The 144179-nt window shown below is 38.1% G+C and overlaps 1 protein-coding gene across 2 annotated transcripts; it reads right to left on the bottom strand.

Moving 5' to 3' along the window:
• Positions 1–64064: 64064 nt before the first annotated feature.
• Positions 64065–133876, bottom strand: MARCO (macrophage receptor with collagenous structure). Of its 2 annotated transcripts, none has more exons than XM_072613302.1 (16): positions 133664–133876; positions 109895–109996; positions 107930–108187; positions 105390–105425; positions 101559–101648; positions 101418–101462; positions 100290–100334; positions 99646–99753; positions 87516–87614; positions 87395–87430; positions 86461–86559; positions 86189–86251; positions 71173–71217; positions 69551–69631; positions 65664–65837; positions 64065–64414 (listed from the first exon to the last, which is right to left on the bottom strand). In XM_072613302.1, the coding sequence occupies exons 1-16, from the start codon at positions 133800–133802 to the stop codon at positions 64284–64286; spliced, it is 1551 nt and encodes a 516-aa protein (XP_072469403.1). In that variant the 5' UTR covers positions 133803–133876; the 3' UTR covers positions 64065–64283. The 2 variants fall into 2 exon arrangements, with proteins under 2 accessions (XP_072469403.1, XP_072469405.1); XM_072613304.1 differs by lacking the exon at positions 133664–133876 and adding an exon at positions 120803–120976.
• Between the last annotated feature and the right edge of the window lie 10303 nt (positions 133877–144179).

Below are 144179 nucleotides of genomic sequence, written 5' to 3'. Positions count from 1 at the left end.
CTGAAAAGGAAGATACCATTGTCTCCAGAGAAAGAACTGATGAATAGAAGTACGTATGGCATGGTTTTACACACATACACACACACACACACACACACACACACACACACACACACCTGTGTCAAATGTGGTCTTTTCTAATGTGGGACAAGGAGAAAAGGAGGAAAACAGTTTACAGTGGAGAACAAAAGAAAGCTCAGAAAGGAAGCACAGAAAAGCAGGATAGCTTTGAAAACAATGTATCGTATTTATTACATACTTTTGCAAAAAAAGTAAAAGGTGAAATAGAGATTCATGGTTTCATATTGAATCCTTTTGTGTGTGTGAGTTGTTCTGTGTACCTGGAAATTTTTTTCTTTTTGTATTTAAGTTCAAAATAATAGAAAAAAGAAAAAAAAAACAGATGAGTTTTCCTGACTCCAGGTCTAACACTCTATCTACTGCGCTACCTAGATTCCCCACTTGAACTTAGCCTTGAAGGATGTGTGTTCACTGTGGAACTGGCATCCAGAGGAAAGAGGCCAGGTCTTGGATATAGCTTGGGGCCCTCCATTCACATTCAACAATGGCAATCAGGCCTTTAGCCTGAACCTGAAAATTGCTTCCTCTAGACTAACACACAAATAGATCTAGTCCTAGATCAATATAATTCTAGCCCTGTACCCTCTCTCTCTCTCTGTCTCTCTCTCTCTTTCTGTCTCTCTGTCTCGTCTCTGTCTCTCTCTCTCTCTGTCTCTCAGGGCAGCAGTTTTCAGCTTCTGGTCCCAACCTCCTGCTTCCCTTCCTGGAATGAATCAAAGTCTCCTTGGAGAAGAGTTGGGGGAGGAGATACTCTTCTTGCCTTTTTGAAAGCCACATTTAGACTAACCCATGTTGACATATACAATCTAGGTGGGCAAAAACAGCATAGTACACCACCACCTTATGTAAGGAACTGGTGATCTGGATCCCAAAGAAGAGAAGACTTGGAGGGAATGTGAGGTTGTGATTGTTGAGTCATTTTTCAGTCATGTCCTACTCCTCATGATTCTTTTTTGAGATTTCTTGGCAAAGATACTGGAGTGATTTGCCATTTCCTTCTCCATCTCATTTTACAGATGAGGAAACTGAGGTGAACACGGTTAAGTGACTTGTCCAGGATCACACAACTAGTAAGTGTCTCAGGCTAGTATGACTCAGGTCTTCCTGATTCCAAACCAGGCTCTTTATCTACACTGCTACCAAGCTGCCCTGATAATCATTTAATATAAGTTTTGGACTTTAATGAGGGTCAGAGCCTGAATTAATCAGAAGAAGAGTCTGGACCTAACAGCCTCTTTGTTCCCTGAAGTAAAGTCAGAGAATACTTCTTTGTATGTCCATAAGGCCAGATGGGGCTGTCTTAGCATTCTTTATGAGACCCTTAACCCAAGACACTATCTTAATATTTTGTGGACATATACTATGTCATGGCATATTAATGGTATAGAAAACACAATATCCTGGATCATAATTTCAATTGAAACTTTGTCAACTCTCTTATTATATTTACAACTTAATCAATTAAGGAAATTCCTTTCTCATGATATGGTTAAACACATATAGAGACCACAAATCTGAAGGACACAGACATTTTGGGATTGTCCTAAAACAGATTTAAGCCTGGTCACTCTTGTATCAGTCAGTCAGAAGTATCCTTCTGGCTCCATTCTCACGGATCTGTTAGCTTTAAGGGAACAAACAATATGAATTTAGTCTGTTTGCTCTTTTAACCAAACTTCCAAGTCAACAGCCCCATCTAGGGAATATGATGGCTATTTTCAAATATTATTCAGTAAGGGAATAGGTGCATATAAGCTACAGACAGATTTCACTCAATTTAAGTAAAAACTTTGTAACATTAGGAAGAGTTGTCCACATTGAGAGCAATTATGGAGAGGATATCTATCAGGGTTTTACATATAGAAAGAATTCCAGCACCAGGAAGGAAGGTGGACAAGTTGACTTTTAAGACTCTTTCTAAGCAATATTGTTTTAAGAACAACTTAAAGCTACTAAATCATTTTGACTATTATAAATAACCAAATTAACTACAAATGAAGAAAGATGCTATCTGCATCCAAATAAAAGAACTGATAAATAGAAGTATGTATAGAATGATTTTAGATACACACACACACTCACATGTATGTATATATTTGTATCTAATGGTAGCCATCTCTAGTGCAGCAGGGGGAGGAAAGAAAAAAGGGAAAAAATAAAATTACATGATAACTTTATTATATATTTGAAGACAATAGCAAGGAATAGCACAGTATCTTTGCAGTTTCATGTGCAGTTATCCCTTTTTCCCCCATTCTACTATGTTTCATTTCTCAAGTTCAGAATAAAATAAATAAAATTTTAAAAAGATTCCTTTTAGAAGTAAGATTCTCTCATTCTAGGAATCCAAATTGGAAGTTGCTCTGAGTATAGTCATTCCATTTGATCCGGGGGCTCTGGACAAGAAGGTTTCATCTGGATTTGGAGAAGAGAGTTGTTGGTATTTCAGGGAATGTTCTTTAGTTAAATGAGTATAAAAGCATGGGAACAACTGAAGCCCTGTGTGGAAGAAATTTAGAGTTGGAGAAAATTTCAGAGCAGATAATAAATCCTGAGCATATCTGTTAAATGAGAATGGATAGCAGCGTACTAGTCAGAGAGAGATTTAAGAGTTGGTGTAGCTATTACAGACCTCACAGAGTTATGGGGAAGTCCTGAAAGTCTTTAACCAAATGCACAGTAGCCTCAGAGAGTAATTCGCCAAGTTAAGCAGTATTTTTTAAGAGATTCCATGCTGAAAGACCATGAGGATTTTTTCTTGTAAATTAAAAACCAATTTAAATCCTTAAATCACAAACAGCTGAGTTCTCCTTCCAAAGAACTATGCAAATCCTATGTTGTAAGAAGATAGATTGAGGCAGCTTTAAAAATCACTGCTCCATACATTTAAAAGGATAATTTGAAAGCCATTTTATTTTCAACCTTCAGCAATGAAGAGTAGAATCCCTCTCTGTGCAGCTTCCAGAGGTCAAACCAGATGTTGGACAGATATCTCATTGTTTCCCGTCTGAGCTGTTAGCACTATTGATTAGCATATATAATTATCAAGGTCCAAGATTAAGGATATGAGATTCATTTACAGAGGCAGTATGGCATAATGTGCTGGACGTGATCTCAGGAATATTACCTAGGTTCTAATCCCAAATGATCTACTTACTATATGACCATGGACAAGTCATTACATTTCTTTCAACCTCAGTTTTTTCACCTGTAGCATGGGGATGACAGCACTTTCTTTACAGAGCTGTGATCTAATGGGATAATATATGTAAAGTGCCTTGTCAACATTAAAACATTACAAAAATATAAGTTATTATTACACAGTCCAGTGAGTTTCATGAGAGGAAAACTGTTCTACAGCCACAAAATTTAACTCTGGCCAGCTTTCACATAAATAAATCTTATCACTTATCACTTACAAGGAGGATTCAGTGCAAGGGTTTCTATGGCTCAATATTGGGAATGTTTCATTGCCCTTTATAGGGAGAGAAGAGATTGAGTTTCCAACAACATAACTCAACAATAATATTGTTAATACAATATAACCCCTCCCTGTGCATGGGGAATTCTTCCATCTATCTGGTTGCTGACCAGTCAAAAACTGGTCAACCCTATCTTCTCTCCCTCCCTCCACTCCAACTCCAAGAAAGATCATTAAATTTTCCTCCCAGGATAATTACATCTCATTTGTATCCTCCTTCCTCTTGTATTAAATCTTATTCTCTGATCTCTGATCTTTCTCCTCATATCTTCCTAAACATCTGAAAAGCCCAGAAAGAGCAGGTGAATGAAGCTTGGGGAAAAGGCCTAAAAGTGTGGAATCAGGAGACAAGTTATATCTGGGATCAATTGTGGATGCTGATTGATCACCACCTAGAAAACCTCCTCAGTCCCTTGAAGATTCCTTATAACTGGAGAAATAACTCCAACTGTGTGCTATTCTAAAAGTGGGTCAGGGACTTCATATCCACGTTACCTCAAGGAAAGGCGTGTGTGTGTGTGTGTGTGTGTGTGTGTGTGTGTATGTGTTTATACAAGGTATCCCTTGAATAACTTTTAGCTAGTTTTTAAAAATTTAAATCAGGTCAGCTAGGTGGTGCAGTGGATAGAGCATCATTTCAGGAGTCAGGAGGACCTGAATTCAAATCTCACACATAGAGACCATAAATCTGAAGGACACAGACATTTTGGGATTGTCCTAAAACAGATTTAAGCCTGGTCACTCTTGTATCAGTCAATCAGAAGTATCCTTCTGGCTCCATTCTCACGGATCTGCTAGCTTTAAGGGAACAAACAATATGAATTTAGTCTGTTTGCTCTTTTAACCAAACTTCCAAGTCAACAGCCCTATCTAGGGAATATGATGACTAGACACTCACTAGCTGTGTGACCCTGGGCAAGTCACTTAATCCCAATTGCCTCATCCTGGGTCATCTCTAGTCATCCTGATGAGTATCAGGTCACTGGATTCAGATGGCTCTGGAGGAGAAGTAAGGCTGGTGACCTGCACAGCCCTCCCTCCCTCAAAACAAAGTCAAGTGCAAGTCATGTCATCATTTCTCTGATGGCATGTCTTTTTCAGCAACAAAGGATGAACATACACAAAAATTTAAATGATATTTTATTTTTTCCCCAATTACATATTAAGAATTTTTTCTAGCATTCATTTTTATAAGATTTTAAATTCCAAATTTTTCTTCCTCCCCCTCCTCTGAAAATGCCACGTAGTTTGATATAGTTTATACATGCATTGTTGCTAGTTTTAACAGCTATTATTTTACGCATTAAAACAGCACTAAGATTTTTGGGACACCTTTCACACATTACACACACACATACATGTATAGTGTTTATGACCATTGTGCATATATTTCAACACCTGCTGAATGAATGAACCAACATAAAAGAAAATCTTGTTTTTATTACACAGATAAAATACAAGGAAACAAGAAGACTAATAGGAACAACTGCGAAAGGCTACAACAGCTAAATAGAAACATTTGTGGCATACTTTATTAATTGATTTAGATGTTTATCTCTACTAAATAGTTATTTAATGTTCACTGAAGGCTAGCCATATATATATATATGTATATATGCCATCAGGTAACAGGCTGATGAATAATAGGTCCTAATGGTTGGGTCAATAATGCACTGGAAGTATTCTTACTTATCGACAGCAAATCTTGCTTCTAGGCTCTTATTTATATTATCATCAAGAAGCATTTATTAATTGCCCAATTATCTGCTAGTCACAAGATAATTATTTCTGTTTGTGCTTCTTAGTCTCTGGTAGCCTGAAGCCTGGCAGAAGATAACAAGGAATGCCTTGTAAACCAAAGCATTCCAATATTTCCATTGCTTTATACATATTCTAGAAAGTTATGAGTCAGGAAAGAAGGAGGCAGCTCTGGTGAAGAATTGCTGGCTATCTTTAGCACCTACAACTGACTGGGCAACTGGTAGAGAGTCACTATAGTTACCCTGAAATCTTTTGCCCCTCCATATTCTCACCCTAGCATCAATCATCTTCTACTGGTGATGCCATAACCTCTAAAGATTACACACATTTGATTCAATCTTCAAATTACCTTAGGAATGATCAAATGGATTTTTGAGCATTAGCTTGCTTACTATACTTGCCATTTTCCCTGATCAATAACTAAACAGGCACTTATCGAGTTTTCTGTCTTTTCCATATTGTGTTGCTATATAAGCCATGTGAGATACATAAGAAAACAAGTTAGGGGAGACAAGGTACATGCAGCACACACACATATGTACATAGAAAAATACGTGATGACATCGAAATTGTTTACATAGTTCTGAATCTAGCCTCTGTAGATCAGAGGGATCAGAGCGGGCCAGAGTATGATGAAGAAGGCTTCATGAAGGAGGTAGTGTTTCACAGGGTTACACAATTTTAGAGACAGAAGGGACTTTTGGCAGCCATCTATTCCTGGAAAGGGATACTCACTGTGACCTTTTAAACATGTGACCCTATGAGAAATTTAGGATGCATGTCATCCAGTCATTCTTCAATGAGGGGGAACCCATTATTTCCCAAGGCAGGTCCATTCTACTTTGGAAAAGCTGTCATTAAGAGGAAACATTTTCTTATATCAAAGACCAAGTTTGCTTCTCTGCAACTTTCACCCATAACTCCTGGTTCTTCTCTGTGGGGCCAATAGAATAAGTCTAATTCTTCCTTTGTATGATAACCCTTGAAAGATTCAAACACAGCTTCACGGATTCCCCTTAATACTCTATCTTCCCTAGGCCAAACCTTCCCAGTTTCTGCAACTAATCCTTGTGTGGTAGGACCTCAATATCATTTTTGTTGTCATTCTCATTAACTTATATTAGATACTTTCCTATTTATTACGTCCTTCTCAAATTGTGGTGCCCAAAATTGGCTATAATATTCTCTGGAGTATTTTTGGAGTGGTCTGACTTGGGTTGTAGTATAGTTGGACTACCATTTCCTAATCTTGGAAGTAACTATTTCTCAATATATCTGCAAACCACATCACCTATTTTTGGCTGACACATAATACTGCTGACTCATCTTAAAGTCAGGTTCCCTAAAACTCCCGGGTATTTTTGTAAGAAACTACTGTCTGAATCATGTTTCCTCTATCCTGTAGCTATGAAACTGAGTTTTGGAACCCAAATGTAAGACTTTGTGCATTTATCACTATTGAATTTCATCTTATTAGATTACCAGGTTAACAAGCTCTTTTTGGGTCCTGACTGTTTTCTAGTGTATTAAAAATTCCTCACAGCATTTTATCATCTAAAAATTTTGTAGGCATAATATCCATGCCTTTGTCTGAGCCAGTGACAGAAATCTTCAATAGTATAGGATCAAGAAAAGATTTTTGGACTCTGCTGGAAGACCATGGGCAGAAAGGTAGTACAGTTGATAGACTGCCAGGTCTGAAGTCAGTAAGACTCATTTTTCTGAGTTCAGATCTGGCCTCAGACACTTACTAGCTGTGTGGCCCTGGATAAGTCACTTACAAGTCACCCTGTTTGCCTTAGATCCTCATCTGTAGAATGAACTGGAGAAGGAAATGGCAAACCATTCCAGTATCTTTGTCAAAAAAGCTCCAAATGGGATCACAGAGAGTCAGACATGACTGAAATAACTAAACACAACAAAGGAAGACTATAACAGCTCTTACAATTTTTAGATTTGGAACTTTGGAAGCCATTTAGTTCAACCCTTTTCACTTTGTACATGAGTAAATTGAGGCCCAGGGAACATTATGCAACATTACCTGAAAGATGATGCAAACCCAATTTCTTTGATTCTAATTCAGGGCTCTTTCTACTATTCCACACTATTAAAGTTGACATTAAGTCATTAACAATCTTTGAGTCCATCTATTCAACAAATTCTGAATCCATCTTTATGTTATTATCCTGTTCAGGGGTGGGGAACCTGTGACCTTGAGGTCACATATGGCCTTCTAGGTCCTTCGGTGCAGCTTTTTGGCCAAGTCCAAGTTTTACAGAACAAATCCTTTTATTAAGGGAATTTATTCTAGGAAGTTTGGATTCAGTCAAAGGACCACCCTCAAGGACCAAGAGGGCCACATGTGGCCTCGAGGGTTTCCCAGCCCTACTAGTACATATCCTTTTATCTTTTCCATAAGAGTAACATGAAACTATTTATAGCAAGGATATTCGCTTAGCTAAGATTCAGGTTAACAGTTTCCACAGCTTTACCTCTACCTGGTCAGTAACTCTATGAAGAAAAAGGAAATATGGTTAATCTGGCATGAGTCATGATGACAATCACAGGCTCTTTGTAGTCATTCATCCTTGTCTAGATGTTCATTGATCATTACTTTAGTTTAGTCTATAGTTTGCAGACCCTGCTTCCGGCCTTCCTCTCTTGTTCTCCATGTGTAGATATACCACTGGGCATGGCTCAGAAATCACGACTACTTTGTTAAGTACCTGAGGATGTCTTGTCTGGAGCAAATGATTTGAATTCATCAAGGATAAGGGTGGACAAGTGCTCTCTGATAGGCTTACAAATTTTATCTTGGGTACTATCCCTGTTAGCTTTTTTATTATTTTCGGTGTAATTTTATCTTTGGCAAAGAAAACAGAAGACAAATAAGGACTGAGCTGCTGTGCTTTCTCTGTTTGTTAGGCAGATGTGCTAAACCAAGTTGAGGGTAACTTAGGGGTCTTAAACCCATTGGTGACTTAAGGGGATGTCTACCCCAAGCATGTGAAGACTTCCCTTGGTGGAACGGGAAGATTCGAACAATCTGCTCAATGGCCATGAAGGCGGCTGAAGCAGATTCTGTGGAGCGCTTAGAGCTTTGTTAAACATCAAAGATGCCAAGGTCCTCCACTGCATCCTGAACCTTCACCAGTGAGTGGTCTTCATTCTGTCCTGCCATTGGACTGTGATGACTCTGGAGGAGAGAGTAAGGCTGATGACTTTGTGCAACTCTGTCTCACTTAAATCCAATTTATGTGTAAATCAAAAGACAAAAATAAAAGGTATCATGTGCCATCTATTATGCGGGCTCCATTTTATGGAAAGGATAAAGCTAGAGTTTTATCCCGCTTTCCCTCCAGCCCTGTTTCCTGACTTCAAAACCATTGCCTTTCCCTGTATCTTCAGAACCTACCCACCCTCTTGCTTTTTAGCTACCTTTCATGTGCTATCTTTCCTTATTAGAATGTAAGCTCCTTGAAATCAGAGAATGTCTTTCTTTTTGTTTTTATTGGGGACCAGAGCAGTCAACATTGCAATAACACCATTTTTATTTCTATGATAGGCTATGACTATATAGGCCTGTAGTGGTATTTGCACACATTTCAAAGAAAGAAGCAAGTGAGATGTCAGGAAAGAATTTCTTAAGCTGTGATGGGGATAGGATTTCAAAGAAGGAGGTCCTTGGCCTATAGAACAAGACACTGAAGTTGGGAGTGTTGATGGGCAGTAGGCTCTCTGCTTCCTTGGTAATAGAGCATAAATATTTTGTTTCATGAATTATTGTGTAAAGATGTGGTCTGTAGAGCATCCACATGACCCTATAAATCCACCTCCTCCCAGTCCAGGAAATTTTCCATCTTGTGGCTATAGACTGTGGCTCCATTTGCTACCATCCCAAATGTTGTTTCTATGAAGAAAAAGGGAGACAAAGAATGTTATTGGCACTCAAATGACCTAGATCCAAACAAGATTCAGAATGGTAAATGTATTCTTGCTTTCTGTATTCAATAACTTTATTCTGATAACCTAAGGACAATACTATTGTTTTAAAATTCCTTTCCCCCCTTGTCCAACGTTCAAGTCATTTAACTATTCAGATTCCTGGGGCTTAGTTAGGATGCCTTTGAAGCCTCTTTGCTCTTTATCAAAATGCCTTCTCTACCATGTTGTTCCACCTCTTGCTTTCTGGGTTTCCTCAACTACATTGCCACATATATGATTCTGCTCCCTCACCCCTCTTCACCTCTTCATCTCTGTTTTCTTTTGAATCAGGGCTATCAATCCATAGCCACTCATGCCTTTTGTTTATCTCACCAAATGACAGTAATGTATCTCTGCAGTTAAAACTTCCATCGAGGTGTATTATCCTAACCATGAACTCCTCTATTTTTCTAAGACTTTGGAAATTTGTGGAAAATTGAGGCCAGGGAAGTTTTACTTGCTTTTTCTTAGATTTTGTTCCTCTTAATTTCCAAGTGATCAATGAATATGCTGTACCCTCTTCCTTCATTTTAGCAATTACTTGTCCACAGGGTATCTGACTTGGTGGTTGCATTTAATAGGCAGTTTTATTATTTCTCCCCCTTTTATTAAAAACAAACAAACCTTTGGATTATATTTGTAAGAAACCAGAACAACACACGTATTCCATTATCTGTGTTCCATTCCTTGGCCTCTGATTACCTTTCATTTAATCTATTTTAAGTCAAGGTCCAGAAGGGCAATATCTTAGAGTGGGATATTTGGATTCCTTGACTATGACTTAAAATGTAAGATGACAGACATTAGCCAAGTCTGAGATTGAAGATAGAAGGGGATGAAAGTGACCATGACGTTTGTATGACTAGGGTGTGTATATATGTATTCTTTTGGTCTCACAATATTCCCCATACTCAGATCTGACTCTGGCTCCTGTTGTATCCAACAGCACCTCTCCCTAATGAGTCAGACACTAGCGTTTCTCTGGAATGAGACAGATTCACATGTTATTCCACCTAAGAACACTTGCCAAAACTTCTGTCTGGTAGGCTTTATGGCATTTAGAATCCCCAACATTGTCCTGCTCCTACTTTGGTGACTCTCTTTTTCTGGTCCCTGAATGTGGTGCGCTGAGAAAAAGTATTGAACACGGAGTCCAACAGGGCCTGGTTCAAATCAAATTTTCCCTCTTCAGCAATGATAACCTTGTGTGGCCTTGAGTGACTTATTTAACCCTCTGGGATGCAAGTTTCCTATCTTTAAAAAGGAAGTATATGAGCTAAATTATTTATAAATATCTCTTCTATTCTAGTGTTTAGCTCCACTATTCCCCCTTCCTGTCCTCTCCCTGTGACATACAAGATCCTGTGTCAATGTCCAGATCAGACATGCTTCTGTCCCAGACTATTGTAGCAGTTATGGGGTTTAGAAGGTGACTTCACAAAAATACAGACCAATAATGATATAGGTCTTTATCATGCTACTTCGCTGTACAAGGAGAAACCTACAACAAAACCCCTGGGGGACAGGAAGCAGGGTGTGACAAAACAGGAGCAATGAAGGAGGAGGGAATACAACTGGATTCTCAAGTATTAAAAAATTCAGGTACTGTGGCTCTACACTCCACTTCCAGGCAAAGCTGGTCCTCAGGACTGACAGGAAAAGAACATAAGTCATTGATGGTCTGCCTGGAGAGGTCAGGCCATTCTTCAATGTTGCATAGCCAGATTTGGCCTCATTGATATGTGGGAAACCCCACTCCTTTGTCTCCTACAGCAGGGCCCCTCATGGTTGACAAGTGTTAGTTCCAGGCATATCCTGGTTTTTATGGTGGGAGGTGAGATTGAGTTCAAGAGTTCAGGTGCAACATATCTGATGTGAGTCAAGGAAACACCAGGTATTGTTTGGAGCAAGGCCACCCTCTTCCTCCCTTCTCTCCCCTCAACCTCCTCCCTGCCCCAGTCAATGGATATTATATGGAGATTGTGTGGAGATTTCCAGAAAAGAATGTTGATGTTTGATGTCCAGAGCAGAAATAGCCTGGTGTAAACTTGGAGAGGCCCACAAGTCCTAGGATTTTTGGACTATCACAACTACCTTTAAAAATCACTTAGACTGTTTGTTACAAGGGGAGATATTTATACTTAACTGCAATCTGGCCACCTCACCATGATTTAGTAAACCCAAATCCTACTTCAAATACTAACTAGCTCTGTCACTCTGGGTAATCACTTAACCTTTATTTGCCTCAGTTTCCTCATCTGTAGCATGAGGATAAAAGTAACACCTCTCTCCCAGGGCTATTTGAAAATCAACTGAGATAATATTTGTAAAGCGCTTTGCACACCTTATAGCACTAAAATGTCAAGTGTTATTATTCTAAGTCTCCTTGAGATTTATCTTCCCCAAGAAAGTGAACCATCTATTCAACGTCTACCATATGCAAGGTGATACGCTATGCACTATGGATGCTATAAAGAAAAACAAGCTCAGTTCTGGCCTCAAGGAGCTTATAGTCAAGTAAGGAAGAAGGAATCTACATGTATAAAAAGGTAAGTAGGAGAACAAGTTTGAGTAACAAATAGAGAAAATAAGAAGACATGTCAGAAAATACCGTCTTATGTACCAATGTATTCTTTTTTTTTTTTTTTTTTTTTTTTGCATTTCTAACTCTAGGGTCAGAAACTCTCTCCTGAAATGAAGAGCTAAGTGAAATGTGGAGGTCCTGTCCCAATTCTTCTCAGGCTAGTTTTTTTTTCTCCCACCCAAGAAAGCCTGGGTACTTTTTGACTTATTTCACTCTTCTCTAAATAGGTGACAAGGGCTTTAAACACAGAATGTATGTAACAAACTTCTCACAGTCATCACTTTCCTTGCCATTACCCTTTGGGTCACTCAGTTTTGCTTCTTTAGAGACTATGTCATTACATGACTCAGGGCTTTACAGAATCATCAGAAGAACATTAATGTTAAAAAGGATGAGGTTTTGTTTTGAGAAGTTGAGTCACTTAAAGTATTATGAAATATCCCAAAGGCAATTCATTCCAGTCTCTTACTTCTAAATTCTAGGCTTGGCTCATAAATTCTCTCTTTGGTACACTTTATTTTCTATGAACACCATCTCTCTTGGTGACTTCGTTAGATCATTTTCATAAAGATGACTTTTATATCTATATATTTGACCCAAGTATTTCTCCTTTGTATCATTAGCACATGGATTGCCTACTAGATGTTTCCAACTGGATGTCTTGAAGGCATCTCAAGCTTAACATATCTGAAAGTGAACTCATTATCTTTCCCTCCCTTACAAAGGTAACAAGAGACCTGGCCCTTGGGTCGAAAGATCTGAGTTCAAATCCTGTCTTGACTATTGACTAATTATATGATGCTGTACAAGTCACTCAATATTTCTCAGTCTCAGTTTCATCACCTATGAAATGAGGATGATAATAGCACCTCTACGTCCCAGGGTTATCAGGGGGATCAAATGTGATATTTGCAAAGCATTTGACAAACTTTACAATGCTATACTATAGTAGCTATCTTCCTCCTCCTCCTCCTCCTCCTCCTCCTCCTCCTCCTCCTCCTCCTCATCCTCCTCATTATCTCAGTATGGCTCCCCTATTTAAGGATGGAATTTGCCATAGATTCAGTACCATAGATTCACCCAGTGTGCTTCAGGGCATCCTTCTCTACTATAAAGTCATTTCTTTTGCTCCTAGTAGAGATTGCCTTTAGAAGTCTTATCCTTGCTCTTCATTTATTTTTCCTCTTTTATTTGATTTGTCTAAAACATATTCCCTAGCTGATTATTAAGGATGATTTTACTCCTCTCATCAACCTCACCTTCTTCATTTATTATCCTAGGCTATCATGTGGACCTAAATCCTTCCAGTTATCTCTCAAGGTGACATGGATTACTTCAAATTTTCCAACAACTGGCATAAGATTCCACTGTTTCTTACTGTTTTAAAAGCTCATGCACTTTGTTGATTTTCCCCTTAATGTCCTATTTCCTGTCTCAGGGATTCCTCTAACTTTTAGCTCATGTGAAGAGAAATGATTAATGTGCTCTGAATCTAATGACTGATTATGCCTTTGCCTGACACAAGCTACTAGTTTTCTCTATTTCCTGAAGTTCTCTGATGAGTCAGTCAAGTGCCCTCCCCTAGGCCTTTCATTCTCTCATTCTCTTCATCTTCATGGGGAGGAGGTAGTGTAAGAGGAAAGAAAGAAGTAACTTTTTCAGAACTGCAATGGGTTTATCATTTTTAAAAAGATGATCAATTTTTAGATCTGTAGGGACCTTAGAATTCTTTGAGCTCAACCCTCTTGTTTTACAATAAGGTGACCTAGACAGTAAGAGTCAGAGGCAAAGTTTAAACTTAGGTCCCTAGACTCGAAATCTAAATACTTTTACATGCAGGAATAACAGAACTTACTTCAACAGAAGTATCATTTCCACATAAGGGCATGAGATTAAATTATCTCTTTAGTTCCTTCTAGATTCAATATTTTCTAATATTTAAATTCCTTACTGGGTCCTGTGTTTGAGAAGCAGTTGAGATTAGTTAGGGCTTTAGAATGGCAAGTGCTCTGTGTGTGTATCTAAATATATGTGTGTGTGTATATACATATATATGCACACATTTTACATATATGTATGTATGTAAAACCATAGAGAACATCATGCATTATTTTATATTATATATCACATACACACTAATATGTAATAACTATATCATATATATGACCATACATCACCTTATATGTCACATATATACAGTCATATGATATGATATGAGATGATATCATACGATATATATCACAGCACAGTGGACAGAGTACTAGGCCTGGAGTTGAAAGCCTGAGTTCAAATCCAGCTTCAGACACTAGCTGTGTGACCCAGGGCACGTCACAACCCTGCTGGTCTCATTTTTTTCTTTTGTAAAATGAACTGGAGAAGGAAATGGCAAACCACTCTAGTATCTTTACCAAGAAATCCCCCAGAAGGAGTCCCAAAGAGCCAGACATGACTGAAAAACAACTGAACAGAAGCAACATTGTTTGTACAAGAACGATAAATAATATTGTTGATATGATTTATATATAAACAACATTATGTGTTACAGGACATTTATTATACATTATATTATACACGTGACATGTATTATACACCCAACATATTATGTAAATGATATATAAAAATATAATATGACATATACAATATGGCTTATATATGCTTATATTATTTAAATAAAATGTATAGATTATACTATATATTATATATGATAGTGTGTATGTACATGTATACACATACACATAGAATTTAAGATCTCCATTAGAATATTATGTCATTGAGAAGACATTCATTATATTTGTATTCTTAGGGTATAATAGCACAGTGCCCAACACAGTGTGTACTTGGTGAATAATTGTTGATTGGCTGATTAACTATCTCCCATAGTGGAAGTGAGCACACTGAAGGCTACATAGAGGACAAGAAGAACAGAGCAGATGTCTTTTAACTGTGCCATCTGACCCCTCTGTTCTCCTTATCTTCTCTGGGCTCTCAGCACCTGGATGGGAAAGCACGGAGGTCAGGTTACACCTTCTGATCCTAAGATTTCTTGGATCTTTCTAGTCTGGAGGCAGAGTTAGCTCAAGTCCACATTCCTTCTCTCAGCATTGCAAAGTCCTCTTTGAGCTTTCACCAACCAGTCTTTCTAGTTTTGGCTCCCATTACTCCCCTTCATGATTCACCTTCTCTGAGTGGTGGGAAGACCTGAAATTTCCATCAAAATGCCATATTTTGAAATTTATGACTTCTATATTCCTAAAATGAAGATATTCCTGGGAGGGAGAACACTCTACATTTTTTTAGACAACTTCAATAACACCTATTCATCATGTCTCCTAAATAGAAGTTTTCCCTAAGATTCTGTCCTCAGTTTTCTTCTCTTTTCTCTACAGTTATCTCTTCCACATTGAGACTTTTCTCATTGTGGTTTTGCTATATGTTGGGTTGGCATAAGACATTAAATGGGAATTTTTTGGGAGTTTTGCAGAAGCCACAGATGACATACAAAGGCCAGCAGATAATATAGACCCTATGACCAAATATTTAACTGAATTTTTACAATAAGCTACTGTAAATACCCCATAAAAGAAAAAGGAAAAAAAAAACAAAACCTCAGACTTCTCTGGCACAAAAGGAGAGGCAAAAAATTTTACTTGGATTTTCCAGATCACAGGGGTGTCTCACTCATAACCCATGTGATGAGGAGGGGATAACAGTATTTCCTTAGTTATCTTATCTATTCCATTGACTTTGACTTTTAGCTACCTGATATATAGCTTTGGCAGTTCCCAGCTGGATGTCTCTTGGGCAATTGATGGAGTAGTAGATAGAGCACTAGGCATGGAGTCAGGAAGACTCCCTGAATTCAAATCTGGCCTCACACTTACTGGCTGTGTCACCCTGGTCAACCCATTTAATCACTGTTTGCCTCAGTTTCTTTAACTTTAGAATAAAGAGCACAATAGCACCTCCCATCCTTAATTCTCTAGGGTTGTTGTGAGGATCAAATGAGATAACATTTATAAAAAAGTGCTTAGCATGGTGCCTAAAACATAGTAGATACTACATAAATGCTTACTCACTTTCCCTTCCCCTCTCTGGATATCTCCATCTTCTTCCTAATTTTCACAGCACTTTCCACCTTAAATTAAACATTTCAGAAGAGACCCTGTCATCTGTTACACCAAACTGGATCCTCTTGATTCTTCTACATTTAATAATAACAGTACTGTTCTCCCTCAGTCTTTTTAAAAATTAAGTAATTTACTTTTAGTTTTTAACAGATATTTCTACAAGATTTTGAGTTCCAAATTTTCTCCCCATCTTTCTCCTCTGCCTACCCCAAGACAGCATGTATTCTGATTACCTTGAGGTTTCTCAGTATTAGAGTAATTGGAAGGATTATATACATATAGACAGAGGGAACAGGGTGAGTTGAATAGGTAGGGATGATATCTAACAAAATAAAATTAAGAGGTGAGAGAAGAATAAATTGGGAGGAGAAAGGGAGAAATAGAATGGGGCAAATTATCTCACATAAAAGAGGCAAGAAAAAGCTTTTTCAATGGAGGGGAAAAGGGAGGAGGTGAGAGGAAAAGAGTGAATCTTACTCTCATTGCATTTGGCTTAAGGAGGGAATAACATACACACTCAATTTGGTATGAAAATCTATCTTACACTACAGAGGATAAACAGGATGGAGGGGGATGATGGAAGGGAGGGCAAGTGGGAGGAGGAGTAATTACAAGTAAACACTTTTGAGGAGGGACAGAATCAAAAGAGAGAATAGAATAAATGGAAGACAGGATAGGATGGAGGGAAATATAGTTAGTCTTTCACAATATGACTATTATGGAAGTGTTTTGCATAACTACATATGAATGACCTATATTGATTGCTTGCTTTCTCAGTGGGGATGGGTGGGGAGGGAGGAAGGGAGAGAAGTTGGAATTCAAAGTTTTAAAAATGAGTGTTAAAAATTGTTTTTACATGCAATTGGGAAATAAGATATACAGGCAATGCGGTATAGAAATCCTTGCCCTACAAGGAAATAGAGGGGATGGGGATAAGAGACGGGAGGGGCGTGATAGAAGAGAGGGAGGGTTGTGCAGGTCACCAGCCTCACTTCTCCTCCAGTGACCAGATATTCATCAGGATGACTGGAGATGACTTGCCCAAGGTCACACAGCTAGTGAGTGTCAAGTGTCTGAGGTGAGATTTGAAATATGGATGAACAGGACAGATGAAAAGGGTGCACAGGAAGGAGTAAGCCTGTCTCAGTTTGATAGTTTTAAAGATGCCGCCTATGCCCGATATGCAGCTAGTTGAAGGATGCTACTCCCACCTATGTGGTAGAGGAACCTAGGATATTTGCTCCCAGAAGCAGAGTGCCTCCATGTTAAGTGATTTGATCATTGTCCTAAACCCTCATTACACAAGGAAAGTCTCATCTTCTTATGTCCTCTCAGGACTTCACACAACGTTTTGCATATCATACATTTGCTAGGAATATTTTTAGAATAAGTGTTATTAGTTACTGACATCTGAATGTAGCTTCATTTTTTCATGTCTTCCTTAAAGCAAACTTTTATGGGGCAGGAACAGAGGTTGGAGGAGAGGAGACAACATAAGAGCCTGGAAGATGCTTATTATTTGCCATAGGAATGCCACTGTGAGAGGGGAAGGTGTGTTTGAAAAGGGATCTCTTCAGATAGCAAATATAAATGTGTGTTTGTACTCTGTTTTGCCTAGGGTTGAGCCTGGATATAGATTAAGAGAGTAAATCAGAAGGAATGTTGATATGAAGGCATTGGTGACCATGGGAAAAAGTTTCTCTATAGGCTTATAAAAAGCTAGGAATAAAAGAGGCCTTAGAGATCATCTAATTCAACTTATTCTTTTTACAGATAGGAAAACTGAGGCCCAGAGATAGGCAGTGACATGCTTAAAATTTCAAATTAGTGGCAGAGCCAGTATTAGACCTCTGCTTTACTCATAAGGCCATATTGTTTTCATCATGACAACCAGTTGTCTTTCTACCTGGTACACCATTTCCCCCAAATCATACAATATGCTTAATATGCTTGCCTAACACAGATGCAGACAGAATTCCAATTTCCTCCTGAGGGATTGTCCAGTTCAATGCAAAAACCCTTCCAGAATCAGAATGGGGAAGGGGTTTCTGCTAGAGACAGGCACAGCCATTGACCTTGGAGTGTATCCTGATGTGTGGCAATGAATCTACCCACCTTCCTCACCCTTCTGGGATCTGGCCAGAAACTTTGGGGTTGCTAGACTGTCAGTCAGGGAGCATCTCACAAAATAACAATCATTTCATCTTAGATGATAAAGAACCATCAAAATGCCAAGATAGATACCAGCTGGAAATACTTACACGCCTCGGGGAGGACATTCATTTTTAATTAATTGCAACCTAGCTAATTGATGACAATGCAAATGCACTAAGTTTTACTAAATCTTTAATTGCCAATGAAAGAGAACTCCAAGTAGGTCTGAGCCTGGGAAGTGCTTGTTAGCAACATGGAGTCTAAAGCACCTGCTAGAAACAAAGTCTGGGAAATGGGGACTAACAAGTATTTATTAAGGGAGAGAGCTGGCTCAGCTATACAACTGACCACTTGAATATCTCTGGGTGCCAGAATGTTTGGGGGCATGGTCAAGTTCATATTGTCTTTTCACCATTTGCTAACGAGCTACAGATCGTAGGGACTTTCTCATTTTCACTTTTTTCTATTATACAACCCAGCTGTGTCTCTTTTTAAGCAAATTTGATTGATTCAGGCATAGACAAACTTATAAATGCTTTGTGATTATTATTTACTTGAACCTCACAACCATGGGAGGTAGGTGTTTTACTATTCCCATTTTGCCCATGAGGACCCTGAGGCAAACAGAGGTAAAGTGGTTTGTTCAAGGTCAAACAGCTAGTAAGTATCTGAGGCTGGATTAGAATTCAGGTCTTCCTGACTCTAGACCTGGCATTCTATGCATTGCAACACCTACCTGCCTTAAAACATTCTTCACATACACATGCAAGTTAAATGACTTGCCCAGAGTCACACAGCTAATAAAGTGTCCAGGGCAGAATTTGAATGCAGGCATTTATGACTATTACAGTATGTTCCTCAAGCAGTGGAGAATTTTTCCCACTTTTACAGCCTTTGGGAGAACTTGCTCATGCCCACATTGCATGTGTATGTGAAAAATGTTTTTAAGACAGGTTTTGGTACCTCAGTTGCCTCATCTGTCAAGGAACTGGATTTGATGGTCTCTAAGATCTTTTAGCTCTGAACCTATGATCTGATTTGATAATAGTTCTGCTGCCTACAAAATATCCTGTCTCCTTTATTTCCTCTTCCTTATGCCAATGTGATCTAGGTTTCTCAAAGATTATGTGTGTTACCTGAGCAAAAGTTTGAATTGCTTTATCTATTATAAATTGTGTTAAAAATAAAAAAAGAGATTATGTGTGTTTAGTACAAGCTCTGACAGATTTTACCAAAGTTGCAAAAGTTATAAATATAAGCCCTTGACTATTGTCTGAGCATCAGCCTAACTAAGCTTGGAATAGTTTATCTCTAGAAGGCTGGCTACAGGTACTGCCTTTTTTTTTAAAGCTACAGTAATTACTAGTTCTTTGCATTTACTTTTTGTATACTTTCGTATACACATGTCATCTCCCTTGATAGATTATTGGGGCAGGTAGATGGCACAGTGGATAGAGCACTGGGTTTGGAACCAGAAAGACTCAACTTTCTGAGGTCAAATCTGGTCTCAGACACTTCCCATCTGTGTGACCCTGGGCAAGTCACTTAACCCTGTTTATTTCAGATCCTCATCTGTAAAACGAGCTAGAAAAGGAAATGGCGAACCACTACAATATCTCTGGAAAAATCCCAAATGGGGTCATGGAGAGTCAGACATGACTGAAAATTGACTTAACTGTTGGGGGTGTAAGCTCAGTTCCATGTGGACAGTCTCGGGCGGGTAAAAGTGAGGACTTCTAAACCTTAGAGTTCTCATGAGGCCCCCCAGGAAACAGCAGGGAATTGAGGAGTGAGATCTCGTGTATTTCTGCCTCTTCCCGTGAGAACGTGATGGGAGAGAGCATCCCCGCCCTGGAGACTGGCCCGGATCTGGGCACACCTATTGTTATCTAACAGGCACAGTATTGAGGTGCAAACGATGAGGCAGGAGAGCTTAAGTAGGGTCAGGAAAGCCCAAAGGCGCTCTTAGCGCTGAGGGGCCCTGACAGGACAGAAGGCCCCTCTTCCTTCTCTCCTCTCTTCGCTCTTCCCTCTCTCCTCTCTCCCCACTTCCACTTCTGCTTTCATTCTCTTACTGTAAGATCTTTGCCTCCTTGGGAGATTTCTCTCTCTCTCCTAAGGAAGAGTTCCCCCTGCACATGTAACCAAGACCCTGAATAAAGCCTAACCCTTGTTCGACTCTGGAAAGTCTCTTCTCTCATACGTTTATCTGGTTTGGCCAACCGAAGACCTGCGATAGGTAAGGTAAGACTCAGGTAGCCCTCAGGCCTCTAGGCCTGGCACTTAACAAACAAAAATGACTTAACAAATAAACATTTCCCCTGGTAGAACAGAAGCATCTTGAGAGTAGGGATTGCATCATTTAAAAAAAATCTGTATCCCCAGCATGTAGCACAGTGCTAGGTATATAGTAGGAATTTATTAAATACTTGTTGATTGAGTAAATAGGCAAGTCATACATGAGGGGCAAGCCCGCCTAGGGTCAGCAGCAAGATGACAAGTTGCAGAAGAAATGCTGATCCTCCCTGGCATTGGAAGAACATTATCATTGTTAGCATTATTATCATTATATTGTTTTAACTATTATTGTTTTTTCTATTATTAATGTTATTACCATCACTATTATTGTAATTGATATTACTGTTACTTACTAATATTGTTAATACTATCTTTGTTACTATTATTAATAGTTGTTACTGTTACTATTATTATTATTTCATAATGGGTTTCCAGACCGCCTTGAAAGGTAGTAGGGGTTTGCACCACTTCCATCAGATGGAATCTCCATGTAGCAAACAAAAGAAAGCTGCCTTCTGGAGAACTATGCTGATAGGTAACGGAAATGCCTCCGAGAGATGGGATGTTCTCCTGTAACTGTCTCTGATTTCATAATTGGATGTGGTCAACTAGCCCACATGGTGAAAGGGAAACTCCTTGGTTGGCTTAGAGGCATGTAAAAAGGACTTTCAGCTTTAGCAGCTTTGTCTTTGCCTCTCTCTTTGTTGCTTTTCATTTTATTGTCAGCAGTCAGTGGAGTGACAGTGCTATAAAGGAGAGGAAGGGCCATGAGGCTTTCATTTCCTTGTGAGGTCATATAGTCCCTGAGAAACAGGGTCTACTTGACCTTTTTGGTGGCTATTTTTAGTGCCCAGAGCATGGAGTAGAGTCTCTGATCTTGGGAGTTTCAAAGACTAGGAAAGTGATCTAACAGGAACGCAGGAATATGGATTTAGGTGGAGTTTTGGAGACAGTATCACGTCTATGCTCTGAAGAACAAGGAGTCAGAATGTATTTTCAGGAGAGACCTTTGGGACCCTGCCCAGTGGAAAAACTCTTGGCAGAGAAGCTACCTTTGGACATGAACTGGGTGGGACCAATACTATCTAGGAACTGCAGAGCTAAGTTATGAGGTCAATCCCTCCTGCTCCAATAGACAAGATGTTGCATAGGGGTTATGGCCCAAGGTACTGGTGAAAATGTTTATCTGTTTATAGTATATCTTTAAAATAATTATACCTTTATAAAACCCAATTAATATTGTGTTTATATGAAACAGAAGGTGCCAATTTTTTGCCCCCTAAAGTAGAGGGAACACAGCTTATTTTTAAATCAATAAGCTTTCATTTCTTTCCCTACCACTCACCTCTAATTTAAAAGGAAAAACCCTTGTAACAAATATGCATAGTTAAGCAAAACAATTTCCTACATTATCCATGTACAAAAATGTGAGTCCCTTTTTGGAGCTTGAATCCATCACCTTTCTGCCAGGAGGAAGGTTGTATAATTCACCAATCCCCGTTGGTCTTCCCATTGATCCAAGTTCTTACGGTAGAGGATTTTTCTCATGGAAAATTTGTCATGCTAATGAAGTTACAGATCTGTTCCAAAAAAAGATAAAACTCACAAGGATCATCTACAGGGATGTAAAGTGTTACAGTCTGCACCAATGGAAGGTAGCCACACTAATAAAATCAATTTCCTTAAGTATTGAAGTATGCATAAAAGACACATGGGTCCAATGAATATTCTCATTAAAACAATGTAAATGGTAATTTTGGTTCCAAAATCAATATGCAAAAAGCTATACAACTCCTAAGAGCTGTAAATAACCACCCTATCCCCTTCTCCAAAAGCTGGAAACCAGTGAACTCATCATAAGAATTATTTTTAAATTAATTAATTAATGTATTTTTAGTTTTCAACAAAAACTTTCACAAGATTTTGAGTTCCAAATTTTCTCCCCATCTCTCCCCTCTGACCATCCCTTTCTGATTATATTCTGATTACCCCTTTCGCCAACCTGCCCTCCCTTCTTTCATACCCCTCCTTTTTCTTATCTTCTTCCCCTCTATTTTCTTGTAGGGCAAGATAGATTTCTATACCCCATTGTCTGTATGTCTTATTTCCCAGTTGCATGTAAAACACTTTTTAAAATTTGTTTTTAAATCTTTGAGTTACAACTTCTCTCCCTTCATTTCGAGATTTCCTTTGAGAAGGCAAGCAATTTGATATAGGTTATACATGTGTAGTAATGCAAAACACTTTCATAGTAGTCATGTTGGGAAAGATTGACTACATTTTCTCTCCATCCTATCCTGTTTCCCATTTATTCTATTCTCTCTTTTGACCCTGTCCCTCCTCAAAAGTGTTTACTTGTATTTATCTCCTCCTTCCATTTGCTCTCCCTTCTATCATCCCCCTCACTCCCACTCATACCCTTCCCCCCACTTTCCTGTAGTGTGAGATAGATTTTTATACCAAATTGAGTGTGCATGTCTTCCCTCCTTAAGCCAAATGTGATGAGAGTAAGGTTCACTCTTTACCTCTCACCTCCCCACTTTTCCCCTGTATTGAAAAAGGTTTTTCTTGCCTCTTTTATGGGAGAGATAATTTACCCCATTTTATTTTTCCCAATATATTCCTCTTACCCCTTAATTTTATTTTTTTAGATATCATCCTTTCATATTCAACTCACCCTGTGCCCTCTGTCTCTGTCTCTCTCTCTCTGTGTCTTTCTCTCCGTGTCTCTCTCTCTCTGTGTCTCTCTGTGTCTCTCTGTCTCTGTCTCTCTCTCTCTTTATCTCTATCTCTATATAATCTCTCCAACTACCCTAATACTGAGAAAAGTCTCAAGAGTTACAAATGTGATCTTTCCAGTTCAACTTTAGTAAGTCCCTTATGATTTCTCTTTCCTGTTTACTTTTTCATGCTTCTTCTGATTTTTGTATTTGAAAGTCATATTTTCTATTCAGTTCTGGTCTTTTCATCAAGAGTGCTTGAAAGTCCTCTATTTCATTGAATGACTCAATTTTTCTCCCTGAGTAGGTGATTCTTGGTTTTAATCCTAGCTCCTTTGACCTCTGGAATATCATACTCCAAACCCTTCAGTCCTTTAGTGTAGAAGCTGATAAATCTTGTTATCTTGATTGTATTTCCACAATAGTCAAATTATTTCTTTCTGACTGCTTGTAATATTTTCTCCTTGACTTGGGAGCTCTGGAATTTGGCTACAATATTCCTAGGAGTTTTCCTTTTAGAATCTCTTTCAGGAGACAATCAATGAATTCTTTCAATATCTATTTTGCCCTTTGGTTCTAGAATATCAAGGCAATTTTCCTTGATAATTTCTTGAAGGATGATGTCTAGGTTCTTTTTTTGATCTTGGCTTTCCAATGATTTTTTTTCCAATTATTTTGGGAAAAAAAATGTCTTTGCAATAATTTTTAAATTGTCTCTCCTAGATCTATTTTCCAGGCCAGTTGTTTTTTCAATGAGATATTTCACATTGTCTGCTATTTTTTAATTCTTTTGGTTTTGTTTTATAATTTCTCAGTTTCTCATAAAGTCATTCACTTCTGTCTGCTCCATTCCAGTTTTGAAGGAATTATTTTCTTCAGTGAGCTTTTGGACCTCCTTTTCCATCTGGAAAATTCTGCTTTTTAAGGCATTTTTCTCCTCATTGACTCTTTGGATCTCTTTTGCCATTTGGGTTAATCTATTTTTTAAGGTGTTATTTTCTTCAGCAATTTTTGTGTCTCCTTTAGCAAGCAGTTGACTCATTTTTCCTGATTTTCTTGCATCGCTTTCATTTCTCTTCCCAATTTCTCTTCCTCTTCTTCTCTTCCTCGATTTTCAACATCCTTCTTGAATTCTTCCATGGTCTGAGACCAATTCATACTTTTCTTGGAGTTCTGACTTTGTTGTTTCCTTCTGGTTGTATGTTTTGATTTTTCTTGTCGCCGAAGTAAGATTTTACAGTCTGATTTTTTTCCCTGTTTTTGAGTATATCCCTAGTCAAATACTTGACTCTTTGTCAAGGTAGTTCTCTGCTTCCAGTGGGGGTGGGGAGAAGATGTACTGTCAGCACTTGTTTTCCCCACAATCTGTGGCCCTAGAGCTCCAGAAACAGCTGGTGCTACTGCCCCTGCTACTACTGCAGCTGCTGTATGCTGCTCTGCCACCCTGTAACTGTGTCTAGACCACTTTGTCCTCAGCATTTTGGGTGGTGAAGCCTGGAAACCACCACAGGTGTCAATGACTCAGCTACCCTCCTCCCCTACCCCAGGCCTGCTCAGGTCCCTTCTGTGCCTGCAGCCCATTCTGGACTGCGCTTGGCTCCCACCTCTACACAATAGATAATAAATGCTTCCTGTTGACCTTCCATGCTGTTTTGGGTTGGAGATTTGCTTCACTCCATCATTCTGTGGGTTCTACAGCTTCAGAATTTGTTTAGAGTAATTTTAAATAGATATTTGGCTGGGTTTGGGGAGAAAACTCTAGGAAGTCCCTGCTTTTACTCTGACACCCCTCATCATAAGAATTATAATGATTTCCTGAGGATGATGAAGCAAATGGATGTAGCAAGAACTTCAGTGCAGGAGAGTGAATAGGGCCCCCAAAACTTGATGGGTTATAGAGGATGAAACAATACTAGTGAGACAGAAGTATATCATGGAAGCCTGGGTTCAATAGCAGGACATTGATAGAGCACAAAAGGGTCAACATGACAAGAATCTCCAGCTCCAAATGCTAGAGCAGTGGGTAAACTGAGACATAAAAAGGCACAGAGCAACAATGTAGAGAAGCAAGCCATGTCCTTAAGTCAAACTGGGAGTTATGTGGATCCTGAAGATCCATGGTCCAGGAGGGGAGGTAAGAGGAGAATTAACTCTCTAACAATCCCTCTTTGGGGAAGACTCCAATCCAAGATGTTATAAGTCTTGGGAAACTGTATAAGATCCCAGGAAAGGAAAAAGTGATCCCAGGGGTGAGTTGTAACTCTCTGGAATGATTGAATTTTTTCCCTCATGCTAGAAGGAGTGGGGAGGTCAAGCAGGTTTACTATGTCTAGAACAAATATGCAGGGCCCTGGGAGAGAAGAGGTTCAGCAGAGAGGGAAAATTTCCTTCCTTCCTTCTTTCCTTCCTTCCTTCCTTCCTTCCTTCCTTCCTTCCTTCCTTCCTTCCTTCCTTCCTTCCTTCCTTCCTTCCTCTCCCTCCCTCCCTCCCTCCCTCTTTCCTTCCTTGTTTACTTCCTTCTCCTTTCTTTCTTTTTCTTCCTTCCTTCCTTCCTTCCTTCCTTCCTTCCTTCCTTCCTTCCTTCCTTCCTTCCTTCCTTCCTTCCTTCCTTCCTTCCTTCCTTCCTTCTTTCTTTCTTTCTTTCTTTCTTTCTTTCTTTCTTTCTTTCTTTCTTTCTTTCTTTCTTTCTTTCTTTCTTTCTTTCTTTCTTTCTGCTTTTATTGAAAAGGTAGGAGACAATGGGTGTGAAATACTGCATGTACTGATATTTGTAAAGTTTGGTTTACAAGTGTTACACATGATTAATGATTGGTTTTACTGAACTGCTTTTGAAAAATCTTTTGTTACATGGGATTACTTGTTTATAGGAGGGAGAGAGAAGGTATATATTTGAAAATGAAGGTGATATAAAGGCAAATTGTCAAAGTAAAATTTAAAAATGCACAATTGATTTAGGTAGAGTTCAGTTATAACTTCGTTTCCTCCATGATAGTTTTTGACCCCCGCACTACAAAATAAAAATTAAGATTCTTCACCCTTGTCTCAGACGGCAGGAACAAATAATTCTCCCTTTTTAGAGTGCCATAATATTCTAAAGATTTACGCCAATGATCAAAAAATTTTAGACCTAGAAAGGATTTTAGATATGACTTAATCTCCATTCTCTCTCTGTCTCTATTTGTCTCTCTCTCATATAAAATCCATCCATCATTTCACAGGCTTCCCAGCCCTGAAGGAGATGACTTTTTACAATACGTTTGTTTCACCAAATTAGAAACTTTTAAGGAAGAACACCTACATCTAATTCATGACTGGATTTAAATTTCAGATGATGGACCATGAGAATGTTTTGCCTAGAGAAATAAAGACTTGGGGGACTCATGATGGCTGTCTTCAATTATTTGAAGGGTTGACTTGTGAAAGAGGAATTAGCAGAGCTAAATTTAGGAACTTTTGCCCTAGAGCAAGTGTCACAAAAACTATACAGGGTTGAGGTGGGGAATCCAGAAAGAGAACAGTAATGACACTGTCAGGTTAAAGGGCATGGGCACTGAGGAGTAGGCATAACCAGGCCATTGAAGAGCTCGCATAGGTTGCAATCTCATGGGGGAGTAAGTTACTAGGGATTGCTACTTTAATCATTTTTGCTAATTAGGTGCTGAATGCCATGTTTTCTAGCTGCCTAAGGACTACAAGACTTTCAGTGGCCCCACCCTACTTGAGACTCTAAGGATTGAGCATTTTTCTGATGGTCCCAGAAAGTTAGGGTCCTTATATTAATCTTTGTGTGTGTGTGTGTGTGTGTGTGTGCGTGTGTGTGTGTGTGTGTGTGTGTGTGTGTGTGACGAACTCCTCTGGTCTGGTGAAGCCTTCTTAAAATAATGTTTTTAATGCATAAAATAAAAGATGTAGGATTACAAGGGAAATTAATTTGATTGAAATACAGTTATCAAAATATTTAAAAAAACAAATTTAGCGAAAGAAAACTGGTAGATGTATACAAAAATTTTACATGCACACACATACGTATGTGTGTATATATATATATACATATGTATATGTGTATATATATATATATATACACATATACATATGTATATATATATATACATATGTATATGTATATATATATTTATATTAATGGTAGCCATCTATGGGGGGAGGGAAGAAAAAAAGGAAAAAGAAAAAATAAATTTACATGATAACTTTATTATGTATTTAAAAGGAATAGCAAGTTGTATATTTTTCAGTTTTATGTGTAATTATCTTTTTATATTATATGTGTATATTTGTGTGTGTGTATGTGCATATATATGTACATATATACACATATAGAAACATATATATGTATATATAAAATTCATGTGCTCCCTAAATCTAGTTACCCACAAATTGAAGGTCTGTAGACCTTTAGCAGAATCACTGCTAAAAAAGTAAAAGCAGGAACAATGGGTAGAAGGTACAGCAAAATAGATTTTGACCTTGATGTAAGGAAATATTTCCAAAGAATTAGAGTTCCAAACTGGAATGCTCTGCTTCAGGAAGCTGTTGGTTCTTCAGTGCTGAAAATTTAAAGCAGAAAGCCAATGACCATTTGTTGGGAGTACCTTTAGAGAGAATTTGAGTTCAAATATGGGATTTAGAGCTAGAAGTGACCTTAGAGGTCATCTAGTCAATCAACACTCTCATTTTACAAAAGAAGAAAACTTGAGGCCCACAGTCAGGTAATGACTCACCCAAGGTCATGGGATAATAGATTTTAAAGCTAGAAAGGACCTTAAACCCCAGCTAATCCAAACTCATTTAACAGATGAGAAAACAAGCCTGGGGAAAATGTGACTCATCTAAGGTCACACAGGTAAGAAAATAGTTTGTAAGATTTGAACTCAGGTCCCATGATTCCAAATCTAATAGTCCTTCCGCTACACCCTAAGGTTGAAAGTGACAGATTCAGGACTGGGTGTTCTGCAGTCAAATCCTGGGTTCTTTCCTCTAGAGCATATTCTAATACAGCAGAGAAAAAGAAGAGTCTATGGACTGGGGGAGAAAATATCTGAGCAGCATTTATATCTGAAGCAAAGCGACTGACTAAAGCAGTAAATTGAGGCAAACGTTGAATAATGCAGCGGGTTTGTTACACTGTTACAATCACGATGGCACGTAGGATCGAGTTAATTGTGTCTGTCATTTAAGTACCAAGAGGCTGGTACTCCACACTTAGAGACTGCCACTTCGCAGGCAGAATAGGCTGAGCTGCAACCCTGGAGTGCCCCCTAGTGGCTCAAGAAGGAATGTGATGCTGGAGAGTTACAGCTGGAGGAGATGGGGCTGATGGTTTCTAAGGCAGAGAGAACCCGGAACCTGAGCCCTCCCAACTATTCCAGGCTCCCAACAAATATCATTCATTCTCTGCGATTTCAGTTCCTAACTGTATGGAATGCACAGGTAGGATCCACAATCTTCAATGGGACCTGCTTTAAGGGATCCTGGGAAGTTTTCACACTCTGCCCAAAAGACCATTAAATTTGTTCATCTATTTGTCTGATTGTGTTAAACATTGGCCCGTATGAATTGGCCAAATCGCAGTGCCTATCAGGGCCTCAGTTATCTCATTTGTAAAATGAGGAGGTTGAAATGGATGATGTCTCATTTCTGAGGTCTCTTCCAGGTCTAAACCTATAATCCTATGTTGTGCTATGTGGAAGGCGCCATTGTAGTACCTGAGGCAGGAAGTCTGGTGTAGAAAGGAGTGCTGGCATTAAATCCAGAAGATCGGTATTTTAGATTCTGCCAAGTTATGAACTATATGATCTCAAGCAGGTCATGTAACCCAATTATTTTCAGATTAGGAATCTGAGTCCCTGAGAAGTTGGTTTAGGTGACCTCAAGTCCTTTCCATTTCTGACATTGTGGGATATGGGTGTTAATAATGATAATAATAATAGCTCACATTTATGTCACAGAATCAAAAAAGAGAGTCTGGAAGAGATCTCAGAGATCATGCAGTTCAGCAAACAGAAAAAGAGGGACAGCCTTCCAGGGTAGTCAAGTCCTCTTCTGGATAGCTCTGTTAGGAGGGTTTTTGAAATGTTAAGCCTAAGTCAGCCTCTCTATAACTCTAAGTACTGGTTCTTTCTGGAGCCAAGTAGAGTAAGTCTAATTCTTTTCCATTTGACTGCCCTACAAATGCATGAAATCCTAAAATCATTGGCTGTGATTTGGAAGAGAACTTGGAGGTTTTCTCAGTCAGTTCTATCATGGATGAGGAACCTGTAGCATATGGAGCTGAATTTATTTGTCCAAGGTCATGTCCCTATCAAGTAGCAGGGTCACAACTGAGATTTACATTTCAAAGATAGCTTATAAAATTTACAGCAGGCAAATGGGGAGGGAGAATAGAAAAGGAAATAAAAAAAATAATGCTGGGCCCAGAAAATAACATAATACGCCAGCGACACTCTGTCTAGGAAATAATAGAACAATACTATCACCTCCTTGGTTCTGGAAACTTTCCTTTAAAAAAATGCAGTTTAAGATAATTTTCGTTTTTTAAATCAGTTATATCACACTGTTGAGAAACAATACGGTTAGAGTGTTAGAGCTATCATATAGAACAGTGGCTCATGAAGTGTCATCTAAAGACTCCTAGGAGTCATCCTGACTCTTTCAAGGAGGTTGTGAGATTAAAAACTTTTCATAATGATGCAAATGAAAAGTCAGAGAGACAGAGTTTCAGGGTAATTAATAATCAATTTATTAATTAGGTTAGCAAATAATAAATTAATGTCAATGGTTTTCTCAATAACCAAAGACCCCACATGGAGGTCCTTAAATATTTAAATACCTTTGAAAAAGGGTGTGTCCTTGAGAGTGAAAATCAACTCTGATTGATTAACAATTAATGAGGGGGTGGACATATTAATGAGGAGGTGGGCGAAGAGTCTTTAGCTCCTGCTGGTGAGGATGTGCCTGGATGTGAATCAGCTGCTTCCAGTCATCTAGACAAAGGAATCCATCTCCACTCAGACCAATCAAATTGTTGAACAATGGGATGGAATTCACCTTGAATAGATTTTCTTTATCCTTTAATCAGAAATAATCTCTCCCAGTTGGGTAGGGTCCTGGCAAGATGGAGGAGAAGGTCTCATTGTCAGCCCTGTCCTTCATAAGGGACTGACTTTGAATTCCACTAATAACTAACCTCCCAATAATCGGTTATTATTAATATAAAAAGAGGATATTTAGGTCCTGTATAGATTATTAATTCAATAAGAAAAAATCATTTTTCTCAACAATGATGCTATGTTGTTTTAGTTTCTAATATAGTCAATTTCAATAGCTATATCCCAAATTAAAAAGAAACTTTTTGGGGGTGGAATCTTAAATAATTTTTAAAAGTCTAAAAGGGACCCTGAGACCCAAACAACTTGTCTAGAAGACCTACATTAATATTCCACCTTTGACACAATAGCTTTGGGACCATTCATAAATAACTTCACTATTCTCAATCTTAGATATTAAGACTTTTCTACTAAATAATACATGACATGAGATCTGTACTAGAGAGTTCCCATAATCGATTGTAATCAAACTACTCATGTTGAGTTTGTAGTCCACTAACCTTTCTCCAACTCTGAATTCCAACAAGATGGTTTCTAATCATACCTACCCACTTTTATACTAAGGAGCCTCCCCGCCCAAGGTGGAGACTTTCTTATTTTTCCCTATTGCATTTCATCTTACCATACTCTCTTCTAACAGTGCTATTATCTTGGTGCAGGCCTTCATGACTTCACATCTGGATTATTGAAATAGCTTACCCAGAATTATAAGCTTGTCCTTTTTCAGCACCTTGATGATGAGGATCTCCAAAAGCTTTTCTCTTCCCTCATCAAGGTTTGTCATAGTGGAAGCATGCACAATGATGATGGTGGCAAGAGTAAAGTGGAGGCAGAACTTTTCATTTGTAGATGATTGTACACTTAATGCAGCCTCCAAGGCTGAGATACAGCAGATTTTGGATTGATTTGCTGCTGTTTGTGCTCGTTTTACTCTGACATTCAACACCAAGAAGCCAGAAATTCTCCACCAGCCAGTGCCACAACATCCATACATGGAACCATTTCTTGCAGCAAATGGAAAAAGGTTGAGTGCTATACATATAAGTTCACTTATCTTGCAGTATACTTTCCAGTGATATCCACATAGATGATGAGGTTAATGCATGAACTGCCAGAGCTAACTCAGCATTTGGGAGGCTCAGAAAGAAGATATGGGAGAGAAGAGGTATTAGACTGCCTACCAAATTGAAGGTCTATAGAGTTGTTGTGCTGATTTCATTGTTGTATGCCTGTGAAACCTAGACAGTATACTAGCACAATGCCAGAAAATAGAACCATTTCCATTTGAGTTGTCTCAGAAAGATTTTGAAGATTACCTTGCAAGGTAATACTGGACACTGAGGTCTTCTTTCAAGCTGAGTTGCCTAGCATTGAAACTCTACTGCAGAGAACCAACCCCAATGGACTAGCTGCATAGCCTGGTAGCTTGAATGCCAAAAGTACATTTATCTAAAAGACTGTTTTATGGAGAACTTGAGGCAAGGGCTCACATGGCGATTAGAAGCAGTTGTTCAAGGACATTCTCAAGATGTCTCAGAAGAGTTTTAGTATTGATTGTGAGACATGAGATATGCTGACTCAGGATTGTCCAGCATGGCATGCCTGAATCAAAGAAGATGCTGCGCTCTGTGAGCAAAGCAGAATCACAGTACAGGAAAAAAAAAGAGTGAGGTGTGCATATCTAGAGATATCTCCATTTCAAACATTCAAATGGTCTATTTGTGCCTGACTTGTGACAGAGCCTTCCAATCTTGAGTTGAACTGATCAGCCGCAGCTGAACACATTGTACCTTGACTCCAACATTGTGATGTCATTGGCCTCTCAAATCTTTCTGCACTTCCAACCATACACTATTCAAGTATCAAACCAATCTTCCCAAAGTCTAGGTATGACTATGTTATTCGCCAATAAAGTCCAGGAGCTCCCTATTACCTCCAACATCCGATATAAAATCCTCTGTTTTGACTTTTAAAACCTTTTATAACTTGGCCTTTGTTACTCTCCTCCATGTACTCTATGATCCAGTGGCACTGGCCTATACTTACTGTTCCTTGCACAACACACCCCATTTCCCATACTCTACGCATTTTTGCTACATGTTCTCAATACTTGAAATGCTCTGCTTCCTCAGATTTACTTCCTGGATACCTTCAAGTCTCAGCTAAAATCCTGTCTTCTAAGAGAAGCTTTTCTGATCCTCCTTAATATTAGTACCTTCCTTCTAAAATTATCTCCAATTTAACCTGTATAGATCTTGTTTGTACATGATCGTTTGCATCCTGTCCATCTCATTAGACTATGAACTCCTTGAGAGCAGGGCCAGGAACTTTTTGTTGTTATTGTTATTGTGGTTTGTTTGTTTTGTTTGTTTTGGTGTGTGTGTGTGTGTGTGTGTGTGTGTGTGTGTGTACCTGGTGCTTAGCACAATATTTGGCACATAGTTGGCACTGAATCAATGCACATCAATTTGATCTAATTATTTGATTTGACCTGAAGTTTGTTTATTAATTTCTTTTAAGACTTTGCCTTCCAACATGTTAATATGTCTTCCTAGCTTTCTACCATTCATATTTCCTGCAAATTTGATAAGTGTCTATGTCTTTATACAAATTATTGCTAAAGATGTAAAACAGCATGGGACTAAGAAGAGATCCCTGGGATATTACACTAGAGACCTCCTTCTAAGATAACATTGAATGATCAATTACCATTCAGCTAGGTCCTAATCCACCTAACTTTTTCATCTGGCCAAAATCTCTCCATATTATTCACCAAAAAAAGTGTGAGAGATGTTGTCAAAAGCTTTGCTAAAATCTTGACCAACTATATTTGTAGCAAATGCCACTTTTTTTCTAGGTATTCCCTAACCACATCTTGAGTAACATGTTGTAGAATTTTGACAGGGATCAAAGTCAAACTCAATGATCTATAGTTTGTAGATTCCATTCTTTTCAATCTCATTGTAAAACTGTGACAATTGCCCTTCTCTAGTCTTAACAAATTTCTTCATTCTCCTTAGGATTTCAGAGGTCACTGACAGTAAATAGTTCACCAATCACATCAACTGATTCCTTCAGGACCCTGGGATGTTGTTAAGGTAGCTATCATAATTTAAACCCTTCAAAGGCAACTCTAATCTCTTTACTTATTTTGAGTTTCAACTCCCCATAATGGCCATTTTTTGTCCTATCCTCCTTGATGGAAAACATCTTCCTTGATGGAAAAAGTGAAAACAAAATAAGAGTGAAGCACCTTTGCCTTCCCTCTGTCATTTGTTATTTCATCTACTCCCAAGCACTGTCCCTACTTTCTTCTGCCTCATCTTTTCCTAAATAGCTTTTAAAACTCCCCACCTCATCTGAATATGTTGGAATATATTGGGTTATAAAGAATTATGAAAAGGTCAGTTTCAGAAAATCCTGAGAAGACTCGCATGTCAATTAAGTGGTCAACAAACATTTATGAAGCACATTGTATGAAAGGCACTGTGCTCAGCTCTAGAGACAAAAAAAAAAAAGGGGGAAAAAGAAGTTCCTGCTCTCTAGGTGCTCACACTCTAATGGTGGATATAAGACGCAAACCACTAGATACAAATCAGATGAATACAGGAGAAATTGGAGATCATCTTAGAAGGAATGTATTATTAACTTTAAGGGGGATTGGGAAAAGCTTCTTATATAAGATGGAATTTTGTCTGAGACTTGAGGGGAGCCTGGAGAAGTTGCAAGATAAAAAAATAAACCCACAGAAATCATTGGCATTTCTATATGTTACCATTTCTATAGCAGGAATCTGTGAAAAAAAAATTTTTTAACAGCAAGCTTCTCTGATAAATGAACTCATCTCTGAAATATATAGGGCACTGAGACAAATTTCTAATAATAAGAACTATTCCCCAATTGATATATGGGTCAAAGGATATGAACAGGCAGTTTTTAGAAGAAGCCAAAGTTATCAATTGTCATATGAAAAAATTGCTCTAAATAATTAATAAAGAAATGTAAATTAAAACAATTCTGAGGTACTGTTTCACACCTATCAGACTAGCTAACATGGAAGAAATGGAGAATGACAAATTCTGGAGGGCATGTGGAAAAATAGTTACCTGAATACACTATTAGTGGAGCTGTGTTAGAGAACAATCTAGAATTACGACTATAAAACTGCATACTCTTCAACCCACTGATACCACTTTTAGGTCTGTATTCCACAGAGATCAAAGAAATATGAAAATTATCCATCCAAACAAAAATATTTATAGTAGCTCTTTTTATGATAGCAAGGAATTAGAAATAGAGGGGCTGCCCATTGGGAATGACTGAACAAGTTAAGACATATGATTATGATGGAATGCTACTATGTTGTAAGAAATGACAAAATAGTTTCAGAAAAACCTAAGAAGACTTATATGAATTGTTACAAAGTGAAGCAAGCAGAACCAAGAGAACACTGTACACAGTAACAGCAATATTCTAGAGACAATCAGCATTGAGGAACTTAGCTTCTCTGAACAATACAGTTCCAAAGGACTCATCATGACGAAAAATACTAATCACCTACAGAGAAAGAATTCATGAATTCTGAGCATAGATTAAAGCATATTTTCTTTCTTAAAAAAAAAAAAAAAGACCAACTGGAAGGTTTTTGCTGTAGTCCAGGCATGATGAGATGAAGGCCTGCAGCAGAGTGATAGTAGTGTCAGAGTAGGGAAATGAACATGTATAAGAGATGTTCTGAAGGTAGAATTGACAGGAGCATAAACTAATGTAAAGTGAGTAGAACAACCAGGACAATTTATATCACAACACTTTAGAGATAACTTTGGAAGACTTAAAAACTCTGATTAATGCTGTGACAAACAGCAACTTTGGGGGACAGATGATTAAGTATGTTGTCTATCTCCTGACAGAGAAGTGATGGACACAGAATGCAGAATGACACATGCATTTTTGGACATTGCCAGTGTTGGTCTTTGTATTGCTTGACTATGTATATTTGTTTAAAAGGAAGGTTTTGTTTTTCCTTTCTTCCCCCCTCCCATCCCCCTCCCCAGGTGTGTGTGTGAGGGGAGTTGAGGGGGAGAGAAATAAATGCTTTTGATCCAATAGTGAAGGATGTGAATAGAGAGTTCTCAAATAGAGAATTAAAAACTATTAACAATCATGAAAAAACCACTAATAAGAAGAGAAACGTAAGTTTAAACAATTTTGGGGTTCCACTTCTCAGGCAGCAAAATCATAAAGATGATGAAAGATTAGGAATAGTCAGTGTTGGAGAAGTTGTGGAAACATAGATATACTAATACATTGTTGGTGGAGCTGTGCATCAGTACAATCAGTACAGTTTGAAAAGCAATTTGGAACTATGCAAATTAATGAATAAAATTTCTATACCCCTTGACTTCAATTCCATTTAATAAACATTTATTAAGTGCAACTATATCACAGTCACTGTCCTAAGCCATAAGGATACAAAAAAAAAAAAAAAAAAGAGGAAGGAAGAAAGAAAAAGAAAGACAATCTCTTTTCTCAGGGGCTCATAATCCAATAAAGGAAGATGATACAAAAGGAAGTTCAAAAGGAGTGGGAATTCAGGGGAATGGAGAGGCCATGATTCTGTGGAATCAAAACCAAGCAGAGAGACTGATGAATATGGAGAGTTATCTGGAAAATTCTGAGCTTTTTAATAAAGGAAGACTTTGGGAGTAGTTTCCTATTCCACCCTCCAGCCCTTCAGTCAGAGGCAAGAGGCAACTGAGAGAGCTGAGAAAGTGCTGAGTATCAGCAACTGGATCAATCTGCATGATGATGTGATTTCAGGTGATCAGCTTATTCTGGGAGAATAATGCTGTGAAAACTAAGCGCAGCTGCTCTTGGAAAATGGAGAAGGTAGGAGATTCTATTACTAAGCTTTTATGTCAGGGAGGTCATTGATAAAAATAAAGTCCTCCTATAGACCAAAATATTTTTAGCAGCACTTTTGTGTAGCAAAGAATTGGAAACAAAGTAGATATCCATTGACTGGGGAATGGCTAATTGTGGTAGAGGAATGTAATGGAATATTACTGTGCTGTAAGAAACGATGAATATGATGAATACAGAGAAGCATGGAAAGACTCACATGAACTGATGCAAAATGATGTATGGTAAGCACAGTCAAGAAAGCAACATACACAGTGATTGTAACAATATAAACAAAAAGAGTAACTACCCCAAGACAACTGAAAATGAGTGTCATGAAATTGCATGAAAGAGTATGGCCATAAAGAAGAAATGTGAGAAGACATTTCCTTCAACTCCTTCATAGAGATGAGAGGTCCACAGGTATGGAACATTGCATATATTTCCCAATTTTTTTTAAAGAAAGTATCAATTATGCTGATTTTAAAACTTTATTCTCCCTTTTATAGGCAGAAATCTAAGTGATATAAAAGCAATAAATACCAATAAAATTTGTGTTAAAAATGAAAAAAAGGGAAAATAAATGCTAGTTAATTTAAAAACAAAAAATAAAAACCTCATCCCTTTTTGCTGTTTTTAGAGTTTCTAACAAGTCTCAGCTTTATTTCTGATACTATTCTGCAGGTCTATGCCACACTTTTTTATATGTATTCAGAATCAAATGCCATTTTTTCCCATAGTACAAGGCATTGAACCAAGCTCTGGTGATGCAAAGTCAAATTCAAAATAGTCCCTGTAATCAAGAAGATTTCCTTTTATTGGTGTGTGTGTGGGGGGGGGGGGGCGTGTTACAGTCTATAAAGAGGTAAACATATACCCAATAATTTGAAGAGTGAGAAAATACTAATCATAAGGGGGATGAGGAAAACTTCAGGAAGGGGGTAGCACATGACTTGATAGTTTCTTCGATCTTTTTTTTATACTAAGTTTAATCAATCTTATTATCTATCACCATTCAACCAATCTACCTTATCTTTAACTTTCAACTGTATTCATATGCCATGACCTTGAGATAACGTTGGAATCCTAAGAGGAAAGGGAAAAGTATGTACCAGACATGGAGGATAACCCTTGCAAAGGCATAGAGCTGCAAGACAGAATACTGAGTTTGGAGAACAGCTAATAGGTCTATTTGTCTAGGACATAGTGCATATGAGGTGGAGAAATGTGAACTAATCCTAGAGAGATGCTCAGATGAGATTATGAATGACTTTGAATGTCAAGATGAATAACTTGTATATTTTCACAGGAGTGGTAGATAGCCACCAAAAGTTCTTGAGCAGGAGAGGGGCATGGTCAGCCTTTCTTTAGGAAGATTCTTTTAACAGCTGTAAGGAATATTAGGGGTAGGAGAGACTGGAAGATGGAAGTTCAATTAGGAAGCTTTTGCATTAGTCCCAGTGAAAGGTAATGGGAAACTGAAATAGGATGGAGAAAAATTGATATTAGGGAGATTAGGGAAAAAGAATTTAAAAGGACCTAGCAACTAATTGGGTATGATGTGTAAAGGGGAAGAAACAGGTGAGGGTGACACTGAGGTTGAAAAATGGGTGACTGGGAATATGGTGGCACTCTCAACAGCAAGAGGAAAGTTAGGAAGGGATAGATTTAGTGATAAGATTAATGAGGTCCATTTTGGCCATTATGAATTTGAATTTGAAATGGCTATGAAATATTTATTTAGAAATGTCCACCAGGCAGTTTGCTGTTGATGTAGGATTGGAACTCAGAAGAGAGATTATGAACAATTTTATGGATTTGGGAGTCGATGATAACTGAACACCCAGAAAATGGTGTAGAAGCAGTGATTAGCAAAACATGTTCACCGGAGGAGCCTAGAATGTTGCAGACTTATTGCTCCTTCATAGCCCTACTACATAAATCCTAACTCTCAAAATTTAACCATGGCTGGAGCAAATTCCCATTTGCCCTATCCTGGCAATGACTCTGCTAATTGAAGGGACAGTGTCAGATAACATGAAACTGTTGGTAATTCCAAATAGTAGATAATCTAAATACAATTTCTATTCAGCTTTGGAATCTTTCATGTGATTGATCTAGCAGTAGATTTTCCTTTCTGTTTTCAAGCAAACTGAAGGCAGTACTGGAAAAAAAGACTTTAAAATCAGATAAGTTGACTTTGAATCCCAGCTCATTTTCATCAGCCCTGTGACACTTGGAAAGTTCCTTGACTTCTCTGTGCATTGGATTCTTCATTTGGAAAATGAAGTGGTTGGACCAGATGATATCTGAAGTCTCTTCTAGCTCTATTACTGGGGAGGAAATTTAGTCTGAATTAGTGAAAACTTTTTAGAAGTATATTTTTTAAAGTATATTTTTATATTTTATTTATGTTTTAAATTTAAAATATATTCTAAAATAATTTTATAAGGATACATTAAAATTATACAAGAATGTTAAAAAAACAAGCTTTATTATTTTAAAATATATCTAATAACTGAAATTTATTGTAAAAATGTTTCCAAGCAGAGATTCCCTAATGATACTGCTTTCACAAATGGAAAAGACATGTTTATGGTAAAAATAATAGAATATTAGAGCTGTAAGAGACCAACTCCTTAATTTTACAGATGAGGAACTTGAAGAAGTCAGTTCACTTGCTCACTGGAATATACCTATTAAGTGGCAAAGCCTTGATGAGAACCTGGGACTTTGAATTCCTAAACAAGCTCTTTTTACACTTTTCCCCACTTTCTACTTCCCCACTTTTTACTCTTTTACACCAATTCCACAAATTAATAACATAGCCCTAACTATAGTGTGTTAAGCTGCTGAACAATTCTGCTGAATTCCCTCTTCCACCTTAATACATTCTCTCACAGAAAGGTCCAGGATAACTTTTTAGATAGAAATTAGAATGGGTTTTAGACCATAGGAATCTTTGTACTTAAATATTTAGTAAGTACTTACTCTGGGACCAGCCCTATGCTCAGGGCTATGGTGGGTAGAGAACAAATATAAGATACAGTCCCTACCTTCACAGAATTAACAGTCTTCTGGAAGGTGCAGTCCATACACAGAAGACATAAGTCAGACTGTGCTGATGGGATTCAGTGTGTAGGAAAGGTCATTTTGGGGAGGGGCCATTCAGGGAACACTTCATGAAGGAAATGGGACTTGAATTGGGTCCTGAAGTGTAGGTGAGATGAGAGAAGCAGAAGGGAGGAGGGAGGGCATTCCAGACTGATTAAGTAGTGGAAATAAAGGCAGGAATAAACATATATCTTGGGGAAAGCATGACAAGACCAGTCTCATTAGAGTAGATAGTACATGGTCAGGAGCACTGGCAGATAAAGATGGATTTGTAAGGGATGTGGGGCCAAATTTTAAAGGACCTCAAATGCCAGAAAGAATAGCTTGAACTTGATTGATAGCAAGCCATTTTAAATCCCAGAGAGCAAGAGGCAGGGACACAAAGGACATAAGCAAAGAAGGTAGTAGAAGGCAGTTGATTTGGACTCAGAAGACCTGAATTCAAAGGCTGACTCTGACCCTTAATATCTGTGTGACCTTGGCGAAATGACTTCATCTCTGTGAGATGTACCTGGAGGCTGGAATAGATGACTTCTAAGAAGATCTCTACCAGTTTTGAATCCTTTGACCCTGAGCGGGTATTAGCATGGGGTATGCCAGAGAGACAAATACAACTGGAACAGAAGCATTTGTATTGGGGAAGAGAGGGGAGGAAGTTGGAAGGATGACTTGGATGCCAGGATGAGGCATTTTGATATGAACTTATAGGCCATAGGGAGCCAAGGAAAGTTCTAGAAGGATGGGTCAGGAAGTGCAGAACCACTAGAAAGCTCTGTTTGGAAATTTCTGTGCTGTCTTGGTAGCCCACCTTGCCTGAACTGGTGGAGGCTTAACTCTGCATTCTGCTCTTGCCCCTTAGGGCAGCCAGACTATAGACTTTCCCTGCCAGGAAGAACCAGTCAGTTTTAGGAAGGAAGCTGGATGTTTCAAGGTCAGAGGAGAAGGCTCTGTGAAGTCTGCAGCCCTCATGGACAGTCAGAAACATTCCTTTCTTGAACTTCCAGAAGTAGTGCATATCCCTCCTCCCCATTAGCGTAAGTGGTCTTGTGATTCAAAGTACTGATTTTGTGCAATTTTTCTTGCCCCTCCTTTTGGCAGACTTGTCACAGACATTGAATGACCAAGTGCTATTCTCTCCTCAAATGTTCCCAAGTCTGAAAGTTGTTATTTTTTCTAGATTTTAAAAATTAAAAACAAAATTAATTTAATCTCAATAAAATTTAATTTTAATTTAATTTTCTTAAAATTTATAGCCCATTAGAGCTAGGAAATAGCAGAAAGGTGAATTACCTCATTTTGTAGATGAAGGAATTGAAGCCCAGAGAGATGAAGTAGATCTCTAAAGTCTTTTCTATCTGTATATCCTATGATGTCCCAAAGATCATGAACCTGTTACTGATATATCAGGAATTCTCCACTAATCTAGGGGACCTACTGTACTGTAGGAAAATTCATTCATACTAAAGTGTTGGTGATTTAATGTGTTGTTTCTTTCAGGTGGATTTATATTTTAGAAGACAAAATCAGAAAGGTGAATGCTTAAACCAAAGGAATGATTCTCTAAGGATATTGTGCCTGGGTGGAGATGTTTAGAGTGGGAGGAGGCTTCCAATTATATTATGTAATGTATCATCTATGGATGGCCTTAAACCAGACAGAAGGAACTGACTTATATAGGGATTGTCATGTAAACTTCTCCTTTTTTAATCACATCAAATTTCCAATAAAATGCCAAGTTCTGTTTAGTCTACCTCCAAACACCTCTGGAATCTAGCCCTTCCCCTCCAGCACACTGTCAAAAAAATAATCCAGGCCTGTATTTTTTGTTATTCAGTCATGTTTAATTCTTCATGACCCCATTTGGGGTTTTCTTGTCAAAGACACTGCAGTGGTTTGCCATTTCCTTCACTAGTTCATTTGACAGATGAGAAAACTGAGGCAAACAAGGTTAAGCAACAGCTAGTAAGTGTCTGAAGTCAGATTTGAACTCATGACTCTTCCTGACTCCAGGCCTGGCCTTCTCTCCCACCTAACCCTTCATTACATTTTACGAAGAAGATATTTTTCTCCCAGCTGTAGCTTGTTAATTTTTTTTTATTATTAGGTTGTAAATGTTGTTTCTTTTAAAAAACTTATTGCTGCCTCTTGCTTTTTACCCTTTTTTCTTTTCCCTATATGCTCTCATTCCTATAGTCACCTATACTGTTAAAACAGTCTCTTAATCAGCTTCTCTGTCTCAAATCAATTTTTACATAATGGGGGACTTAACCCAGCCCTTAGGAGAATTTGAAAAGAGTCATTAATATGGAATAGTCATGATGAATGATGTGTAATGGAAGTGTCTTGGAGAGCCTTTGGCACATGTACAGACATTCTTTCAAGTGGTTCCAGTTTCCTTGCCACATGATAGAGAGGAACCTCTTTTATTGGCTATGGCTGTGTGGCCAGAACTGAAGGTATATCCACAAGGCACTATTCAACTTAATCTCTGTCCCTTGCTTTGTCCCTCATCTTCTTTTGACTTCTAGTTTGAGGATATTTTCATAAGAGAATATGCCATGAGAAGAATTGGCTTAGCCCACCTCCCCCCAAATGAGAGCAACAAGAGACTTGGTAAATATGGGCTTTGAGTCCTTAATTTGGGGGAGGTCTGTGAGTGGATTCCAGAATAGATTTTTCACCCAACCAGCTTAGCATCAAAGCATGTCAGAACCCATTTGTAGCTGAAATGGGGCTTTACCCAATAGTGATGTCACATTTGAACATAGATTTTATGAGACCAATACCAAGCAGAAACTGCATAACCACTCCCTAGGGACCATTGGAGTAGAAGGAAGAGTATACCCTCAAAGTGCTGAATGAAAATGTTTGTACTTTTGATATTGCTATCCCTTTGAGATAGATATCCTTTTAAAAAGCTAATTGATGCTAACTGGTTAAATGGAACTGGAGTTTTAGTCACTAGTAATTAACAGTATGGAGAATATACCCAAGATGCAGGTTTGAGTTAATGGCATTAGAAAAAAGAATACACCAAGTCTTCAGGAGTACCCTACCCATAGAATATCAAGGAGAAATGGTAACCTTTCTTGCTTTGGGAAAGTGAAACCAGAGAGTTCTCACTACCTACATCATGGTTAGAAAATTCTAGAGTGTCACTAGCATCATACTTTAGCACACAACCAACTCCCAAAAGGCTTCCTTTAGGAAACTTGCCCTGACTAGCAACTCCTCTTAGTTTAGGGGTATTTCACTATTTCCTATCCCCTTAGGACTGAACACAAGTGGATGCTGTATTCATATGTAATTGCATATACCATTATTATAGAAAAAGGCTGAATACTATCTAATGCTGTCAAAGAAGAAAAACAATTAGAAAATGTATTCATTAAGATTTTGCTTGCAATCTTTTTGTCATAGCTAATCATTATGTTGTATTAATGAAAATAGTGTGCCTTGAAACCCTGGGTTAGTGAAAATGAGTTTGAGGTTTTTTACATCTCGATATTCTCTGCAATAGGGATTCTTAGACTGGGGTCCATGAACTTATTGTTTTCATTTAATACATTGATAACTATATTTCAATATAATTTATTTCTTTTGTAATTCTATTTGTTTTATTTTATACATGTTAAAGACATTCTGAAAAGTTTTCAATATATTGTCAAAGGGATTGGTGATAAATAAACAGTTAAGAACTTCTGTCCTATAGGGTCCCAGTTCAGTTCAAATTAAAAAAAATTAGTAAAAATCTGTTATGTACATAAAACTATGCTAGGCCTTGGGACTGCTATTCATCTACATTGAGAGATTATAGGTGGACATCTGGAACATGGCACTGGTATCCCTAAAATTATTTTGTGGGTTAATACTGTAGCTAATCTTCCACCATCATCCTCCATAGCTTTGTAGAAATGATTTTCTGTTATTCTGTTATTATTGGATGCTGTGTGTGTCTGGTGTGGAATGTTGAGAAACTTGAAGAAAGCCTGCAGTACATTGGATAGCTCCTCTATGGAAGACATGAGAGCATATGGACAAATATGGAGATACAAAAAGAGACAAAAGACAATTCTTTAGCTGAAGGAACTTATAGTCTAATGGAGGAGCCAATATGTGAACAAATATATACAAAGCTAGCTATATGCAGGAAAAATAGGAAATAATTAACAAGTAGATGACCCTGGAATTAAAGAGGGATTGAGAAAAGCTTCCTGTAGAAGGTGGGATCTTATTTGGGATTTAAAGAATGCCAAGAAAGTCAGTAGTCAGAGTTGAGCAGGGAAAGTGTTCCAGGCAAGGGAGATAGAAAGAATGTCCTAAGTCAAGAGATAGAATATTTTATTTGTGCAACAGACAGGAGAATGTGTCACTGAATTGAAGAGTACAAGAGTTGGGGAATAAAGTGTAAGAAGACAGCAAAGGTAGGATAGGGCTACATTATGAAGGGCTTTGAAGGTCAAACAGAAAATTTTGTATTAACTCCTGGAAACAACAGGAAGTCCCTGCATTTTATGAGTTTGGGGGGAGGGTGATATAATCAGAGCTGCCTTTTATAATGAGAACATATGAATAAATTGCAATCTGTGTCATTGAAAATGATGAAATCACTTATTCATTCAAATTTTGAAATATAGAAAGATGGATACAATTCCTGCTTTCAAGGAGCTCACAGACTAATGAAGGAGACAACATGCAACCAACTATATAAATAAGATATATGGTTTATCCTTTTACAAACATATATGTGTGTATATATATATATATATATATATATATATATATATATACACATATGATAAATTGGAGATAATTTCAGAAGAAAAGCTCACATTAACTAATGTTTGCAAAGAGGTGGTTTTCAAAATGTTTTCTATCTTTATTGTAGGTATTGCAAGTATCATTGTTCAGTCATATTTTAGTCACGTCTGACTCTCTGTCAGCCCATTTGAAGTTTTCTTGATCAAGATACTGGTTTTCCATTTCCTTCTCTATGTCATTATACAGATGAGGAAACTGTGGCAAACAGGATTAACTGACTTACCTATGGTCACACATGCCTGAGACCAGATTTGAACTCAGGAAGATGAGTCTGCCTGACTCCAGGCTTGACACTGTATGTGCTGTTCCACCTAGCTGCCCCCAATCATAATTACATGGGTCAAGTAAGTGGCTGAGCTTGTGCATGTCTATCTAACTAGAAATCAAGTTTAAGCTCACTGCATCCTCTTAATGTCCTCCTATGGGGGAGGGTGGGTCAAAATGAAGAAAGTAAGGTCCAGAGAAGTATGTTACCCCAAAGTGAGGGAATAATAAAAATGAGTTATCCTGCTTCTACACTGGGTGTTCTTTCTTATGGATTGAAGTATCTAACAATAGTCTGTGTGGGCTACTAACACTTTTGAGGGTTTGTGACACTGTCCTTAAAAAAACCAGTGTTAGGAGGTGGAGTCAAGATGGCAGAGCAGAAGGATGGACCTACTCTAGCTCTCCCCCCATAGCACATAAAATACCTGTAAAAAAATAACTCTAATCAAATTGTAGAGCAGCAGAAGCCACAAATTGACAGAGTGAAACAGATTTCCAGCCCAAGACAGCCTGGAAAACTGACAAGAAAGGTCTATTGCACTGGGTTTGGAGCAGAGCACAGCTCAGCTTTGTTCATGTAGCACAGACAGGACTGGAGCAGGCTTCAGTGAGTGGAATCACGGGTAATTTCTGTGATTCCCAGATTTCTCAACCCACAAATGCCAAAGATAACTTCAAAGGTAAAAATTCTTTCACCTGAGTGAGAGGGGTCAGATCCCAGCCCTGGCCCCAGGCATCAGCCATTGCTGCAGTAACTTCCACTTTTGGAGCCCTAGCCTAAAGACCCTGGGGGAATCTAGTGACTGATCTGAGTCTCAGCCCTGAGTGGCAGTCCTGGGGTGAGGAGGGGCACTGGCCTGGTTGAGCTGATGGAGACTGGAGAGGGAATTCTACTCACAGATCCTGGGCAGAAAAACTTGTGGTTACTCCTAGACCAGAGGACAGGCCAAGAGAGGAGTAAACTCCTCTCCCATGATTGTGCCACTTTGGAGGAACTTAGAACTTATAGGTCCCTAGAATATACCCTTCTCTTGACAAAGGACTCACAAGTCAAGTAACTGGCTGGGAAAATGCTCAAAAAAAGGAAGAAAAAATAAGACTATAGAAAGTTACTTTTATGATGAACAGGTATTTTCTTCCATTCTTTCAGATGAGGAACAACAATGCATACCATCAGAGGAAGACCTAAAAGTCAAGGTTTCTACATCTAAAACATCCAAAAAACATGCAATGGCCTCAGATCATGGAAGAGCTCTAAAAGGATTTTGAAAATCAAGTAAGAGAAGTGGAGGAAAAATTGGGAAGAGAAATGAGAGTGATGCAAGAAAATCATGAAAAGTGAGTCAACAGCTTGCTAAAAGAGACTCCAAAAAAATGCTGAAGAAAATAACACCTTTAAAAATAGGCTAACTCAATTGGCAAAAGAAGTCCAAAAAACCAGTGAGGAGAAGCATGCTTTTAAAAGCAGAATTAGCCAAACGATAAAGAGGGTTCAAAAACTCACTGAAGAAAATAGTTCTTTAAAAATTAGAATAGAACAGATGGAAGCTAATGACTTTATGAGAAATCAAGAAATTACAAAAGAAAACCAAAGAATGAAAAAAATGGAAGATAATGTGAAATATCTCATTGGGAAAAACTACTGACCTGGAAAATAGATCCAGGGAGATAATTTAAAAATTATTGGTCTACCTGAAAACCATGATAAAAAAGAGCCTAGACATCATCTTCTAAGAAATTATCAAGCAAAACTGCCTGATATTCTAGACCCAGAGGGTAAAATAGAAATGGAAAGAATTCACTGATCACCTCCTTAAAGAGATCCCAAAAGGAAAACTCCGAGAAATATTGTAGCCAAATTTCAGAGTTCCCAGATTAAGGAGAAAATAATACAAGCAGCCAGAAAGAAAGTATTGTGGAAATACAATCAAGATAACAGGATTTAGCAACTTCTATACTAAGGGATCGAAGGGCTTGGAATACAATATTCCAGAGGTCAAAGGAGAGAGGATTAAAGCCAAGAATCACCTACCCAGCAAAACTGAGTATAATACTTCAGCGGAAAAAATGGAATTTCAATGAAACAGAGGACTTCCAAGCATTCTTGTTGAAAAGACCAGAGCTTAATAGAAAATTAGACTTGCAGATACAAGAATCAAGAGAAATATGAAAAGGTAAACAGGAAAGAAAAGCCTTAAAGGAACTCATTAAAGTTGAACTGCTTACATTCCTACATGGATTTGTAACACATGAGACCTTTTTCAGTATTAGGATAGTTAGAGGGAATATATATAGCAGGTGTGTATGGATATGTACATATGTGTATATTATGTATGTGTAGGTATGCACATGTTCATGAGTGTATGTGTGTATGGGTATGTAGCTATATATGTACATGTATCTATATATATCTATATATACATACACACATTTCATATATATATGCATACATACATATAAAGAGAGGGCACAGGGTGAGCTGAATATGAAGGGAGAATACGTAAAAAAATAAAATTTACTGTTCAATGGAATGTACTAGAAGTAAGAGAAAGGGAGAGGTAAAATGTAGCAAATAATGTCACATACAACAGGGAAAAAAAGAACTTTTACAATGGAGGGGAAGAGAGGGGAGATGAAAGGAAATAACTGAGTCTTACTCTCATGGGATTTGGCTTAGGGAGGGAATAACATACACTTCATTGGATATGGAAATTTATTTCACCCTGCAGGAAGGCAAGGGGGAAAGGAGTAGGAGAGGGAAGATAATAGAAGAGACAGAAAATTGGGGAAAGGGATAATCAGAAGCAAACACTATCATGGGAGGACAGGTCAAAGGAGAGAACGGAATAAATGGAAGGCAGGACAGGTCAGAGGGAAATGTGATTAGTCTTTTACAACATAACTATTATGGAAGTGCTTTGCATTGTTACACATGTATGACCTATATGTTATTGCTTCTTTTCTCAATGAGGGTGGGTGGGGAGGGAGGGAGAGAATATGGAACTTAAAGCTTTAAGAATGAATGTTAAAAATTATTTTAGCATGCAACTGGAAATTAAGATATACAGATAATGGAGTACAGAAGTCTATGTTACCCTCCAGGAAAATAAAGGGGAAGGAGGATGAAAGAAGGGAGTGTAACAGAAAGGAGGACAGACTGGAGGAAGAGGTCGATGCAATGCATGCTGTCCTGGGGTGGGGGGTGGGGAGAGATGGGGAGAAAATTTTGAATTAAAATTCTTGTGTAAGTAAATGTTGAGAACTGAAAAATAAATTATATATATATGTATATATATACATATATGTTAAAAAGAACAGATATCAGGATATCTCAAATTTGAAAATTCTATCATATGACTTGGATCAGAATTGTAGAGGATGGGATACAGTCTATATCATAGAAAGGAATATTCTTCCATATCAATGACTTATTGTAGCACTGGAAAATCACATTAAAGTGATATTTCATTAAGATACATTCTTTGATCAAAATTGTTTAAATATTTTACTCTAGTATTTTTAAATTTTTTAGCATTTCAGGAATAAAAGATTCTATCATTCCTCATAAAATTGAGAAATGTGTATTTTGTATAGATTTAAATCTGATATTTTGTATTTAGGATAGAAGATATTGGAGATACTTTTCAATTGGCCTGTCTTTAAATTTTTTTTTTTTTGCAATTACATGTAAAAAAAATTTTATACTATTTTTTAAGTTTTGAGTTCCAAATTCTATCCCTCCCTTCTATCACTGTACCTCAGATAGTAAGCAATCTGATATAAATTATATGTGTACAATGATGTAAAACATTTACATATTAATACTTTTGTGCCATAGGATAGACAGACAAAAGGAGAGAAAAAAGAAAGAAAGAAAGGAGGAAAGGAAGGAAGAAAAAAAGGAAGGAAGAAACAAAGAAATAAAGAAAGAAAAATAGCATGCTTAAGACAACATCAGTTCTTTCTATGGAGGTGGATAGCATTTTTCATCATAAGTTCTTTGGAATTTCTTGAATCATCATATTGCTCAGAATAGCTAAGTTTTTCACATTTCATCATACATTTTGTTACTGTGTACAATGTTCTTCTGGTTCTGCTCACTTCACTTTGTATCATTTCATGTAAGTCTTTGCAGGTTTTTCTGAAATCATCCTGCATGTTATTTCTTATAGCACAACCATATTCCATTAAAGTCATATACCACAACTTTTTCAGCCATTCCCTAATTGATGAGTATCCCCTTGATTTCTAATTCTTAGGCACCACAAAAAGAGCTGCTATATGGACTCCACCCCCCTTTAAAAAAATATTTTTAGGATACATATCTAGCAATGGAATTATGGAATCAAAAGGTATGCACAGTTTTGTAGCCCTTTGGTCATAATTCCAAATTGCTCTACAAAATGGTTCACAATTCTACCAACAGTGCATTAGTGTCCCAGTTTTCCCACATCCCCTCCAACAGTTACCATTTTCTTTTTTATTATTATTATATTAGCCAATCTGATAGGTGTGAGGTGGTATCACAAAGTTGTTTTTATTTCCATTTCTCTAATCAATAGTGATTTAGATAATTTTTTTCATATAACTATGGATATATTTGATTTCTGCATCTAAGAACTTTGTGTTAATATCCTTTGACTGTTTATCAGTTTGGGAAAGACTGAATTTTTAGAGATTGACTCATTACCCTATATATTTGACAAAATGAGGCCTTTATCAGAGATACTTGCTGTAAAAATTTCCCCAACTTTCTGCTTTCCTTCCAATCTTGGTTGCATTGATTTTGTTTGTGCAAAAGCTTTTTAATTTTACATAATCAAAATTATCCATTTTACATTTTGTAATACTCTCTATATCTTGCTTGATCCTAAATTCTTCTCTTATCCATAGATCCAACAGGTAAATTATTCTATGCTCTCTGGATTTGCTTATGGTATTGCTCTTTATGTGAAAATCATGTGCTCATTTTCACCTTTCCTTAGTAAATGATGTGAGATGTTGTCTATACCTCATTTCTGCCATACTGTTTTCCAGGTTTCCTAGCAGAATTTGTCAAATAATAAGTTTTTGGATTCTTGGTTTTTTCAAAACCTTGGATTTTGGGGTTTAATAAATACTCCATTATTTTGGTCATTTACTACAATGTACTGTATACCTAATCAATTCCACTGATCCACCCTCTATTTCTTAGCCAATACCATATTGTTTTGATAATTACTGCTTTATAAAATAGTTTGAGACCTGACAGGTCTAGATTATCTTCTTTCACATTTTTTTTCCCTTGATTTCCTTGATAGTCTTGACCTTTTGTTCTTCCAGGTGTATTTTGTTATTTTTATTTTAGCTCTATAAAATATTTTTGGTAGTTTGATTGTTGTGGCACTGAATAAATAGATTAATTTAGGTAGAATTGTCATTTTTATTATATTGACTCAGCCTACCATTGAGCAATTAATATTTTTCCAACTGTTTAGATCTGACTTTATTTGTGTAAAAAGTGTTTTGTAGTTGTGTTCATATAATTACTGGGTTTGTCTTGGCAGTTCAATTTGCAAATATTTTATATTGTCTACAGTTTTTTTTTTAAATGGAATGTCTCTTTCTATTACTTTTTGATAGATTTCATTGGTAATATATGGAAATGCTGGTGATTTATGTGAACTTATTTTGTATCCTGCAGTTTTGCTAAAGTTGTTAATTATTTCAAATAGTTTCTTTACTTGATTCTCTATTATCCTATCATCTGCAAAAAGTGATAGTTTTGTTTCCTCATTGCCTATTCTAATTCCTTCAATTTCTTCTTCTCTTATTGAGATAGCTAGCACCTCTACAATGCTGAATACAATGTTGAATAATATTGGTCATCTAATGGGTATCCTGTTTCACTCCTGATTGTATTAGGAAGGCTTCTAGCTTATCTCCATTATCTGTAATACTTGCTGATGGTTTTAGATAAATATCACTTATCATTTTAAAGTAAGCTCCATTTATTCCCATGGTGTCTGATATTTTTAATGGCAATTGGTGTTGTAGTTTGTCACAGTCTTTTTCTGCATCTATTGAGATAATCATATGATTTTGTTTTGTTATTGATATCATAAATTATGTTAATAATTTTCTTAATATTGAACCAGCTTTGCATTTCTGGTATAAACCCCACCTAGTTATAGTGCATGGTGCTTGGAATACATTGTTTCAATCTCCTTGATAGCATACATTTTTTGGAAAATTTTTTATTCATTTTGAACTTGAATACAAAAGAAGAAAAAAAACATTTTCATGTACACAGCATAAGAGAGAATTCAATATAAATGATAAATTTCAATTTCTAGAAAACCTATATAATAAATACTACACAATTGTTTTCAAAGATACCCAGCTTTGCTTTTTTATAGGTTATTTTTTTCTTCTCTGCTGTGCACTTTTTACTGTATTTTTTTCCCTCTCTCCCCTGCCCTAAAGAAGGCTACAATTAAACACAGACATTATCTATCTATCTATCTATCTATCTATCTATCTATCTATCTATCTATCTATCTATCTACCTATCATCTATCTGTCTGTCTGTCTATCTACATGTACATGCATACACACATGTATATACATGTATATAGATATCTGTAAATATGTACATATATGTACACACACTCATAAACATATATGTAAGACTGTAGTGTGCATATTTCCATTTGTCATCTCTTTCTCTGGAGGTGGATAACATCTCTCTTCAAAGATCCAGTTCCAGTTTTTCTAAATTAATCAGTTGATCATTGTCTACACCATAGCAATATTCCAACACAATCACATCTTATCTGAGAGATTGTCTACGAAAGTTTTCCCCCAATTTTCTACCTTTCTTCTAGTCTTGATTGCATTGGTTTTTACTTATACAAAAAATTACGTTTGAAATACTTCAACAAAATTCTTGCCTTAAAGTTTAAGGTCTGATCCTGTTGAATCTCCTTTCTTTATGTCTCCCCCATTCTCACCCCCCACCCCTGCCTAGTTTCTTTGAAAATTCTGAACTTTGTTCTTCCAAATTATTCCATATTATTTTTTCTAACTTAGTAAGATAATTTTTTAGTATTTTAATTGGGATGGCTTTGGATAAATAGATTAGTTAGGTAAAATTGTCACTTTTTAAATTATATTGGCTTTACCTACCTATGAACAACACATATTGCACCAATTATTTAAACCTGACTTTATTTGCATAAAAGTCTTTATGTTTATGCTCTCATGGTTTCTGTGTCTGTATTGGCAGGTATACTCTTAGATATTTTATGCTGTCTAGTTATTTTAAATAGTCTAAAACAACATTTAATACTATTGGTGACACCCTGTTTTTCTCTTTTGAATGTCTGTTTTAGCTGGAATTTTGTCTGAGATCATGGTTACTATTCCTGCTTCTTTTACATAATAAATTCTATTCCAGTCTTTTATTTTATTTTTGTGTATATCTTTCATTTTTACTGTGTTTCTTGAAAGCAACATATTGTTGAATTCAAACCCTAAAGCTATCCTTTTGTGTTTTATGGATAAATTCTTCCCATTTGCATATTAAGCTATTATTACTTGTTGAGTCTTTCCCTCCTTACTATTTTTTTTTATCACTATCCTCACTTTACTATATCCCTTCTCACTCCTCTACTTTACTTCTACCTGCTACCTTGCCCTGCTATTCCTTAACCTACCCACCCTAGTAAGAGCCCCTCCCTTATGCTCTCCCCACACCCTATCCCCTTGCCCTCTTATTTCTTTCTGAATTTAATTCCTTTTCTAAGGCATCCCCAATGAGAGTAAGGTTCTGGCACTGTCTGCCATTCCCCCACTACTTGCTTCTGTGTCAATTCTTTCTTTCATATCCCATTTGTATGAAATAATTACTCCTTTTTATCTCTACACAATTTTTTTTAGTATCACCCCATCATGCTCAGCCCAGCCCAAACCTTTCTTTCAAACTACCCAAATAATGATAGCAGTCCTAAGAGTACTGATAACATTTTCACAAATAAGAAGCAAACAATTTGACCTTATGAAGTCCCTTATAATTGGTCTTTAATGTTTACCTTATATTTCTCCTAGATCTTAGATATGAAATTTTTCATTAAGTTCTTTTGTTTTTGTCACAAATAACTGAAAGTCCTTCAGTTCATTAAATGTTCATTTTTCTTTTTATTCAGGAGTATACTGTACTAGGTAAATTTCCCTAGTTTGTAATCCCAGCTCTTTTGCTCTATGAAATATAGCATTCTAGGGCCTATGGTCTTGTGTAATCCTTATTGTAGCTCCATGATACTAAAAATTTTTTTTTTCTTGTTAGTTCCAATATTTTCTCCTTTACCTGGGAGCTTCGAAACTTGGCTATGATATTTTTGCAAGTTTGCCTCCTAGGAACTCTTTCAGGTAGTGATCAGTGGATTTTTTTCTATTTCTGCTTTGCCTTCTTATTCTAGAATTTCAGGGCAATTTTCCTTGATAATTTCTTGAAATATTGTATCAAGTCTTTTATTTTAATCATAATTTTCAGGTAGTCCAACTATTTTTTTTATTATTTTTTCTCTATTTGTTCTCCAGATAAGTTCTTTTTCTGAAGAGACGTTTCAAGTTTTCTTCTATTTTTTTATTCTTTTGATTTTGTTTTATTATTTCAGACCATCACACTATCCTTGAAGTGAAAGTTACTGAGCTGCCCCCAGGGCTTGCTGTTGGTTGATTCCACAGAGTTGAACTGGAGGTGTTTGCACTCCATTCAGGACAAACCTCTGCCCCTGGCAGTCAGGTCTTTCTTGCAGTCTGAAGAGGACAAGTGCTTTACTGCAACTTTTGTTTATACTTACTCCTCTTCATATCCTCTGAAGCAATGTTCTATCTTTTTCTGTGGAGGAAATTTGTAGAGCAGAAGTTTTCCATCATATTCATTCCAGAACTCTCCCTTGCTAATGTTTTATTTAAAATATTTGCACCCATATTTATTAGGGAAATTAGCCTATGGTTTTCTTTTTCTGTTTTCACTCTTTAGTGGAGTATCAGCCCATATTTCTAAAAGGAATGTGGAAGGATTCCTTTACCTATTTTCCCAAATAGTTTATATAGTATTAGAATTAACTGTCCTGGTGGTGGAGCCAAGATGACGGAGTAGAAAGATGTACATACACTAGCTCTTATCCCACAGCCCATAAAATACCTGTAAAGAAGAACTCTCAATAAATTCCAGAGCAGCAGAAGCCACAGAACAACAGAGTGGTGGAGATTTCTAACCCAGAGTGACCTGAAAAACCAACTGGAAAGGCCTGTCACACCTGACCCAGAGCAGAGCCCAGCCCAGCCTTGGCCACGGCACTGAAAGAAGCAGATCCAAGCAGGCTACAGGGACAGAATCTCCAGCAGCAGCACAGATCCCTCAATCCACAGGCACCAAAGGTGAGTGAGAGGGTTTTTTTGGCTGGCCAAGGAGGGAGCAGGGTGTCCCCATAACTCAGGCCTCCTCAGGTGGCAGCAGTGGAGGCAGCAGTGGACTGGGGCTCCCAAGGCAGGCAGTAGCCCACATCCATTGTTGAAGGTCTCATTGCAAAGCCCCTGAGGGAACTGAGCCTTGTGTAGTGGCCCTGCCCCCACCTGAGCAGTTGATCTTAAATCTCACACTGAATAGCAGCCCTGCCCCAGCCTAAAGCCCTTGAGGGTTTGGAGCAGCTCTTCTGAATCTCAGCCCCCAGTGTTGCTTGGCAGAACTGGAGGTGAGGTGGTTGTAAAGAGGAAACTCAGAAGTCAAGTAACTGGCTGGGAAAATGCCCAAAAAAGGGGAAAAAAATAAGACCATAGAAGGTCACTTTCTTGGGGAACAGGTGTCTCCCTCCCATCCTTTCAGATGAGGAAGAACAAGGCATACTGTCAGAGGAAGTCAAGGTCCTTGCCTGCAGGGCCTCCAAAGGGAACTTAAACTGGGCTCAGGCGATAGAAGAGCTTAAAAAACAAGTTAGCAGCTTTCTAAAGGAGAACCAAAAAAATGCTGAGGAAAATAACAGCTTTAAAAAGAGGCTAAATCAATTGGACAAAGAGATCCAAAAGGCCAGTGAGGAGAAGGAGGTTTTAAAAAGCAGAATTAGACAAATGGAGGAGAAGGTTCAAAAGCTCGCTGAACAAAATAATTCCTTGAAAAAGAGAATTGATTTCAGGGAAATGAATGACTATGAGATAAACCAAGCAGTTAAAAAACCAAACCAAAAGTTTGAAAAAATAGAAGATAATGTTAAACATCTCATTGGAAAAACAATTGACCTGGAAAATAGATCCAGGAGAAACAATTTAAAAATTATGGGACTACCTGAAAGCCATTATCAACAAAAGAGCCTAGACATTATCTTCCATGAAATTATCAAGGAAAACTGCCCTAGAATCAGAGGGCAAAATCAATAAATCACCTCCTGAAAGAGACCCAAAAAGAGAAACTCCTAGGAATATTGTGGCCAAATTTCAGAGATCCCAGATCAAGGAGAAAATACTGCAAGCATCTAGAAAGAAAGAATTTGAGCATTGTGGAAATACAATCAGGATAACACAGGATCTGGCAGCTTCAACATTAAGAGATTGAAGGGCTTGGAATGGGATATTCCAGAGGTCAAAGAAACTGGGATTGAAACCAAGAATCACCTATGTAGTAAATCTGAGTATAATATTTCAAGGGAATAAATGGTCATTCAATGATATAGAGAACTTTCAATCATTTATATTGAGGAAAAGACCAGATATGTATAGAAAATTTGACTTTACTATAAAAGAATTAAGCGAAGCATGAAAATGCAAACAGGAAAGAAAAATCATAAAGGACTTTCTAAAGCTGAACTGTTTACATTACTACATGGAAAGAAAATATTTATAACTCCTGAATCTTTTCTCAGTATTTGGGTAGATGGAGAGATTGTGTACACACACACACACACATACATACATACATACATACACACATAAACATGTATATAGACAGAGAGTACTGGGTGTATTGAATCAGAAGAAATGATATCCACACTCAAAAAAATAAAATAAAATAAAAATTAAGAGGTGAGGGAGGAAAATACCGGGAAGAGAAAGGGAGAAATGGAACAGGGCAGGCTATAACTCATAAAAGAGATAAGAAAAATCTTGTTCAGTGGAGGAGAAAAGGGAGAAGGGGAGGGTGAAAAATGAAGCTACTCTCTTCACATGTGGCTGAAGGAGGGATTAAAATGCTCACTAAATTTGATATGAAAATTTATATCACACCACAGGAAAGTGGGGGAGGAGGTGACAAGTGGGGTAAGGGGAATGATAGAAGGGAGGGCAAATGAGAGAAGGGAGTTACTAGAAATAAACACTTTTGAGAAGGGGCAAGGTTGATTGTAGGGGAAAAAATGAGGGATACAGTAGGACAGAGGGCAATGTAATTAGTATTACACAACATGATTGTTATGGAAGTCCTTTGCAAAATGACATATATTTAGTCTGTATTGAATTGCTTGCCTTTTCAGTGGGGTTGGGGAGGGAAGAGGGGAAGGGAGAGAAGTTGGAATTCAAAGTATTAGCAACAAATGTTGAGAATTTTTATCGCATATAATCAGAAAATAAGAAGTACAGGGAATGGGGTATAGAAATTTATCTTTCCCTACAAGAAAAGAGAGAAGATGGGGATAAGGGAAGGGTGGGATGTGATAGAAGGGAGGGTAAATTGAGGGGAGGAGTAATCAGAATGCAAGGTATTAGGAAGTGGGGGGGAGGGGAGTGATGGAGAGAAAAATTGGACATGTTACAAAGTGAGGTAAAAGCGATTAGTATTAAAACAATTGACTGAATTAATTACTGAGAATAAATCAATGACATCTTTAGTTTGGGAAAAAGAATTTTAGTCTAAATTTCCTAGAGGAAGGTAACCTCGGGTAAAATTTGGCATTGATGGAAAAGTTAAGGTTTTAATGGCAAATTTGATTTTATGATTTCTATTTAATCAGGAAATAGAACATGTATAGAAAGGCATGTAAGCCACTTAAGACTTGCCTCAAAAGAAGGCACTTAGTCAAAGTGAAATTATAATCATATTTGAAATCTGGTTATTGGAACTTGCCATTTTTAGATGCTATGAGACTATTAAGTGAATGTTCTTCTGAGTCTAACTCCAGGTATGGATAGCAAGAAAGGTGGTCTCAGCCTCCAATCCATGATACCAGTAAGCCTGTGAGATGCTGATATGAACTGCAAAAGGTGATCTCATGGGAAGGGTGGGAAAGTAGCTGTTCAGCATGGGCTGAGGTAGGATTCTCCTGACTCAGTTTCCCCACTGACACCTGGCAGACTTTAAGCCTGACTGAATGCAAGTGGACAATCTAATCCTGCCTGGAATTGACATGAAGATGGGGAGATATTATATCCCTGCAATGTCCCTACTCTTGGTGGCAATTTCCTATAGTCAAAAGGTTTGTAAGCTTAATACCAGATCTATTCAATTATAGATTATTGGTAGGGGAACATCCAAGGTTAAGTCTAAAATTAAGCTATTAGGCATAGGACTTTAGACCAACAATAATAAGTTAGGGTCCTTTAATTCTTAGTAATACTGTGGAGACAATTAGGTCAAGAGCTTGTGAAATTAGTAACATAAATATTATCTGTCTCAGTTGGTTAATGTTTAAAAAAAATTCTTTTGTGATCTATATTGTAAATGCTTTAAAAAGTAGTATCACCTGACCAAAATTATGAATTGTTTTATCTGTTATAAACTGTGTTAAAAATGAAAAATAAAATTTAAAAAAAAATGTAAAAAATAAAAGAACTCACTGTTTGAGAAAAATTGCTGGGAAAACTGAAAAATAGTGTGGAAGAAACTGGGCTTAGACTAATGCCTCACACCATATACCAGAATAAAGTCCAATGGTTACACAATCTAGGTATCATAAACAAATTAGGGGAGTAAGGAATAGCTCATTTGTCAGATTTGTGGAGAATGGAAGAATTTGTGACCAAACAAGAGATAGAGAACATTATGAAATGCAAAATGAATGATCTTGATTGCATTAAATTGAAAATTTTTTGCACAAACAAAGCCAGTGCAACCAACATTATGAGGGAAGCAGAAAACTGGGAAAGAATTTTTACAATTAGTGTGAACTGAGTCAAATTTGTAAGAATAAAAGTCATTCCTCAACTGATAAATGGTCAAAGGATATTAACAGGTACTTTTCAGAGGAGGAAATTAAAGTTATCTATAATCATATGCAAAAATACTCTGTCACTATTGATTAGAGAAATGCAAATCACAATAACTCTGAGGTACCACACCATATCTATCAGATTGGTTAACATGACAAAACAGGAAAATGATACATGTTGGAGAAGATGTGGGAAAGTTGAAATACTAATGCATTGTTGGTGGAACTGTGAACTGATCCAACCATTCTGGACAGCAACTTGGAACTATGCCCAAAGGGTTATGAAAATATGCATACCTGTTGACCCAGCAAGACCACTTCTGGGGCTGTATCCCAATGAGATCATAAGAATGGGAAGGGGACCCACTTGTACAAAAATGTTCATAGCAGCTTTTTTTGTGGTGGCCAAGATCTGGAAATTGAGGGGATGCCCAGCAATTGAGGAATGACTGAACAAGTTGTGGTATATGGATGTAATAGACTATTATTGTGCTATAAAAAGTGATGAACAGGTGGAATTCAGAAAAACTTATATGATGAACTGATGCTGAATGAAGCAAGCAGAACCAGGAGAACATTATACAGAGTAACAGCCACAGCGTATGAGGACTGATTTTGATGGACTTAGCCCTTCTTTGCAACGTAAGGACCTAAAACATTTCCAAAGGACTCATGATGCAAGATACCATTCACATCCAAAGAAAGAACTGTGGAGTCAGAACACAGATTGAAGCAGATTATTTTCTCTTTTGTTATGTGTTGTTTTTCTCATGGTTTCTCCCATTCTCTATTATTCTTCTATGCAACTTGACTAATGTGAAAATGTAAAAAAAAAAAAAAAAAAAAAGAATTAACTGTTCTGTAAATGTTTGATAGAATTCATTTGTGAATCCATTTGGTGCTAGGATTTTTTTCTTAGGGAGCTCATTGTGATTACCTGTCCAATTTTTTTTTCTAAAATGGGGTTAAGTATTCTATTTCCTCTTCTGCTGAATTGGGGAATTTATATTTTTGTATATGTTCATCCATTTAATTTAAATTGTCAGATGTATTGGCACATAATTGGGCAAAATAACTCCCAATCATTGTTTTAGTTTCTTCTTTGTTCGTGGTGAATTCACCTCTTTCATTTTTGATACTGGGGGAACTGGTTTCCTTCTTTCCTTTCTAAAATAAAATTAACCAGTGGTTTATATATTTTAATATTTTTTCTCATAAAATCAGCTTCTAGTTTTATTTATCAGTTTAATAGTTTTCTTACTTTTTATTTTGTTTTATTACTCTTTTCATTGATTTTCAGGATTTCCAATTCATAAATTTTTAATTGAGGATTTTTAATTCGCTCATCTTAATTTTTTTAAAGTTACATACCCAATTCACTGATCTGCTCTTTCTCTATTCTACTGATGTAAATGTTTAGAGATAAAAAATTTTCCCTAAGGACTGCTTTGGTTATATCCCATAAATGTTGGTATGTTGTCTCCTTGTTGTCATTCTTTTTAATGAAGTTATTGCTTATTCCTAGGATTTATCCTTTGACCCATTCATTCTTTAGGATTTAATTAGTTTCCAATTATTTTTTAATCTATCCACTGCCCTTTTTTGAATGTAACTTTTCCTACATTATGATCTGAAAAGGATTGAATTTTTCTGCATTTGGTTGTGAGATTTTTATGCCCTAATAATATATAGTCAATTTTTGTGTAGGTGCCATGTACAGCTGAGAAAAAGATACATTTCTTTCTTTTCCCATTCAATTTACTCCAGAGACCTATCATATCTAACTTTTTTAGAATTCCATTTGCCTCCTTAATTTCTTTCTTGTCTATTTTGTGCTTAGATTTATCTAGTTCTGAAAGGGGAAAATTGAGGTCCCCCACTAGTATTTATTGTCTGTTTCCTCCTGTAACTTGTTTAACTTCTCCTATAAAAATGTAGATGCTATACCCTTTGGTGCTTATATGTTTAGTATTGATATAGCCATCTCATATCTACACTCTCTGTCTATGTTTACTCCTCCTAAATGCTCTTATAGTGATAAAATTCTTAAGTAACAAATATTATCTTACCATGTAGGAATGTTGAATCTCATGTTTTCTCTTTCTTGTTTCTCTTTTTACCTTTTTCTCCTCCTCTTGAGTCTTGTATTTGAAGATCAAATTTTTAATTCAACTCTGGTTTTTTAGTCAGGAATGTTTAAAAGTCCTCTGTTTCATAAAACATCCACACACATACCCCAGAGGATTTTATACTCAGTTTTGCTGAGTAGATGATTCTTGGTTGTAATCCTAGTTCCTTTGCCTTCTAGAACATCATATTTCAAATCCTTTGGTTCTTTAATGTAGAAACTGTAAAATCCTGTGTAATCTTGACTATGCTTTCATGATGTTTGAATTGCTTATTTCTGGCTATTTTCTCCTTGACCTGAGAGCTCTGGAATTTGACTATGATATTTCTGAGAGTTTTCATTTTGGGATCTCTTTCAAGTGATGATCAGTGAATTATTTCAATTTCTATTTTGCCCCCTAGGTTCTAGGATATCAGGGAACTTTTCCTTGTTAATTTCTTGGAACTGATGTCCAGGATCTTTTTTGATTGTGGTTTTCAGGTAGTCCAATGATTCTTATTTTTTTTCCTAGTCTAATAAGTTTGTTTTTGAAAATATACACATCTCTCCTGGATCTATTTTCAAGGTCAGTTTTTTTTTAACAATGAAAAATTTCACATATTTTTCTATTTTTTCCATTCTTTTTTTTGTCTTATTGTGTCTTAATATCTCATGGCATCATTAGCTTCCACTTGCAAAAGTCTAATTTTTAAGGAATTATTTTCTTCAGTGAACTTTTATTCTTCCTTTTCCATTTGTCCAATTCTAGTTTTTAAAAGCTTCATTCTTTGGATGAATTTTTGTGTATGTTTTTACATTTTTTTTGTGTTTCTTTCACTAAGCTTTTGACTTCCCACACCCCACATGATTCTCTTGCATTATTTTAATTTCTTTTCCCAATTTTTCTCCTACTTCTGTAATTTACTTTTTAAAAATCCTTTTAAAGGTCTTCCAGGAGTTCTTTTTAGGCCTGAAACCAATTTACATTTTTCTTTGAGGGGAGAGAGGGCTTCACATGTAGCCATTTCGACAGTGTTATCCTCTTCTAAGTTTATGCCTTGATCCTCACTGTCACCATAGTAACTTTCTGTAGTCAAGTTCTTTCTTTGTTTTTTTGCTTATTTTTCTGCCAATTTTGTCACTTTGTAATTTTATGTGAGACTTGGACTCTCCTCCTGTACTGTTCCAAGCTTCTTGTTCCAGGACTCAGAGCCTTGCTGTTGGCTTCCACTGGGCCTTGGGGCCCAGCTGTTGGCTTGCACTAGAGGTGGAGTGGAGGGCCTCCCTGCTGGCTTGTACTATGGGCAAGGCCTTCCTGGTGGAACTTCACTGCAAGCCTGCTACAGAGTCAGGGTCTCCCTGGTGGCCTGCACTTAGGATAAGGCTGTGCTGTGCAACTGATTTGGGACTACTGGCCTGCCTTTGGGGCTGCTGGCTTATCCAGGGTGCCCCTCCCTCCTCCACTTGGATTGCCCCAGGGCTTAGAGACTGTTGCTGCTGCATGGTCCCACTCCAGTGAGACTGAGTTGGTAATTTGCTTCCTTATTCCTAAACTGGTTCTGAGGTGGTTTTATGGTTGTTTGGAGGAGAATTTGGATGGACTTCAGGGAATTTTTGTTTCATGCCACCATCTTGGCACTTGAAGTCAAGTGGCCTGTCTTATGAAAAAAAGGGAGTCACCCTTATCTTAGACAAGGCTAGCTCTCAGGACAGCTCCTATATCTCTTTTTAGCAAGGTTACACTAGTCTTTCAATCTTTCTAGCTGCTTGCAATATTTTCTCCTTGACCTGGGAACTCTGGAATTTGACTACAATATTCCTAGGAGTTTTTCTTTTGGGATATCTTTCAGGAGGTGTTTGGTGAATTCTTTCAATATTTATTTTACCCTCTGGTTCTAGAATATCAGGGCAGTTTTCCTTGATAATTTCATGAAAGATGATGTCTAGGCTCTTTTTTTTTGATCATGGATTTCAGGTAGTCCCATAATTTTTAAATTGTCTTTCCTGGATCTATTTTCCAGGTTGGTTGTTTTACCAATGAGATATTTCACGTTGTCTTCTATTTTTTCATTCTTTTGGTTTTGTTTTGTAATTTCTTGGTTTCTCATAAAGTCATTAGCTTCTACCTGCTCCATTCTAATTTTTAAAGAACTATTTTCTTCAGTGGGCTTTTCAGCCTCCTTTTCCATTTGACCCATTCTGCTTTTTAAAGCATTCTTCTCCTCATTGGCTTTTTGGATCTCTTTTGCCATTTGGGTTAGTATATTTTTAAAGGTGTTATCTTTTTCAGCATTTTTTTTTTGGGTCTCCTTTAGCAAGCTGTTGACTTACTTTTCATGATTTTCTTGTATCACTCTCATCTCTCTTCCCAATTTTTCCTCCACTTCTCTTACTTGATTTTCAAAATCCTTTTTGAGCTCTTCCATGACCTGAGACCATTGCTTATTTTTTTTTGGAGGTTTTGGATGTAGAAACCTTGACTTTTAGGCCTTCCTCTGATGGTATGCATTGTTCTTCCTCATCTGAAAGAATGGAAGAAAATATCTGTTCATCATGAAAGTAACCTTCTATAGTTTCATTTTTTTCCTTATTTTGAGCATTTTCCCAGCCAATTACTTGACTTTTGAGTCCTTTGTCAAGAGAAGGGTACACTCTAGGGACCTGTAAGTTCTCAGTTCCTCCAAAGTGGCACAATCATGGGAGAAGGGTTTACTCCTCTCTTTGTCTGCACTCTGGTCTGGGAGCAACCACAAGCTTTTCTGCTCAGGAACTGTGAGTAGAATTCTCTCTCCAGAGCCTTCATCACCTTCATCAGTCCGGTGCCCCTCTTCCCCCCAGGACTGCCTCTCATGTCTGAGATCCAGATCAGTTGCTCAATTCCCCCAGGGTCTTTAGGCCAAGGGCTCCAAAAAGTGGATGCTGCTGCTGCTGCTTGGGACCAAAACTAGGGCAGGACCTTGCACCCTTCTCACCCAGGTGAAAGAGTTTTGTCACTGACCTTTGAAGCTGTCTTTGGTGCTTACAGGATGAGAGACCTGGGAATTGCAACTGCTGCCTGGAATTCTGCACCCTGAAGCCTGCTCTGGTCCTGTCTATGCTGCCATGGGGCCAATGTTGGGCTCCACTCTATGGGCTGTGCTCTGCTCTGATCCCAGTGTGATAGACCTTTCCTGTCAGTGTTTAAGGCTGCACTGGGCTGGAAATCTCTTTCACTCTGTTGTTTTATAGTTTCTGCTTCTCTAGAATTTGTTTCGAGTCATTTTTTACAGGTATTTTATGGGCTGCAGGAGGAGAGCTTCTGCAGGTCCGTCCTTCTACTCCATCATCTTTTAAACTTTATTTTTTTTCAATAAAATATGAACTTTAGGGCAGGGACTCTATTGTTTTCTCCTTCAATCCTTATGGACTGATAGCATCTTGTGGCTGGCACTTGACATTAGGCACTTCACAAATGCTTGTTGAGTTGAGTGGAATGAATTATCTAAGTCAAGTTATTCACTGTTTGTATGACCCAAAGCCCCTTCTATTTTCCCCTTTGCTAAATATTTTTTATCATGACCACTATTTACAATATTATGATCATTCCAAGGATTCATTATAATGTTCCTTCTTGAATCAACCCTTGGAGTCTTTCCAGAGTGTCAGTGCAACAGTACTCTGGGAATGTGTCAGGTAAACATTCTAAGGACAGAGCAACTCTGGAGAATGTGTGTGCTCTCATTTCTTTTTGGGGGTAGGGGATGAAGAGTCCTGACATGCTTTATAAACTGCTTTTTTTCTGCATGGTTATCCTCTACAAACCCATTTGTCTGTGGATAAATTTCACAGGGTCCAAGAACTTGAATGAGGAAAAAAATTACATCTTTATTTTCACTAACTTTTGATTTCATTTGAAAATATTATTCTGATAGAGGTCCATTGGCTCCATGATACAAATATATAAAGAATTCCTGTCCTAAAGGAAAGTAAGATCTCAAGGTTGATGCCCAAGTCTCCTGCTTCTTCAAGAAAGCACAGATAAACCTTTCATATTTTTCCCATATCAGTCTCCAATTTACCTCTAACATTCCCTTCAATTTCACCTTGACTACCAGCCTACTTTGATGGAATTTCTGGGCATACAGAAAGTTGGTGAGATGATTTTGAGACAGAGAGCTTCATAGTACCCTTCATATCATGACACATAGCCTGCTGTCTAGTCTGCGTATAACCCTGCAAAAGGAAAGCAAGCAACTGGCAGTTGGGACACTTCAAGGGGCTTTGAGGGGCTTGCATCAAGTCATATTCTGGGATCCACTTCTGATACAGGAGTGAAGAATTAGCTTAATTTTCAGTGGTGGCTCCAGTCAAAGAAAACACAACCAGTGAGTGTGTTAAGCAGAGCTTATTTTTTTTTTTTAATCTTTCCATAGGGAACATTGGAATGACACAGAGTGAAATCACCCACACAAGGACAAGTGTGTATATTTATTTAACAGAGGACATCTTGTGAGTGAAGCTATTCAGTTAACTAAGATTTGGTGATCAAGTTAGAGTTTGGGCTTCAAGGAATTTGAGGACAATATGGGATATTCTCTGTGGGAATCAGCTGCATGTTACCCCAGCATCTTCACTGTGTTGACAGTTATGAGTGCCCCAGTTACTTTTCGTGCAGTCCCAAAGGCTATATTCATTTCCTCTGCATGCAACATCATCCAACCAAATTTGTCCAGAACCTTTCAAATGACAACAAGAGAAAGGATAATGAAATCTGAGGCTTCCAATTCAGGACAAAACAACCTGTAACAGTCTTATCCACAATGGCAGGACAATCCAAGAAAGCTAAAATTTGGGGTCTTCTTCAAAGGTTTGGTGGAGGTCTTGGAGTTTGCATCATATTCATTCAACTGCTAAGTCCTATGGACTTTAATTTCAGATTGTCTCCCATTTCCCTTTCTCTCCTTTATCATTGCCGCAACCTTTGACCAGGACCTTGACATTACATGTTGACTACTATGGTAGGCTTTCATCTAGTCTTTGTGCCTCTAGTTTTTCCCATTGCCTTCACCTCTGACCTATTCCATATCCCCTTAAATTTCAAATCCTTTTCTGGGGCTGTGTTGCTATACTTTGCTCCTTCCCCACCATACCTCCTTGCCAGTTCTGGAAATGGAACCTATACTTTGAAGCTCAGTTTAAATTCTTTGTTGTTCAGTCATTTTTCAGTCATATCCAACTCTTTTTTACCCCATTTAGTGCTTTCTTGGGAAAGATACTAGAGTGGTTTGCCATTTCTTTCTCCAGCTTATTGTAGAGGTATGGAAACTGAGGCAAACAGCATTAAATGACTTGCTCCAGGGTCACATAGCTAGTGTCTGAGGCCAGATTTGAACTCAGGAAGATGAGTCTTCCTGACTTTGGACATAGCATTCTAGCAGAACCTAGATATTATTTAGGTTCTACCTCCTCCATAAAACTTTTCTGGAGCACCCTAGGTCACAGAAATCTCTCCCTTCAGGAGTCCTTCCCTGCTGTTCTCCAGGTGTCTAGTACCCTTATGATATGTTCTGATTGTCCAAAGATGCCTCCTACATCAGCTCAACCTTTCCTTTCAAGACCCCCACCACACACACACACACGCACGCACACACACACACACACACACACACACACACAAACACACACAAACTCTACAATTCCAGTTCTCTAGGGGTTCAGAAGAAAGTCATCAGGTTAGCTGCTTAGAGTAATTCAAACTGGGGTGTGAATAGCTATCTGGCTTCTCTCTGGGGATATTGCATCTGAGAAAAGCTTATAATCCAAATGAAAATTTTAAGTAATGGGATATTGGGGGAGATCTTTTTGAATCAAAGATTTCTAAGTCTTTGACTTCTAATTTATGAGTTGTATTGGAATTGGCAATGAATCCCTCAAATAGATATCTGAGGAATACTGGCATATTTGTTTGCTCCCAGTTTGACTTACCTCCTCCTTGATTGGAGATTGCTGTTCCTCTACTATACCCTGCCATGCGACAGAAGACAGTGGCATCCTGATCATCCCAGGAGTCATCACATATAGTACCCCAAACACCATTGTAGAAAATTTCAGCACGGCCTCTGGAACCTCCACCAACAATTCTAACCTGGCGGGGTGAGTCTGCAGGGAAGGTAGAAAAAATTTGCAAGGAAGATGTGAGGAAACCATTGTTTTGTCCCACAGCAAAAGCAATGGGGTGCAGGGACAGGAATCCACCTCCTTTGTACCATGATATTGCTACAGTTTCGCTGACATCTATTGTTCCTTACACATTGGTTCTGAGATGTGGTGTATTGATTCCTCAGATTTACAACTCTTGCTAGTAAAACCTCTTGAGCACTTTCCTAACCTTTTGGAGTTGGCATCCCTATGACATCTGGCATGACCCAGAGTGCCTCCCGCTTTACTTTATCTGATCGTGACTAGGACCATAGACCTCTTTCCCTTGGAGAGTCCACACCCTCTGGTTCTATTTATCGTTCTTTATTATCAACATATTTTTACTCTGTTCACTTGAATTTAACCACCACATTATATAACCTGCTAAATTATAGTACTATTTTAAAATAAAGAGTTTTTTTTTTAAAGTAGCTAACTATTTTTAATAGAAATTAGCTAGATCATATGTTCTTCATGTTCCTCTTATGCCTGGAATCAGGTAGCCTTCCTCCTTCCCTCCCTCCTCTTTTCCTTCTTTCTCTTCCTTCCTTCCTTCCTTCCTTCCTTCCTCCCTTTCTCCTTTCCTCATTTGTTTGTTTATCTGTCCAAATCTATGATTTCATTGGTTTAGAGCTATAGCTTCTCATGAGGAAGCTTCCTTTGTCAGTGCAGATGGGGAACCTGCCCTACAACTGATAGACTTGGTTGATTGGGGAACAAAGATGTTAATTGATTTGCCCAGGGCCACTTAGCTAGTATGTTTCTGAGGTAGGACTTAAACCTCAGTCTTTTTGACCCTGAAGTTAGCTATCTCTCCACTACCTGGCACTTCTTCTAGAAATACATGTGTAGTACTACCATTCACTGGATGGTAGTTCTTAGAATTTCAGGGAGCAAGCATTCCAAAGGGCAGCTGCCAGATTGAATATTTGTTGGTCTTGAAAATTCAGTCTGATTAGTTTTGACAAATGTCATAGGAGAAAAAGAAATGAAAAAAAAAGAAATTTGAGAATTGGACCTAGAGACCAGTTCTCTAGTATGTCTTGAGTGTTTGCATGGCGTGGACTTGTTTTCTAAAAGCAAAGAATAATACTGTCTTGTGAGGGGAGAAAGAAAATCAAAGTCCTCTTTTGGTTGCTAATTCCCTCTCGCTCCTCCCTTTTCTAGTACAGTGTTGACACTGAAAGATTCGCTGCTTCAATATTTCAGGGGGTCTGTGGTTTTATCAGTATGAGCACTTCCTCCACCAACATAAATCTCAAGACCTTTATGCCTTAATTGTTTCTTTAATCCAACCCACAAGATGGTGACCAAACTTCTTCCGCTAGAATCATATGAAGGTTAATGGCTGGGTCTACCAGTGGACATGACTTTTATGACCCTAGGGCCATCTCCAGGCCATGTTAAAACATCAGAAGATTTTAGTGTTCTCCTCCCCTAAAGGATAATAAGATGTAAGTGGGAAATACCTGCTTATCTTTCTATCCCTTTTGATCCTGTGATGAAAGAAAATGAGTCATTATGAAGGCAGGATAGTCTGTATCTCCTTTTTTTCCTTTGGAGGCAATTGCTGGGGGGCTGAGGGAGGGAGAGGAGATCAAGTTGTCTCTTCTCCTGTCCAGTGACCCATCAGTAGAACTGAATTAAATTGAAATGAGTCACAGGAATTTATTGAATTTGCTTTGGAGATATTTTCCAGCTTATACTATTAGCCACCTCAACTCTTAAACAAAACGATATGGGCTTAATCTGCAGGCAAAGGGGTTTAAGTTTGATCTGAGAAAGAACTTTTAGGTAGTGGGTCATTATAGGAAGAGACTGTAGAATCTTCGCTAGAGGGTATTGATTGATATTAAGATTGGATCCATCTGTTAAGAATGGATTTGAGGGAAGGGAAACGATGTGACAACCACTAGTTCTATGTGAAAATCCATCCCCTTGGGACTAATGAAAAGAAATGCTTGGGAAGGTGGCCTAGCACTACCAGACCTCAAATTGTACTATAAAGCAGCAATTATCAAAACCACTTGGTATTGGCTAAGAAACAGAGAGCTAAACAAGTGGAATAGACTTGGCACTCAAGACACAGTAGGCAAGGAATATAGCAAACTCCTGTTTGATAAACCTAAGGACTGCAGCTTCTGAGACAAGAACTCACTGTTTGGCAAAAATTGCTGTGAAAACTGGATAACAGTGTGGCAGAAATTAGGCATAGACCCATGCCTGACACTGTACACAAGAATAAAGTCCAAATGGGTACATGATTTAGGTATAAAGATTGATACCGTGAATAAACTGGAGAAGCAAGGAATAGTGTATTTATCAGATTTATAGAGAAGGGAAGAATTTTTTACTAAAGAAGAGATAGAAAGCATTATGGAATGCAAGATGGATAATTTTGATTACATTAAACTGAGAAGTTTTTGCATAACCAAACCCAATGCAACCAAAATTCGGAGGGAAGTAGTAAATTGGGAAAGAATTTTTACGGCTAAGCTCGGGGATAAAGGCCTCATTTCTAGAATATGTAGAGAAATGACTCAAATGTATAACCATACAAGTCATTCCCCAATTGATAAATGGTCAAAGGATATGAACAGGCAATTTTTGGAGGAAGAAATTAAAGATATCTATAATCATATGAAAAAATGCTCTAAATCACTTTTGATTAGAGAGATGCAAATCAAAACAACTCTGAGGTACCACATCCCACCTATAAGATTGGCAAACATGACAGAACAAGAAAATGATAAATGCTGGAGAGGATGTGGGAGAGTTGGAACACTAATTCATTGTTGGTGGAGCTGTGAGCTCATCCAACCATTCTGGAGAGCAATTTGGAACTATGCCCAAAGGGCTACAAAAATGTACATACCTTTTGACCCAGCAATATCACTTCTAGGACTGTATCCCCAAGAGATAGTAAAAATGGGAAAGGGTCTCACATGTACAAAAACATTTATAGCAGCTCTCTTTGTGGTAGCCAAAAACTGGAAATCAAGGGGATGGTCATCAATTGGGGAATGGCTGAATAAATTATGGTATATGAATGTAATGGAGTACTATTGTGCCATAAGAAATGATGAACAAGAAGATTTCAGAAAGGCCTGCAAGGACTTATATGATCTGATACTGAGTGAAAGGAGCAGAACCAGGAGAACTTTGTGCACAGCAACGACCACAGTGTGCGAGAGTTTTTTCTGGTAGACTTGGAATTTCATAATAACGCAAGAACTTATTAAAAAAAAAAATCCTAGTGGTGGTTTTCTAAGGCAAAATGCCTTCCACACTCAGAGAAAGAAATATGGAAGTCATTTGCAGAATGTAGCAGATTATATTTGTGGGTGTGTATGTGTTTGTGTATCATGTTTTGATTTGTTATATGATTTCTTCCATTTATTTTAGTTCGACTACATAGCATGGCTATAGTGAAAATGTACTCAATAGGAAAGTATATGTAGAACCTATACAGAACTGTATGCTGTCGTGGGGAGGGAGGGGGGTAGTGGGGAGTAGGTGTGGGGGGGATAAAATCTTAATTTTATGGCAGTGATTGTAAAACATTAAAAAATAATAATAATAAAATAAACTTAAAAAAAAGAAAAAAAAGAAAATCCATCTCCTTGAAAACATAAAATCAGGCTCCACAAAAGCAAAACAAAACCCAGCCTTACCCCGCTCTCCTTTTTGTCCTTTGGCACCAGGTTCACCTTTATTCCCCACGCTTCCTTGTTCTCCTTTCTGACCTTTAGGACCTACAGCAGAGAAAAGAGGTAGTATGTGGTTCCTATCTCAGTCTTTTTATAAGAGGAACCTAATGGAGGAAGACATTGAGAAAGGCAAGGAGGAGCAGGAGGGACTGAGAACCAGCAGAGACTGAATGTACAATTACAAGAGATTTTCATTTCTTCCTATGAGGATGCTGGCTGTCCTTATACTCCATTGAGGTCAAAAGAGGGTAGGAAAAATACAAATTTTAAATCAAAAGACCTAGTTTGAACCTCAGCTATGCCACTTACTAATGGTGTGACCATGGGCAAGTTATTTAACTCCACTGGCCTTAATTTCCTCATATGCAAAATAAGGAGGTTAAACTGGAGGATATTTGTCAGAGGTTGTCACCACTTAGTGATTTATGTATAATTCAGCCACTAAAATTGGTACTGCCTCCCTGTCCAAATCAGTGATGAGCAGAAATCGGGAAGCAGACCTACAAAAAAATCAGACAGCTAGTACAAAAGAAATTATATACTCTCTTCTTCTTCCTTTCATAATCCTTTTAGTTCAATATTCATAAAACCCTGAAGGCTATAACAATCTGTCAATTAAATTAGTTTAGCTGAAAAGCATCAGTTAAAGTGGTTATTTGGCCTGATGTAGTTGAAGCTGGTCTGCTTGACTAGTGGTCAGCTAATTGAAGTACCCTATCATCCAGTTTATTTTCCATTTGGTGAGGCTATACAAGCCCAAATACCAGGGCAAATTCTGGAAATCATCTGGATGCTCTGTCTCCTTGTCTATATCCAGCTGTTTCAGCATCCTAGATGTTTGGCTTTGGGTAAAAGCCCCACTTTGAATATGTTGCATTGAGACAGATGGGGGACAGAGTGCTAGACCTGAAGTCAAGAAGATGGGCTCAAATCTTGTCTTAGATGTGAGCTGTATGCCTGTGACAAGATCATATTAACTTCTCTGGACCTCAGTTTCCTCATCTGTAAAATGAGGCAGTTAGACTGGAGGACCCTTTTGTCTGTAAATGCAAGATTCTGCCATCCTGGCCTGATGAGAGCAGGATAAGGTGGTGCAAATTGTTTAGAGGGTGAAGAGGTATGTGGGCTTCACCACCAAAGATTGGGTGATTTGAATCAAACCTTTCAGATATGTGATTTTACAAAGCCTCTTGAAAAATTGGTGAACATAATTACTTTATTTTATCCAAATATAATAATGCATTTTTACATATGCTAAACATTCTGACCGTTTCCCATGGCACCTCCAATTCCTATTCCCACCCCAATTCAAGATGTGAGTTTACATTATTCTTTCCCATTTTCTACAAGAGGAATCTAGGACCCCAAAAGATCTATTGACTTCCCTCAGGTCCCACCACACCCAGGCTGGCATAAGAACCAGAAGCCCTAGATTTTCCTAGTCCCTAGAAGTCATTACAACTTTGGGGGCTGGGGGAGAGAGAAGAAAGTCGCTGGTGTACATTTCAAAGTCACAGAGCTCTGCCATTTGAATGCACAGACTTTAGTCATCTCTTTGAGAAATTAGAATCAAGCAAGTACTTTACCTGAAACTCCTGCTTCTCCTTTTGTCCCTTTTTGTCCTTGATGCCCTAAGAGGAAAACAAAAAAAGAAAAAGGGAAAAAAAGAGGGGAGAAGATAATAAAATTTAGATATTAGACACTTTTAATCTTAAGACACTTTCTACTTTTTGTCTGATTAATGCAGGAGGGAAGATACATTGGTTCTGCAGGATTTTTAAAAGGCCCCTTCGCTTAGCATAAATGGAGAAAGAATTGCAGCTGAATACTAGCCTGCGTCTTCATGTCCAACAGAGCCAAATGGGGCTATAAACCTTGGCTCTCCAGAACTTACACTCCCTACCTGAGCTGTCTGTTGTGGAGTAACTCAACAAAATTTCAATGCTTCCTATGTACAGAACATTCCTGTTACTAGACACATGAGGAAGCACAAAGTTTAGAAATACAGACATGGTTCCTGTTCTCAGAGAGTTTACTGTCTAGGAAACTATAGGAATGTAAGCTCTTTGATGACAGGAACTGGTTCATTTTTGGCTTTGCTTCTCAACACCCAGCACAGAGTCTTCCACATAGTGGGAGCTGGACAAGTACTTCTTAAGCATGCAATAGCCATAGACACAATAATACATGAATGTACTGGAGAAGTCTGAAGGGGAAGCTTATTATGGGGAAGGATGATGGGGATCAGAAAAGGCTTCAAGGAGGATATGGCAGCATTTGAATTGGGTTTTAAAGGGTAGGTAGGCATTCAATAGACAAAAATGAGTAAGGAAGACTGGTTAGACATAGAGAAGGGCTGAACAAAGGCTTGGAGGGAGGAAAACAGGGTATGTTCCAGGGACAGAAAGTAGAAATTGAGGGGGTAAACTGAACTGAGGTACTGTACAATTTGCTGTCTCATTCATAGAGAATGAAAACATTGAGTCCCAAGGTTTACTTTTTGATGGGAGTTGACACAAGAGACTCAGTCATGACATGGCAGCCAGTAGGAGATTTGGGTGTATTGCACACAGTAGGACCCCAATGAGTTCTATTACTTTGGGGAATCTGTGTGTCATATCAGCACTAAAGTCAGGAAGAAGGAAGAGTACTTTCAGTAGAGAACAGAACCTGTTTGGAGTTCTGTGAAGAATAATAATTTCACATTTGGAATTATAATTGTGTCAATATATAAAATTATTGACAGAGGCTCGGTCTCTGTTGTGAGATGAAATTCACCAATATATTGTTATTTACTAACACTCAAACTGGTAATAAAGTTTGAGGGCCTTAGTTCAAATAAATGGTTAGGACTCACCATAGAAATGCAAAATATCTAGTTATAGAATGAGACCTTTGTCATTTAGGTTAGTGAAATTTTTCTTTTATTAAATGTCTGTTTTAAGGGATCAAAGTACAGATAATTAACTTTATGTGAATTTAGACATCCCAGGTAGAGTTTGTCATTCTTCCTTCCCAATCACAACCATTTTTTGATAATACATTTAGATAATTTTTTTTTTGTTCTAATGAAGATTGTAGGAATATTTCTGCAGACACAATTTTTTGAGCCTCATTTTGTTTGGTACTTAGTACTGAGATGGCAAAGTACATTAAAAAGTGCATTGAATTTGGAGTCAGAGTCCTTAGATTCAAACACCAACTTAGTATCATAAAATCATAGGTCTAGAGTTGGAAGGGACCCAAGAGGCCATCTAGTTGATCAATGTCATTGTTCAAATGAGGAAACTTTATCGTAGAGAAGTTAAGTGATTTGCAAAGGTCACATGGGTAGTATCAGAGGTACATTATGAAACCAGTGCTCTTGATATCCCGTCATTTCTTAACCATGTGACCTTAGGTAAGTCACTTATCCTCCACTGGCCTCAGTTTTCTCATCTCTAAAATGAGGGGGTTGGACTAGATGGCTTTTAAGATTTCTTCTGAGTCTTTGACTCTGTACCCCTAATGTGTATGTGTGTGTACATATATACATACATACACACACACACATATATACATAAACACACATATGACAGTGAGAGGGACTATTCCTAGGACAATTAAATGAACTGGGATGCCTTTGTTTTTTTCTGGAACACCTATAAATTATGTTCTACTGAGAGATTAATGCCTTTTTACATAATGAGTTCCCATCTGGAAACTTGGCCTGAGTTAATCAAAACTGGACAAATACCACAGTCCCTTTGATTTGGGGAATACCAATATCCTGACACTGAAAAATATGTCTATAAATATCACTAAGACAAGATCCCTAGATTGCAACATCTGGCCTCTAGTACTAACCTAACAAGGTACTGCCAGGCTGCTGGACAATGACCCCTCAGAAATACATCTCTGAGTCACCACAGAGGACTACAGTTCAGAGACATTTGAATTGTTTGTGGCATATTACAGGAGTATTATACAAAGATTTATTCACATTTTAACAGCTATGTACTCAAAAATTGGAAAATGTAATATCATGTTTACTCTGGTTGCCAGAATTAAAGATGGTATCAGATAGATTAGTGTTGAATCAATCTTTTTGTGGTAGCCTGGTTAAATGCAAATGGGACTCATGATGTATGAACCAAAGCTATGGAAGTATCTAAAATGTCTACCTGTGACAAAATGTTTCTCTCCTTTAAAAGTGGAGGAAGTGGTCTTCTGGTTGGGCTTTAAGGGATGAAGAGAAATTCAATAGGTGAAAAGTGGAAAGGAGGATATTCCAGAACAGTATAAGCAAAAACATAGAAGTATGATAACACTCTGTGTGTGTGTGTGTGTGTGTGTGTGTGTGTTTGCTGGAGTGGGCATGGGAGAAAAGGCAGATAGAGATTTATTCAATTGAGCTAAGTGCACAAAGTTACAGAGGAAGAAATATGAGATAAAGTTGAAAAGGCTGTGGAAGACTTTGAATGCCAAGCAGAGAAGTTGGAATTTTACTTGATAGCATGCTGAAGATATTTGAATAGAGGAATGACCATTTCTTTGCTTTTGTGGTAGAAAGATGATCTACCAGAAGAATTAGAAGAAGAAAGAAGTGAGGAGAGGAAATCTTCAAGGAAGCTGTTGTGATAGCCCTGGTGGGTGGTAATGAGAAATGTTATAAGAAATGTTATGAAGGTGAAATCAAGACAATTTATTAAATGAGAAATAAGGTAGAAGGAGGGGAGTTAGGAGGCTCAGTGGTTAGAGTGCTGGGCCTGGAGAGAGGAAAACTCATTTTCCTGAATTCTAAGCTGGCCTCAGACCCTTGGTCAAATCACTTAACGCTGCTTGCCTCATTTTCCTCAGAGGTGGAGAAGGAAATGGTAAAGTCTGACTAGAAAACCCCAAAGAGGGCCAGTAAGAGTTGGACATGACTGAAACAACTGACTTGAAGGTAGATGGAGGAGTCAAAACTAGCTCCAAGGTTACTAACATGAAAAACTGGATGAATGGTGGATCCCCAGGCAGAAAAAGTGAAGTCAAAAGATAGAGTGTGCTTATGGGGAAAAAATTAGTGAGCTCAGTTTGGAGCATGTGAAGTTCAAGGGACTATAGAAGATCCAAGTGTAGATATTTTTCAGGCAATTGAAGGTCCAAGTCTAGTACTCATTAGGTCTGGATGGAGATGGAGATTTGGAAATCATCTATAAAGAGATGAATCTGCCATTGGGATCATAAATTACAGTGGCAAGGCACATTAGCAATCATCTTATCTAATCATTTTACATATGAGGAAACTGAGGCCTAGATAAATTAGGAAATTTGCCCAAAGTCTCATTTTCAACAGTGTCAAAAGGATATCAAAAGGAGACTGAAGACTGAAAAAAAACCTAAAAGATTTGGGTAGAGGAAGTTATTGGTAACATTTGAGAGAGTGATTTCAGTACTATGTTTGGGGCAAATGTCAGATTGCAGAGAGTAGAAGAAGAGTAAATACAAAGGAAAAAGAAGCAGTAGGTATAGAAATTTTTTCAAGAAGTGGGGAAAGAGATGGGACAGTAGCTGGGATATGGCAGAAGGATCAAGGAAAGGCTTTTATTTAAGACACTTAATCATTTTTGTAGTCAACTGGGAAAGACCGTGGAAAGGGAGAGAGGGAAGATGCAGAAGAGGAAGTAGATGACAACTGGAGGAAAGTCCTAGAGGAGGCAGGAAGAAATGGGATCAAGTGTAAGGAATACACAAAACTATTCTTTGACAATTGGAGACAGAGAATGGATGGTGATGCTGAGAAGTTATGAAAAAATGAGAACTGAGGAAGACCCTTATCAGAAGGCTACCACCTTTGTAGAGGAGGAGAAGACTGAATCACTGCTTAATTTTCAAAACCAAAGGCCATTCTCAGTCTTCTTCACACAGATGTTAAAGAGACTGGTTTTCTGCTTAGATGACTGACACTGACATCCCTAATCTGCCATATTCCCCACAATAGGAGGTTTATCAATATTTGTTAAATGAGTCAATTGTGACTAATTATCCAAATGTGTACTATGATTCTCTGAATGGAGGATATTGCCAAGGGAATAAATTGAACTAAACTCAAGTGCTCTGATGATACCAGAGGAGCTCAACTGAAAAAACTAGGGATTTGGTTTGTATGTCTTTTTTTTTATTTTTAAGAAAATTCTTTTTAAATAGGAGAAAGGGATAGAGAGATGAAGATAGAGAGAATCTAGGTTATGATGACCTGGTGTGCTAATGATACAGACTGCCAGAAGTGCTTGTGACCTGGCCAATTTGTTGATTTGTTTTGCTTAACTCTGTGTGTGTGTGTGTGTGTGTGTGTGTGTGTGTGTGTGTGTATTTCAGTGTGGGGACTGATTCATTCAGAAATGACAGTGATATAAAAAGGTAAGCATTTTAAGATATGTATAATACACACGATGTTTCAAATATGTAGGGTTTCATGTATATTATATTATGCATATATATGATATAGTATAGTGGATAGAGAACTGACTTTGAAATCATGAAGACTGGGTTCAAATTCTGCCTCATATACTTATTGGTTTTGCCCTAGGCTATGACCCTAGACAAGTCACACCATGTTTACATATTTATATATTCCTGCATGGGCATGTATATACACATATGTATATCATTGCTGTTGCTTGTCCTTTGTTCTCCAAGAGGACCACAGCATCATGAAAGTGATGCCATGACATGCAAGTGAATTGGATTTAAGTGAAGCAGGGCTGTGCAAGGTCATCAGCCTCACTCTTTCCTCCAGAGCCATCTGGCTTCAGTGGCCAGATATAGATCAGGGTAACTGGAGATGGTCCTAGATGCAGTGGGAGACCATGGCCTTTTTAAGCTAATGTTTTTAACAGGTTTCAGTTTGACTGAGGAAACACCCATTCAGTGATTAAGACTAGGTAAGAAATCAGGCAAAAAATGATCTCTTTATCTAGTCACATGTATATTATATAGCTATGCTATATATACACATATATGTACATAGAACCATACCTTATATTCATATATGCATACACACATATACAATAATTCATTTGTTCATACATTTACATACACATGTATATGTGTGTGCATATATGTATATACATGCACATCTAACCTCAAACTGTCTAAGTTTTCCATATAGATTTGTATATGCATATATATATATATATATAGTTTGTGTATATAATATAGGTCTATCTAGTATATGTGGATATTATATATAGAACTGGAAAAGAAATCACAGTCTCTGTAATACAACACCTTCATTGTCCATATAAGGAAAATAAGACCCAGGGAAGTAAAATGACTTGTTCAGCTCTCTACTCTACACTACAGCTCTCTCTCTCTACCTGTTCATCCTCATATTATCATCTCCTGAGTCCTGAAGTAAAAATAATTATTCAATTATTCAGAACAGATAAGAGAAGACATGGAATGGGCGCCAGCTATGTCAAATCTCATCTCTGACACTATGTGACTTTGTACAAACTGCTTAACTTCCCCGGTCCTCCATTTCTTTATCTTTAAAATGAGGGCATTGAACTAGATGACCTCCAAGGTCCCTTCCACTCTCCATCTGTGATCCCACTGCAAGGCAGCTGTGTGGGGGAACAAAGAGAGTGAAGGACTTAGAGTTAGGAAGACCTGAATTCAAAACCAGACTCAGACACTTAGTCATGGGCAAGTTACTTTGTCTGCCTCAATTTCCTCATCTGTAAAATGGGGATAATAATAACACCCACCTCCCAGGGTTGTTGTGAGGATAAAATGAGCTAATATTTGGAAGGTGTAAATCTTAAGGCACTATATAAATGCTAGTTATCATCATCATCATCATCATCATCATCATCATCATAATTATCATCATTGTTGTCGTTGTTGTTGTAAGGTAATATTCCCTTAAATTACTTCACTTTTTCCATGGAGCAGGTTAGTCTCAGATAGGGCAGTAAAAGTACTTTTGTGTAAAGAAAAAGAATTATATCAACTGGTCAAGAATATAAGATATTTCCTCTGTTATTAATAAATATTTTGGTGCCTGGAAATGGCAGGAAAAGAATTTTGGCTTAATAAAAATTGCTAAAATATGTATATGAAGAAACAGTTTTCAGATGTAATTTAAGCAGTTTCACACTGAGAGCAATCTGTGGCATAAATATAAAGACTTAAAGCATCCTGCAAAAAGATAGAATAATGAATTCTGTCTTGTTTGTAAGTGAGCAATTTAATGATTCATAGGGACAGAGAAAAAATTTTTAATTAAAAGTGGGAATAATATGTGTATGAATTAATAGTTTCAAGGACATGGCAGACCATTTTGAGAAATTTGTGCTGTAGGGAATTATAGTCCTGAAAGACCCAGGAAATAGGAAGCAGAAGCTGGGTTGTTAACAGTGAAGAGATTGAAGACCCAGGTAATAATATCAATAGGTAGTGAAAAATATGTTTATTGGAGTGGTTTGAATAAACCAGAAACAGAAGCAGTCATCTGAAGGAAAGATTTAATGATGGGATTTCTGATTGACAGCCTCATTGGATCAGAGCTCTTTCAGATATTACTCTTTAGTGCCATCTAGAGTTTAAGTGATATAAAGCCTCTGTGAGCAATGAAGATTTAAAACAGCACAAATTTAGAGCATCCATCCCAAATGTTCACACGGAGCTGGTATTAGTCTGATCAGCCACAATCAGACACACTGAAATGTGACTCTAGCATACTGATGTCATTTTGGTCCTCTTCGAGAACGAAGGACAGTGAAAACAATTTTATTTTTCAACCTTCTTTTCCCTCTTATTTGAAAGAGAAAATAGAAACGGGGAAAGACAGGTTTGAAGTTGATGTACAGGTTGAGATCCTGAGATTTAATATGATAACACAGAGGCCAGGTAAATGAAGAGCTGGCTAACTCTGTGGTAACTGGAGCTCTTGTGTTGGATCTCTGTTGCAATTTGATTAGACATTACAGAATCTTAGTAAGTGAACACTAGTAAGGTTCGTTCTGTATTTTCCAGAGATAGCCCAATGAACTTTGTAATTCATAAGGCTCAAAGGAAACTATTATAGAAATGACATGATAATGTTTCCTTATTACCCTTTAAAAGTGTGTAAGTTGAAAGAGCTTATAAATATTTTATCACTTTGAGTATAGAAGTAGATTTATCCAGTTGAAGAGGGTCAAATTCTAGCAGACAAGCACTTAGAGAAGTGGCTTAGTGTGTTGCATGTGTTCACAAATGGACCAACAATATTAAAACCTTCAGTCCAGGGTTGTGAATTAACTTGAATATATGGGTTTTCTTCTCTTGTGTGCTTTCCTGGTAGGTTCCTGTGTGTGGCCACTCTCCCCCCTATATACCAAAAGCACTGGTGGTAGATTATGACAAAGGTTTATCTATAAATTTTGATGTGTTTTTGTCATTCATACATTTACATTAATATATGAGAACCAGTGATTTTTTTCCCCTTATTTCTAAGTAGTTGGTTATATTTAGGATCTACAAGTGTCATCTTGTGAATTTCTGGTTTGTGTAAATAGAAATACATTGATGGGGGCTTGAGTGGTAAATAGAAGATATGTATGGCCCTTCAACAGGGTTACCCTTAGGACCCTGAGAAAATTTGAGTGTTATCAAATGATGGTCATCCTTGTCTAGGAACTTAAACCTTCAAGTGTGAAAACTGGTTGGAGAGAATGAGTCAGTTCAAAGAATGAGTACTGTAGAAAAGAAGTGTGAAGTACTATAGAAAAGTGGTTGTATATAGTCCATATACTAGTGAGCACTACACTATGAAATCCTTCTATATCTATCCATCCATCTATCTATCATCCCTAATATATGTTACATATAATATTCCATACACACACGGAGCATAGAAGTGACTTATTACATGTAGTATCTAAACCTATGTGTCATTATACATAATACACATATATGATAGGTAGAAAGGGTAGACAGACAGATAGATAGATAGATAGATAGATAGATAGATAGATAGATCTATTGATCATATATGAAATGATTGAGAGCAAGGAGACCTGGAGATAAATTTCAAAGACAGCTGGGTTTGAAGGGTTGGGTACAAGAGCCAAAGAGAAAGGCAAGAGAGACAACAAGATTTCTAGGGATAAATGGATATCTGCCACAACTGGGAGGAGGTTGCTTATGAGAAAGAAAATTGGACCAAAAAAAGGGAATGTGATCAGCCTTCAGGTAGAAAGAATTTGGTTCCATCAGAATCCCAAGAGTTGGGCCTTGTGTGTGAAAGTATGTGTGAGAGATAATATGGCCCAAGAGAAATGCCTTGCCAAAGATTGTATAGTAAGTGACAAAGTCAGAATCAAACCGAAGACCTCTGACTCTAAGCCTAGCATGCTTTCCACAGAATCATTCTGTATTGGGCCTTGTTGAGCACCAGGGAAATGGGTAACAACACAAATCACCTCCTGGCCCAGAGAACAAGAATAATGTGACCCTGTGATCTGGAGAATCTGCCTAAAATTTTTTGGCTCTCTCTTCATGCCAGAGAAAACTTTAAATTATTATGGTATTAAAAGATAAAATATGTTTCTATTATACAATACTATACTTATATTTTATGCATTTCTGACTTTCTAAACTTTTCCCATGTCATCTGCTGACCTTTCTTTGCATGTTGTCTGTGGCTTTTGCATAACTCCCCATTTAATTTCTTCTGCTGACCCTAGAAATATCAAGACTGCAATGGGGCAAAACATGATGTGTTTTGATAGATATATAGTTATATATAGTTATATACACATACTATACACACACATATAAACATATACATGCGTATCTATCATTCAGTCTATCTATATATCTCTTTGAATTTTGAAATTTGAATTTTATGGCCAACTTATTGAAATCCAAGTTTGATCAGATACATATTTTTCTCTGGCATCATGAGAAAGAAACAAACTTTTTATTATATGAAGATGAATAGTCATTACCATAGAAACAGTGGTTATAGACCTTGCTGTCATTGGTAGAATAGGAGAAGGCAGAAAATGATCTATTCATATTCACTGTGCATTAGAGAAAATTTTCTGACTGTGAACTTTAGATTCTTTTTAAGTAATTCCCTGAGGCTGCAGATCTCAAGCTATGAATTAATAATTATGGAGTAGAGAGCTAGGTGTCATTAGAAATTGGTCAGGCACAGGAGTCCAGTGTTCATTGACTCCAGGGTGAGTCTGTCACTCCAAGTCTGCCAATGAGGAGTGATCAAAGTGAGGTCCACCAAGGAGTATGAAGATACAGCACAAACAAAAATTCAGTCTGGAAGGAGACACTGTGCTGGATGCTTGGCTTAGGCAAGGATAATACAATGTTAGATTTAGAGTAGGAAGGAACCTCAGCAATTTTCCTGTCCAAACATTCTATTATACACACACACACACACACACACACACACACACACACACACATACAGAAAGAGAGAGAGACACACAGAGAGAAACTACCTAGAGTATGGACAGCTCTAGGAGAGGATGAGATGAGTGACAACCATGTTCGGAATCAAAGCTTAAAGGCAAGGGAGAAATCATTAGAGGTTAGATAGAGAAAGGTCTTTCAAAGGAACCAGCAGACTACCAGTGGGTCATCGGATCATAGATTTAGATCATAGAAGAGACTTAATCCAAGCCCCACCTTTTACAGACGAAGAAACAGAGAGACCCAGAGAGGTTAATTAAACAACTTTCCCAAGACACAAAGATAGTAAGTGACAAAGCTGGCATTCGGACCCAGACTCTCTGTTTCCAGATTGGTTCATTTGTCAATGCTATCTCTTTGACCAGTGTGAAAGGTGAGGAAAAAGACTTTAAGACAATTCTGAAACCCAGGAGAATGACTCATCCAGAGCAGGGAGGAAGAGTAGGTAAGAAAGGAGCATCCTTATAGGGAACTTGGGGATCCCACAGCCAGAACTAAAAACTGAGGAAGTAGGTTTTGGAAGGACTGAGACATTTGGCAGCCTTGGTAAACTAAATTCATTAGCTAGAAACTTATAGTTTGATCTAGCAGTCAGATGAGACAGGATTAGGCCTGCTAGCTAAGGGCAAGAGCTGGAAAAAAAGGGACCAACTCTGTCAGTCAGGAGAATATCATGGAAGATGGAGATTTTGTTCTAGTTAAATCTGTAATGGGCTCAGTACCCAATGAGAAGACTTTTGTAAATTTAAAAACTTTTCTCCTTCATTTAGTAGTAAAAATAATTAAAACCTCCTAAAAGAAGAATTCTGCTTTGTTTACAGGGAACAGGACAAGAGAGAAGGAAAAAACAAACCTGTGTTTTCTTTGTATGGAAGAGTTAGGTGGGATTGGGGGGGAATGGAAAATTCAAGTGGAGAGGAACTAAGAGTGACAAACCAGAAAGAGGAGTCATCAAGCAAAGCCCTGGTTCTGGCACAAGAGAAGGATGGGTTTCAGGGTATAGAAGTGATGGTGAAGAGGGGATAGAAAAAGGAAGCTAGGAAATGTAGTCAGGGAAGAAAGAACTTCCTTCCTAAAGAAAGTTCATCTCCTTTCCCTAACCCCTGCTTATTATCTTATGAGTTGCCAACACACTCATAGCCCACACAAAAGTCATGTCTTAAAAGCTATAAACACTTTAATCTGTGCCCTACCACCCCTCTGTCCTGAGGGGTGACTTCCTCTTCTGGCCCACTCTTTGGGAATGGTCCTAGTTATGCCTCACTTCATCTTCTACTTTTTTCTATACTTTAGTTAACCTTAATAACCCCTTGCAACTGCATAAGATCCTCTTTCTACTTTCCCCACCTTCTCACTCTGGAACCATGATCAAATCATCATTGGTCCTCCAAAGAAAACTATGGCCCACTCAACCATCCTGGTATCTTTTGGGACCAAAATGCCCCTCCCTGACAATCCTCCCTGACATATATACAGTCAATTCTCAATTTTCATAGGGGTAATGTTCCTAGAAAAAGGTGCAAAACATCAAACCTATGGGAAGTAGGGGATCAGGTTCCCATGATCACCAAAACTGTAATTATTTGCTAGAGATGGCTGAATATATACTTTTTGCATACAATTCTTTATAACAAAACATTAATTCTGATAAGATCCACTTTTCCTAACACAGTAACTATGAAATAACCCATAAAACTGTACACAAAATAAAATTGGTAACATGTAAAACATTTTTTCTCACTAGAAATTACCTAGAATTCTGTGATGTTTTCTTCTAACATCTCACAAAACCCCCCAAAAAACAAAAACCTGATTTTAGATAATACTTTAGTGCTGTAAACCCCTCTACCTTGGCCACCCTCTGAAAACTAAAGGAGAGGTTGCTGGGACTTTAGTCTTTGCTGTTGTAAGACTGGTGAGGAAAGTTCTTTATCTTTAAGATAAGGTGAACAAGGCCAGTGAAGCATGTAGTAGGTTACCAGCCATTCCAGAAACTTGCATGCATCATGCCTCTTATTTATTTTCTCTGCTCCATATAGCCCCAAATGTATGAGGCTGCCAACGCAAAAGTGAAAATTAGGATACTAATAGAGTCACTGGAATGCTTGAAGTAGTGAAAGTTAAATGTGTGAATGTTGAGGATTGTCTGTATGTTGTCTCTTCCTATACAATGTAAGCTCCTCAAGGGAAGGGGTCTCTTGTAGTTTTGGACTACTTTTTCTTCAGTACTTTTCCTCTCTGGGTTTTCATGATGCTTCTCCCTCTATACTTTCTCTCAGTAAATTCATCAACTCCTATGGGTTTAACTATCATTTCTATGCAGATGATTCCTAGATCTACATAATCTAGCCCCAGACTACCAAGAACTTCAGTACTATATCAAGAATTGCCTTTTGGATATTTCAAAGTGAAACTCCCAGAATTATCTTAAACCTAACATATCTAAAAATTAAATTTATTTTTTTCCTCAACCCTTCATCTTCTAAACTTCCCCATTTCTGTCAAAGATATCACTACCACCACCTTCCAATGTCCCAAGTTCCTGATTTTAGTATTATCCTTGACTTCCCATTATCTGTTACCTCACATATTCAATCAGTTGCCAGATTTTGCTGTCTCTAGCTTCACATCTCTTGCATCTGACCCCCTTACCTCCAAACTCATAGCCACTACTTTAACTCAGGCCCTTCATTCAGGGAAAGGTGCTAGGTCCTCTAATCTAGAACACTGCAACTGTTTCCTAATTGATCTCCTTGCCTCAGATAGAGACACCACTCCAGTCCATTGCTGCCAAAGAAATTTTCTTTCAATGCAATCTGACCATATGACTCCCCTAACCAACTAACACCAGTGGCTTCCCAGTACCTCGAAGATAAAATACAAATTCTTCTGTTTAGCTTTTAAAGATCTTCACAACCTGGCCCAACTACTTTTACACCCTCTTCTGATACCACACTCCCTCCTTCCCCTTTGGATCCAGCCAAACTGTTCTTCTCTGTCGTCATTCACAACACTATCTCTTGTCTTCATCTTCCATCTCTATGCCTTTGCACTAACCATCCTCCATGCCTAGAATATACTTTATCTGTACTTCCAACTCAAAGGGCCCATCCTTTTTTTAAAAATACAGCTCAGAAACCATCTTCTGAATGAAGACTTTCTGAATCCGTTGTTAATGCCTCCTTCCTATAGTGTCTTTGATTTAACTGCTCTATATCTGTATTGACTTTATATTTTGGTCATACATACTTTTACATGTATTTATTGTCTCCCCCATTAGTATTTGGGTTCATCCTGAGTAGGGATTATTTCATTTTTTGTATTTATATTCCAAGCAGATAGCATAGTGTTTGTTACATAGTAAGCTCTTAATAAACATTTTTCATTAATTCATTCATTCATGATCTTGAATAAGAAAAGATTAGACCCGAAGGTAAGGAGGATTGGATACAGCTGGTCCTTAAAAAGTCACATAGTCTTGAAGTTAAAGTGATTTTCCACACAAGAATGGTATTACTTGGCTATAACAGACACTCTCCCTCCTCCCCCCCACCCAACCTCACTTCCCCAAGAAGTTTGCCAGTATCATCAAGGTGCTTTCCTAAGTGGGTTCAGGAAGCAGCTTCCTTGAAACACTCTCACAGAAATTTGCACAGTTAATTTGGAAACTACAATATAACAAAAATCAGTTGAGAAGGAGAGAACAGGTAAGATAGCTGGGAGTTTTTTAAATAAAGGAGGTGGGAAATATCCAAATGTGTGGAGAGAGAAAGTTCTGAGCATGCCTCTCCACTTGGTGCAACTGCTGATTCTAGGGAGCGGGGATTCACCAGGCTACTCTCAGTATTCCTTTAAAGACTCAGTGCCTCTCATCAGAGCTAGCTAGGTGGTGCAGTGGATAGAGTACTGAACCTAGAAACAGGAAGATTTGAGTTTAGATCCAGCCTTAGACACTTTTTATTTAGCTGCATGACCCTGGGCAAGTCACTGAAATTTTGTTTTCCTCAGTTTACTCAACTGTAAAATGGGGATAATAATGGATCTATGTTTAAAGGTTGTTGTGAGGATCAAATGAAATATTTTTAAAGTGCTTAGAACAATGCATGGTATATAGCATAGTAGTTGCTATATAAATGTTTATTCCACGCCCACCCGCATGACCCTTTGCCTGTAGCAATCTACAAGAGAGGCCATAGTAGGACTCAGAGGACAGAATGAGACATATTCTTTTGGACAAAGCCAATGTGGGAATCTGTTTTGCTTGACTATGCAACGTGTTACAAAGATTTTGTTTTTCCTTTTCTTTTTTCCTTTTCTATTGGAAAGGTGGGGGGGGGGGGAAAGATTTTGGTTAATTGAAAAGGTAAATTAAATTTTTAGAAGCTTTAAAAAACAAACAAAAAGGCTCATTGCCTTTCTGCTTTTCCTGGACTTAGCAAGTCACTTCTGAAGTAAAATCTGGTTTCTCAAATAGTTTTTCTTATTGAAATATAAGCAAGTTGACTGAGTCAAAGGCTCTAGTTTTAGTCTTTCTGAAGGTTGCAGTTTTCAGAGTAAGCTAGAAAATTGACAGTATTATGATTTTCTTTAATGAATCAATGCCATCCCTCCCACTCCTTTATCGCAGGTGGACTGACTGAGTTTCTGAACCTTTGGAGCTGAGGGTCTGCCCAAGGATCAGCAGTCATCAAGGCCTGATCTGAATCATACTACTATGTGGAAGCTAATAATGATGGCATGGATAGGGAGGGGTCAATTACTCCTGTGCTTCAGTGATGAGCAGATGACCACAGATACAGTGGAAGTGTGGAAAGCAAATTATTATTCCTTCCATGACCCAGGAATAAAATCTGGTTGTGGAACTAGAGACAGACAATCGAGTAAAGTGCTTTACATTCGTAAAAGTGCCAAATTATTATCTACTATGGTGAGGTCAGTCACCGAAGACTCTCTGGAGATGGGGAATATACCTCAGCCTCATGTGTGCAGAAGCCTGGATGAGGGGTGGGGAAAGGGGCTGAAGGGATAGACAGGAAAGGGATTGAGACAAAGATAGTTTTGCTTAGCTTTGGCAAATGGAGAGAAGATGTTGCAGAAGCGTGAGCCCCGGAGTGTTCTGCCCAGGGATCTGACCTCCTGTGTTCTTGTTATTACCTGAATCTCCTTTGTCTCCTTTTGCACCTGATAGTCCCACAGATCCAGGCGAACCTGGAGGCCCTAGAGATCAAATGAAACACAGAGATGGTTAGGAGTGGGTAGAGGTTGCCTTCAGGAGTCATCACAAAAATCAAGAGAAGGGATAGTAGAAGGTATACTTGTTGAAGACATGAATTGTCTGGTTTCTGACTTTGTATCCTCAGTGCCAAGCTCAATGCCTGGCACAATGTAAGCTCTCACCAGGTGCTCATGGAGTTGAATGGAATTACCTGGTGGTCCAGTAAGGCCATTTTTGCCAGGTTCTCCCTTGGCACCAGAAACTCCTGGCAAACCTGGTATTCCAGAGACACCCTTAGCTCCAGGCTGACCTGAAAAAAAATAAAACCTTCAAGTTAGTGGTCATTTTTGTGAGGTTGTTGGATACATCTAAGAGATTCTCTCTGTGCTTTTGTCTTCTAAGGTCAAAGATTTGCCCTCCTCTGCCTCTAAACATCCCATACCACACTTTTAAACATCTTACTTCAGAAAGTTTCAGCTGTGATTCAACTGCCCACTAGTAAAGATATCCATGGGGATTTGTTTATTCATTTTTTAAAATCTACTGGCAGATCAAGGTTGTTAGGACTTAGGTGCTTGTTAGAGACCATTGCTTTGGATTTAGATAACACTATTTTCCATTGCAGATAAAGGAGGAAAACATAATAGAGAATATCAATCAATCTGATCCCCTGTTGCTTCTCAGCTGGTCTAGAAGAACTAGACTTGTCAGAAACCCAGATGCCTATAGAGAGTATCCCTGTGTTAATTGTACACGGAAAACACACACACACACACACACACACACACACACACACACAGAGAAACAAAGGGAGAGAGAGAGAGACAGACAGACAGACAGAGAGACAGAGACAGAGAGAGAGAGACAGAGAGACACAGAAGGACAGAGAGGGAGAGAGAAAGACACACACACAGAGACAGAAACAGAAAGAGACAGAGGGACAGAGAGGGAGAGGGAGAGAGACAGACACACATAGAGAGACAGTGAGAGAGAAAGGAATGCTGAAATAGGCTTTCTCAGGTTGACTCTGAACTGGGGTTGCATTCAGCAATCAGGATGCTTTGGGGACTTGATAAATACCACATGTTAGCAATTGTGACAAGAAAAAATCTAATGCAGATGTCATTCTTTCTTCCAGCTCTTACCTGGCTCTCCTTTTGGCCCAGGGGACCCCTTCGTTCCTGAAATTAAAAAAAGTTTTTCAGTCAACTGCCCCCACAGAGAAGTTAATGGAAAATGGGGTTATCTAATCATATGACATCTTACCAGCTGTGCCTGGCTCCCCAGCAACACCTTGTAGACCAGGTAAGCCTGGGGGTCCCATCACACCTATGTCTCCTTTCTGGCCCACTTCCCCTTTGCTTCCTAGGAAAACAAGAAAATCTGTTAGACTTAAATAGAGGACAATGATAACATCTGTCCTTTTTGGTTGTGGTGGTGGTGTGCTGTTTCTAAGCCATAAATTTGTTTATTCATTTTCAATCAGCATTCATGAAGCACTTATACATGCCAGGTATTATGCTAGATTCTGGAAATAAAAAGACAAAAATGAAACAACCTCTGTCCTGAAGATGGTGACATTCTATTGGGGGAGGGAAGAAAGAGAAAATACACAGAGCAGTAAAAATAAAATATATGCAAAGATAATACCATTAGAATTTAAGTCCCTTGAAGTGCGGGTGTATTTATTTCATTTTCATCTTTGTATCTTGAATGCTTAGCACAGTGCTAGGCACATAGAAAGAGCTTCAAGCATGCTTATTGATTGATTACAAAGTAATGTGTGTGTGCTTGGGTGGTGGGGAGATAGTGCGCCCTAGCAACTTGGGAAATTGGAAAAAGTCTTGTGTAGGAGGAGATACTTGAACTGAAGGATAAGGAAACTAGGGATTCTCAGCAGTGAGGAGAATGGTCATCCAGGCCATGGAGGATGATCCATTTAAAGGCAGACAAACCCAAAATGGAATGACAAGCTCAAGGGACACAGATCACGGGTGTTTGGAAAAGAACGCATATGAATGGTGATGATATGATTTAAGTCAAGAAAAGGTAGTCTTTGTAATCACAAGAATTAGAATACAAAGGGATTCAAGTGCCGAACAGAGGAATTCATATTTTATCTTAGAGATAATAGGGAGACCCTCTTGCCTCTTCATCAGGAGTGACATAGTCAAATCTCTGCTTTGAGGACTGGTGTTCTGGGAGTTATGTGGATGAGATTCAGGAAGGGAAACCATTGAGGCAGGGAACCTAGTTAGGATGCTCCTGTAATAGTTCAGAGGTGATTAAAGACTGGACTAAGTGGTGATGGCTGCGTGAGTTGGAAGGGGATGACAATGCAGAAGAAATTGTGGAAATAGAATCAATAAGACTTGACAGCTTGGATTATGGATTATTATATATGTTATGTATATTATATATGGAAACTGTGAATTATATATATATATATATATATATATCCAACTTGAATATATGGGTGAGGGAGAGTGAAATCAAGGATTACTCTAAGGTTGTGACTGGAACAATGTTGGTGCCCTCGATAGAGAGAGAGAAGTGAGGAAGATGGGAGGGTTTGGGGAGAAAGATTTGTTCCATTTTGGATATGTTGAATTCAATATCTTTGGGACATCTAGAGAAACTGATGATCAGTTAATCAATTAACCATCAAGAGTGTATTAAATACTTATAATATGTTAGGTGCTGAGGGAGGCATAAGAATTATAAATTGAAAAATGAGATAGCTCTTGTTCTATGTTTACATTCTACTGGAGGAATACAACATGTTCACAGATAAGTAAATATAGGGTATATACAAAAGAAAACAGGAAGTGATTTCAGAATTTGGGGGCAGCTAAGCTGAGATAATCAGGAGAGACTGCAGGCTCAGAAGAAAGAGCTGAAGTAGGTATAGAAGTAGGTATATGTCAGCTGTGTAGAGATGATAATTGCCCCCTTGGGAGCTGATGAGATCACAAGAGAGGACAATAATAGCTTGCATTTGTATAGTGAGTTAAGGTTTTCAAAGTGCTTTACAAAAATTTCTCATTCTCACCGCAAGGTGATTTTATTTACACCCATTTTACCAATGAGGAAACTGAGGCAGGCAGAGGTTGAATAACTTGCCTAGGTTCACATAGATAAGTAAGTGCCTGAGGGAGGATCTGAGCTCCTGACTCCTGGTCCAGCACTCCATCTATGTAAGGGCATAGAGAGATAAAATAAGAGAGTTCGGGACAGAGCCTTGGAGTGATGAGGGGATGAGACATGGATGATAACCCAGTAAATGAGAATGAGGAGTCAGGCACAGTGGAAAAGAACTAAGAAGTGTCAGGAAAAAAAAAAAAGCTAGGGAGGACAGTATCCAGAAGAAGAGGGCCAAGATGAAGACTGAGAAAAACACGTGAGATTGGAATTGAAGAGATCACTGGTAAATTTGGAAAGAACACTTTCAATTGAATGGCACGATGGGATGTCTGACTGGACGCAACGAGCAAGAGGAAAGGGATGCAGACAAATTTCCTTTTCTAGGTGTTTGGCTGTGAAAGGGAGAAGAAATATAGAATGATAGTCTGAGAGGATTGTAAGGTCAATGGAAGTTTGGGATCTTTGGTTTTTAAGGATGGAGAAGACTTGGACATTTTCTCTAGGCAGCAGGAAAGGAGCTAATATATAAGGAGAGATTGAAGGTTATACAGGAGATGTTTGCAGGGGTAAGCTACTGCAGGGGAGAAGGGAGGAGAATTAGGTCAAGAGTACAAGTATAAGGACCATTTTGTTATTATTATTATCAGAGAGTTAAGAAAAGTATGAAAGAATGCAGGTACTGCTTTTGAGATACTTAATAGAGAAGATTCACACTAAGTAATGATCTTTTAGTAAAGTGTAAGACTATATGACTCATTGAGAGAGATGAGGAGGGATGCTGAGGTGGGCTTAAGGAGAGATGAAAAGGCTCAAACCAGCAGAGATACAACTGAGGATGGAATTAAGAATTCTGATGAGCTGGGAAGTCAAGGTATCTGAGAACATTAGCATATGAACTGAAGTCCCCAAACAACTATTATTGTCTATGCATTGTTTACTACTACCTAAATTCATCCCCATCATTTTACTTAACCCTGCCCCCTCCAGATTTGGTAACAATGGTCCAGAGAGATGTTGTGACTTTCCCACGGTCACATAGTCAGTTACTGAGCTGGGACTAGATCACAAATCTCAGCTCCTGTACTCTGCACAAATAACAATAACCTACATTTAAAAAAACTCTTTAAAATATGTGAAACATTGCATATATTTTGTTACATTTGAATCTCACAACAACAGGTAAGGTAAGTACTGAGGAAATTATCTTCATTTTGTCGTTTCAAACTTCTTGACCTCATTTGGGGTTTTCTTGGAAGATGTTTTGGAGCAGTTTGCCATTTCCTTCTCCAATTCATTTTACAGATGAGGAAACTGAGGCAAACAGGATTAAATGACTTGCCCAGGGTTACACAGCCAGTGTCTGAGGCTAGATATGAACTTATGAAGATGAATCTTCCTGACTCCAGATCTGGCACTCTATCCACTGTGCTGCCCTCTCATTTTACAGATATGAAACTTAAGACTTGGAGATGATATCTACTCCCTCAGCTAATTAGTAGTGTCAGAGTTAGAATTCAGGTCTTCTTAACTTCAGGTCTAGTGCTCTATCCACTATGCTGTGCTATATAAGATAAAGTCTCCGTGTTTAATGAACCTCTAAATCTATTTGGGGACATACTACCAAATGCATGTAAACAAGGCCAGCAGCATAGACCAGTCAACTTAGTGGGTTTAAAGGATAAACCATTATTTGCAGCTTTGATTATGGTTTCTTCATAGATTTGAAGAGTTTTGATCATGTCTCCTGAATATGTGGGAACTTCCAAATACCTAGGCATTCCTAGTATAGTGAACAGAATGCGAGACTTGGGGACCAGGAATGCCTGGGTTACAATTCTGCTTCTGTGACCCATAAGCTGTATGACCCTGGAACAAGTCATCTACACTCTTTCTCAACATTTCCTCTTCCCTTTCCTTCATGTGGTTCATGGTCCAGACAAACTAGACTCAGTTTCCTTATCTATAAAAAAGGGAGATTTGATGATTTCTAAGGTGTCTTCTAGCTCTAATCTATAATCCCATGATCTATAAAATGATGACACTGATACATATAGTACCTACCTTAAAGGATAGTTTTGAGGTTCAAATAGATAAAAGTATATAAAGAACTTTGTAAAGTGTTATGTAAATCTATAGTACTATTCTTTGGTCTGGGCCTGTGATTTCAAAGGTATGAGAAACTTCTGGTATGAAAACTCTATCTATTTGTAAAGATCAGAAATTTATCTGTAAATTGCAGACTTAGGGAGATGCCCAGATCACTGAAGGGTTAGCTGATTTGCCAATGGTCACAGAGATAAAACATGAACTTTGGTTCTTCCCAACTTTGTGACTGGCCTTCCAACCATATTTAATACTACCTCTCACAGGTCCAGACTATTCTAATTATTGTCATTTTTATTATCCCCCTTGATTAAATGGTTCTTGGAATGATTTCAGAGGCTCAGGGCTAATGAGGTCTGAGCTTTGCAGGCCTATAATAAGGGTGCAGAGATGGCTGCTAGGGTAAGATCTCAATAGCCCTCCTCTATCAAATAATCCTCAAGTGCAAGGTTAAACAACAACTCAAGGTTTAGTAATAAAGACAACAGTGAGAGAGATGTGATAAGGTAGCACATGATTCATTGTCCACATTGAATAGCACAGACAGGAAGTGCTATGAGTTCTAAGCAATCAACCATTCACCTTATGAGAAACTAGACCTTCAGGTGCAATCTGTCCTCCCAAACTCATCTTAGCCTTTGAGTTCCTAAAATTAATTTTAAAAAATGAAATCTTGGGACTTCATGTACGTAGATATGAAAGGGTCAGAATAAATGCAAAACTCAAAACATTCAGAGAATTTTTTAAAAAGTATATGATTGTGTTTCCTTCTGTGTTTCGTATCTATTTTCCTGGAGCACCTTGATTTCAAACTTTCCACTCGTCATCATTCAAAGCTCATTTGTATTAAGTCTGTCCTTTTCTCATCCCTTGCTCTCATTTTATTTGCAGCTGTCCATGATGCATATTAATAGGGATAAGGAGGGGGTTGGGAAGCTCCCCAGCCCAGAAGATTTTTAGACCTCACTTCAGCAACTCACCCCAAATAAGGACCCTATAGGGAGAGCGGCTACTCTTAGATGGCTTTCCCTACTCCTTTTGAGCCATAGATTTTGTTTGCCACAGCTTAGTTTTATCAATTTACAGCCTAGAAAACTCTTTACAAACAAACATTTGTGGAGTACTTGTTACAGATAAAATCCTGTATTTGTGAACTCTCTGGGACCTCCACACTGGTTTATCATAAAAGAACTGGGTTAAAATATTTTCCATTCATAGAAATCACTTTCTCAATTTTGTACGACCTAGAAATCAAAATGTTGATACCCAGTCTCTGTGTGTGAAAAAGCAGAAGTTAACTCTGAACTCTACATGTGAAAGAGCCTCTGGGGTGGTTCAGGGATCTATTTGTGTCATGCTTCAGTAAGCTGCTTCATTTGGGTGTGTTTTGTTTAGGGAACCCAAACATGATTGGAGGGGAAGTTGAGGGTCATTGACTGTACGGTGGTGGAGCAAGAGAACCTGAAATGTTTCAACTCCAGTTAAGCTTTTCTTTCTCTGCAATTTAACAGTCAATCTATCCCATTATTTAGAAAAACTCCTTAAATGGATGGGGATTTATGAACGTAATTACTAGAAAGAATTAGTTGAAACCAGGTCAGCAAATCACTGTTACTATGTGTGGCCCATTAACCAAGGAGATGGAAAGTGCAACAACAAAGCAAAACAGCAACTCTATGTTACTATGTTGCTATGGAATTTTGCCTGTATTGATATGAATTCTGTCTCTTTCAAAAAGGAAGTCAGAACATTAAATACAATGACAGGCCAGAGACAGAGAATTATAGGATGGCAGAACTAGAAATGAATGGATTTAAGTGGTGATCTAGTCCATCCCTCTTATTTTGAAAATGAAGACACCTAGGCTCCTTAAGTTGCTTCACATGTTGGCAGAGGTGAGACAGGAACCCAGTTCCTCAGTTGGGTTGACTCAGTTCAATTAATCAAGCAATTTTTATTAAGTACCTACTATGTGCCAGACCCCATCCTAAGTGCTGGGATTTGATTCAACCATAATATTGTAGGAAGACATTATAAAACAGGGTTCTTCCCCACCTGCCCAAGAAACTTGCAACTGACTGAGAGTCAAAAGGTCAGAGAAGGCATCACAGAAACTTGAGCTTCACTTAAAGGGGAATAGAAATTCTGAAAGGAGGTGGTGAAGAGAAGGTGTATTTAAGGTTTGGATGGTAGGTTGTGTGAATGCGTTGAGGTAAGAGACAGAGTCCAGTTTGGAGCACAGAGTGTATAAAAAAGAGTAATGTGGAAATATCTGGAAAGGGTACTTAGTTGGAATCAGATTATGAAGGGTCCAGAATTTGTGTAACCTGAAGATTGCTGAGGGTGGGCATGATGTCATTAGACCTCTGCCTTAGGAAGGTCAGACTGGTAGCCATATAAAGGATGGACTATAGAGATGAGAGACTGAAGGATGGGAACCCAATTAGAGGGCTGTTATAATAGTCCAGGGAAGAGATGATGAAGGCCTAAATTAGAGGGTTGGCTGTGTGAGTGGAGAGAAGGGGATGGATGTGAAAGATATTATGCAAATACCATGGAAAGGAAGCTGATTAAATAGAGGAAAGAATCAAATATAATATCAAGTTATAAATCTGGATTCCCCGGAGAATGGTGGTACCCTCCATAGAAATAGAAAGTTTAGAAAAGGGGCAAGTTTAGAGAGGAAGTGAATGAGTTCTATTTTGGACATGGCAAAATTGGGCTGTCTGAGAGACATCCAAGTTGAAATGCTCATTGTGAACTTGGTGATGTGAGATTGGAATTCAGGAGACAGATTAGGGTTAGATATTAGACTTAAGAATTAATAATAAAGTCAGTGCTCTAAGAAACCAGGGTTAAGCTCAGAGCTTGGTTTAGGGGATTGGAAGGGCAAAGAAGGAAATAAACATTTATAAAGTCCCTACTATGTGCCAGGCATCCTGCTAAGGTTTTACGAATATTATCTCATTATCATAATAACTGAGAAGTAGACGCTATTACTATTTCCATTTTATAGATGAGGAAACTGAGGCAAACAGGGTTAAGTGACTTGTCCAGGGTCTCACAACTAGTAAGTCTTTGAGGCTATATTTGAAGTCAGATCTTCCTTATTTCAGGTCAGTGCACTATCCACTACTCTACCTAAATAGATAAAATAATCTCTAAGATCTTTTCTAGTTCTCAGATCTAAGGATCCTATGACTGGGAGGTAGGAGGTAGCTTAGAGCTCTCTAAGTCAGGATGTTCTTACCAACTCTTGAGATTTTATCCTTTTTGCACAAACCTCAGGGAAACCACAGGGTTGAAGTTTTTACCCTCAGGAGTGGGGAACCCATGGCCTCAAGGCCACATGTGGCCTTCTAGGTCCTCAAATGTGGCCGTTTGACTGAATCCAAACCTCACAGAACAAATCTCTTTACTAAAAGGATTTATTCTGTAAAACTTGGACTCAGTCAAAAGGCCACATCCAAGGACCTACAAAGTCACACGTGGCCTCAAGGCCACAGGTTTCCCACCCCTGATCTAGACAGTAGAAGATGGCTTTAGAATATCCCTGCCTGTACTGTTCCTTAAATAACTCATCCTGTATTGCTTTGTGATAATTCACACATAGTTTAATTGAGCAGAGATAATCTAATTTTTATTGTTGCTGTTATTAAGTTATTTTTTCAGTTGTGTCTGACCCTCCATGATCCCATTTAGGGTTTTCTTGGCAGAGATACTGGGATGGTTTTCCATTTCTTTCTCCAGTTCATTTTACAGATGAGAAACTGAGGCAAATGGAGTTAAGTGACTGGCCCAGGATCACACAGCTGGTAAGTGTCTTAGGTTGCATTTGAATTCACAAAGACGAGTCTTCCTGACTGTAGGTCCAGCACTTTATCTACTCTCCCACCTAGATGAGACTTTATAGCCCTCCAATTAGATTATCAGCTTTCTGAGCTTTATACTTTTTTTTGGTGGTCCTTATAGCAATGAGCATTATATGTTGTATAAACGTAATGAAGTACTCAATAAAGATTTAGAAACAAAGAATCTCAGTTAAATATAAAGTACCAACATAGGTTAAAAAAAATAAACTACATAAGATAAGGGAAAGAGAAACCTGGTTTAATAGAAGCTTATGACAACTCTGGAGAAAAAAATTAAGGGTGAATATAGTGGACTTCAAGCTCAATCTGAACCAATCATGTGATGTGATGAGACAGAGTCAGCACGTTAATAGAAGGGACCTCAGGGGCTATCTAGTATCATAATAGACACATATAATGCTCTAAAATATGCAAAGCTCTACATTTGTAGGAATATGTACATCTAATTTCAGTTGAATCATACACAAACCCTATGAGAGCGATAGGACAGGTCTCCTTATACTCACTGTATAAACAAGGAAAATTAAGGCTCAGAGAGGTTAAGGTAAGTGACATCCTCATAGTCACACAGTACTGCCTTTGTACACACCAAAGACAGTAAGCCAAACCTTTGGCTTCTTGACCCTAAGTCCATCATTCTTCTCCCTGCCAGATACATACATTTCTTCTACAGCAGACTTGAAACTCTTGGGACCTCAGCTTTTTTAAATCTACAAAATAGGGATAATAATATCTGCCACATTTCCCTCATAAGGTTATGAATCTCAAATGAGACGAGGCATGTAAGCCGATTTGGAAAGCTTTAAGCACTGTGTAAATGGCAGCTATAGTAATAATTTTATTATCATTCCTTGTAATGTGCCAGAACGTATTTCCTAATTCTGCTCTCCTGAGTCACACAGAATAGTTGCATCCCTTTTCTATCGGGCTGCTATGAAGAAAACGTGGATTGCAATCATGTCTTGTGAATCTTCTTTTCTTCAAGTTAAGTTTTTCTAGTTCCTCATGTGACATGTTTTTAAGTCCGCTTCACCCTCTGCTCATTCTCCTACTAATTCATTCTGGTTTATTGTTTTCTTTTCTTTTCTTTTCTTTTGAAACTATGGTATACAGAACCGGATGCAATACTCTCAATATAGTCCTACCAGTACAGAGACATGTAAGTTTACTTTTCCTGGACCCTCTGTTTGTATTAAAGAAGCTTAGGATTGCATAAGATTTTCTGGCTGCCACACACTGAGTTTGTAGTCACCTTTAGTACTTGAATCTCTCTTATATGAACTGCTATTAAACCAGGTTATCCCATACCTCATATTTGTAAAGTTAATTTCTTGAATCTGTGAATGGTACTTTATAACTGATTAACTGATACATTCAGATGATTAATCTTACAACCTCATTTCTTCCCTCTCCTTCCTTCTCCATATCCCATCAGTTGCAAAGTCTTGGTGTTTTACCCCAGACGAGGTAAATTCAAAGGGATCTCATCCAGCTTTCCCTTATTGATGAATAGAGGAATGAACTCGGTATTTCTATACCTGATTGCAATTTTGACTCTTCTGCTTCCTTTGGTAAGTCACTTAAGCCTTTTGGTTTTCATTTCTTCATTTGTAAAATGGGGGATTGGATTAGATAAACTCAAAGATCTACTCCAGCTCTCAATCTATGGTTATACAATTACCATGATTACCATGACTACCGCCCTGATTCAGATGCTTATCATTACTTACCTGGCTTCCATTTAGTATCTCTCTAACCAGTTTCCTTGCTTTGCTTTGCACACCAATCTACATCTATATCCATATGTAGCTATCTGCCATCTATATCTATCATCTATATTTATCTATTATCATGTACCTACCATCTATCAATCTTTCATTTGTGAATCTCTCTATGTATCACTCTCTCTTTACACCTATCTATCTATCTATCTATCTATCTATCTATCTATCTATCTGTCTGTCTGTCTGTCTGTCTGTCTGTCTGTCTGTCTGTCTATCTATGGAATTATCCTAGAGGTAACAGGGAACCACTAAAGAGTTTTGAATAGGGGAGTGGACATGGTCTGAGAAGTGCCTTAGGAAGATATTTCAGTAGTTTTGTGGAGAATGGATCAGAGGGAGAAGAAAACTGAAATCGTGGGAGATAATATAGAACATTTAAGATAAATTGTGAAAAGCAAGAGGGAAGGGACTTTATTAGGGGATAGAAGAGTGAGGAGAGGGACTGGAAGAGAGAGAAATGAGTGAATAAATAGAAAGAGGACATTATGATAATTCAGTTGCTTTGTAAGGAGGTGATAAAGAAATCCTTGTCAGTAAAAGAAAAATGACTATTCTCATGAACATACAAAAAGAAAATATTAACTCTGAAATGCTGAACTCATAGAAAAATGAAAGAAAAACATTGTGACTTCATCTTCAAGTGATGCTGCTGTGGAAAAATTCATGGAAAAAAGGAAAATCCATCCAGAAGATGTATTCAAAGTATGTCAATGCCTCTTTATCTCCATGTGTCTTTATCATAGGAATATGTAACAAATAGCATACATTTTATGTATTCATGGGACTTTTCAATATTGCCTCAATCTTTTTGTTCCTAACATCTAAACAATAAAATAGTATCACAAATTAAAAAACACACACCAAAATTTCCTGTCTGTCTGTCTCTCTCATCACAACCTGTATCAGCACATTTCAGGCATTCCATTTTAGTTGATTTCCACCCATTTTCATTCCCTCTCTTCCATTCTTCTATCCTGTAATAAAATCCCTTGCTCTTTGCTTTTCAAAATCTATTTTAAATGTTTTAGATTATCTTACATGATTTCAATCTTCCCTTCCCTCTGATCCATACTCCATAGAACTATTTAAATATCTTCCTAAGGCACTTATTGAACTATGTCCACTCCCCTGTTCAAAAATCTTTACTGGTTCCCTAAACCCTGTAGGATGATTCCCCAACATGGCATTTAAGACCTTCCTCATTCTACCTTTCTAGCCTGTTTTGTATTATTCCCTTTCATACTATGTTCTAGTCATCTGGTCTACTGCTATCAGAATTTGACATTCTATCTCTAATCTCTATGCCTTTTCCACCAGTCATCTGCACTTGCTACCATGTACTCCATCTTCAATTTCATATCATAGAGTTCTTATCTTCCTTCTAGGCTCTGGTCATGGCAGGATTCCCCTAGATGTCAGGATTCTTTGTCTCCTCAAATTACCTTGTTTTCAGGAAAATGATAAATGTTGGAGAAGATGTAGGAGAATTGGAACACTAATTCATTGTTGGTGGAGCTGTGAGCTGATCCACCCATTTAGGAGAGCAATTTGGAACTATGCCCAAAGGGCAACAATACCACTTCTAGGGCTGTATCCCAAAGAGATCATAAAAATGGGAAAAGGACCCACTTGTACAACAAATAGTTATACCAGCTCTTTTTTTTGGTGGGCAAGAACTGAAAATTGATGAGATACTCATCAACTGGGGAATGACTGAACAAGTTGTGGTATATGAATATAGTGGAATACTATTGTGTTATAAGAATTGATGAGCAGGTAGACTTTGGGGAAACCTGGAAAGACTTACATGAGCTGATGCTGAGTGAAGTGAACAGAACCAGGAAAATATTATAGATAGTAAAGTCACAGTGTGTGAGGACTGATTTTGATAGACTTAGTCTTTCTCAGCAATGCAAAGACCTAAAACATTTCCAAGAGAATCATGATGCAAAATGCCATTCACATCCAGAGAAAGAACTATAGAGTTGGAATACAGAACGAAGCAGACTGTTTTCTCTTTTGTTACGTTTCGTTGTGTTTTGTTTTTCTCATGGTTTCTTCCATTCATTATAATTCTAGCAACATGACTGGTATGTAAATGTATTTAATGGGAATGAATGTTTAGAGCTCACATAAGATTACATGCAGTCTGGGAGAGAGAGGGGGGAAGGAGGGGAAGAAAATTTAAAACTTATGGAAGTTAATGTTGAAAACTGAGAACAAATAAATTAATAAATTTGGAAAAAAATTAAAAAATTACCTTGTTTTCTTTTTGTGTATATGATTTGTGTATCCCCTGCTTCTCCCCTGCCTCAGGAAAGCACAAACTCCTTGAGTCTCAGACTTTCATTTTTGCTTTTCTGTCCTCAATACCTGGACTCGTGTGATGCATGTAGTATTCACTTAATAAACGTTTATTGAATTGAATTGATATTTACAGATCTCATATGCCTTCCAGGTAACAATAGAAAAATCCTTTAAGAATGGATTTACCTGTGAGTCCTTGGTCTCCCTTATCTCCTTTGGCTCCAACTTCACCTTTAGGGCCTCTCAGGCCACCATCCCCTTTGATTCCTTTCTCACCCTGGAGTCCTGCAGCACCTGGACACAGAACATCAAGTAAGTAACCACCATTCCTCTTAGGATTGGGGACACAGGTGAAATGGCAATGGGTATTCTGGAAGCAAGAGGCCATGGGATTGAGAGAATGAACAGATTGCAAAGTGGTGCCTTAGCTCAGCTGATTGGTTTGGTTTGTTAATATCATTTACACTGGATAATTCTTTGCAGAGCAAAGTAATCCTATGAGGGTTCAAAATCTTCCCATTCTGGCACACATGTATGAGGGAAAGGAGAATATCTTTGGTCATGGTAACTCTCATTCATCTTCCACTATACCCAGCCCCCACACAACAAAGGTTCGTTCCTATGTTCCAGATCCTAGACATACCAGCAAAAACTGACAGTTTGAGAAAAATGCCTGGGGAGAAGGAATTTAGCAAGAGAGAGTCAGTATTAGCTCCATCCAGTTCATTATCTTTTCCTAGAGCTATGCAGATGGGTCAGTAGGAATCAATAGCTTAGTCTAACTAAGAATTACAAGGTTTTATATCAATAGCCAAAAGGGAATTAGTTACCAGCAGGTCCTCGTTCCCCTGGAGTACCCTTTGGTCCTTGGATGCCTAGTGTATAAGAAGAAAGACAAAATTCAGTCACTATTCTCTAAATCACTTTCTGATTTAAATTTGTAAGTTAGATGTTACGGGGGATAAAACAATAAAAAAGCAGATAGAAATATGATTACCACTAAATCACAGCATATATGAAATCTGAACAATCAAGTTAGTCCTTGATGCACCTCCGTCTTCTCTTTGTAAAGTTGGGGGATGTGACACATACTTGCTGTTGTTCAGTTGTTTTGGTTGTGTCTGACTCTTCATGACCCCATTTGGACTTTTCTTGGTAAAGATACTAGAGTTGTCTACCATTTCCATGTTTATTTTTCCAGCTCATTTTAAAGAAGAGCAAACTGAGGGATACAGGGTTAAATAACTTGCCCAGGGTCACACAGCTAGGAAGGTCTGAGACAGAATTTGAACTCAGATCTTTCTGACTCCAGACCCCCTGCTGTATCCACTGTGGCACCTACCTGCCCTGTTGCATGTACTATCAAATACAATTAAATTGTTAATTGATTTTGCTAAAGAGCTTTTTATTTTTTTTTTCATTTTTATTATAAGAAATGCCTCACTGGACAGTAGAGGGGGAAGAGATATGTTTGTAATGTAAAAACAACAGTATCCTCATAATAAAAGATGAACAACAAAAAGTGGCAAATGAGAGTTAGAGAAAACAAGTTTTATTAAGATTATTAGTGTAGGGAGAGAATGTTGTGGGCTGAAACTGATGAGAGAAAGGATCATGTAATAGGTGAGATTTGGGCCGATATTCGACCTTCAATAATACGCAGGGTTTGGCTAGGGGGATAGGACTGGAGAGAGCATCCTAGGGGAGTGAACAGTGTGAGCAAAGGCAGAGAGGTAGGAAAGGACAAGGTCAGGTGAGGAGATGATAAGTATACCAGATTGGCTGGAACAACAGCCAGAGCTGGTGCTTACATAGGGCTTTACGTTTGTCTGGTGCTAGCTAGAAGCTCAGAAAAAAAAAATCCTTTGTTCAGTGTGGAAATTCATTTCAGAAAAAATAAAGCTGGATCTTTCCTGAGTTTATTTATATCTCTATGCAGCAGTCCTTCTCCCATTTACCTGCTGCTCCTGGGTTCCCTGGTGGTCCCCTGGGCCCAGGTAGTCCTGAAAGGGAAAGTAAATTGATCATGAAGCATGAGTGCCTGAAGAGACAATGGCTCCTCTCAGCATCAGAAAGGCATAAATCATGTGGCTGCATACCTGGGTTTCCATCGTTTCCAGAGTTTCCCTTTTCTCCCTTCACACCTGGCAAGCCGGGTAACCCAGCAGCACCTTTTTCCCCCTGGGGTCCTGAAGAAAAAGGAAAGACACCAATAAGCAGAACAAAGACTGATGGATATAAACCCCGGTATCGTGACAATTACTTATATCAATTAAAAACACTGGCTCTTTTTTGTGGCCAAGGCCACACTGGTGATTTCTTCCAGTGCCACCTTCTGAACTCCAGTGCCACCTTCACTCATTTATCTGCCTTGGACTGTGAGCAGCCTCTTCATCTCTCTTTATTTTTGGAAGCTGGTTGAGAATGAGATCGTTTCCTTCTTTGTCTGTTTATCCTTAGCACCCAGAATGATGCCTGGCACATAACAGACCCTTAAGCCTTCTTGATGGATGTGTAGATCTGGTCTTGTTACAGTTGTAAATTTTAGACAAACTACCATACAAGGATATGTGAGGAAAAAATTGGAATCCTTATAACTGGAGAAGAGAATTGATGTAGTGGGAGAAGCACTGGACTGGGTTCAGCTCCCAACCCTGCCACTTACTAAGACCTTCACCATCTAACCCCATCTGAGTCGCAGTTTCCTTAGCTCTAAAAGGACAGAATTAGATTGGATGATTCATGATGAAAAGTAGCTCCCTTCTGACTTTGACAGTATATGATTCTTTGCCATGATAAAGGCAGCTAAGTGACATAGTAGAAAGAATACTGGACCTGCAGCCAGGAATGGATGAATTCACATCTGGCTTCAGACACTCACCAGCTGTGTTACACTGGGCAAGTCACTTGATGTGTACTTACCTCAGTTTCCTCCAACAAAATGGAAAAATAATAGAACCTGTACCACAGGGTTAGTTGTGAGAGATAAGTGAGATAATATCTGTAAAGTGCTCAGCACAGTGCTTTGACACATAGTAGGTGCTTGATAAATACTTATCTCCTTCCTCCCTTTCTTTCTTTTCTTTCTTTTCTTTCTTTCGTTTCTTCCTTCCTTCTTTTCTTCCTTCCTTCCTTCTTTTCTTCCTTTCTTCCTTCCTCCCTTTCTTTCTTTCTTTCTTTTTCTTGCTTCCTTTCTTTTTCTTTCTTTCTTTCTTTTTCTTTCTTTCTTTCTCTTTCTTTCTTTCTTTTTCTTTCTTTCTTTCTTTTTCTTTCTTCCTTTTTTCTTTCTTTCTTTCTTTCTTTCTTTCTTTCTTTCTTTCTTTCTTTCTTTCTTTCTTTCTTTCTTTCTTCCTTCCTTCCTTCCTTCCTTCCTTCCTTCCTTCCTTCCTTCCTTCCTTCCTCCCTCCCTCCCTCCCTTCCTTCCTTTCTTTCTTTCTTTCTCTCTCTCTCTTTCTTTCTTTCTTTCTTCCTTTTCTTCCTTCCTTCCCTCATATTAATCCATAAGGGCTTTATAAAAGATATTAGTAGTTCCATTTTATAGATGATGAGACTGAGGTACAGAGCAGTTGGGTTATAGATTGCAAAGTCACTGTAATTTGTTGAGGTTTGGAGACAGTTCCTAGACATGTAGCACAGAGATCTCTCCCAATAGCTTAAGCTTCCTCCTCCTCAATTACTTAAATAATGAAGTCACACAGATATTGGCACATATTGTCACAGGGTGCTCTTATTTTCTTAACAATCAAGGGAAGAACACTTTGCTCAGTTCCTCCAGGACAGCAGTTCTTAAACTTTTTGGTCTTAGGACCCCTTTATACTCCTAAGGTTATTAAGAATCCTCCAAGGAGTTTTTGTTTATATGGGTTATATCCATTGATGTATATTCTGTTAGAAATTAAAACATCTCATTATTATTAATATGAAAATAGTTTGACCTCATGGATCCTCTGAAAGTGTCTTGGGGACCCCTGGGGTCTCCAGACCATACTTTGAGAAGTGCTGATCTGGAATTCATCTCCCTTAAGCATCTTTGCCAGAAGCAGAATTCAGTGGCTTATTCCTTCTGCCTAGATTTTAGTGGAAGTTCTGGTTGTTAGCTGACTGGCATCCACTTCCCTGAATGTCGTGTTATTTCTAGGAAAAGTGAAAAGTTCTGAATAGTTTTAGTGCCATTGTGGAAACTGCCCCAGGAGTAGTTCTCAGAACTGCTTTCCAATGTAAATAAATCTGAAGCAACTTCTCCTTTCTTTATTGGTGGCTGTGGTATGTTTGGGCATGGTGGCTTAGATATTCTGGACAAGCTTTTGTGGTAGGAGCCTGAGATATCATGATTCTGTGATTTTTCACAAGACCTCACTTTCTTCCAGTTAGAAAACTCTGGAACTGGAAGCTAGGTGGCACAATGCTGCACATGGAGTCAGAGAGACCTCTACCTAGCTGTGTGACCCTGGGCAAATCAATTAATCTCTCTTGTGCCTCAGTATCCTCATCTACAAAATGGGAATAATAACACTTCTTTCACAGGGTAGTTGTGAGAATATAATGAAATAACTTATAAAACTTGGAAAACCTTAAAGCACCTTATAAATGCTAGTTATTCATACCGTATGCTTATTTTATTGTAGATACTATCTGCTTACAAGAAACAGTATTGAAGAAGAAATTTTTTTTTTTTTTGGTGAAGCAGTTGTGGTTAAGTGACTTGCCCAGGGTGACACAGCTAGTCTCAAGTGTCTAAGGCCACATTTGAACTCAGATCCTTCTGACTCCAGGGTAGGTGCTCTATCCACTGTGCCACCTAGCTGCCCCAAAGGAAGAAAATCTTGATAAAGAAACTAACAAAAGGGAAGCCTAAGGAATTTAAGGAAAGGGAAAGGAGAGAAAGCCTAAGACTTAGCAGGGTCCTGGGAGAATTTAAGGACTAATTGTATGTATGAGCTACTTTTTTTATTGTGTTTGGTTATAATCATCATCATTCTTATTATCATTAACACCAATTCATAGAGCTATCTTCCCTATAATCAATTGTCTCTCTTGAATCACTGGCTTTCAGCAACAGAAGACAGAAAGCAGGGGCTCAGAACCTCTTCACTCTTACCTAGGGATGACACTACTTTCAGGGATGTTTGGGAAAAGCAATTCAGTTTGAATGAATATGTGGCTTGGAATTTTATACCTGGAAGTAGGTAAGAGAACTTTTAAAGAATCGATAAACTAAGCTGAGAACAGATGTTTGGATTTCTGATGGTTCTTGCAAAAGCACCCACTATATTTGAAGTGCTCAAAATTCCCTCCCTGAAGAATGACTTGCTATTTTCTAGACAGTACACAGTACACACTGGAGTCACTTAATAAATAATGGATCCAAAGATTCTTGCCTTGAGAAAGTTTCATCTATGTATTCCTGGATTGAATGTCAACCAAACCAAGAGTTATTTATTGCTGATTTTATTGAGTAACTACTATATGCAAGGTCCTATGGAGGACGCAAAGATGAATAAGGTACAGTACCTCCCCGCAAGATATTACAATCTAATAAGGAAGATAAGACATCCTTGAAAATAGAAGGCAAAGTATGCTAAGTAGTAAATGTAGCATAGACAGTACATGCAACAGGAGTTCAGAGGAAGAAAAGATGGACTGTTGAAGGATAGGAGAGGTGAGACTTGGGACTTGGCCTTGGAGGATGGTTAGGAATTATTTAGGTGGAGGGGAGAAGTAGAGTGTCTGCTCCCAAAAAAGGGGAAAGTACAGATAAAGGCAAAGAGGGAAGGAAACACAAGGCATGTTGCTTAAATGGTAAAGATGTGGAGAAGTCTTGTTGGGAGATAAGACTAGAAAGTTCAGTTGGGGTCATGTTTTGTGAAATTTCAAAAGAGAGATTTTAACATAATCTAATGAAGGAGTAAGGGAAGCAAAAGTAGACCTACCTGGAGAACCTGGATCACCTTTGCTCCCTCGAAATTCTGAAACAAGGAAGCATTGTATGTCACCGTCTGTGCTGGATCATTTTGGACACCCCTCCCACAGAACTCAGCTTTCCCCAAGCTGAAGGTCTCTGCCCTTTGAAAAGACACATAGGGACACTACACTCCCCAAGAGTACATTCTTCTGGTGAGTTTGGATGTTGGACACATGTAATCTCCTGTCTTGTACTGAATATACCTTGTGAAGAGTAACCTTAATGTGGCCAAAACACCCTAAGTGAAGAGTGATCATTTTGGTTGCTAATCCAGATTTTTTTTCCTACAGACTACTAATCACCTGGAATAACCAGATGTTTGGTGTGTAGGCTAAAGAGGTGGATGAGGAGCAACTAAAATTTTTACTTTCTTTTGCAACTGCTTTGCTTTAATTTATATAGACACAAACTCTATTCAAATATTGTCATGGGAAGGAAGAGTAAGATACTTTTCCTGATATGACAAAGATCCCTGGGATCTTCAAAGTTGGAGTGAGGATACTTTCAGTGAGAGCTTCCTGGCCTGGAAGCTCTCTATGAAAACTATGAGCATAAATTTCTTAATTTATATTTTGACATTCTAGAGTCATGTAGACTTGATCTCTGTCTTTATGGAAAGATAATGTCTTATTCATAGACACTACACTGAACTACAGAATCCTAAGATAACCAAGAATGGAACCATTTCATCAGTTGAGGTGGCTTTGTTGATATCAGTATGAAAAGTGCTGATGGTCCAAACCTGCAGGGAGAAGCTTATGGTGTTCAGGGACAGCATTTGGTTTCTTCAAGTAATAGGACTAGCAGAATTGCCCCTTTTGCTCAATCCTATGGCCTTTATAGCCTAAGATTTGGGCTCTGATAAGGGAGCTGTGGAGAGGTTTGGGTTGTTCTAACAGACATCTCTCTCTCTTTCGAAAAAAAAATGTTTATTTATTTTTATTTTGAGTTCCATTTTCATTCCCTCTCTCCAGTCCCTCCGCCACTCACCAAGAAGGTGAGCTATACATGTAAAATTGTGAAAAACATCTTTTCATATTAGTTACATCACAAAGCAAGAAAAACAAAGAAAGTGAGAAAATCATATTTCAGTTGGCACTCAGAGACCATCAGTTATCCTTTCTGGAGGATTTTCATCATGAGTTCTTTGGAATTACACAGATATCATTCTTAAAGGTCAAACAACATGTCCCAAATATTCCTAGCTTCTCTTAATAACTTGTTTCACTCAGAAGCCATTTTGTATTTTTCACCAAGACCATTTCTCAGAGTGGCAAGTTCCCTAAGATTACTCCAGATTGACATGGAGATTCCTTTTGTTGATTCTAATATGGTTTCATTCAAGTATCAAGATTGACACTTGTTCTAGAATTACGGAATCTGGCAAATCAGGTCAATGTTCACCTTCTCCTTTGGAATTTACAGATTCATGTCCCTATTTTTTGTTACCATAATTGAGACTGACTTTGTGCAGAACCCTGGGGGAGGAGTGGAATGTTATATACCTGGCCTTGAAGCAGCGGCAGCTATGGTAGACAGTAGCATAATGTAGCATTCAAATGTAAGCTCCCTTAGGGTACATTTTGCAATTGTATCTGCTTCCTTTTTAAAAAAATTCTCAGTACATCGTACATAGTAGGTACTTAATAAATAGTTATTTAATGAATGAATATATGGAGAACATTCAGGCCCTGGAATTATCCCCTCTTTTGCATCGTATGTATTTTCAGAGACTAGGACCAGCCTCTAACTCCCTTCTAACTCCTCTAAATTGAGACTGGAAAACCAAGGGGGTAAATGGAAAATGAGACAGCTCCTCCTATTTATCCAGGCTTTGTTTTTGACAGTTGGCTCAGCTCTGCCAGGGAAACAGATTGGTTAACTCTCATGTCCCTATCATATTTACCTTACATACGTGAGAGTAGAAAACCCTTCCTCTCCCTCTCCTTTTTCCCTTTCTCCTCTATAGTTGTATCCCTAGTGCTTCACACAGCGTTTGACGCATAGGAAGTGCTTAATGCATTTTCATTCATCTATTCCTTCTCCCTGGGAAGTGTAGTGTGTGAGAGACTGGATATTGTAACCTTAATTGGAAAGTAGTTGAGTAAGTGAGAGGATGGATTGAGCTTCTTGAATCTGTACTAAGAATCATGATATGCATACTTCGGCTGTTTTAGCCTCACTTCAACCCTAGGTAGGGGACAAGGAGTGAGAAGGCAGAGATTATTCTCCTTATTATAACAACGCTGAAACTAAGGTTCAAGGTGCTAAAATGCCTGCCCCAAGGATACATGATGAATTAAGGATGGAACCAGGAATCTATCCCACTCAGTTCTCCTTCCTCACAGGATAATTTTCCAGGCAGATTAATCTGTCTTCCCATGTTTCAGCGTTCCTACCAACATGAACATAGGGCTTCCTTCTCTTCTCTTCTTCTCTGAGGTGGCCCCTTGTGACAAAGGTAGAAAGGACCAGAAAACGAGCAGAGAAATCAGATATACTGCTTACCTGGGTTCATGGTAATTTTATCCATCCTTCCACATAATTCTTTCTGGCTGGTCTGCACTTCAGTGATTGCATTTTCAATTTCCAGAAACCTTTCTTCACTTTTAATGTTGAGAGGTGACTGGATGGACTTCATATAGGAGAAAGAGGGACCTGATTCTCCATCCAGGGGGGCTTCCAGTGTTCCATTGGGAAAGAACAGTCTATCGAGTAGTAGGAGCCGAGATCTCTGGGAATTCATTTCCTTCTGTAGACTCAAAACTATATATACATGCTTCTTATAGAACCTTAATAGTCATGAATGATATTAATGTATAACTTTCATATTTTCACATTTCTCTAGACAGATAGAAGATGGAAGACAAATCAACACTGTGCCTCTTCTAATTCCCAAATCATAAGATCATTGAAGTTAGAACTGTAATGTACCTTATAGCTCCAATTTTTCTTATTTTAAAGATATAGAAATTAAGACCCACAGAGATTTATGATTTGCTAAAAGCTAGACATGAAGAGGAAATAAGTTATAAAAGGATAAAAGGGTGGTTTATTGGGAGTCCAGTGGGGGCTATGCCTTGGCCATAGTGAGGCATTTATAGGCTGATTGTGTGCAGATGACCCTCATCTTTCTTTTTCAAATTATCAGTTAGCAAGGTCACTTCATTCTTGTACATCTGTCACATCTGAATCATTACCAAGCTTTTGAGTTTAGGGAGTGGTTCCCTAAGCCAGGGCTTACAATGATGTGCCAATTCCTAGGGATGACTATTTAAATGGCACTCTTACATGACCACAGTTTGATTTCCCTCACTTTATGTAGTTCTTTGGACTTAACATGTAGAACCAATCTTCTTAGAATAGAGACTACAACCTAAGTCCATCATGGGTAATTGAGGACTCATAGAGGTTTCCATTTGGCCTCCTCAGTCCCTCTTTCATGATTCCCTGGTATGTCAAGCAGCAAACCGTAGGGGAGGGTTGATGCATGATTTTCTACTCTACTATCCTCATCATTGCTCATGGGTGGTACCTGTTTCTTGTATTGACTTGATCTAGAAAACTGTCAGCTTTCCACCACGATGGCTTCATTATCAGGACCTCTTCCCAATTTCCTACTTAATCTTGGTGTTTCAGAAGAATCCACTAATGCCTCAAACTCACTCCCCCTTTCCCCCCAAAAAAAGACTAAACAAAAGTTGTTAATCCCTGTCTTTAGAAATAGGTAGATTTCGCAGTATGTTACATCAATGCATACACTAACATCTTACTAATTCAGTTTGGCTGCCTGTATAAATTATTAAAGAATCTGAATGGCAGGAGTGTTTTAAAAGAAACATAAAATCAAGAGCATACAGTAATCCTAACTAAACTAACAAAGGGTTACCTGATGGAAGTCTTAGAAAGACTGCTTAAATGAAGGAATCATTTGTAATTAGCATATAAATATTACCTATAAAGTATTTTAAAATAGTGTGTCCTAAATTTCCTCCTCACTTCCATTCATACCATTCATTTGTTTAACCCAATTCTTTAGAGATAGAGAAAATGAGGATCTATGATCTTTCTAGTCTGTGTCTGAACTGGTCACAAATTCCAAAGTAGGTGGCTACAAATTAATGATTAATTAACTAATTTTTCTATCTAGCCAATTATCATCCACCAGAATTAAAAGGTGACTAGATAATCCCCTGAGAGGATTAATTTTACAAGACTTTCGATTTGGTTAAATAATTAAATTAGAGGAGTATAGTGTTTTATATATAAATGTGTGTGAATGCACACCCACACCCACACGAACACTTATCCTTTCCTAATCCCAAGGTCATCTTGACTTCTTCTGTTTGCCCAGTTGCTTGGACAGTAAGGAAGAAGAATTTCTCAAGTCTCCTGGATTAACAAAATTTCATGCCAGGGCAGGCATCATTCTCTAGCATACAGAGTTTATTTCCAAGAAAAGCAGTTAGTTACCTTTTATCACCAGAAATCCCACACCTGCTGTAAACAGGACTAGGTAGATGATTATTGCAGATGTGATACAGTGTCCTCCACATTTTTTCTTAGGCTTTTTCTCTAAAATACAGAGAGGAGAATATTGATGGGGGCAGAGTAAAGTGGTCTCTAAAAGAATGTATACCAGTAGGATGCAAATCATAAGTCTCACTCCACAAAAGCACCTGGTTTACATTTGACATTAAGAGATGGAGTCAGGTATATGAGGCAGGAAAAGTCCATGTGCCCCACATAGGGTCATTCAGATGCTTCCTGTTCCTCTTAAGAGAGAAGGACTGGAGGAGTCACTTGGATTGGAATCTCTGGGTAAACCACCTGACCCCCCCCAGTGCTCAAACTTCTCCAATGACCTCCTTACCAAGACCTCTCAAGTCTAGATCCAGATCCTATGTCCACATTTCAGTACCCTCACATAAGCAGAGATGGGTCTTGTCTAGTTTCCATAACTATCAACCTTCCTTTCAAAATGCCTTAGGCTCTTCATTTGGGGGGGGGGGGGGGGAATGACTACTTTAAGGGAATGGACATATTTCCAACAATAATTTGTAACATATTTGGTTTGTGGACTCCCATCCCATTGATATTCTAGGACCTTTCTCAAGAATGTTTGATAGGAAAGAATTCTTCACTAATAATAAAAATAGACATTGAATAATAGCTTATCCTAGGGGCATTTCTGGCTGAGCTCCATCAAACATAAGTATGAGCAAAAAGAAATACACAGGATTTGCAGTCCAAAGCAGCAGAAATGAGCCTGAAATTTCAAATTTCCCTGGACTTTTTTCTACAATGAAGTGAAGTTATTGACTTTAGAATTTCTAGGGAAAGGGAGAAAAGAATGAGGTAACAAGCCACTTGTAGGGGGCTTCAAACGTTTGACTCCCAGTGGCTGCAACTTTGTGTGCTTGATTCCTCAATTTCCTTACTCTATTCTGTTTGGTTGTTCTCGCTGTGAAGCAATTTTAAAACTTAGCACTTCTGTCTCTCATCTGAAGCCCCCAAAATATATTCTATTAATAAGCATGACTAGTCTCGAAGTCACAAATGGGCATGGAGCAGGGGAGAACCCTTGTACCACCACTATTCCTTTCATTCCATCTCACTTAGTAGCCATTACTGTAACTCGTGTTATACAGGACATTCAGCTTTTGTTTTTTGTCAACCTTCAAGTAAAAACTGGAGTTCACTGTTCCTGTAGGTTGGTTGCTGAGATTCTGAGTTCAAGTTGCCATTTCTTGAATTTAATTGAATTGTAAGGGAGGTGAGATGGAAAGAAGACCTAGCAACAGATAGATTTTCCACAAAAAAAAAAAAAAAAAAACAAAAGAAAAAAGACTCATTGAAACATTTTTTTAAATGCACAGAAGACAGCAGAAGTTAGGCCAGAAGGAAACACAGACTAGCAAGATAGCTTTGAAAGTTACATGTTGAAATTATTATATACTTAAAAGGAAAAACAAGTTCTATATGCTAGATTTGCAATATGCATACTCTTTTTAGTTCTATTTTGCATGTGGAAATATGAATCTTATTTAATGTCTATTAAGTTCAGAATATTTTTTTAAAGTCCTGTTGAAGCAAGAAGAGGTAGATCCATTATTCAGAGCATTAGTTAGCAAATTATAGAGTAAGAATAAAAGAAGCATTTAATTCCAATTTGTTTCTATTATATTCCTCATGGAGAATATTTTTTAAACTATAAAAGATATAAAAATGCCAGGACAATAAAAGAATCCTTCAGTTCAAGCTTATATTCTTTTAAAAATTAAAATTTTTGTTATTCTGAAATGAAGCATTAGCCTTTTTATAAATAAAGAACAAGATAAGAAATCCTAAATCTGGGGCGGAGTCAAGATGGTGGAGTAGAAAGACGCACATACACATAGCTCCGAACCCACAACCCACAGAACGGCTACAGGGGAGTAAATCACGGCAAATTCTGCACCCAGAGGCCACGGAATATTGGAACGAGGGAGATTTCTGTTCCGGAGGGACCTGCAAACCTCTCATGGGGGGTCCTTTGCGCTGCGGACTGGGCGCCGGGACTGGGAGCTGAGGGCAGCCCTGCAGCAGCCGGGGCACCGAGAGGAAAAGATCCGAGCGGGCTTCGGGGACGGGATCTCCAGCGGCCACGTGGGTCCCTCCACCCACAGAGGGACCTGCAAACCTCTCACAAAAGGTCCGTCGCGCTGCAGACGCGGAGCCCAGCCCAGCCCAGACCTGCTGTGGCCACGGCACCAAGAGAAACAGACCCGAGCAGGCTTCAGGGACGGGATCTCCAGCGGCCGCACAAGTCCCTCCGCCCACAGGTGACGGGGGTCGGTGAGAGAGTCTCTTTGGCGGGTTGAGAGGGGAGTGGGGTGCCCCCATGATTCGGGCCCCCCCGGGAGGTAGAAGCTGAGAGGCGGCTGCAGACTGGGGCTCCCCAAGCGGGCGGGAGCCTGGATCCATTGTGGAAGGTCTGTGCATAAACCCCCTGAGGGAACTGAGCCTGAGAGGTGGCCCTACCCCGACCTGACCACCTGAACTTAATTCTCACACTGAATAGCAGCCCTGCCCCCGCAAAAAGCCCTAAGGCTGGAAGCAGCATTTGAATCTCAGTCCCCAAACGCTGGCTGGGAGGACCAGGAGGCAAGGTGGGTGTGAGGAGAATATTCAGAGGTCAAGTCACTGGCTGGGAAAATGCCCAGAAAAGGGAAAAGAAATAAGACTATTGAAGGCTACTTTCTTGGAGAACAGACATTTCCTTCCTTCCTTTCTGATGAGGAAGAACAATGCTTACCATCAGGCAAAGACACAGAAATCAAGGCTTTTGTGTCCCAGCCCACCCAATGGGCTCAGGCCATGGAAGAGCTCAAAAAGAATTTTGAAAATCAAGTTAGAGAGGTGGAGGAAAAACTGGGAAGAGAAATGAGAGAGATGAAAGAAAAGCATGAAAAGCAGATCAGCTCCCTGCTAAAGGAGAACCAAAAAAATGTTGAAGAAATTAACACCTTGAAAACTAGCCTAGCTCAATTGGCAAAAGAGGTTCAAAAAGCCAATGAGGAGAAGAATGCTTTCAAAAGCAGAATTAGCCAAATGGAAAAGGAGATTCAAAAGCTCACTGAAGAAAATAGTTCTTTCAAAACTAGAATGGCTCAGATGGAGGCTAAGGACTTTGCGAGAAAGCATGATAGCACAGAACAAAGAGAGAAGAGTGGAGAAATGGAAGATAATGTGAAATATCTCATTGGAAAAACAACTGACCTGGAAAATAGATTCAGGAGAGACAATTTAAAAATTTTGGGACTACCTGAAAGCCATGATCAAAAGAAGAGCCTAGACATCATCTTTCATGAAATTATCAAGGAAAACTGCCCTGAGATTCTAAAACCAGAGGGCAAAATAAATATTCAAGGAATCCACAGAACACCGCATGAAAGAGATCCAAAAAGAGAAACTCCTAGGAACATTGTGGCCAAATTCCAGAGTTCCCAGGTCAAGGAGAAAATATTGCAAGCAGCTAGAAAGAAACAATTCAAGTATTGTGGAAATACAATCAGGATAACACAAGATCTAGCAGCCTCTACATTAAGGGATTGAAGGGCATGGAATAGGATATTCCAGAAGTCAAAGGAACTAGGACTAAAACCAAGAATCACCTACCCAGCAAAACTGAGTATAATACTTCAGGGGAAAAAATGGTCTTTCAATGAAATAGAGGATTTTCAAATTTTCTTGATGAAAAGACCAGAGCTGAAAAGAAAATTTGACTTTCAAACACAAGAATGAAGAGAAGCATGAAAAGGTAAACAGCAAAGAGAAGTCATAAGGGACTTACTAAAGTTGAACTGTTTACATTCCTACATGGAAAGACAATATTTGTAACTCTTGAAACATTTCAGTATCTGGGTACTGGGTGGGAGTACACACACACACGCACAGACGCACACATACATAGAGGCAGAGTGCACAGAGTGAATTGAAGAGGATGGGATCATATCTTAAAAAAAAAATGAAATCAAGCAGTGAGAGAGAAAGATATTGGGAGGAGAAAGGGAGAAATTGAATGGGGCAAATTATCTCTCATAAAAGAGGCAAGCAAAAGACTCATTAGTGTAGGGATAAAGAGGGGAGGTGAGAGAAAAACATGAAGTCTACTCTCATCACATTCCACTAAAGGAAAGAATAAAATGCACACTCATTTTGGTAGGAAAACCTATCTCACAATACAGGAAAGTGGGGGACAAGGGGACAAGCAGGGTGGGGGGGATGACAGAAGGGAGGGCATGGGGAGGAGAATGCAATTCGAGGTCGACACTCATGGGGAGGGATAGGATCAAAAGAGAATAGAAGTAATGGGGTACAGGATAGGATGGAGGGAAATATAGTTAGTCCTATACAACACAACTATTATGGAAGTCATTTGCAAAACTACACAGATTTGGCCTATATTGAATTGCTTGCCTTCCAAAGGGAAGGGGTGGAGAGGGAGGGAGCTAAAGAAGTTGGAACTCAAAGTGTTAGGATCAACTGTAATGTTCTTACCACTAGGAAATAAGAAATACAGGTAAAGGGGTAAAGAAAGCTATCTGGCCCTACAGGACAAAAGAGAAGATGGAGACAAGGGCAGAGAGGGATGATAGAAGAGAGAGTAGATTGGTCACAGGGGCAATTAGAATGCTTGGGTTTGGGGGGGGAGGGGATAAAAGGGGAGAAAATTTGTATCCCAAAATTTTGTGAAAATGAATGTTAAAAGTTAAATAAAAAAAAAAGAGAGAAATCCTAAATCCCTATTATATACCGCTTGAATTTTAAAAATATAAATTCAACATGCTGATTTCAAAGCTAAGTTGTTAGTCTGTTTTCCTCTGAGGCTCTCTTTGTTGTTGTTTTTTTTTTTCCTGGACATTAAAAAATACTACACTGACCCTCTTTTCTTTCTTCCTTTCTCACTTTTTCTACCTCTTTTCTCTTTTTCTTTCTTTTTTTCTTCCTTACTTTTTCTTTTTTTCTTCCCTTACTACACTTGTCTCCATCTCTATCCTAAATTCCCTCCTCTATTTAAAAATTCTTTTTTAAATAACAAATAGCCATAGTTAAGCAAAACAAATTCATGGATTGGCCATGGCAAAAAAAAAAATGTACATCACAAATTACTGAGTCTTCCACATTTCTGAAGGATTTTTATTCTAAGGAGAACTTTTTTTTAATACTTCAGATTGAAAGTGGTGATCATCAGAATAAAATCATGGCCAACCAATCGCAATTCCTTCTTCTAATGAGTTATTGGAGTAGTATATTGGAACAATACCATTTTAATTCCAGCAATACATTTGACAAAATTCTTCATGAGTTTGAGAGGTATGTTGCATGTTTTTGAATGGATTTATAGTCACTAATTCACTCTGCCTAAAGAATGTAGATTAGTAATTTGATGTCATTAGGTAAGTATTAGAAAAGCTATAAAAAGTTCATTTGAAGTTCTATATAAGGACAACTTCTTAATAAGAGATGACCCAAAGTGAAATAGGCTAACCAAGTATATTTCACAAATATATCTAGGGATAAAGTCTTAACGAAACATGGGGTAGAGGTGATTATGACAGATGAATAGATAATTTAGGTTACATAAAATTGAAAAACATTTGCATGAACAAAATTAATGCAGCAAGGATGAGAAGGCAAGTGGTCAATGGAGAAATAACTTCATATCAAATAACTCTGAAAAGAATCCTATAGCCAAGATCTATATGGAACTACTAGAAATATTTAAGAACAAAGGCAATTGCAAAAAACGAATGGGTCAGAACATAAATAAACAGAAGAGCATGAAATAGAAATCTTAAATAACCCAATCTCAGAAAATGACCACACCAGAAAGGAATGTCCAAAGGAAGGAGAAATAAACCCTAGTGCAGATGAATTTATGGGCAAAGTCTCAAGATATTTAAAGAATGATTATTACCTATGCAACACAAATAATAATTTTTCTTAGTAATTGTGATAGAAAACACTCTACCAAACTCCTTTGATGAAACAATTATAGTCTTACTACCTAACCTAAGGAGATATAAAGCGGAGAAAGGAAATTATAGGTAACAGTAAAATTGATTTAAAATTTTTAAATAAAATTCTAGCAAGGAGACTTTAATTTTGTATTTCAAAAATTATTTCATAATCAAGTTGGATTTTTCCTAGGAATGGAAGGATGGCTTGGAATCAGGGAAACAATTAATATTATTAATCATATTAAAAGCAAATCCAACCAGACCCATATGATCATGTCACCAGCTACAGAAAAATCTTTTGACAAAATATAGCTCTAATATATACTAAAAACTCTCCATAGGTTTTAAGGAATCATTTGAAAAACAATGAGTGGCATTATGCATAAAACCAAAAGGTAACATTATTTGTAATGTACCAACACTAGAAGTTTTTCCGGTAAATACAAGAATAAAGCAAGCATGCCTCCACCTTCCTTTGCTATTTGCCATTGACTAGAAATGCTAGCAGACAGCAATAATGAAAGAGGAACATAGACAAAGAGGACCAACTCATAGCTTCACTGTACATTAAAAGATTTATCTTCTTGCATTCTACCTAGCATTGACTGTTTCTACCTTTTGTCATCTCCATTTTGCTGGGTGTGAGGTAAAACTTCAGAGTTGATTTCTGTTTAGGTATTAAGACTGGAGGACCTCTGAGGCCCCTGCCTAGAGGCAACTAGGTGGTGCAGTGGATAGAGGGGTGGGCCTGGACTGGGGAAGACCTGAGTTCAAATCTAGTCTCAGACACTTCTTAGTTGTAGGACCATCATGAAGTCACTTAACCTCTGGTTTCCTCAAGTATAAAGTGGGACAATGATATCTATCACCTACCTCCCAACATTGTTTTCAGAACTCAATGAGATAATATGTACAGTGTTGAACATATAAACATATAGTAGGTGTTTAACAAATGCTTGTTTCTTTCCAGTTCTTAGATTCTGTTATTATTTTACAATGAGCACACAACCCAAGTAGATCCCACTGTTTTATTCTTTCCTCAGTCCCTTTTGTAACCAAACTCATGTATTGTCTTGGTACTTGACCAGGGATAGGGATGCTGGCTGGCTAACTAACCTTTCTCCTTGGTTATATGAGCTTTCTACTCTAAAAGCAGTTATAACTTAGGATCATGGAATAGAAAGCTTAAAAAGACCTTCTAGCTTATCTGCCTCATCTTGCAGATAAAGTCACTGAGGACAAGGGATATTAAATGACTTACTCAAGGTTACACAGTTAATAAGCAGCTGAGACAGGATTCAAACTCCCATTGTCTGACTAAATCCAATGTCTTTTCTATTATGAGAAGTTACCCTTTCTAAGCCCACAAGCCCCAGCAAGGTATTGAGAGCTGAATGGTGAGCTACATGTCTTCAGGGCTCATGTAAGTTTTTCTGCCTCAATTCCCCTTTTATCTTGATGGCAACTTAAAAATATGTGAAATAAAATGGGAGGGAGAGGAGGAAGAGAAATGTGTTCAGATCTTCTACCATGTCTAAATTATAGAATTTGAGAGTTGAAAGGAACAATGGCATCTATTTAATCTATTTTTATATTTAATTTGATAATCTATTAGCATTAACAAGAGATGCAGTTGTCCAGCATCTGCTTGAAGATCTCAAAAGAAGGAAACCCCATGACTTCTCTAGACCTTTCATTCTGGGACTGCTCTAATAGCGAAGATGTTTTTCCTGACACCAAATTGAAATTTGTCCCTTTGTAGCTAGGACCCATTTCTCCTGGTTTTGCCCTCTGGGCTCAAATTAAATAAGTCTAGTCCCTCCTCCAAGTGACAGCCCTTCAAATAATTAGACAGATATTATGGCCTTATCCTATACCTTTCATTAATTTCTCTGATCTGCAGAGGAGAAACAACAAAAGAGAGTGTCAGAGTGTCATGATGTCTAAAGACTGACAAGGTTGGAGGTGAGGTTAAGAAGCTGAGATCTCTCAAGGAAGGAAAAGCAGAGGAAAAGGACATGGACCCTGCCCTATCCACTGTATCACCCAAGTAGGATACCTAAGTTCTATTGATGGCTCTGCCAAGAACTCACTGCATGAGCTTGAGCCAGTCACTTCCCCTCTGGGACACTGGTTTCTATGTCTAAAAAATAAAGGATAATGGGGCGCAGAAGTAAAAGTGCTAGATTTGAAGCCAAAGGACTCAATTTCAAATTTCAGTTTCAAATCCTAGTTCTACCTCTTCTAAACCAAGTCACTTTATCCCTCTGGGTCTCAGTTTGCTTATCTGTAAAATGATGGCTTCTGTGGGCCCTCCCAACTCTAAATCTGTAATCATACTAGAGGATCACTAAGACTGCTTTCAATTCCAATGCTTTGAATTCTAAGCCAATCTGCATATAGAGTTCTGTTAGGGTTAGAATAAGTATTCTTTCTTCCAGAAACTGGGCTATTTTCACCTTCTTATCTTTGCTTTGCTTTTCCCTTAGTTTTTATTTGTTCAGTTAAAACAATCCTTTTGGAAAAATTTCAAGTTTTTCTCAGAAAACAAACATATTTCCCAAATTCACCTACCAAATCTGGAACATTTTGGATGAGACTTTTTCAAGAAGACCTGAGTTTGAATCTTTCTTTAGACATATACTAGCTACTTAACCCTGGGGAAGCCATTTTAATTTCTTTATACCTCAGTTTCCTCATCTGTAAAATGAAGATCAAAACAGTGCCCATCTCCCAGATTGTGATGATCAAATAAGACAGCATCTAAAACACTTTGTAATCCTTAGCATACTATAATAATGCTAGCTTTTTATTTTTAATCATCAATTGGTAAAGAGAATAATGACTCAGTGTTTGTATGTGTGTGTGTGTGTGTGTGTGTGAGCATGAGGGGCAGAGTTGGTACTAAAGCTTTGAAGAAAAGAAACATTCTTCATTCCTGCTTCAAGAGAGGACATGCCTGGTAATAGAATCTCTGCGGCAATGACTTCAGAAACATGAGGAGAGACAGACAGACAGATAATATCCATTGTAAGGTCCCCATCTCCCTTTACAGAATATCTCTCCTCTCCCATAGGAGAATTCAACAATGTTGCCTCCCTCCCACCTTGAAACAAGATTTCTCTCGCCCCCTTTCCTTTTTTCAATTCCTCCCTTTGCCTCTTCACTCATTCTCTTATAGGCTGTCCTCTCCTTGACAAATTACAGGAATTATTTTCCCTTCTTTGTTAGTCTTTGATTTGATTAGGATACATCACATATTTTTTCCTTCCTCCCCTCCCCCATGTGTGGAGACTATGTCTTATTCATTGTAGCAGTCCTCACAGTGTAATGACACCTGGTAAGTTACCTGAATGACCTTGGACAACTCACTTCATCTCTGCCATCTTAGTTTCCTCATTTGGAAAATGAAGCTGTTAGACTAGATGTTTTCCTTATTTCTAAAATCTATTATCCTGTGATCCAAGAGACTCAATAAATCTTAAAGAAGTGGATGGGATTCTGCTAATAAACCAGAATATAATGCTTTTAGAAAGTACAAGGGGTGTATAGGGGAGGTTGAGAGAAAAGTTTCCCATGCTAATATTCAAAAATGAGAATTCAGTCCAAGGGAGCAGAAAGCTCACTAGAGGAAAGCTTTCCAAAGCACATTTATGTGAAATAATGGTGATGTGAAGGCAAAAAGCATCAAGAAAATCTTTTTTTAATTTAAAAAAATCATCTATGCAATATTGTACAGAGTAAATGATTCAGGCAAAATTAAGGTATTTTTTTTTAAAGGATTCATTGGAACTGAATTCACATATATAATTGATAACACATTCCTTGCTTTCTCAATGGATAAAGGAGGGACCAAGGGAGGGGGAGAATTTGGAACTCAAAAATTTTAAAAATGAATGTTAAAATAGATAAAATATAAAAAGAACTCATTTGCACCCTCCCCTCCCATTATAAACAACCCTCAGTTCTAACAAAGACAAACAATTAAGCAAAGCAAATCAATGTATTGGTCATATCTGGAAATATATCCCTCTTTCTGAACGCATAGTTCAACTTTTCTCTGTGGAGAAAGGTTGAAACATTTGACCTTCTGTCCTTTAGAGTCAGTGTTCAATATAAGTCTTACAAATCCAAGTTTCTTGAGTTTTTTTTAATGAAATTTTAAACTTGAGTATTCACTACCAGTTCTCTTGAATCATTCAACTTTAGAAGTTTATTTTCATATTTAATTAGCATTCTGTAGCGGATTAAAAGTATGCCTTGAAGTCAAGATAACCTGAGTTCAAGTATAATCTCTTCCTCCTACTAGCTAAATCACTTAACTTTTCAATGTTCCAGGTAACACCTTGTTTAAGGTAATTAGTTATAGAGTAGCTACTCATTTGTATTGATAGAGGTAGTTTCCCCAGTATGGAAGTTCCTACGCACATTAAATCACAGGAGTAGACTCACCTGTCCTACCCTCTTTTCCTCTGCCACTTCCCCCAAAATGCAATCAACTGTCCTGTTTTAAGGATAAACCATTGGGGAAAAAAGTTCTAGAAGTTTCTGAAGTTAAAAAAAAATTGCCAAGTGAAATATTTCATAGGGAGAAAGACAGTAGAGGCTGGATAATCCACTTGTAAGGGAGTACCATTTAAAAATAGTAGTAGTTCTTGAGTTAAAAAAAAAAGAAATAGAAGATGCTAAGTAGGTTATTATTAACCTTCCATAAAACTCCAGAACTAAATATACTAGAAAGTTATCTGCAAGAAGTCAGAATTTCTAAACATTGAATATGCAGTGCAAATTCAGTCTTCTCAATCAAATATGCTCTTCTTTTCTGAATAATGAAATGAATGCATTGCTCCTGAATTGCATTAAGAGTGTACTTTACCACTGATTTCAAAGGCCTCCACTGAAGAAAACATCATTTGGTCCACAGCTGGCAATCTGTTGGTGTGACAGATGACCTCTTCCTCCTTAACACTCTCTTGAGTTTCCATTGTTGTTGCTTTATAGTAGGCATAAAGTCCTAGAGTTAGCAGAAATGCTTTTCCACTAGAGGAACCGCAAGATGAATGACTATCCCTTTTGTTTAATATTGCAGCTATTGGAGACATTGGTAGAGGTGGGGATGGGGTGGGGCACTTCCCCTTGGCTGTGATTTCTGAATTTACAAAATGTTTCCTAACACAAACCAAATTAACCATTTCTAAAAAATCATCTGTCCACATGTGTAGGTCCTGGCCAGAGCAGCTGGTTAAAAAAGGTAGTGGGAATACTCTGGGTGCATCCTGGACCCCTTTCCTCCAAGGCCAACATCAAGGAGGGAGACTCCTCCAACCTGCCCCATCAGAAATTCAGTGCTAGGTTGAACAGATCATGGAACTAACTTCTGCGCCTACTCCTCTGCCTACCCCAATCCTACCCAAGCCTGCAAGACCCAGTTCATTTCCTGCATCTCCTTAAAGTCTTCCTTGAGCATTTCAGTTTATTCTCTCTTTGGACTGAATTCAATTCAACAAACATTTATTGGTGGCTTCTTTGGGCAAAGCACTCTTTTCTTTTCTATCATGGACCGCTTTGGGGTTCTGATAAACCCTATGGACCCCTCCTTAGAATAATGTTTTTCTAATAATTGAAGGAAATGTTAAATTTCAATTAGAAGTTAGTGAAACTAAAGATGTAATTCCTCCCACCTCCCACCCCCAGCCTCTATTATCTTTCTCCCCTTTTAATATTTCACTTGGTAAATATTTTTCAACTTCTAAAATATTTTCCCCTCAATATATCATCCTTAAAAGAGGACTTTGGTGTTTGTTATTGTTCAGTTGTTTTCAGTCATATCCAACTCTTTGGGAACCCATTTGGAGTTTTCTTGACCAAGACACTGGAGTGGTTTGCCATATCCTTCTCCAGCTCATTTTACAGATGAAGAAACTGAAGCAAACAGGGTTAAGTGACTTGCCCAGGGTCACACAGCTAGGTAAGTGTCTAAGGACAGATTTGAACTCAGGAAGATGAGTCTTCCTGACTCCAGGCTTGGCACTTTTTTCCATTGTGCCACCTAGCTGCCTACAATTGGGGGGATGGGAGGAGGGATAATAGGAGGAAATCAGGGAGGACAGCCGACTCTAGACCTGTGATTTCATGGAGATAGGAACTTCTCTACTGAGGAAATGACCACTGCCAATGCAAATGAGTAGCTACTCTATAAATGCCATATCAGATATTGCCTGGAACAGGGAAGGTTAAGTGAATTAGCCAGTATGGGTCAAAGACAGGACTGGAGCTCAAGTTGTTCTGGCTCCAAAGCCAGCTCTTTTTTCCCATGGTGCCACATTATTTCTCAATTTCCATTCTGTGGTGGGAAAATTCTTGGTTCCACTTCCTTATCTTTGTGCTTCAGAGTTAATATCTATAGAAATGAAAATTGTCTTCCCCTCTTGTCTCTCCTCTAGTTTCATCCCTGTTGAGCTCAGCCTACACAATGAAATCCTGGCTTTCCCCAGAAATCACCACATCCCTGACCATACTTTCCAATTCTGAGAGCTCCTCTTCTCATCCTGTCACTTACACCCCCAGCCCCCAAACTGGTCCAAGATGAGGAGTAGGCATCCTCCTAGCTCTCCACTCTCACTTCCAAACTCTACCATCATCACTCATCGGCTTTTCTTCTTTTGAGGTTGACTTCATCCCTATCTTTATTATCTATTCCAACTCTTGTCACTATTGCTTTATAGCAAACCCAAAGTCCTAGAGTAAGCAGAAATGTTCTCCAAATGGAGGAAGTGAAACAGGAATGATTATCCCTTTTTAATATTCCGGCTATCTGAAGCACACAAGATACTTCCTTTTGGCTCTGATTTCTACATTTGCTGACTTTCAAGCCTTTCTGGTTTCTCAACAATTTCAATATCCAGCTCACGGTCTCCTTCTCCCCCAGCCCCAACAACCTCTTGCCCTCAATTTTAGTGATTTCGAAATATATGCTGGTGTTGCCTCAAATGCCTTGACCCATCAGTTTATCAGTGTTCTTCTCATGCACATTTTATGAATGTCCAACATCATGCCACCTAGAACTCACAAGGATTGGGTCCTAGGAGGTCTAATTTCAAGGTCAGAGAAGGAGGTGGGGAGGGATGCCAAAATTGCAGAATTGAGATCTCAAGGCCTCTTACTCCAAAGGCTTGACCTGTAGAACCCACCATGCCCACACATACCAGAGCCAGTCATGAAGGGAGAAAGCTGCTTCAGATTTATTTACACTGGAAAGCACCTCTGTGGGAAACTTGTGGAGCAATTTCCCCTATTGATATTGACATTATTAGGAACTTTTCACTTCCCTGGGAAGGGAATTTCCCTAGAACCCCAGTGGTATTCAGTGACTGCTAACCAGCTAGCCCAGATCTCCACCTGTGATCCAGGCGGAAGGAATAAGCCACTAATCATAGGTTTGCTTTGGGTGAGGATATTTAAGGAAGACAGATTATGAAGCAGCATTTCTCAAAACATGACCATGCATACATGGGGGTCCTGTAGACCCTTTCAGGGAACCCAAGAGGTCAAAACTATTTTTAGAATAATACTAGGATGTTTAAATTGCTGACATGGCAAATGAAAGAAAAAAACACTACAATTCATCAGCAGTAGGGATGGGCTGTACTGAACTTTTTACTGGTTTCCCTTGTGACCAAATACATGACTTTATAAAAGAGTAGAACTACCAAGTCCCTTTGTGGAGCAGCTGGATCCTACCAAGGGCTTCATTGGTCTTGTTCACTCTGTTTTTATAAAGAGCTTCCATGCACACATCACATATATTCATTGTTTACCTTTAAAACAAGTTTTGTGTTGTAGTTATGCCCCCAAAGCATAGTGCAAGTCCTTTGGGCTCTAAGATGTCAAGACCTCACCACTCTTGGCATAGACCAACAACAGCTACCAAAGTCCCAGCAACCTCTCCCTGGTTTTCAGAGGGCAGCCAAGGTAGAGGGTTTACAGCAGTAGAGTATGTGGTACAATGCCTTCACACTGCCTTCTGACACAGTAGAAGGTAAGATTCAGGTTAAAAATGTTTTAGTTTTAAGAATTTTATTTGTCTGTACAGTATTTATAGTACTATAGATTTCATGTGTTATGAAAAGTAAATCTTCTTTTATTCAGATGTTAGTACAAAAGGTCACAGAATTCTAGGGAACACAGAAAAATGTTTTTCATATTATAAATTTTATTTTGTGTACTGCATTTATGGGTTATTTCATGGTTACTATGTTAGGGAAGATTCATATCAGAATTAATGTTTTGTCATAAAGAATTGTATACAGAAAAGTGTTATTTTCAGCAATCTCTAGTAAAAGTTTTGGTGGTCATGGGAATCTAATTGTCTGTTTCCCATAGGTTCAATGTATCAACATTCATATTTTTTACTTTAGTGACATTTTCTAGGTACATTATCCCTATGCAAGTTAAGGATTGGTTGTATATGAGAAAGTAAACCAAACAATCTAGATGGAATGAGCTCTGCCTTGGGCAACTACATAGCTCAGCTGAGAGAGAGAGTCCCACATCTTACCCGAGGAGAAATGCCCTGAAGTTTCTAGTGTGGTAAGCTGGGAATATGGATATGATCCAAGTTCTAGATGTTAGCTTCTTCTCAGAGTCTTTCTCTCCCTTCAGTGACCTAAAGAGAGGTATCAGCATGCTTCATCTTCTCTCCTGAAGCTGGAAGTCGGAAAAACCTAGATCTCTCTTTTTTCCTACTCTCGCAACTTTTGCCGGCCCTGGTCATTGATTTCTACCATTAAAGATGGAATTTCATCCAAACGGCAGTTTGAAGCAAGGGTTACAGAATGACATATAGGAGAAAATGGGATGGGAAAAAAAACAGTGAAAAGAGAGGGAGAAAGAAAGAAGCATATAGTGGTAGAGGACAGAGAGTGACTTTATGCCCCCTTCCTATGTCCCACCTGCCCCACCTCCATCAATGTTCTCTGGGACCATATACCGTACTTCCGTTCTTTTAGTTAGGTATGTAGTGGTCCCAGGTAGATTCAGATTCCAAGTCACCTTAAAAGGTGTTTGGGTCTAGACACTTAGCTCTTGTAATAGGAACAACATCCTAATCCTTCCCCTCATGCATACTAGGCTAGCTGTTTCCTTAAACAGCATTGTGATCTTCTTCTATACTTGGTTAGCTTCAGAGACCAAAACTTCAGACTACTAACATCACTTCCTGGTCACCTGAGTTCACAGAAGCCACAAGGAGTGTCTCAGGTGCTTGGATGATAGATTATGATGAGTCACTTAGGCAAGGAAACTTTGGTCAGCTAAGTGAACTTGAAGAATTCTTCATACTCATCTTTGTTGAATATCATCCTCCTACAGCTAAGTAAATTTCCTTTTGATCAACAAGTGTCTCATTTTGTTCCAATATCAGACCTAACACTGGAGATGAGCCAGAGTCTGGCTTGATTGAAACATAATTATCCACTTGAAGTGGGGGGATGGGCAGTACAGAGGAAGGTGAGCCAAGATTGTTTGTCCTATTTTTGGTGATATTTCTGGGGATGGTAATTGCTTATGGTAAATCCACACTCCCCCCTTTAGCTCCCCACTCCTGGGAGGTTAAAGAATAAACTGTCTGTGGGCTTTCAACAGGAGAGGCAATGTGAGTATGCTCTGGGAAAGTCACTTTGACTCAGTTTCCTCATATGTAAAATAAGAGTGATAACAAACACTTGCCTTCCAAGGTTGTTATGAAGATCAAGTGAGATAGTAATTCTAAGTTCTCAGCACAGTTCCTGGTACATAGTGCTATATAAATATTAGTTCTCACCATTATTTTTAGTTCAGAGATATTTCTGGAACTGGGGATATGGCATTATGCCAATTGCACCCTTATTTAATTAATTGAAGACAGAAAGGAGTGTACTGCATTGGTTTTTAAAAGTTTCCATTCTCACCCTTGAACTCTGTGCTATGAATGAATTCTCTCTGTCAGTCTCAGTGAGGAGCCCTGGAAGAACACAGAACTCAGGGCCCAGGAGCATTTCCTCAAGTAAAACAGAAGTTGCTATTGCATTCATGTCAGAAATAAAGACCACATAACTGGTTTAGAGGTTTTGTTGTTTTTGAGGTTGTTTTAGATCTTTTCCTCAGCAAGGAAAGACAGAGTCAGGCCTCAGCAGAGGCTTCTTGATGACTGGCTCAAGTAACACTTCATCCTGGAATAGAATTTATGAAAATTTTGTCTTTTAGCCCACCTTACCCTCTACTCCAGGGAAATTAAATAGTAAACTATCCATGGCCATTCAGCCAAGAGACGATATAAGTTTGTTCTGTGTTCTTAACAGCCCTAGCTTGAAGATAATTTTAAGTAAATTATGTTTTGGACCCTTCATCTTTACTAGGCCTTCCAGACTTAAAATTTGAACTTACAAGTTATACCAGGGGATTTCATCAGAACTCACTTTACCTTCACAGCATTCTAAAGGGATTGAATTTTTGAGGATTAAAATTGTTGGCCTAGGGGTCAGAGCCAAGATGGAGAAGTAAGAGCAACGACTCACTTAAACTCTTAAACAAACTCCTTCAGATACCTCTAAGGAGAGAATCTGACCAAACTTTGGAGGTGCAGAATCCAATAGGAGGCAGACTGTGGCAGATTTACAGTCCAGGACAGAGTGGAAGGTCGATGGGAAGGATCTGATCCATGAGGGTGAGCCCACAGTGTACAGCGCAGCTCGTCCAGTGCAGCAGAGCATGAGAGCCCCGGGGAGACCTAAGGCAGCAGCAGGTGGAACAGCAGAGCAGCAGCCCAGGGTGAGAGACCAACAGAGTCAAGCAAGTGACAGCCACTGAGCAGGTTACAAAATAAACCCACACAAATCTTCTGCATTCCTATATATTAGTAACAAAGTCCAACAACAAGAGATAGAAAGAGAAATCCCATTTAAAGCTAGGGTAGACTATAAAATATTTGGGAGTTTACCTGCCAAAACAAACTCAGGGACTACATGAACACAATTAGAAGATACTTTTTGCACAAATAAAAGTCAGAGCTAAGTAAGTGGAAAAACATCAGTTGCTTATGGGCAGGCCGAGCCAATATAATAAAAATGGCAATTCTACTTAAATTAATTTACTTATTTAGTGCCATACAAATTAAACTATCAGATAATTATTTTCTAGAGCTGGATACAATAATATCAAAATTCATCTGGAAGAACAAAAGGTCCAGAATATCAAAGGGACTAATGAAAAGAAAGTCTAGGGAAGGTGGCCTAGTGCTACCAGATCTCAAATTGTATTATAAAGCAGCAATTATCAAAACCACTTGGTACTGGCTAAGAAACAGAAGGGTAAACAAGGGGAATATGCTAGGTACTCAAGACACAGTAGGCAATGAATATAGCAATCTCCTGTTTGATAAACCCAAGGAACCTAGCTTCTGGGATAAGAACTCACTGTTTGACAAAAATTGCTGGGAAAATTGGATAACAGTGTGGTGGAAACTAGGCAAAGACCAATGCCTGACACAACACATAAGAATAAAGTCTAAATAGGTACATGATCTAGGTATAAAGATTGATACCGTGGACAAACTGAAGGAGCAAAGAATAGTGTATTTATCAGATTTATGGAGAAGGGAAGAATTTTTGACTAAAGAAGAGATAGAAAACATTATGAAGTGCAATATGGATAATTTTGATTACATTAAACTGAAAAGTTTTTGCACAACCAAACTCAATGCAACCAAAATTCAGAGGGATGTAGTATATTGGGAAGGAATTTTTATAGCTAATCTCGGGGATAAAGGCCTCATTTCTAGCATATAGAGAGAACTGAGTCAAATGTACAAGAATACAAGTCATTTCCCAATTGATAGATGGCCAAAGGATATGAACAGGCAGTTTTCAGAGGAAGAAATTAAAGATATCTATAATCATATGAAAAAGTGCTCTAAATCACTTTGATTAGAGAGATGCAAACAACTCTGAGGTACCACATCACACCTATCAGATTGGCAAACATGACAGAACATGAAAATGATAAATGTTGGAGAAGATGTGGGAGAGTTGGAACACTAATTCATTGTTGGTGGAGCTGTGAGCTGACCCAGCCACTCTGGAGAGCAATTTGGAACTATGCCCAAAGGGCTACAAAAATGTGCATACCCTTTGACCCAGCAATATTGCTTCTAGAACTGTATTCCTAAGAGATCATAAAAACGGGAAAGGGTTCCACATGTACAAAAATATTTATAGCAGCTCTCTTTGTAGTGGCCAAGAATTGGAAATCAAGGGGATGTCCATCAATTAGGGAATGGCTGAATAAATTATGGTATATGAATGTAATGGAATACTGTTGTACTATAAGAAATGATGAGCAAGAAGACTTCAGAGAGGCCTGGAAAGACTTTTATAATCTGATGCTGAACAAAAGGAGCAGAACCAGGAGAACTTTGTATACAGCAATGACCACAGTGTGTGAGAGTTTTTTCTGGTAGACTTGGATCTTCATAGCAATGCAAGGGCTTAAAAAAAATTCCCAATGATCTTCTAAGGCAAAATATCTTCCACATCCAGAAAAAGAACTATGGAATTCAATTGCGGAATGTAGTGGATCATTTTTGTGTGTGTGTGTTTAATGTTTTGGTTTATTATATGATTTCTCCCATTTATTTTAGTTCTTCTACACACCATGACTATAGTGAATGTATTCAATAGGAATGTATGTGTAGATCCTATATAGAATTGTATGCTGTCTCAGGGAGGGAAAAGGTTGGTGGAGGGCAGGTAGGGGGAAAAAAATCTAAGTTTTATGGTAGTGATTGTAGAACACTAAAAATAAATAAAATTAATATTAAAAATAATTGAATATAGCAAAAAAAAATTGTTGGCCTAGTAGTGATAACCACCTTGCCCTGGTTCATGAAGCAACAGTTGACCCTGACCAAGGGGACAGTGGCAGCTTGGTAACAAGTTGGCACTGTCATGTGCAGTAGCAAAAGCAAACTCAAAGTAGCCCATTGATTACTGTAATTAATGTAAGACTGATCAGCCCCCTCCTCACTGCTGCCAGCATGCAACCCATAGCACCTGTCATTGTTGAAGGACCTGTCATTGCTTTATGGCATCAAGGGGAAAGTGAAAATGGCTAGCCAGCCCCATGGAGGTGGGGAAATTCCTTAGAGAGCCCTAGGGTAATGATTGTGTATTCCCTCCCAGGAAAGGAGAGGCTTTGGCTGGTGGGGCAGGGAACATCAAGTAGCTGAGAGTACATGACAAGAACCCTGGTATTGAATAAGGATCAGTGACTGTTCAGGAAATGTTACCCCCTTTGCTGTAGCCCCAATGTTTCTGAGTGAATGGCAAAGACTGGCAATACCCACCCCATGAGTCTAATCTTTAGACCTAGGTCTTGGTCCTTTCTGGGAACCTTTCCAGATTTAGTCACTCCATCAGTGAAATATTACATTGTTTGTATAGCTTATGCTATTTCTGTTTTAGTATTTCTCTTTCTCTTTTAATTCTGCTGCATTATGCTTCTTGAATTCCAGAGGTCAAGGTTGGGCAGTAACAGCATTAGTCATTTAAGTGGCAAAAGAACCCTAGCTGACCTTAAGAACCTTACCATAGGGGAGGAGCCAAGATGGCGGAGTAGAAAGACACATATGCTAGCTCCAAACCCACAGCCCATAAAATATCTGTAAAGAAGAACTCCCAAAAAATTCTGGAGCAGCAGAAGCCACAGAACAATGGAGCAGATGAGATTTCTGTTTCAGGGAGACCTGAAAACCTGACGTGAAAGATCCATCATGCACCGGACCTGGAGTGGAGCCCAGCCCTGCCTTGGCTGCCCTGCACCAAGAGGAGCAGATCCGAGTAGTCTTCAGGAACAGAATCTCCAACAGCTGCGCAGGTTCCTCCACCCATAGGTGACAAGGGTCAGTGAGATGGTCTCTTTGGCTGGTCGAGAAGGGAGTGGGGTGTCCCCATAACTCAGGCCCCCTCAGGAGGCAGCAGTAGGGGTGGCAGCAGACAGGGGCTCCCCAAGCAGGCAGGAGCTCGGATCCATTGTTGAAGGTCTCCACATAAATCCCCTGAGGGAACTGAGCCCCTGCACTGCCCCCACCTGAGCACCTGAACTTAATCTCACACTGAATAGCAGCCCCACCCCTGCCCAAAGCCCTGAGTCTGGGAAGCAGCATTTGAATCTCAGACCCCAAGTGTTGGCTGGGCGGATCTGGAGGCAAGGTGGGTGTGGAAAGAAAACTCGGAAGTCAAGTCACTGGCTGGGAAAATGCCCAGAAGAGGGAAAAAAATAAGACTATAGAAGGTCACTTTCTTGGTGAGCAGATAATTCCTCCCTTCCTTTCAGATGAGGAAGAACAATGCTTACCATCAGGAAAAGACACAGAATTCAAGGTTTCTGTATCCTATACATCCAAAATAAATATACCATGGGCTCAGGACATGAAAGAGCTCAAAAAGGATTTTGAAAGTCAAGTAAGAGAGGTAGAGGAAAAACTGGGAAGAGAAATGAGAGAGATGAAAGAAAAGCATGAAAATCAGGTCAGCACCTTGCTAAAGGAGACCCAAAAAAATGCTGAAGAAAATAACACCTTGAAAAAGAGGCTAACTCAATTGGCAAAAGAGGTTCAAAAAGCCAATGAGGAGAAGAATGCTTTCAAAAGCAGAATTAGCCAAATGGAAAAGGACGTTCAAAAGCTCACTGAAGAAAATAGTTCTTTCAAAATTAGAATGGAACAGATGGAGGCTAATGACTTTATGAGAAAGCAAGAAATCACAGAACAAAGCCAGAAGAATGGAAAAATGGAAGATAATGTGAAATATCTCATTGGAAAAACAACTGACCTGGAAAATAGATCCAGGAGACAATTTAAAAATCATGGGACTACCTGAAAGCCATGATCAGAAAAAGAGCCTAGACATCATCTTTCATGAAATTATCAAGGAAAACTGCCCTGAGATTCTAGAACCAGAGGGCAAAATAAGTATTCAAGGAATCCACCGATCACCACCTGAAAGAGATCCAAAAAGAGAAACTCCTAGGAACATTGTGGCCAAATTCCAGAGTTCCCTGGTCAAGGAAAAAATATTGCAAGCAGCTAGAAAGAAACAATTCGAGTATTGTGGAAATACAATCAGGATAACACAAGATCTAGCAGCTTCTACATTAAGGGACTGAAGGGCATGGAATATGATATTCCAGAAGTCAAAGGAACTAGGACTAAAACCAAGAATCACCTACCCAACAAAACTGAGTATAATACTTCAGGGGAAAAAATGGTCTTTCAATGAAATCAAGGACTTTCAAGCATTCTTGATGAAAAGACCAGAGCTGAAAAGAAAATTTGACTTTCAAACACAAGAATGAAGAGAAGCATGAAAAGGTAAACAGCAAAGAGAAGTCATAAGGGACTTACTAAAGTTGAACTGTTTACATTCCTACATGGAAAGACAATATTTGTAACTCTTGAAACTTTTCAGTATCTGGGTAGTGGGTGAGATTACACACACACGCACACACACACACACACACACACACACACACACACACACACACACACACAAAGACAGAGAGCACAGAGTGAATTGAATAGGATGGGATCATATCTTAAAAAACTGAAATTAAGCGGTGAGAGAGGAATATATTGGGAGGAGAAAGGGATAAATGGAATGGGGCAAATTATCTCTCATAAAAGAGGCAAGCAAAAGACTTTTTAGTGGAGGGAAAAAGAAGGGAGGTGAGAGAAAAACATGAAGTTTACTCTCTTCACATTCCACTAAAGGAAGGAATAAAATGCACACTCATTTTGGTATGAAAACCTATCTTACAATACAGGAAAGTGGGGGAGAAGGGGATAAGCAGGGTGGGGGGGATGATAGAAGGGAGGGCAGTGGGAGGAGGGAGCAATTTGAAGTCAACACTCTTGGGGAGGGACAGGATCAAAAGTGAGAATAGAAGCAATGGGGGGCAGGATAGGATGGAGGGAAATATAGTCAGTCTTACACAACACGACTATTAGGAAAGTCATTTGCAAAACTACACAGATATGGCCTATATTGAATTGCTTGCCTTCCAAAGGGAATGGGTGGGGAGGGAGGGTTGAAGAGAAGTTGGAACTCAAAGTTTTAGGAACAACTGTTGAGTACTGTTCTTGGTACTAGGAAATAAGAAATGCAGGTAAAGGGGTATTGAAAGTTATCTGGCCCTACAGGACAAAAGAGAATATGGGGACAAGGGAAGGGAGGGATGATAGAAGAGAGGGAAGATTGGTGATAGGGGCAATCAGAATGCTCAGTGTTTTGGGGTGGTGGGAGGGGACAAATGGGGAGAAAATTTGGAACCCAAAATTTTGTGAAAATGAATGTTAAAAGTTAAATAATTTAAATAAAAAAAAGAAAATAACTTTGAATGAAGGCAAAAGGGATTTAGATTACCTCGAAAGACATTATTGTCACTGAGTCAGTCAATAAAAGTTTATTTAGTGCTTAAAAAAAAAAAAAAGAACCTTACCATAAAGTGATGGTAGGAGCAAATTAGGCTTGCTTTGAAAGGCATTATGACCTTAAAGACTTGATTTAACTCAGGGGACTAATGGTTGTTCAGTCATTTTTCTGTTGTGTCTGAGCATGACCCTGCTTGGGGTTTTCTTCACGGAGGTATTGGAGTGGTTTGCCATTTCCTTATTCAGATCATTTTATAAAGATGAGGAAATGAGGCAAACAAGGCTAAATGACTTGCCCAGGGACACACAGCTAGCGTCTAAGGCCACATTTGAATGAAGATAAGTCTTCCTGACTCTAGGCCTGGCACTCTAACCACTGTACCACCTAGTTGCCCCAGGGGCTAAAGGTTCAGACTATTGATGTCATTTCTTCGTTACCTAAGTAAAAAGCATTCATGAGGAGCTCTAAGGTTCTAATGCTTGGCTAGTGGAGGAGGATGGTTATTTCAAGCAAGGTCAATTAAATAAACTCAAGGCAATGGCTAAGTTACTCTCTTTTAGTTAACAGGCAAATGACCTACCAGTATTTAATTTTGTTCTAATATCAAACCTAAGGTTACCAGATCCAGCCCAACCCAGAACAGCACCATGACTAGGGAGGAAATTGCAAATGAACTGAATTGTATGTCCATTACCAGTGCTCCATTATAACTGCAATATTTGAGGAAGAAGAATGAGTGATGCCAGTAAAGTATTAACTGACCACAATTTTATTGCTTTTGAGTTATAGAATTGAAATTCAGAACCAGGTAAGCAAGCCTATGGGGTCTGGAAAGAGTATGATTATATTATCTTCCAAGAAGTTATTCTATCTGATGATGGAATTGTATGAGAAACTATGAGGAAGGAAGTTTCTTAAGAATTTAAGAGAAACATCTTCCTGGGATCCCTTAAATCCTATCACATAGCTGCCAACTCATAATGTTAGCCCTAGACAAAAAACTTCTAGTTTATTTTTAGATTAATTTATTTTATTAAGGCTGATACTATAAACAAACTAAGAGAACAAGGAATACTTCACCTGTCAGATCTATGGAGAAGGGAAGAATTTATGGTCAAACAAGAGATAGACAACATTATGAAATGCAAAATGGATGACTTTCATTATATTAAATTGAAAAGTTTTTGCACAAATAGATATTTCTACCATCATATTGAGTACTCTCCCCTTTCCCCATCACAACCTCACCTTCCCTCTCCCACACACATACATACCACACACAGGCAGGAAATCTACCAGAGAAGCAATACACTTTGTCTTGGTTTTCCTATACTTTCCCTCATTCATCTTGTGACTGTGCTTCCCCAGAGGTGAGATAGGTGGTGTCAGTTTTCTCATATAGGTTAAGTCCATAATGATAAGGTTATTCAAATACAATCTTCAATGTTTTTCTGGTTCAAAATTTGTTCTGAAACTCTTTGCTGTCACTGTAGGAGCATGGTTTGAAAGCTCCATATATATCAGGTAATACCATAGATCTTCATTAGTTGGGAAATTAGATGGTGAGATCGATCTCTTCTAGATGCAATTGAATCTGTCAAGAATTCTAAGAATGTATGTGTGTGTGTGTGTGTGTGTGTGTGTTTGAGTAAACTGATGGTGAGAAGGAGAAGTGAAAAATATATTTTATTTCCTTCCTGGCTTTGAAAAATTGAAGTATGAAGGAACTACCACACCAAACCAGAGCTAGATGGGAAATTGTGGTTTGTTGTTTATGAATATAAAATAGTTTCTTTAAAAATACTCTTAAGCATTCAGTTTCTGAGTCTATTCTCTGTTCTCAGTCTTGTTCTTAGCTGTCAGGTTGGAAAGAATGTGACATAGAATCTCTACGAAGTGTTAATGTCTGATAATGACATAATGGTAATGGACTCTTTTCCTCCCATCTCAATCCCATCAGGTATCACCATCATCCCTGTTAATCATGAGGGAAATTTAGGGACCAGTTTATAACTATGTGCGACTCCTCCACTGACTGCTTCCTGGATGACTATTGAGTCATTAAAAATTTATGAAAGTATGTGACCCTACCTAGTAGAAGAGGCAGTATGGTTTGACTTGTGGCCTTCTTGAATTTAGTAATTTGAATAAGATGTCATTTCAGCAAGGGATGGAGGATGACTCTTCTCTATCTTGACATACTGGAGGCAGGGGCCACAATTTCCCAGAAATAACATGGGCTCAGGTGACTATACTTATTCCAAGGTCCCTGGCTTTGGTCACTTTTTTGGGGGCCTTTTCTTAAAATTAGAAAGTGGCCTTGTGAGCTTGTTTGCTGATGGTAAGGTGTTGTCTATCAGAGCAGTTGGTGGCAATAGCAGAAATAAGCTGGTACCAGAGGAGGCGTTTGCCTCAGAGAGATATACTACTAGAAAATTCAAGTACAATTGTCTGCTCAGTACCCAATGTAGAAGTGAAATATGAAATGACTAAGCAGCCTTCTAAAAAAAAAGTTTTATGTGCCAATGAGACTTGAATATTAGCATTCCAGCTATCTGTACTAGTAGTGATGTGTTAAAATGCTGAATCTTGTTTAGATCATTTTTTTAATACATACGTTCATTCTCATGTTTATCATTAATTTCTGTGAGGAAATAAATGAGCTTTTCTATACTTTATTCATCTGTACCTTGGGAATCTCTTTCTGATTTTAGAGGAAGCCCTAGACTAGAGTCAAAATTCTGGAGTAACTCAACAAATATGAGAATGGGGAAACCTACCTCACTATTGAGAACTCAAGCTTTCCTCAGAACTAAAAATCCAAGCAAATCACAGTAGTTTGGTGATAGGCCAGGGAGCAGTACTATGGCCTCACCTAAGTAGTACCTCTAACTTTTATGCTAGAAGATCTTAACTTTTCCAGATATATTTTCATTTTTAATAAGGATTCTTAAAAATAAATTCATAAAATCCAAAAGAATGAATATCTGATGATGAAATTGTATGTAACTGGGACAAACTATGGGGAAGGAAATCTCTTAAGAAGTTGGGAGACACATCTTCCTGGGGTCCCTTAAATCTTATCACATAGCTGCCAACTCATAAAGTTAGGCCTAGACAAAAAACTAGTAGTCTTTTTTAAACAATTAATTTATTTTATAAAGACTGAGAGTATAAACAAACTAGGAGAACAAGGAATACTTCACCTGTCAGATCTATGGAGAAGGGAAGAATTTATGATCAAACAAGAGATGGAGAATATTATGAAATACAAAATGGATGATTTTCATTATATTAAATTGAAAATTTTTTGCATAAACAGCTAGTGCAACCAAGATTAGATGGGAAGCAAAAAGCTAGGAAACAATTTTTACAGTCTGTGTCTCTGATAAAGGTCTCATTTCTAAAATATATAGAGAACTGAGTGAAATTTGTAAGAATATAAGTCATTCCCTAATTGATAAATTATTAAAGGATATGAATAGTTTTCAGATGAAGAAATTAAAGCTATCTATTGTCATATAAAAATGTTCTAAATCATTATTGATTAGTGAAATGCAAATTAAAACAACTCTGAGGCACCATATCACACTTATCCGATTGACTACCTGACAAAACAGAAAAATTATAAATGTTGGAGAAGATGTGGGAAAATTGGAATACTAATGGTGGAGTTGTGAACTGATCCAACCATTCTGGAGAGCAATTTGGAATAATGGCCAAGGGACTATAAAACTGTGCCTACCCTTTGACCCAACAATATCACTTCTAGGTCTATATCCCAAAAAGATAAGAAAAAAGGGAAAAGGACCCACATGTACAAAAATATTTATAGAGGTTCTTTAGTGGTGGCCAGGAATTGGAAATTGAGGGGATGCCGATTAATTGGGAAATGGCTGAACAAGTTGAGGAGTATGAATGTAATGGAATACTACTGTACTATAAGAAATGATGAGCAGGTGGACTTCAGGAAACCTGGAAAGATTTATATGAACTGATGCTGAGTGAAGTGAGCAAAACCAGGAGAACATTGTACACAGTAACAGCAACATTGTGTGATGATTAATTCGCATAGACATTTTCTCAGCAATGCAATGATCTAAGACAACTTCAAGACCAATGTTGGAAAATCCTGTCCATATCCAGAGAAAGAACTATGGAGTCTGATTGCAGATCAAAGCTTACTATTTGATTTTCCTTTTTTGTTGTTCTGTTTTGTCTCTTCTTTCTCCTGGCTCCTCCTATTGGTTCTAATTCTTTACAACATGACTAATGTGAAAATATATTTAATATGAATGTATATGTAGAGCCTACATCAGATTGCATATTGTCTTGGGGAGAAGAGAGGAGAAGGGGGAGGGAGAGAAAATTTAAAACTCAAAAGTTCATGGAAGTGAGTGTTGAAAACTAAAAATAAATCAATTTTGAAAAATTAATTTATTTTAAACTTAAGTACTAAAACTTAAATATATAATAAAAAGAAAAAGAAATACGTTATAAACTTAAATACAAAATAAGAAATTAAAGAAACATTGCCATATGTATAGCAGAATGTAAGAGAGCATTCAAAATATAAATTATCTATAAATTTGAATTGTCTATCTTTTCTTTGCTTCCTTGTAAGTTTTCTTTTGTTCTCTGCTGTGCACTTTTTACTTTATTATTTTTCCCCCTCTTCCCTTCCCAGGAGGCAACAATTAAACTTGGATATATTTTCATATATATACATATATATATATATATATATATATATATACACATACGTATACGCATAAACAGACACATACATACATACACATATACACACAAGATATATATATTTATTTATACATGCATATACAAATGCATACACTTATATATGCCTGCATATATACTTAGATATCTATAATCATACTCATATATAGACATATATATATTCATATGCAGCTATGTAAGATCATACTATAAATATTTGTCCTCTGTATCTCTGAGAGTGAATAACATCTTCCTTCATAAGCCCAAGTCTTTCCATATTTTTCTAAGTCCACCAACTTATCATTTCCTACACCACAGGAATACTCCAACCTTATATGGTCTAGTTATTTTAAAGAGTTGAAAACAACATTGTTTAATATACATGACATCTAGTGTAGTTTCCCTATTCTTCTCTTAATATTAAATCTACTTAAGCCTTAACTTTGTCTGAAATCATGATTACCACCCCTGCTTTTTATTTCTGAATTTAGCAGACTTTCATGCCCTATATATATATATATATATGTATATATATATATACATATATATATGTATATGTATGTATGTTTTTCTCTCTTAAAGCCATTCCCAATGAAAATAAGATTCCAGAATTATCAGCCCTCCTCCATCATCTAATTCCTGTGTCAGTTCTTTCTCTTGCATTTCATTTTTATAAAATAGTTAGTCTTTTTACCTGTTCCTAAATGGTTTTACTTTTGAAAATCATATCATACTCAGCTCTACCCTAATCTTTTTTATGAACTACCCAATTATTAATAGCAATCTTAGACATACATTTTACACTTTCTCATATAAAAGGTAAAACAGTCTCTTCTTAGTGAGTCCCTTGTAATTAGTCTCTGATGTGAACCTTATATTTCTCTTGGATCTTACATGTCAAATCTTCTATTAAGTTGTTTTTTTGTTTGTTTGTTTTACAAAATCCTGAAATCTGACAATTCACTAAATGTCCATTATTTTTTTTTCCATTTGGGACTATGCTTAACTTTGCTGGGTATGATATTCTTGGACACAACACCAGTTCTTTTGCCCTTCAATATATAGTATTCTAAGACTTGTGGTCTTTTAATGTCTCTGTGGCTGAATCTTCTGTGATTCTAATTGTGGCAGTACTGTATTTAAATCATTTTTTTTCTTGTTGCTCATAACGTTTTATCCTTGGGTTGGGGGTTTCAGAATTTGACTATGATATTTTTGTAGGTTTTCCTTGTAGAATCTCTTTCAGGTGGTGATTGGTGGATTTTTCCATTTCTACTTTCCTATCTTATTCTAACACTTCAGCAAAATTTTCTTTAATTATATCTTGTATTATTGTATCAAAATTCTTTTTTTTTTTTAAAATAGCTCTCAGGTAGTCCAATTATTCTTGTTTTGTCTTCTTGATCTGCTTTACAGATCAGTTGTTTCTCTTATGAGATGCTTCACATTCTCTTCTATTTTTTCATTCTTTGTGTTTTGTCTTTGTCTCTTTTAACTTTGCTAGCTTCCCCTTGTCCAATTCTGATTTTCAAGGAGTCGTGGATTCTGGATCTCCTTTCCTAAATGGTTGACTTTCTTTTCATAATCTGCTTGTTTCTGTTGAATTGTTATTATTTTTAAAATTTTTTCCTTAATCACACTGGTTTGATTTTTAAAGTCTTTTTAAAGTTCTTCTATCAATTCGTTTTGGCTGGGTGACCATTTGACATTACTTTTTGGGGTAGGAGAGACTTTCTTGTGCTTCAATATCCTCCTATGAAGATGATCCCCAATCTTCTCTATTTCCACTGTAACTTTCTATGGTTAGATTCTTTTTCCTTTGCCTGATCTCTTTTTTTTAAAATCATTATTATTTGTAGCAGGTTATTTTTTGTAATCACCTCTACTCTTGAGGTATGGGGGATGGGACCTTTGGCCTTAGATCCTCCTTCAGTTCTCCCCTATAGCATGGAACTCAAACCAAGAACTCCATCTTCCTGTAAATGCCCACAGCCAGTGGTGTCCCTGCCCCACTGCTTCCCCACTGACCGGCATGTGCTGGTTCCTTCTTGCCCAGGGTCAAGTCTGGACAACATAGCTGGATCTGACATTACTTATCAACAGAGGTTCCTTCAGTTTTCCCAGGCTCAGACACTGGACTCCCCAAACTGTCCAGGAGGTGAAAGTACCTGTGGCTTGGGCTGAGGCTACCTCCCAACCCAGCTACCCCCAGGACCTGCTGCTTGCTGTTTCAGTGGAACTAACCTAGAGGTTTTTATTTTTTACAGGAACCAAACCTTGGTCCTGGGATTGTTCTTCAGATCTTCTATGATTGTCCCAGGAAGACCACTGTTTTGTCCCAATTCTTATTTATTTTTACTATTCTATGTTTTCCCTGAGGCTCTATTTTATTTTCTTTAGGGGAGCTTGGAATTTTCTGACTTACTTGGCCATATTCGCAGAACCCTCTGGGAAAGTTTCTAGTCTTAAATAGACATATGAACACTTATAAACAAGTAGAAGACATGCAAACTGTGATGTAAAACTCTGAGTATAAGTAGTGAAAGAAAAAAATAGTGTTCATGAATAGGCTCCATATTTTCCCAAAGTGATTGAGCCTAAGAGAAAGTATCATTCATTAGGGTAAATTCAAATGGTGTCATCTCCCACAACATTTCATGGAGGTTCCATAGCGTGATTATAACACCCAGTTTGTATTTGGTTAGATAGGCTGGCTTCTGTCCTGACTTGTTTTAAAAAGCATGAAAGTCTCACTAAAGTGGTGTTAATGAGTTTGCAATAGTCCATAGACATGGATAGATACAGCTGAGGGGAGTGGCACAGATGGGAAGAAATTGGCAGCCATATCTTGAGTTTCAAAATGCTTCTCAGACCTTGATGATAGGAAGAACTGCAATATGTTTTCATGTTTGTCCAGTTGCTGTATTCTGAGAACCCAGCACTCTCAAGACTGCTCAAAGTATGTTTGTTTACTTCCTATGTTGAGAAGACAGTGCTCTGAAAACTGATAATGCACCAAGATGAAAAGGGGAGTGATTGAGCAGAGCCTGCTTTGCATATTAGTCTCTAACATCCTTCTATGAAGGAAATGATGTATCTCTCCTCTACTGGGTTGAGACAGAGAGGTTAATTGGGATTTGATTAGAGTGCCTGGGAGACAATGGGGAATGGGTGCTGAGAACATTTAACACCAAAATCCAATTCCTTGTATTTACTTTGTTACATTGTTTTATTAAATACTTTTTTCTCTGGTTTTATTATTTGTCTCTTTTAAATCAAACCTAAGGTCTTTGAGTGGGGGCTGTAAGTGTGAATTTTAATAGATTATCTAAATAGTACCTTGAACCTGAATATGACCAAAAGATGTGGGTTCCCAGGAGGTCCCAATGCTATGTACAGTTTGAGTCCCTGTATAAAGTCATGGCTAAAGGTTGCACTGCTAGTTCATCTCCTGTGTAAGAAAGGAGAATATAAAGTCAATCAACAAACATTTAAAAATTTATTATTTATTTTTCAAATTTTCTTTTTAAATTTTGAGTCCCAAATTTCCTCCCTCCTTCTATCTCTCCCCCACCCACTGAGAAAGTAAGCAAAATGAGAAGTATACATGTGAAATCATGCAAAACAGCAAAACATATTTCCATATTAGCCACATGGTAGAAGAAGGAAAAGAAGAAGAGGAGGAGGAGGATGAAGAGGAGGAGGAGGATGAAGAGGAGGAGGAGGAAGAGTAGGAGAAAGAGGAAGAGGAGGGAGAGAAAAATTATACCTCAGTTGGCACTCAGCATTCATTAGTTCTTACTCTGGATGTAGGTGGCATTTTTTTTCATCATCAGTTCTTCAGAACTGTCTTGGATCATTGTAATGATAAGAATATCTAAGTCTTTCATAGTTGATCATCATTATAACATTTCTGCTACCATGCACAGTGATCTCCTAGTTCCTCTCAGTTTACTTTGCATCAGTTCATATAGGTCTTACCAGGTTTTTTTCTGAAAGCAACCCCTCTCATCATTTCTTATAACATAATAGTACTCCATAATCATATGGCACAACTCGTTCAGCCATTGCTCAATTGATGAATATTCCCTCAATTTCCAGTTGTTTGGTACCACACAAAGAGTTACTATAAATGTCTTTGTACATATATGCCATTTTCCCTTTTTTATGATCTCTTTGGGATATAGACTTAGCAATGGTGTTGCTGAGTCAAAGGGTATGCACTATCTTATAGCCCTTTGAACATAGTTCCAAATTGTTTTCCCAAAAGGGTTGGACTAGTTCACTACTCCACCAACAATTCATTAGTGTACCAATTTTTCCTCATGTTGTTGTTCAGTCATTTCAGTATAGTCCTACTCTTTGTGACCCCATTTGGGGTTTTCTTAGCAAAGATATTAGAGTGCTTTGCCTTCTTTAATTAATTTTACTGATGAAGAAATAGGATTAAGTGACTTTTCCCAGAATCACAGTGTTTGAAGCCAGATTGGAACTCAGGAAGATAAGTCTTCCTGACTCTAAGCCCAGCATCCTATCCCCTGTACCACTTAGCTGACCTATTTTCCTTTATTGCCTCCTAGTATTTGTCATTTCCAAGTGGAGCCGCAGCCGAGGGCAGGAGACCAGCAAAGCTGAGCCAGTGAGAGCTGCTGAGCCCCAGATATCAGAGCAGCAGCTCCTGAGACTCAGCCCACAGATTATACATCAGTAAGTCACCTACTTGAACTTCCAGGAGCCAGGATGGTGGCGTGATCAGTAAATGCTCTCTCCTCTCCCTTTGATGACCATGAAAGAACCATAAAATATTTCCCCAGAAAAATCCTGGATCAATGGAAATAGCAGAGGGGGCAAATAGTCTCATAACACCTGAGGCTAGGAAAATAGCTAAGGGGGATTCCTCCTACTGTGGCAGAGGCAAACCTGAAGGACAGAGGACCCAGGGCAGAGAAAACTCGCACTAGGACCCAGGCAAGCCTCAGCACCAGGAGAGGAGCCCCAGGAGGGGTGGAAACACGCACTAGCATCTAGGCATGCCTCAGCACTCCAGGGGAAATGGGAAGACAATAGGGCAGCTGAGATCACCATCCCCTGAGCTTGCCTTTGCCTCAGTTCAGCTGAGGAGATCTCCCATGACCAGACCACTCCTCCCCCACACTTAACAAGCTAACCCCAGGGCTGATCAGGGAAACACAAAACAAAAACCTGCTTTTAGCTTTTTCACACAAGTCTGCTCAACACCAAGTTCTGCAGCTTCTAACTGAAAGAACACACAATCAACATCAAGAATAAAAAAAAGCAAAATAAACATGAAAAAACCATAGAATCTTTCTATGGGGATAAGGACCAAGACACAAATACCAAAGAGGTCAGTACTGAGACTGTACTTCCATCTGAAACTTCAGAAGGGACTATGAACTGCTCGCATGCACAAACAACTCTCCCGGAACAGCTGAAGAAAGAAATAGAAGAAAAACTGGCCAATGATTTTAATATTCACTGATGAGAACATCTGTTTGAATAGTATTTGTCATTTCCCATAGGTGTGAGGTGGTACCTCAGAGTTGTTTTAATTTGCATTTTTCTAATAGATAAAAGTAACAGCATTTTTTTCAAGTGACTATAAATGACTGATTCTTTCTTCTGAAAAGGGCTCGTTCATGTTATTTGACCATTGATTAACTGGGGAATAGTTTTTATTTTTATAAATTTGACTCAATTCTCTGTATATTTGAGAAATGAGACCTTTATCAGAGGAATTTGCCATAAAACATTTTTGATATTACTTCTTTGTCTATGGTACTTTTCTTTTAGCAGAATGTAGTTTTTATGATTATCTCTTTTAATTAGATCTGTTCTTGCTTTTCCTTTGTCTGAGAACATGATTAACCCCAATCTTTTTTACTTCAGATGAAACATTTTAGATTCTACTCTGGCCCTTTATTTTTATGTTGTGTGTCTCTTGTAAACAATATATTGTATTCTGGTTTCTAATCCATTCTTCTAAGTGCTTCTGTTTTATGAGTGAATCCATCCCATTCACATTCACTGTTATGTTTACTAATTTTGTATTTCCTTCCATCCTATTGTCTTCTATCTTTTTATCCTGTCCTTTCTCAAAAGTTTATTTTGCCTCTCACTACTGCTTCCCTTAATCCACCCTCCATTTTATCATCCCCCTCCCCTGTTTCTCTTTACCCCTTCCTTTCCCATTTTCCTGTTGGGTAAGATAGATTTTTATACACAACTGAGTATATCTATATCTATACATGCACATATATACACAAATATATGTATATATGTATGTAATATCTACATGTAGTATATTACATATATTTATGTGTATATATGCATACATACATACATATATATGTATATACACATACATATATGCATAATATGCTTCCATGTTTGAACCAATTCCAATGAAATTGAGGTTCAAGCATTGTCTTCCACCTTATCATTTTCCCCTGCACTGTAAAAGATCTTCTTTGATGCCTCTTTTAATTAGTGAGAAAATTTCTACCATTCTACCTCTCCATCCTCCTTTTCCCAGTGCATTCTTCTTTCTCACTCCTTCATTATTTTTAGATCATTCCAACATACTCATGCCCTCTGCTATGTAAATTCCTTTTAACTGCCCTAACAATGATAAAATTCTTAGGAGACAAATGTATCATCTTCCCATGTAGGAATATAAACAGTTTAACCTTATTGAGTCCCTTATGATGTCTCTTTCATGTTTACCTTTTTATTCTGCTTTTCGGTCTTCTGTTTGAATGTCAAATTTTCTATTGAGCGTCAGTTTTTTTCATCTCAAATGTTTGAAAATCCTCTATTTCCTTCACCTCTGAAGGATTATACTCATTTTTACTGGGTTTGTTATTTATCTTCTGGGATATCATATTCCAAGCCCCCTAATCCTCTAAATATAGTGTGATCATGACTGTGGCTCCACAGTATTCGCATTGTTTCTTTCTGGCTATTTGAAGTATTTTCTCCTTGATCTGGGAGCTCTGGAATTTGATTATAATATTCCTAGGATTTGGAATCCCTTTC

The sequence above is a fragment of the Notamacropus eugenii genome, chromosome 5 (genome assembly GCF_028372415.1).
Source record: "Notamacropus eugenii isolate mMacEug1 chromosome 5, mMacEug1.pri_v2, whole genome shotgun sequence".
NCBI classification, from domain to species: domain Eukaryota; kingdom Metazoa; phylum Chordata; class Mammalia; order Diprotodontia; family Macropodidae; genus Notamacropus; species Notamacropus eugenii.
The sequence above is the reverse complement of the archived record's forward strand: the minus strand, read 5'-3'. Positions and strand labels throughout refer to the sequence as shown.

Coding starts and splice junctions, on each gene's coding strand:
- MARCO (XM_072613302.1), bottom strand. CDS start 133,802: ATGGACTTAACCTATATGAGAAAACTGACACCACCTATCTCACCTCTG. Junction 109,997..133,663: donor AGATTTCCTGCCTGTGTGTG/GTATGTATGTGT, acceptor TCTGTATTTTAG/AGAAAAAGCCTAAGAAAAAA. Junction 99,754..100,289: donor AGGGGAACGAGGACCTGCTG/GTAACTAATTCC, acceptor TTCTGTGTCCAG/GTGCTGCAGGACTCCAGGGT.